Here is a 133,555-nt window from a genome sequence, read left to right as displayed (position 1 = left end):
AAGATGCCAGCGGCCAAGTGCTTCAACCTCGACCTCGACAGCAACCAAGAAACCCTCCCTCCCATCGTACTGGGCTTCCAGGTCGGGCAGATACCGATGGCGCAGCGCCACTCCAGCCGCGGTGCGGCCGATCGACCAGAAACTACATCTGCTCTCGCAAACGTAGCAGCCGACGATGGACCCCAAGATGAGGCAATGCAGCAACCACTACCCCCTGCGTTTTCAGCGTTCGAGTCGCTGTCGAGACGTACTCAATCAGATGCTCAATAACCACATTCTGGACCGGGCTTTGACACGACACCACACGCCACTGGGCTAGATTCTCATCATCCGACTGTCACTTCCAGCAACATGACTATGACGACATCCCCACGAACCCGGACACTAGTTCAAATGGCGCTGGCCTCCGTGATTGCTGAATGGGGAAATCCAAGTGTGGTGGCTCGTGGGGTGGCTAGTCATACATGTCCTGCTAAATCGCGCGATACGGCACAATATGAAAATACAGACTCTGTCGGTGCAACAATGCGATATGGCAGCGATTCCCAAGTGGTATATGCAAATGGACCACTGCAACCTGCGCCCAACCCTGTCTTCGATGCATGATAGTCATGATCTCGCAACATTTCCCGCGTGCGTTAGGGAAGCGGTTCTGAATTACGAGCTACTGCCAGGCTGCTCGTTGCTCCCTCCGTCGGCCAAAAAGCGCTTGCTGATTTTCAAGTACGGTGTTCGCGTGAGCACCAGGATTGACAATGTAGATGGAATAAGTTGGATCTGTTTAGCCAGTCAGGACAGCAGAGACTCATTCACGCGCATTTCGTTGAGTGGAGGGAAAACATCGAAGGCGACATATCATTTGAGTAGTGTTCACAGTGTGATTTCGGACAAGACAGCTCTCGAGACTACGCGAAAGAGGGCACATTATGTTGAGATTTCCCGTATTCAGGCACCGGCACTGTGTCGCGGTGACGCTAAGCGGCTTGGACTTCTGCTGGAAACTATGAGGATTGTGAACCCCAATCTGCCATTCTGCTTTGGAGAGTATCCCGAGTCACATGTCATCAAAAATATCTGCACGACGGCTGAATTCCAAGCTACAGTGAACTCTCACACCGCCACGCACTCTATTGTTGAGCTCTACGCTGCTGGACTGCAAGAAGTCGTTGGCTTCCTACGCGACAACCGTGTTGGTGGAATGCCCTGTTTTGTTGCGGTTGCAGAATTTTACAGTTCGAAGCACACTGGAAATAAATATCTTGGGTTTCGTGTGTACCTCATTGACGCTCAGTTTCAGTTCAAGTCCATTTTGCTGGGTGCCCGTCATTTTCGACCTCAATATGGGGAACGTGACCAAGGAATCCGAGGGCCCTTTCAGAGGTGGATTAAGGTGATTCTCCACGACTTTCAGCTGGAAACGGAAGATTGCTTTGGTGCTACCACCGTAAAGTGGATGATGACCCAGAGCCTGCACCTCCAATGGGAGAGGTGTATCCCTCACCTAGTGAATGCAGGTACCAAGAACGCGTGTGGAATGACGCGAAACAGCAACAATGTGGCTATGTCGGAGCTGATTAATCGGATCTCACGCACGATTTTCCAGGTGCATCGTACTGAGAAGATGGACGACCTAATGGAGCAGGTGATGTTGTTGCTGGGGAAGGGAAATAGCACCACACTGGTTGCGTATAACCGCGCCGGTTCATGGGACTTGCTGGGTGCATTCGAAGGTTTTAGGAGAAGGGGGGGGGCGTTGCGACGATGGTTTGCCTAGCGCCTCGCGAAAGCGATTCGAGAACGTCAACTGGAAATTCCCATTGATTTTCCTCTCATAAACGATAAAGTGCTTTTGGAGCAGATTCTTTCCCTACTTGCGCCAATCGAGCTAGTGAACATGCGCGCCCAAAGCGAATCAGCGAATCAAGTCGATGTGTTGCCTACTCTGTACGCGCTGCAGACTTCGGTTCTCGCCCTCAACGAACCCGTGCAGCGCTTTGATTCTACCCCTCGTAACCCTGTGGTGATTCAACCAACCGCATTGATGCCGTGCGCCAGGGCCATCTCTACAAAAACGTTTTCAAACGGTACATTGACAAAAAATACTACCAACTGGAGCGTTCGCCTTCGAAATGCAGTATCTACTCATCCCGCCGTGAAGCACGCCGGTGGGCCAATGGATCGGATCGTGGCTGCTACAGCAGCCAATGGTCGACGAAGAAATCCAGCAGCATGTCGCTAAAATTCGTCGCTGGTTTTGCTGTGCCATGCTCATCAGCTCGAATTGAGCGAGACTTTGGCAACTGCGCGCAAATGGTTGGGGGCTTCGGGCATCCACCAGTGGACACAATATCGACATGACAAGCTTCTTACGGCAAAATCGGCAGTTTGTTGACGTCTGTCAGTGCCCGAAAATTGCCCCCAAGACATCAAACGACACATCCCCACGAATGTGAAAGGTGATCTAGACTCTACTGCAAGCTCTCGGGTCGAATGGGGTACGATGATCAACGAATTTTCTCAGCTCCCCTATCGGATAGCGAATAGATGCTTGATGGTGGTTATACACCCTCAAACCCTCAGGATAGTCCTAAATACCAATGCATCTTTTGATATTGCTTCATTACGTGTATCACAGATATACTTCCCCTCTCACCTCTAGCCGAGTTTCTTCTTCCTGGGGGATTCCTTCAATTGCGCTTCTCGTTGTTTTTTCGCTGCAGCTAGCCTTAAGGCTTCGAGCACCGAGTGCGGATCTTGCCGCGTACGTTGATGTTTCCGATTTAGATGGAGGGGGGGGGCATTCGTTGCTTTCGCCACCTTCGCTGAAGCAGCCTGTTGACGGAGATTCACCGCAGCACGGTTGGCAAACTCGTCATACGGCACAAATGCGAACGGAGGTGTCGAACGAGGTCGCCATCGTTGGTCAAACTCAAGTCATTCAATCTTCCTGACGTCTCCATAAGCGCTGATGTACAATCCCTACGCTCTGGAAATTTTGGGGTCTTTGACACAGCCTCGCCGTCGAAGTGAGCCTCATCAACGTGTCCACCAACGCAGCTACCAAAAGCTGCGTTTGCATCATCTCGTAAGAGCTGCCAATGTACGGCGGATTTCTTCTCTGATGTAGATCTGGAGGTACTCTTGTTTTTCAGCTAATGTTTCTGCAGTAGCGTGCTCTGCGACTTCCTCAACGCGTAGTACTGCAGTTTGAAGAGCTTGTTTAAGTTGCTGATCGGCCACACTCGAAGTCAATCGGGCTTGTTCAGCTTTGCAATAAGTTCCCAGCTTCTCTTCCAAACTTGGGATGTGAGCTTGAATCCGTTCGGACACCACATCCTGGATATTCTGGCGCCAACGTCGTTCTAGCAGCTCTGCATGAGCTTGTATTCGAGCTTGGGCGGCGTTTTCAGCTAAGCACCTAGCCTCATTCACGTGGTTGCGCAGCTGTTTAGTTTCTTCCATACGGCGATAATGTGCTTCGCTCAGCTTCTCATCAACTCGCTTTCCTGCGCTAGCTTTTCCGCTGCGTGCACTGCTGCCGTAATGGCAGCCCCTTCAAGCTCTTGCGAACGGTAGAACGAATCGTCAAGTTGTTCTTGTAAGTATTGTTCATGCGCCTTGAGAAGCTTCTCCACCTCGTTGCTGGGGTAGGTTTTGATACCATCGGCACGCGCAGCAACATAGTCTCTGGTTTGCGTCTCTAGTTGATGTTGCGCTTGCTCAAGCTTCTCAGAGATCGTGCCCTCCCAAGCAACGCGACACTAGCGCGCGACAACCCGGGCGTTGTCTTGCGCTGTGTGCTACAGCACGTATCGCCTCTCCAGTAGACGCCTGTTGTAACGCATCAGCGTTGGCTTGTGCCGAACAAAATGCCCCTTGTAGCTGCGCTCATGTCCTCGACTTCGGATGAAGAGATGCTGTAACTGTTGCTGGCTGAATCAATTGAGGCTTAAGCCTGACCAGGCGAGTCTTCTTCCATTGAGCCAGATGAGTCGCCGGCATCGCTAGACGCCTCATCGGCACTCAAGCTCGGGTCGAACTCACCGTCGTACGCGTCCTTAGTGCTCAAGATCGGGTATTGGTAAACCTCCGGTATCGTCCAGCTAAATGCCGCCTCGTCCTCAAGGCACGTCTTGTTCAGCTTGGTCAAGTCGCCATCGTGCTGCACGAAAGAGGAAAGGACGTACATACGACAAGCTGGCTCGTTATTGCTGTCGATGAGACTGCTACCGGACGCGTACTTGAAGGTGACGAGCTCCTTCTTCTGGCCGTCAAGAGCCTTCAACAAGGCCTGTGCATACTTCGGAGACGATATCGGATCCAGTCCATCGCTCATAAGCAACACGTTGGCTTTCTCGGGGATTTTGGCGGCCTTGTTCCAGTACTCGTCGCGCTCGTAAATGATGCCGTTCCCTTTGTAGTTGCCGACCTTGAGCTTGTTGCACGTTGGCGACTTTTCCTTAGAGAACGCGCAGTACGAGGGTACATCCTTGTACGCCAGCAAGCTGTTCATACTCGTACCTTCGAAGCGTGTCCTGAGCTCCTGACCGGAGGGTGAAGGCGCTTCCCATATCTCCGAGAAGTCCACGAGCATATCCAGCACGATGGATTCGGAGCCAATATCCTTGGCGGTGGGGTTCAAGAACCGGTTAACGGTCTCAATGACCTTGGTCAAAACGGCGACGTCCTTCTTCGCGCAACGGAACAATCGGTATACGATTGGCGGGATGAGCGTTCGCAATTCCATGATTAGAAGTAGTTCACCCAGCAGATAGCGAAGCACAAACGATGGCGGGTCCTCGTCCTGGCCGCTTTGCACACTTCTCAGCAACTTGGCACACGTCGCTTTCGGATTCTTGTCGAGTTTCATCATCAATTGTTGCAGAGTGGCCTTAAGTCCGTTCTTCTTGAAGCGCGCGTTGCACGAGCTGTCTTCTGAGCACAAAGCCATGAACGAGTCGGCAACCTCATCGAACGCGCCATCTACATCCGACAGGCTGTAGAAGTTATCCAGCGACGTCGTGGTGACCCTGTCCAGAACGTACCCCGTCACCTCCGGAGGATTGAGATGCATCACGCGCTCCACCCAGATCGTACCGTAGCTCACTCCGTACAAGGTCGTACTGAAATCGTTGCCATACTTCGAGATGAAAGTCGTCAGGTCCATGGCAGCGCTGGTGGTCGAGAAGGCCGCGAGGTCCCCGTACTTCTCCTCGAGTTCCTTTGCACATGCAGGGACCAGTTCCAGATCCAGATCGACCAAGCTTGACGACTTGGCTTGGGCCGCACACTTCAAGGGCGTACTCTGTCCAGCCCCGCGGTAGTCCATCGTGTACACGTTCGCCTCGCCCTTCAGTTGCGAATACAGTATCATTATCGGAAGGTCCACTGGAACACAACCGCCCACAGCAAACGTTAGTCCTTGAAATCATCACGTGCTCCAACGGTCTTGCAGTACTTATGCAGAGAGTCCCAGTAGTACGGGCCACCCTGAACAAGCCACACGTTTGGAGCTACATCGGGTTGTCGGTTCGCAGCGGGAATTCGCCTCACGAATACATCAACTGTCGAGATGGCCGAGTCGGGCGTTTCGCAGATCCCGGGGTGGCACAGCGGCGCAGCGTACATGGTGCATTCCGCCTTATTATCCCTGGAACTACCGTCAATGGATTTGTCACTTGTGAGGGGGCAAGGTGTCCAGGTTAGGTTAGTTGCCGCAGACACTTGTCCGAGAGCCAACGCCAAGGCGATGGCAGGGTAGAGCAGCATGGCAGAGGCCAGGTTTATTCCTTGTGTTGCTGGTTGCTGGTAAATTGGAGCGTGTCGAAGACCTTCGCTCTGCTAGATTATGGCTTGCAGCCACCGCGCGCGTCCATCCAGCCTCTTTCCAAGCTCATGATCACGAGCAATAACGACTTCAGCGATTGCGACGCTGTATGTTTTCCTTGAAGATGTTATTGTTCTTTGCAGTTATTTTGCCGACCATTTTAGACGCTAAATATGGCAAAGCCTCACAGCTGGAACGAAGTTAGCGGTGGAGGTATTCCCGCAACGTGCCACTTGTCGCAGTAGGTATCGCTGTACACTCATCTAAATCAATACGTTTGCAGAAGTAGCGCGTAAATCTTGAGAGCTTGTTGTACTTCCTGTGCGAGGTACATTAAAATATGCAGTTGTACAGCCGGGACTAGCCCGGGGACGCCTGTACATGTATTAAACGTGTACAGACAACGACGGATAAATCCGGCACCACTGAATGGCATTCTCCATAGTAAATGTGCCAGAATTCTCTGTCAGGAACGATAGAGATTGTACAAGGCAATGACATAAAGTACACGTAACGGAGCATAAAGTACACACAAATTTATAGAAAGTCCTTAAAACCATATGGAATACAAATGTCAAGTGTAAATCCCGAAGTTGATTGGCTATCTGAATTACTTATTGTAAAAAGTACAACATATGTGTGCCGGGTTTTGCGTTGCCGTATTTATCTGTACACGTGCCTGTCCTCCTCGTGGGTGATGAGTCGGGGTCGCCAGTGTACCAACTTTGGACCACAAACAACCTTCTATGGGACAATGGCAATCTAAAAAAGACGAGAACAACCACAACAGCTGGAAAGTGATCGTCAACAACCACTTTTCCGGTCACTAGCAACCTGCACATTCTAACTGTACTTTCTCAAGCATCGTACCGGTACCGGTAGCCAGATTGTCAGTTCCCAAGCTTGATCTGTTGCTCTGCCTCATTGCCAGAGCTGTTAATACCGGTACCTTACCGGCCATTTGCAACCCAGGTTGTATTTCTAGAAATCGCCACCTCTGATTGGCCAGCTGCATGGTATCGACCAGGATTGTTGCTTTGCAACTCAACTCCTATACAATCTGCAAGTCACGGTAGCAAAACGACGCCGTATGGGAGACAGTATACAAAACACAAGTGAATTCGTTTATGCAGGGTTGCAAAGCGTTTATCACCGTGGCAAGCCGTGGCACCGCCTACGGCGGCCTGGAGCTTTCCATGGCTGGTCGAACCAGCTCATACTGTCGTACGTGCACGTAGTAGGAGGTCACGTCGGAGCCGAAGGCCTGTTATGGCGGCGGGGCTACCCGTAGAGCTAGCTCCGCACCCTCCTGGTGCTGCTGCACAACCCGTACGATTTCATGCAGGCTACCTCTACCACTTCCTCATCTACGGCTACTAGGTAGAATCAGAGGCACACTCTATCCAGCTCTCACTGAGATGAGAGAACGCAGGTAAACTGTGTCATCATTTCAGACATCTTCACACAAATAAAAGCCAGCCCGCCAGACCTACCGCACAGTAGCAATCTGCGTGAAATGGAAGCCGTCCCGCGGCTACAGACTCATGAAATCGGTATGGAAGGACCCCGCAGCAGTACTGCCTGCACGCGTGAGCTGTTGCCGCTCTGTTGAAGAAAGTTAAGGCGTTCAAGGAGTACAAGGCCGTGACCAGTTCTCGCGGTCGGTACTGCACCTACGAGAGCGACGCTAGTGTATTGCAAAGAGGTTCTCGCAGTCAGTACTACATGCACAAGAGTTATTCAGCTCATTTCACAGCGCGTTGCTCATAAAGCAACCTCAAAGGGCTGCAGCAAAGTGACACATTACCTGGTACTCCATTTTTAACCAATGAGATGACGGTTGCAAAGCTGGTTGCTGAACTGGCTGGTATTTCTACAGTATTTCAAAGCACGGCAACCATACAAAACGTTGACCGCAGCGATGACCAGCGCTAACGTGTAGGTGGCTCAGCTTAAACCCCTTGATTCACAATAACTCGCGCGAGTTAATCTGAATTTCTTGATTCACAATAACTCGCGCGTGTTAATCTGACGCTCAGACTTTCAAATATTCGAATTTCATAACCTTGGTGTAATCTACACGAGAATACTGTCGGCCAACAGCTCCCCACACAACACAACAAGCCAGTACCTTTCGAGAGTTTGCGGAGAACCTAGCTGCAGCTGTCCCCACCTCAGATGTCTCCAAACCACACCTGGACGAAGTTAGCCGAGTTCCAAGGCGAAGATGCGTTAGTCAAGTTTCGCTGGTAGCGATTTTGCTGTTCTGCCATATTTTGGGTGATGATTTGCCCCGGGGACCACTCGATGGCTGAGCGGCGCCTTCGCTGTCAGAGTCCAGACTGCAAAGGAACTGTTAAATGTGCAACGCTCTGGAAAGTGCATGAGTGCCCGACTTCGAAGCGGTGGATTGCGTACACAAATGGCCAGCCACACGCGCGTGAAGACATAGCGTGTTCGTTACCTCCTCGCGCCAAGGTGACACGTGAAATGCGCGACTATATCCAGCGAATGGACGAAAACGCGGTACCACCACGCTTAATCTGGAGCAACATGCTTCGTGCACCTGAAATACCGACTCCAGTGCTTGGGTTTCCGACGTGCCCTCAAGTTCTGCGTAGTGTCAAGTACAATCGATGGCTGCAGGGGTCTAAAAACTCTATTGTCAGGACGAAGGAGTTAGTGAAGGCGAAGGCCTTCGTTGCTGGAGTGGATCCCGACACCGCGTTTGTGTTTGGAAATCGTGAAGATGAGCACGGCTTCCCTTTTGTTGGGAACGGGGAAGATGATGAACCGTTGATACTTGGAATCACGAGCTTGAAGCTAACGCAAAACATCAGTTCGCTACAGGATCGCGAAGCATTTCTCATTTTTCACTTGGACGCTACTTTCAAGCTGAGCGACATCGGTTACCCTGTTGTTACGTGCGGTTTCACCGATCGACACCGAAGCTACCACCTAGCCGCGCTTTTCATTGTTAGCCAAAGGACCCGACGCGAATATTACGAATCGATTGGAGCTTTCGCACGAATTTTCAGGACCCACATGAAAAGACCACTTCGAGTTGACGTGATAATGGGCGACGCTGAAGAGGCCCAATTGAACGGACTGCGGGATGTTGCAGAATGTGCAACCTGTCCGTACCTGATGTGTTTCTTCCACGTGATGTACAATGTACGCAAGCGAGTGCGACACTTACCAGATTCGGTGCGAGCTATGGTGTATCGTGGTATTCTTGACATGCACTACACACTCAACCAAACCGAATTTTGGGAGGTGTGGGGGCGTGTATCTCAAGAGTGGCAATGCGATAGAAGGTTGCACGTCTTTTTGACATATTTCGCGGCACAATGGATTCATAGCCGCTTCTGGAGATGGCAGATTTATCACTCTCCAGGGGGGTACGCTACAACCAACAACCCATGTGAAGTGTTTAATGCCAGCATCAAGCGCTATACGCAGCGCAAGGCAGCGGATACGCGCCGTTTGTTGATGAAGCTACTGACGATTGCAGAAGATTATTCGCTGTGTGTACCACCTCCCATGGCATCTGGACCAAACGCCCCGCCTCAAGTTGCAAAGCAGCTGGCCCGAACGTTAGTGTCGACCAACCGAGTCGTCGTTTACGCTACGACCGAGAAGTCGGTTGTTCGCGTGCTGTATCATTGCGGTGATCATTTGGAAGGTTCGTGACCATGCCAGCGGAGACGCCCCCGATCACATCCAACACGGCCACGGTCGCCGCGGAAGCCTCCGAGACCATGCTGTAGCCCGTCATTCGAAGTAGTACTCCCGGGTCGCGGCACCATTGTGGAGTAGCGCCCTCGCAGAAATCTCGCGAATGCGATCTCGCACAAACTCGGCGCGTCTGGATAGCGGTTGCGCCGAGCAAATTATTCCCGGTTGTTGGAGTAGCGTATCTTCGAAATACAGGCCCAAGTCTTCGCTGGCTTCGGAGTTGGGGGTTCTTGCGTTGACGCTTGTTCCTTGTCGTAGGGCGTCGAGCCTTGGGCGTGCGGCGTTATCGGGCCGGCGTTTCCTCGGCGTTCCCGTCGGGCGTGCGGCGTTATCGGGCCTACACGGGGGGTCTTGTGCACGGCGGTTATCAGGCCGGTGCGGTCCTTCGCCTAGGCGGCGCGTTATCGGGCGCCCACCTAAACGGTATACGTTCAACGTGCCTTTGTTCCAGCACGGGTCTGTGGGGGGGTGAGCACCCGAACCAGCAAACGACGGGGGGCCGCGATATCGAGGCGGCTCTACTTGCCGGCGCTTGGTGGCTCCCCTGGAACCTCGGAGAAGACGGGAGGTCTTTGTGGTTCAGAGAAATTTCGGGACTGAGTCCTTACCCTATCCTATGCCCTAGCTACTGGCTACTCCGTACTACTGCTTGCTAAGCCGATCGTTCTGTGCCTATCCCTACTTCTGTCGTGCTTGCACTGCCGTCCTTCAACCTGATTTGCGTGGCGTAATCAAGATCTTACCTCGACGCGTTTTGGTCGGCGCGTCTTACTCGGCGCGTCTTGCTCGGCGGGGATTAGGGTCGACGCGTTTTGCAGAGACGGGGCGCTGGTCGACTCGTCGGATGATTACGCGTCGAGTTGGACTCTGTCGCTGTGTCTCGCGGCCCATCACCCGCGTCGACTTTCCGTCGACCTCTGCCGCGCGTCGCCCCCATCAATCGCGTCGCGTTTCATCAACTGCGTCGAGTTCATCATCCGCATCCATCAGCATTCGTCTCGGCGCCTTCTTTCACCGACGCCGACGTGCCCGCTTCCTCTCTAGGCACTACACCACAGAAGGCTGCGGAGATGAACTATCCTGTCCATGACAAAGAGCTACTTGCGATGAAGTATGCGCTCGTCACGTTCAGGGTGCACCTGTTGGGCTCTCAGTCGTTCGTGATTTACACGGATCATGCGTCGTTACGCACTGGGACTCAGTCGTCTCATCTCTCGTAAAGGATGGCTCGCTGGCTGTCCTTCTTCGTGGAGTACAACTTCGAGGTGAAGTACAAGCCTGGCAGGCAGAATGTCCTTGCGGACGCGCTGTCGCGCAGGCCGGATTATGAGCTGGCTCATGTAACGACCGTGACTTCGTCATTACCGGATTTGATCCGAACGGCTTATGCCAAGGACGACACCTGTGTCGCGTTGCTGAAGGCTCTGGGGAGCAAGGAGTTTCAAGACTCGGACATGGAATTGTCAGCGCGGCTGCGCGCGCGGCTACACCGTTATTCCCTCGATGGAGGACTGTTGTTCTACAACACCGGCCCGATGGATACTCCCCGCGTGGTCATCCCTCATGATGAGGATCTGAAGTATTGCATCCTCTATGAGGTACACGACACGCCGCAGGCCGGCCATCTTGGCCGTGAGAAGACCTACAGCTCGGTGAGCACCCACTACTGGTGGCCGAAGATGTACAAGTGGACGAGCACTTATGTGCGCACGTGTGAGACGTGTCAGCGAGTGAAGTCGTCCCCTCATGCTGCAGCGCCGTTGGCGAGTTTGCCTGTCCCATCGGGCTGCTGGCAATCCATGAGTATGGACTTTGTGTTTGGCCTGCCGGCGGACGCGGCGGGCAACACAGGAGTCGTGGTCTTCGTGGACCGACTGAGCAAGATGGCTCACATTGCGGCTGTGCCGGATACCATCGATGGTAACGGTACAGCAACGCTGTTCTTGGACCGAGTGTTTCGACAACACGGACTCCCTGAGTCGATTGTCTCGGACCGAGACCCCCGCTTCACAGGCAACTTCTGGAGCGCGGTCTTTGCGGTGGTTGGCACCAAGCTGGACATGTCCACGGCGGACCGATGGTCAGACAGAGCGCGTGAATCGCGTCGTCGAGGACGTGCTCCGCAGCATTTGCGCTGAGACGCCGAAGCGCTGGAGCGCCATGCTGCCACTCGTTGAGTTTGCGTTGAACAACGCCGTGCACGCCTCGACAGGCTACACGCCGTTCTACGTGAACAGCTTGTCTCACCCCCGCCTCCCGCTGACGCCGCCACGTGGTGGCCTCGGGCTTGATGGGGGAGGAGAAGCTGATCGGCTAGCCGATGTCAGCCCGGCTACTGTTCGTAAACAGGTTGACGCTTTCTTGTCGACGCGTCTGAGTGTCTTACGACATGTGCGTGACGCAATGGCTGAGAGCCAAGACAAGCAAAAGGAACATGCAGATGTCAGGGGCAGAGGCAATATTGAAAGTTATGAGGTCGGGGACCTGGTGTTGCTTAATGCAAAAAACTACCTACACATGCAGTGTCAGCCGTCTTCAAGACGAAGTTGCGCCCGCGCTTCATCGGACCTTTCAAGGTTGTGGCCAAGAAGGGCCTTGCGTACACGCTCAATCTTCCGAAGAAGATGCGGACGCACCCCGTCTTCTACGTGAGCTTGCTCAAGCCGTACCAGGACCCGATGGAGGTGCAGATGGAGGCACCGAGGGTGACGAGGTCACAGGCACGGAGGTCGCAGGCGTCGAGGACGCGACCATCAACGCGGGCACCGCAGGCACAGGCGGAAGAATCGGCGCCGGAGGTGCCACGGGCACAGCGAGAGCCACAGGCGCAGGAGGCGCAGCAGTCGGAGCCTGCATGCGGGCCAGGAGGTCGAGCTTACCCTGAAGCACAGCCTGCTGACGCTGTAGCTCCCCGAGCTCCCGGCCACGCTGCTCATCACGATCGCAATAGCATCGCACCCAGCCCTACAGGGCCCCAAGGCGGTTCCAGCCCTCTCGAGGCACCTCGATCCATTGCGTCCGCTCGGCGAGCTGGTCGAGTTCAGTGGCAGTCCGGCCCAGACGCGCATCAACGTCATGGATGTGATCCCGAAGGCGGCCCGCCTGCTGCCGCGTCTCCAAGAGCTCATCTTGAGTCGCAAAGGGCCCCACAGCGGCCTCCACCGGCTCTGCTCGATGAGCATGGGAATCGGCATTACCATGTGGAGCGCCTCCTGGCGAAGCGGCGGTGCCGGGGTCAAAACCAGTATCTGGTGAAATGGCGAGGGTACCCTCACTCCGAGAACTCATGGGAGTTTGAGGTGCCCCTCCGCCAAGATTGCCCAGACGTCGTGGACGCTTTTGATCAGCTTGATCACCAGCGCCCCGAGGGCTCAAGGCCGGCACGCCGGTCGTCCCGCGATTCCCGGCAATAAGCTGGGGAGCTGCTGGGTCAGCCACTTTGCTCCGAGGCTGACCCTGAGCCACAGCGCTCACTCCCTCGCGGGAAGGAGCGGCTGGAGTGCTCGAAGGAGCGAAGCGCGCAGCGCTAAACTGGGTCTGCGGCTGGGCAAGTGCCGAGAGGCTGCGCTTGACTCGGACCTTCGCGAAATCGAAGCGGAGCTTGCGTTCAATGCGAATATCCACTTCACTGGAGCTGGCTCGGAGAGCATCCATGGAGCTGAGCTTCCGGGTGTGCTCGGTCCAAGACTCGAACTGAGCTTCGTACTCAATTGAGTCTTCCCCCGGGCTAAGTACCCCCGGGTACGTCCGCATGGCGAGCACCGACTTCTGCTGGGCTTGGAGCCGCAAGCGCTCGCGATACTCCGCGACAGCCGTAGACTGTGGAGTGAGGAGTGACACGATGGAATTGGAGATTTTCGAGGATTCCCCGAGCCGCGCCTGTGATTGGTTGGCTCAGAGACTCACTATGGGAGAGGGAGGCAGCGACACGTGGCGTATGGGAAAAGCGGACCCCGGCCGGACTCGCGTTGGCAGTGTACAAGGTTTGGTGACCCCGGATGGAGATGTCCCCAAGAGCGGACCCCGGCTGGAACCAAGTACCGAACGAGAGGCAAAGCCCAAGGGAGCGTAGAAGTGCCTCCGACTGGAGGCCGCCTGCTCTTGGTGCACTGTACAACGCAAGAGGAGCCCGACCGGATCGAGTGAAGACCCAGAAACCGTGAAGCTGTCCAAGACATCCCGGACGTGAAGCCCAAGTGGAGTGTGACCCCGTTTGGAGATAATCATGAATCCCGGATGGAGATACCAAGACACCAAGATACCATCCCAGATGTGAAGATCCAGTATACAAAGTCCAAGATGTTTCCGACCGACCAAGCCGACCAGCCAAGATCTGTTCGGATCCCGTGGAACATTGAACTTCGCTTGCGTACCCAGTGATGATTATACTTGCTGGAAGTATGCTACGAGGGACCGCGGACGATTACGGCGACAAGACCATAGTGAAGACAAGTCAAGATGGAGTGCATGTAAAGATCGACAGAAGATAGCCAGACAGACAGACAGAGAGAGAGACCACAGATAACAGATAAACAGAGTTCGTTTTGCCAAGGATCGCGCAAGTGAGTTGGAGCAGCCTACCGGACGTGGATTCCCGGAGGACCGACTAAGTCTACGTGTGGGGGGCCAGCAACTGTGACATCTGGGTCGAGCTCCCGCAACCAAGTCCAGTCCAAGTTGGGGTGAGTACCGGGCGACAACCCGAGGTTGATCCATCCCATTTCATTTCCTAGTTGCGGTTGAGCTCGTCCAGACCAGGAAGGCCCCGCATTTCATATTACCGATTACCTTGCAACCCCGGTTAGAGTAGCCCCGGGTGGGAAGTATTGATTTAAGAGCTATTGTGTGATAGGAGGTATTTGATTGTGTTAGTTTCCCTCAGTACTTGCGGGTGGTGCACGTGATCCAAAGCCGACCGGGATTGACCAGTATCCCGAAGTCCGGCTGGAGTTGACTGGAATAGTGACCGACCCTTTCACGGTCCAAAAGAATAAGGAAGGGCTACATGTTTGTATATAACTCTGTATCTGTTTGTATTGTTTGGTTATCTGAGGGCTGTCAGAGGCGACGTCCAGGAAGGTTACGTTCTGCCCTGCTACCTAACGACCTACAAGTATCAAGACAACTCATCCACGGTTGAAGACCCCTGGTTACGAAGACAAACGAACCCACAGGGATTGTTCACAAGGACACGGTTAGAGTGTACATCTAGGTGTACTATCTCCGGCTAGGGTTTGTTCTGGGTGCACCCCATTCGGGAGTCTACACCCGGGATATAAGGGGCCTACCTTGGCTCACTACTACGGGTTACACGTATGCGCACGTGTATGAGGAAGCGTAGGTTTCTTTTACTTGAGTTAAGTATACTCGAGATCCACGAGTATACTTTAAACAAGATAAAGACTCCAAGTAGCGTGTTTTGGTAAAAGATGAGAACTGCTATTTTGTTTTATGTTTCTGACTTCCTCTAAATCTAATATTCTAAACTAGGAATCTGCCAACGGCTGGTTGGCAGGATTCTGCTAACATGCAAGTCACTCATTGGCTAAAAGATGCTGCTTTCAGCCAATAGGAATCCTAAATGTGTATGGACCACCCGTCGTGGTGGTCGTAAATGTATGTAGCCATTGGTGTACCTTACACCAAGGTCGAGGAAGTGTTCAAACCTCTAGCAGACATCGCATCTGTTAGCGTAACAAGTGACTGTAGCCACTTGTGCGTGTAACCCCGTTACACGGGACGCGCCCAGCTATACACCTGGGCGGTCAGGCGTTCACCCGCCTCGCCTCAGGAGTCGCTCTCGGAGAGACGTTCGTAGAGAGAGCTCCTGTGGCGTACGGGCCGCGGGCCCAATGGCGTGCGCTGCGAGCGACTGCAGGAACGCCTGGCGACACGCCTCAGCGGGATCGCGAGGCCGGAAGCCGTAGTCGGTAGCGCTGGGGTTCAGCAAGGGCCGCAGCTCCGGGCGCTGGGAGCGCATGGGCGCCATTTGCACCGCGACCTGCTCGGACTAAGCTTCGTCCAAGGGGTTGGAGATGACGGGACCCAGGGGCATGCCTTCACCACGAGGTGGTGAATACCTTGGCTCAGTGAGCGCGCGCAGCTCGTGGAGACCAGACGAGCGTTCGGGGAACGGATTCGGAGTTCGCAGCGGTGGCCGCGGCTCCTCCCTCAATGGCGCAGCGCGCTCAGTGGCGAGGCGGCTCGGAGAGCGCACAGGAGAAGTGCGCGTGGGGCGCTCAGGCTCGCGACGGCTCGGAGAACCAACTGGGGTCGATCCTTTTGCACAGCGTGTTGATGGCGTGGGCGAAGAGGCGCCGCGGTTCGGGGGGCGACGCGCAGCATCATCTTGGTTCGGAGAACCCGTCACGGACTCGGTGTCGAACACCTCTCCCTCGTCACCAAAGAATTCGCTGAGGTCCATGGTATGGCGGGCTGATGCTCGAGGGGAGCTAGGGCTTGCGCGTTGCGGGCAGTGCTTGAGGCGGCGCGCCGCGAAGTACTCGGACACCGAGAGCCTGGAAGGCGTCGTGGGTGTGCGCGTGGGCGCTGGCGTTCGCGGACGTTCAGAGGCACAAGAGGAGCGAGGCTCCGAGGCAGATCTCGCGAGAGGCTGTCTGTGGTCGAAAGACCAGAAGGCTTTATGACTGTGAGTCATGCATGGGCGCGTTGCGCCGAAAAGTTCTCAGAGACGTCCACGCGATGTGGATTGACTCGTTCGAGAAGGAGGCTTGACGGAACAAGACCCGGCGGTTGACCGTTAAGCGTGAACACCCGCGTCCACGGTTTGGTGGGGGAGGGTGTAACGGGGTTACACGAGAGTTACCCGAAGGGTTACGAAGTGGGTATACACTGTCTAACCTAAATCAGTAGGAGAATCAGTACATGGCTTCAGAGCCACTGATTATGCATATGACCAGGGTTCACTATGCTAGATAGTGAACCGGATACATTTACACCGTAGGCGGCTTTGCCACAATAAAGGGAAATACATTCAGTTTGAGATTCACACAGTTAAGAGTTAAGGGTTGACTCTTGGAGTCCGTAAGGTGTACGAACTCGTACGTTCTGGTATTAGAACGGGCCATCTTAAGCTGAGCCTCTGTGAGTCTGTTACGTCTTCCTCTGACGCTAAGCTACGGCAGCCCCGCTGCATGTACTAATGGTCTTCACTGTAGGGGAGTTACCAACGCATCGTTGGGCTTATAACCACTTGTAACTTGGCTGCGTTTGCGTGCGTCTGTAACTCACACCGCACAACGAAGGAGGAAGAGAAGGTGAACGCACTGCGGGGGAGTAAAGCGACTTGCTGCTCCTGTTGTATTTTTCGTGTTTTTTGTGGTTTCCCCCTCTTTACTTTTCTCTCTCCTTTCCCAGCTCCTGAGCCTTTTGTGTATCTGCACTTCAACTTACTGTACAGCAAAAGCTACACTGCAACACTAGCAACAGGTGAGGACCAGTAATTCAGAACAGTCGTAAGCGATTGTAATAGCTAAGTGACAACAATGATACTCAATTCAAAACCAAAAAAAAACAAAAAGATGCTGCTGCCATGGCCCAGTGTCGACGTATTCTGGCATCGGGATGCCACCGAAGAGGAAGAACCCTCTCTTGTCAGGACGCACAGCCGAAGCATGACCCATGTAGCTCTTGATCCCAGCTGTGGAAACCTGAACTTCGCGGATATGACCACGGAGAGGCTCCAGAATGACCATCGACGATGAACTCAGCGCTGGGTCGTACTCAGAGAACCCCCCAAAGATCAGGATGCCCTCCTGAGGGTCACAAGGCTTCACGTCGGCGTCGCCGTCTTTGATTCGGCGAATGATTCCTGTCTCCTCGTCAATAGGGAGCTGCAACGCTAGAGCGGTGGCGCAGCATCGGGCTGTAAGAACTCGCAATGTCGGAGAGTTATCCGGACTACCGCCTTCCGTCGTTATTGATGCCCACGTGTTGGATGCTAGATCCAGGACGTGGATGCCCGTATTCATTGCTGCGCTGAGAGGGTCGGAGGTCTGTCTGCCTCCTAAACTGCGACCTTGTCACCTTCTCCAATCGCTACAGCATTGTGAAACGCCAAAGGCAGCGGACTGTTACCGGTGGGCTGCAGTAACATAACGACAAACAGCAGGGTAGTGAACGCATGGAGAGAAATATATTCACTAACCGAAAGCTGTATCCATCGAGGCTTCTGTCCTGCAGTATTCACAGTGAGTAGCCAGATATCCGCCAAGACTGCACCTTGATAGTTCTTCCCTCCGAGAACGAGTACGCATTGAGTATGCGGGCTTTCGGGATCACTCGGGGTCTCCCTATAGCGCACTGGGGCACTCGCATGCCATGCTCGGCCGCAAGGAGCGGGGTCTGGAGGGACATTGGGATCGGTGCCATCGCCGTTGATGGGAGAAACATCGGTGCAGTAGAGGACGTTGTTCTCGTAGCCGAGCTCGAACACATCTCCTATCAATTGTTGGTGCGATGGCTCGAAGCTGTCGATCGGCTCGTAACCATAAGCGTAGGCATTCTCGCCCAGTGTCACCACGGTGTGCCCAATACTGTGAGCAAGCTCATCGTGAACATCGTAGCTAGTCAACCATTTCGTAGTTTTCAAGTCAAATAGATCGAGGCACACACTCGTGAAGCTCTCGTTCGGCAGCTCTTCTTTGCCTCCGACTATCACCGCGGTGGTGGTAAGTACAAGGCAGGAGACGTTAGTGTCGAAGAGTTTTGCACTAAGAGAGATCGACGCACATGTGGCCATTTAGCGTCCCCGGAAAAAAAAACTTTTTTTTCATTCTCTCACCGGCTACTTTCCATTTAGTGGAGATGCATTACATTCTCGACAGCTACATTGCATTTCTGATGGATTTATTTCATTCTGTACATTCGAAATGGCTGTTACATGCCTTGTATATAGTATTTGGCGTGGCTGGACACGGAATATCTTACAGGGTCGTGGGACCTGGGGTTCTATACGGCCAGCGATGTTCCAGGATTTGTTCCGAACCAGAATCCGATTGAATCGCACCACCACAGCATCAAGGCTACTGCAGTGAATCAGCTGCGGGCTTCAACGGGGCATGTGCTTGCGTCGACGCTATCGAAAATCTGGTCGAGTGCGCGATGGAAATCGGGTCGGAGCCTATCCAGCACTTTGCCGCTGGACCAGTTTCCGCAGAGGTTCTAGAAGCTGGTGTACTCCTCTGCAACGACGACAACCACTTCCCGACTCACAAACGCAAGTCGTGCAGAGCAATCCGCAACATCCAGGCGTATTACTTTAACCAGAGATACTACATCGTCCGGGACGACAATGTGCATGGATTGAAGGTGAACGCAAGTCGAACAAAGACCTATAAGAGCTCGCTCAGCGGATCCCTCAAGGATTATGAAATTGTGGAGAATGTGTAGCTTCGATACCTCTCCGCACAAGGTGACGGTGTTGGATCGACTTCCGTATGAGCACGACTGGAACTCTCCGTTGTGGTCACTGGAGGAGATCAACACCATCAGAAAAAAGTTCAAGTGTGACTGCAAAGATTTCTACCGGACGGGGTGGCTGTGTGCTCATGTACTAGCATGCCTTCACCTCATTGACAATCTTGATTTGACGGTCATGCTTCGAGGGCTCCCAGCTCGCAGGCCTCCCGGTAGACCGCGCAAGAAAAGCAAATGCCTCCAGCGAGATGGTGTGAGAACATCCCAATACTCCGTCGATGCCATGGTGAAACGACTTGTGGACAAGCCAGCAAGTGTTATCAACTGGAGCGTGCAAATCGAAAAGACAGTGGCCGAGGCGGATGGCGAGGGGTCCCAGCGGACCTATGTTGACAAGATTAGCCCCCCTTCACTCGTGGAGGAAAGCGGTTCTGGGAGATCGCGTACGAGGATCAAGATGAGGTGACTGTCCTGGAAGTTGAAGCTCTTGCAAGGACGATCAATTTCTCCTTCCAAATGGGGCACAACATTGTTTCCAGCTTATGCATATCTTCGACACAACAGCGGTAGCGTGAAGCTTCAGCAGAATAGCAAGTGGACGACATAAGGCTAGACGTAGTGAGCACTTCGGGTGCTACGAACTAGGGACCGAGTAACCCGGACATTTGTTTTACATTTTTCAATAGATGCAAGTGAATGCAATAACACCATCGAAATGAAAACTAGCCAATAATAAATGAAAAGCAGACGTTTTGCCCATAAATGGAAAGTAGCCGCTGAAAGAATGAGAACAAAAAACGCACCCAGAGTCCCCGCGACAAGCTGTAAATCTCTTGTGGCTCCAGGTTCTTCCTCTCTAGCGACCGGGACACGTGAGTTCCCCACGGGCAGTAGTCATACGACTGGCAATAAGGCAAACGTTACAACATTCGACATCAGCACTAAGCCATGTGAACCATTGCATAGCAGAACAGCCCGCACCTCAAGCCACCTCAAGTCTTGTCCGTCCAGCGCCATCCTGTGGCGACTCCTTAGATTTAGGCAGCTAAAGAGCCGCTATGAGCGAGTTCTCGGAAGGTCGGCAACTAAAGCAAGCTGTTCAACAACAACAATGCGGAGGGATCTCTTTTTAAGAGATTAATATAATCGCACGCGTAGGAAGCTGGGCAAAACTAAGGTCGGCCTAGATGCCTTATTCATGACAACGCTACAATCTCGTTTCTCTAAGCTCAGTAAAAGACCAAAGTTTTGTTCGAGAGGGACTGTCGGACTCGGGCCATGCTCAAGTTGGGCAGCTCAACTCGTGTTTCTTTTCTCGGAAATGTAATCGAAATGTTCGGCGACGTTCAATTTTACAAGGACGTCCCCAACAGGACAAGAACAACCCCATAATTCTCACCACCGAGGTCGCCCTTGTGGCAAGTGCTCGTCAAGACGAGACGTTGAAGCGTATACATGATGCAAATTCTCTCAGCCTAAGGGCTGAGGGTAGCTTCAGCTTGAGGATGTTTTTCGGATATTTGTGAAATCTGGACGGAAAATGTGTACATTGTTTCTAAATAAATACGTAGACTGCTACGGGAAAAGACAAACGGCAAAAGTTCTCTATTTTTTAATTGAGACATTTCGCCGTTTCTACTCGTTAAAAAAAGAGTTAGAAACGTGGTGAGCCGTACATTTTACCCGGGCAGCCTGCATCAAGAAATAGGCAAGCCGTGAAGACAGTTCGTTCACTGGGAAGTATGTAGAGAGAAGAAAGCAGCTTTTGCATTGAGCAGCACCAAGTTGATGATCAGTTGGTGATCAGTGATCACCAACTTGATGCTGGTCAATGCGAAAGCTTCTTTTTCTTTCTACAGGCTTCCCAGTGAACGAACTGTCTTCACGGCTGATCACTGATCAGCACAAAGAGGCGATCAGTGTTGAGTATTTATCTGTGGGTCCAACAGATGTAGAGTTGCGCATGAAGTGCTGGGGTGCAATTGCTATGAAGCTAATCTAATAAGAGCAACGCAAGTATGACTTGGGCATACAGAAGGCTGAGAGACCTCGTGCGCGAAGACCCTCGAGCAGTGCTACTGTTTGCCTCTCTCCTGATCTTGAAGTTCATGTAGCCATTTCTAACGGGAGCCTCTAAATGGATAGAAACTCCCTGTCATTACACTCTGCAGACGCCCACGTGCATCAAGTTCTTCATCCCGGCAGGGCCAGAGCTAGGCCCAAAATGAGGGGGCTTCAGCCCCCTCCCTCGTCAGGGGGCTACCCCGCACAGCTCCATCGAAGTTGGTCACATTACTACTAAATTGACGAACGTGCTCATCCAATAAACGTCTTGCACGCGTCCTCATGGTAGTGCAATGCCTTATAGTTTCGGGGTGCTACTTCGTTGCGAGTATACTTCACTGATTTCTGAGTAATTCCACATAAATCTTACTTTTGAGTTAGGAAAGCTGCCACGTCCGTCATCGCCCCCCCAACCAAGCCAATGTCGTACAAGGTTCATCGAGCGGCTATTGTTGACGCACTCGACCACATCGGTCTACGCAGCAGGGCCAAAACACATTTAGGCAGAGGATCGGGCTCCCGAATGGCAGACCTTGGGGGGTGCCAGTGAAGCTCAGATACGGCGCCTAGGGAGGTGGAATCCTCAGGCGATGGAGAAAGGTTACCTCACCTCGCTACCGCGAGAAGCAATGCGAACGCTTGCGGGCTTGAACGAGGAAGAGGTAGTTATTTGCTGGCGCGTACTTGCGTTGATCCTCCCCAAGCTCTTCAGAAACGTATTTTTCCGTTGGTGGAGGAGTGGCAGTCGAAGATGACTTCAGGTGAATGTGAACAGTCAATCGCGGCTGGTGGTTTTCTCGAGCTGCTTCAGTATCTGCGCACCGTAATTCTGCAGGATGCTGCCATTTTGTCCGAGCAAATGCCGGGACATCCGATTTGGAACAATGAGATCTTCAAGAGCGATCATTTTGAACAATTCCAGCTGGAAATGAAGAATGTCATGAACCACGTTAGTGACCCCACCGAGCGTCAGCTTAAGAAAGCCATGCCCGCGCTGAAGTCGACGCTCGATGGTGTTCGACAGGAGATGAGAGCATCATTGAGTGGTATTCGAAATAGCTTGGACGCGGTTGGTGAAAGTGTAGCAGATGTCATGGAAGTTCTTGCCCCACTCAGGAATGGATCAGCATTTGTGGAAGTTAAGATCGTGAATGGCTTACAATCGACAACCCCCAGCGCCACCCAAGCCGCCTCCGGAGCTAGCTACACCGAGTGACCCCTCTGCGATTACCAGTTACAGACTCAGTCGAGGCATTCAATCGGTTCGTGAGTTGTGGACCGAATGGACATGCGGCCTCCCTGGTGGTTATGCAGTTGAAAAGCTGGAGTAACAGCTCGGTACCAAGTGGTGTGACCATCACGAGAGACGCTTCTTCAACCGACGACGAAAAACTATTGATCTTGTAAAGATCATCGCTAGCTGGGTTTGCAACCACGAGGCGTTCGACAAATATCAGGCAGTCGAAGAGGCGATTAAGCGTGTTGACAGCATCCGCTGTATTCGCAAAAAAGATCGCTCAATTGAGTGTCTCAAACGTCGAGTGTGGCCTAATCTGTACACGATGCTAGCAACCTCTGGACAATTCCGGAAGAAGGGCGCTGGTGGCTCTAAGCAGTAGATCTGTTTGGTGCTGTACTGGAAGCAAACCGACTTGGAGGACCTCGCACGAAAGATCCCAAAGCTGGACGAGAGCGATACTGCCAACCGGCATTTCGTGACCGGTGGAAGCCTTCGCGATTTTTTGATGGCGGTGGCTGCTTCTAGAGCTCTAATTGAAGCAGCATTGGGTGAACTCACTTTGGATGTAGCAACATTGCTGATCAGACCGCGTGGATGCAGCTCAGACCAGCAGATTGACCGCATTCGGATGATGGGGGTTGCAAACCCTACAAGCGTCGATCATTATATCCGTCCGTTGTTTTGGAGACCGTGTATAACGTCGGTGATGGCGATGAGACACCTGATAGATACGGTGAAACCCGACTATTTCCAAAAGCTTCTTGCTCTGGCGAAAGACTTGGACGACGATAAACTACATGGCGCTGTGCTCGAATACTTGTTCCGCTCGCTTTTACGCCACCATCATTCAACTCGCATATCGTAATTTAAGTACGACAATGTAAATCGGAGTAGTGTTCGGAACTTTGAGAGCATCATGATGGCGGATACAGGTACGGTAAAACTCGACCGTTCGATCGAGTCGCGCGAGCCGCCACTATTCCAGCGCTCGGGTGAGACGATTGAAGACTTCGTAGCGGTGATAGAGAGGTGGGCTGCAAACCCTGCCGAGATGGACTACTGGATCCCTGCGTCCAGCGCGTGTCCAACAATAGATGCTGTCGCGAAGTGGAAGTTTACGAGCGACTCGGTGGACTCGTCTACAATGGGGCCCACGGTGGAGCGTTTATGCTTGCTCCAGATGACGAAGGCCATTAAACACAAGTGCGACGAAACGATCCTTTGGAAATTTGCGAAGACATTCCTAGAAAAGCGAAAGCAAGTGTGTTTCATGGTCCTTCTGTGGGACGATGATTTCGACCGGAGTGCGATAACTCAACGTTGGTCGTTCAGATTGGATCCAGTGGTGATCACGTTGGACGAGGGCAGGGCCAGCATTCCCCTGTACGTTGCGGCGGCTCAAATGGATGAAGACTCGTTTTACGGTTGAGCTTCGCATCGATCCATACCAAGCATGATTTCTACATGTAGTCGTCGTATTACGTAGTACAATAGAAATAGTGAACCGGGTCAAGCGGCAATTTCTTAAGAACATTTTTAATGCTAAATTTTTAAGAACATTTTTAATGCTACTAATACCGGGAGGCAGGGCTCCCGAGTACGTTGTACGTCGCTCATCGCCATCGATACTTGGAAAACGGCCTCAAGCTCACTGGGACGTGCTGAACGGTGGCCTTAACCCTATTATGGTTGGTGGTCCTAAAACCTTGCAATATGCTTGGTTTTACAAATTTAATCCAATCAAATCACCCCTCTATTGATTTTGACCTATTATATCACTTGCGTAAAACCAAGCATATTGCGAGGTTTTACAACAATAATTGCAATAATTATTGGTAAACCCCTGCAAAATGATATATTATGCTGCGGGGTGCGGAGCAAAACCAAGGATTTATGCATGTTTTACACTTTACTATAGGGACTTCGGTATACAAAATCCAAGTATAATATTGATCACTAAAGGGTTAAGTGGCAAAAGACTGCCTCAAATTGCTCAAAACCGGTCGCACTCCGTGAAATCGTCTGGAATAACGTCTCGAACGCGTACATATCACAGCACGGTATCCCTGGGCTTCGCATTTCGCCTGTAGCGGAGCCTTCCATGAATACCATATATAAGCCTGTGCTGGAAGCTTTGCAAGTACTCCCAAAGGACAAGAACGAACGCGAGATTTCTTGGGCTTTGTTTTCGCTATTTTCGAGCATCACTTCGACGGAGCTGAAGCAATTCAAGATCCCGGGCGAACATTTTCTCGCAAGCCCCGAGGGGAGGGTGGATGCCTATGGGAAAGCTGACTTTATTATTCGCAATGGCGATAATTTTGTCAGCATAGTGGAGGCCAAGAAACCTCAAACTGTAGTCACGTTGGTGGCCCTTTCAAGCAGCCTGGAATTCCGCAGGTAGTTGTGGGGATGGAACTCCTCAATACTCAAAGCAACGGTGTCCTCGCAAATGGTATTCAGACTGATTACTGTTCTTGGACATTTATGCGGATCATGTACCCGGATGACCATGATGGCTCGCCTACGATCCTGTACGACACCGATAATCTTGTTGAGAGCGCCAGGGATACTCCACGAAAACATAATCTTGAGCGCATTGTTGGTAAGATCGTGTCCGTTCTTTCTACGTCTCTGCTTCCTCCATCGTGAGTTGATCCGCAGACGAAGGTTGCAAACGGGTTATGGAGACAAAAGATACAATTTTTCGACTCGCGTATTTCAATCAAAAGCTGCTATCACGATAAGTCACGAAGTCGCAAGTCTTACTCATACCGAATTCACAAGCATTTTGTTCAGTGGCGGATGAAGCTTGGTGTTCTGTTTCCCATGCTCGTCGTCGAGTTTGAAGTGCTACGAGTTTATATAAGGGTGAGTCGCTCATTCGACTGCTTAACCCCTCATTCACCAGAAACTTGCGCGAAATTAAAATCATGGCGCACGTCAGATCTTTCGTCATGTTTTTAACTTAGTGTTTGTATTAGCTCATATTAAGTGCGAATAATAGTCCCGCTTATATGCATGTATCCCAAAGTTTTGGTTCCGCACCTCCGACATATCTCCGATATGCGAAATCGAAATCGCAACAGAATCACTAGAAATTCGTCTGTACTTGTCGGAGGTGGCGACAAAATGTGTTGTGTCGCAGAGCAGATGTGCATACATAGACAATGAAAAACGCTACTAACATACCGTACAGATATGCATAGGCGACAAGGTTACGACCAGCAATGCAAAACCTGGAAGGCGAGAACAAGGCGTACGTATCTAGTTCCGCAGACGGGTTTCACTATAACTTACAGAATTATTATCAACTCGCCAGAAGTTCTGCAAAAAATGTGAGCGGGAAGCCCGCGGAAGGTGTGTACTTGGCCAGCCGGAGGAAGTCGCACCGCCAAGTGAGATGCAGCAACCGCAATCGCTATGCAACACGAACTTGCACACGTTCGACCTACTAAGAATCTATGTTGCGTACTTGCAGGTAGTTTCCGCGCTGGCCGCGAGGAGGAATCCCGCGGAGAGTGTACTCGGCCGCCGGAGGGAGTCGCACCGGCAAGTGAGATGCAGCAACCGCAATCGATGTGCATCGCGAACGTGTTCACTTCCGGCCTCCTAGCGGTCCGTTGAGTGCTCCCAGGTGGGTCTCGCAATGACCAAGAGCCGCAGGCGACTTGGTGGCGAGTAGTTGATACGGACGTGTCGGCCGGACCGCGAAGTGAGCTTGCAGCAACCGCAATCGGCATGCATCGCGAACATGGTTACCGTACTCGTTGCGAACGCGTAGGTGCGGCTGTGTCACGGGTACCGATGATTTTTACGTAAAAATGACTTTTTACTTTTTACGTATTGGCGTCGCCTATCCGTCACATCATACATAGCCCAAGAGGGTTTAATTCATCGTCCCTCCTCGCCAGGAAACCCACGGGCACCGCCCCTTCCCATTTCCAGATTTTGCTGTCGAGCGAGATGCCGGCACGATACCGTTATCCATCGTCAGACGACGACGCAGAAGAAGAAACCAAGGGAGACCTCGGGCCTGTCGCTTGCGCCCACACACGGGACGCCCTGGAGATGCAGTCACCCAGTCGGGGGTTGGCGACGACGAAGGCATCGCGACGCAGCCCGACGACCCGGCCCTGACCCAGCTCAACGCGGACGGTGAGGCACGGTGTCGAAATGACAATCAGCTACGAGCCGAAGAAGTCAGGGCATCACAGGGCCACACGACGGGTCAGTCACAACCTCCGGAGCTTACGCACCAAATTGATGCCCGCCGCAAACAACTTCTGCTGCGGATAAGCACCGCCAAGGTGACACCCCGGGGCAGGACGGTTCTGCAGAAGCTTCCAAGGCGTCCGGAGCCCCTAAGACACGACCATCTACTGAGACGGACACACCTTCCTCATCTGCTGCCAGCTCCTCAGACGAGTGTAGCGAGCCAGAGAGTGATCGCATCGTGCCAACCATGGGGCAAGTGGTACAGCACGAGATCCCACGCTTGCAGAAAGAGTTGACCAAAGCAATCCAGCACCAGCACCAGCACCAAGTTTTATGCGAGGGATGACGAGCAATCTCATTACCTGTTCAAGCCAACCAAGCCTTCATCTCCAAGCAACCACGAATGGCGGGATATTACCAAGTAATGGGCTTATTCATGTCACCACTGCCTACCAACAGGACGGCTTCGGAGTCGACACAAGCCTGGACGGGCCCTACCAAACGTCTCACGCACATCCACGCTCTTGGGGATACGCTAACAGACACCCGTTTTAACTTCAACACGTATTCTATAAAGTCTACCTAACGCGTACAAGCACACCCACAACGTTTAGAGCACTATGTACTACAATCGAAGTTGTACCACTGTACCATGCAGAAGTTTCACAGATATGCAATTTGCAGATTTGCAGCATACCTTGTACTTTAAACTTTTATAAGGGTTCTAGTGCGCAAGCATGTAAGCGTTAACACATACGTACCTATCTCGTATGTTTCACTTTTAAACATACAGGTAGATGTCGTTTATACTTTAGACGCAGAAGTGTACTTGTTCGTCCAACACCGGACGATTTTAGTCTTGTACTTCCACCAATGAGCCTCCAAGTAGGCCGCCAAAACCGGAGACAAGTCTTTCAAAATCACGCATTGCAATTCAAAGTCACTTTCAGTGCTTGCTTCCACTGCCCTATAGAAGAATGGCATGAAGACCTCGGTCTGCCAAGTATTTTCCCACTTATCTTGGCCAGGAAGGGGGTTCTCCTCTTGAACCTGGCCGAGAACGCTGCGAACCTTTGCCAATACGAATACATACTATGTGAGTCATCAATTATATCGCTTTGTGACGTAGATGTTTGTAGATCTTGCGATATAAGCAAGGTCCAGGAAACAACTACATGGTATCGGTGGCAACAACCAGCCTCCATTTCAACATTACCGACCTTTTGAGAAGTACTTCAGTCGTAAAAGATGTAATATTCGTATAGACACGCAGGTAGCCTCTTGCCAGGAACTAATCTAACAAAAATTGCATGTCGAGGGCCGCCGTGGCCAGGGGGGACGGCCAATTTGGCGTCTGATGGGGACGGGCTCGGTTGGAGGTGGCAAATGCTCAGATGTGGTTGACGTAGACCATACATATGGCCCAGAACTGGTAAATGTTTCTTGCCAAGTCGCCAAACCAGTCTGAAATGAATATGAGGGAGCTGCAGGACTTGGCTGTGCAATCGGCGGAGAGGCTGGAAATGCTGTGGATCGAGCTGGAAAGCCACCGGGTCTGGTAAAGTCGCCGTGTAACCAGGCATATGCTGTGTATCTGGTGTGATCTCGCGGACAAAGGTTGAAACCAGGCGCGAAGCCAATATCGAACCCGACCACACCAAGACTTTGAGCTGGGAAGTTATGCGCATGTCTCCTGAGATCGGACCCGGTGTGATTGCCATGCAGCGACACTTCGTTGGCTGCCAGCAGTAAACCGGTAGCTGAATCATCTACATGCACTGTAGCCGCACTGCTCACTTGTGGACGCTTCTGGCGCACACGCCTATCCTTGAATCTTAAATTGGACCCATTAACTCCAGGCACACTGAGTCCGTAAGCCGCACGTCCACAGATTATGTGGGCACAAGACAGGAACTTCTTATAGAAAAGACATGAGCACTCAAACGTACTCAGGTGCACCGCCCACCCGCCTCGTGGCATGCCAACGTGGTGCGCGCGGCGTACAGACCATTTCACAGCTTCCTGATAGAACTTGGCAGCGGTAGCCTTTTCTGCATCTGTTAAACACTCGGGCGATATGATGACAGGAGTTTTGACGTTGCTGGGGGCCTCCAACTCGTCAAGGTCAGACAGTTCGGGGCGGTCTTCCAAATGATCACCGCAATGATACAGCACGCGAACAACCGACTTCTCGGTCGTAGCGTAAACGACGACTCGGTTGGTCGACACTAACGTTCGGGCCAGCTGCTTGGCAACTTGAGGCGGGGCGTTTGGTCCAGATGCCATGGGAGGTGGTACACACAGCGAATAATCTTCTGCAATCGTCAGTAGCTTCATCAACAAACGGCGCGTATCCGCTGCCTTGCGCTGCGTATAGCGCTTGATGCTGGCATTAAACACTTCACATGGGTTGTTGGTTGTAGCGTACCCCCCTGGAGAGTGATAAATCTGCCATCTCCAGAAGCGGCTATGAATCCATTGTGCCGCGAAATATGTCAAAAAGACGTGCAACCTTCTATCGCATTGCCACTCTTGAGATACACGCCCCCACACCTCCCAAAATTCGGTTTGGTTGAGTGTGTAGTGCATGTCAAGAATACCACGATACACCATAGCTCGCACCGAATCTGGTAAGTGTCGCACTCGCTTGCGTACATTGTACATCACGTGGAAGAAACACATCAGGTACGGACAGGTTGCACATTCTGCAACATCCCGCAGTCCGTTCAATTGGGCCTCTTCGGCGTCGCCCATTATCACGTCAACTCGAAGTGGTCTTTTCATGTGGGTCCTGAAAATTCGTGCGAAAGCTCCAATCGATTCGTAATATTCGCGTCGGGTCCTTTGGTTAACAATGAAAAGCGCGGCTAGGTGGTAGCTTCGGTGGCGATCGGTGAAACCGCACGTAACAACAGGGTAACCGATGTCGCTCAGCTTGAAAGTAGCGTCCAAGTGAAAAATGAGAAATGCTTCGCGATCCTGTAGCGAACTGATGTTTTGCGTTAGCTTCAAGCTCGTGATTCCAAGTATCAACGGTTCATCATCTTCCCCGTTCCCAACAAAAGGGAAGCCGTGCTCATCTTCACGATTTCCAAACACAAACGCGGTGTCGGGATCCACTCCAGCAACGAAGGCCTTCGCCTTCACTAACTCCTTCGTCCTGACAATAGAGTTGTTAGACCCCTGCAGCCATCGATTGTACTTGACACTACGCAGAACTTGAGGGCACGTCGGAAACCCAAGCACTGGAGTCGGTATTTCAGGTGCACGAAGCATGTTGCTCCAGATTAAGCGTGGTGGTACCGCGTTTTCGTCCATTCGCTGGATGTAGTCGCGCATTTCACGTGTCACCTTGGCGCGAGGAGGTAACGAACACGCTATGTCTTCACGCGCGTGTGGCTGGCCATTTGTGTACGCAATCCACCGCTTCGAAGTCGGGCACTCATGCACTTTCCAGAGCGTTGCACATTTAACAGTTCCTTTGCAGTTTGGACTCTGACAGCGAAGGCGCCGCTCAGCCATCGAGTGGTCCCCGGGGCAAATCATACACCAGCGCGTCCTCACCCAAAATATGGCAGAACAGCAAAATCGCTACCAGCGAAACTTGACTAACGCATCTTCGCCTTAGAACTCGGCTAACTTCGTCCAGGTGTGGTTTGGAGACATCTGAGGTGGGGACAGCTGCAGCTAGGTTCTCCGCAAACTCTCGAAAGGTACTGGCCTGTTGTGTTGTGTGGGGAGCTGTTGGCCGACAGTATTCTCGTGTAGATTACACCAAGGTTATGAAATTCGAATATTTGAAAGTCTGAGCGTCAGATTAACACGCGCGAGTTATTGTGAATCAAGAAATTCAGATTAACTCGCGCGAGTTATTGTGAATCAAGGGGTTTAAGCTGAGCCACCTACACGTTAGCGCTGGTCATCGCCGCGGTCAACGTTTTGTATGCTTGTCGTGCTTTGAAATACTGTAGAAATACCAGCCAGTTCAGCAACCAGCTTTGCAACCGTCATCTCATTGGTTAAAAATGGAGTACCAGGTAATGTGTCACTTTGCTCCAGCCCTTTGAGGTTGCTTTATGAGCAACGCGCTGTGAAATGAGCTGAATAACTCTTGTGCATGTAGTACTGACTGCGAGAACCTCTTTGCAATACACTAGCGTCGCTCTCGTAGGTGCAGTACCGACCGCGAGAACTGGTCACGGCCTTGTACTCCTTGAACGCCTTAACTTTCTTCAACAGAGCGGCAACAGCTCACGCGTGCAGGCAGTACTGCTGCGGGGTCCTTCCATACCGATTTCATGAGTCTGTAGCCGCGGGACGGCTTCCATTTCACGCAGATTGCTACTGTGCGGTAGGTCTGGCGGGCTGGCTTTTATTTGTGGAAGATGTCTGAAATGATGACACAGTTTACTTGCGTTCTCTCATCTCAGTGAGAGCTGGATAGAGTGTGCCTCTGATTCTACCTAGTAGCCGTAGATGAGGAACTGGTAGAGGTAGCCTGCATGAAATCGTACGGGTTGTGCAGCAGCACCAGGAGGGTGCGGAGCTAGCTCTACGGGTAGCCCCGCCGCCATAACAGGCCTTCGGCTCCGACGTGACCTCCTACTACGTGCAGGTACGACAGTATGAGCTGGTTCGACCAGCCATGGAAAGCTCCAGGCCGCCGTAGGCGGTGCCACGGCTTGCCACGGTGATAAACGCTTTGCAACCCTGCATAAACGAATTCACTTGTGTTTTGTATACTGTCTCCCATACGGCGTCGTTTTGCTACCGTGACTTGCAGTTTGTATAGGAGTTGAGTTGCAAAGCAACAATCCTGGTCGATACCATGCAGCTGGCCAATCAGAGGTGGCGATTTCTAGAAATACAACCTGGGTTGCAAATGGCCGGTAAGGTACCGGTATTAACAGCTCTGGCAATGAGACAGAGCAACAGATCAAGCTTGGGAACTGACAATCTGGCTACCGGTACCGGTACGATGCTTGAGAAAGTACAGTTAGAATGTGCAGGTTGCTAGTGACCGGAAAAGTGGTTGTTGACGATCACTTTCCAGCTGTTGTGGTTGTTCTCGTCTTTTTTAGATTGCCATTGTCCCAAAGAAGGTTGTTTGTGGTCCAAAGTTGGTACACTGGCGACCCCGACTCATCACCCACGAGGAGGACAGGCACGTGTACAGATAAATACGGCAACGCAAAACCCGGCACACATATGTTGTACTTTTTACATAAGTAATTCAGATAGCCAATCAACTTCGGGATTTACACTTGACATTTGTATTCCATATGGTTTTAAGGACTTTCTATAAATTTGTGTGTACTTTATGCTCCGTTACGTGTACTTTATGTCATTGCCTTGTACAATCTCTATCGTTCCTGACAGAGAATTCTGGCACATTTACTATGGAGAATGCCATTCAGTGGTGCCGGATTTATCCGTCGTTGTCTGTACACGTTTAATACATGTACAGGCGTCCCCGGGCTAGTCCCGGCTGTACAACTGCATATTTTAATGTACCTCGCACAGGAAGTACAACAAGCTCTCAAGATTTGCGCGCTACTTCTGCAAACGTATTAATTTAGATGAATGTACAGCGATACCTACTGCGACAAGTGGCACGTTGCGGGAATACCTCCACCGTAACTTCGTTCCAGCTGTGAAGCTTTGCCATATTTAGCGTCTAAAATGGTCGGCAAAATAACTGCAAAGCACAATAACATCTTCAAGGAAAACATACAGCGTCGCAATCGCTGAAGTCGTTATTGCTCGTGATCATGAGCTTGGAAAGAGGCTGGATGGACGCGCGCGGTGGCTGCAAACCATAATCTAGCAGAGCGAAGGTCTTCGACACGCTCCAATTTACCAGCAACCAGCAACACAAGGAATAAACCTGGCCTCTGCCATGCTGCTCTACCCTGCCATCGCCTTGGCGTTGGCTCTCGGACAAGTGTCTGCGGCAACTAACCTAACCTGGACACCTTGCCCCCTCACAAGTGACAAATCCATTGACGGTAGTTCCAGGGATAATAAGGCGGAATGCACCATGTACGCTGCGCCGCTGTGCCACCCCGGGATCTGCGAAACGCCCGACTCGGCCATCTCGACAGTTGATGTATTCGTGAGGCGAATTCCCGCTGCGAACCGACAACCCGATGTAGCTCCAAACGTGTGGCTTGTTCAGGGTGGCCCGTACTACTGGGACTCTCTGCGTAAGTACTGCAAGACCGTTGGAGCACGTGATGATTTCAAGGACTAACGTTTGCTGTGGACGGTTGTGTTCCAGTGGACATTCCGATGCTGATACTGTATAACCAACTGAAGGGCGAGGCGAACGTGTACACGATGGACTACCGCGGGACTGGACAGAGTACGCCCTTGAAGTGTGCGGCCCAAGCCAAGTCGTCAAGCGTGGTCGATCTGGATCTGGAACTGGTCCCTGCATGTGCAAAGGAACTCGAGGAGAAGTACGGGGACCTCGCGGCCTTCTCGACCACCAGCGCTGCCATGGACCTGACGACTTTCATCTCGAAGTATGGCAACGATTTCAGTACGACCTTGTACGGAGTGAGCTACGGTACGATCTGGGTGGAGCGCGTGATGCATCTCAATCCTCCGGAGGTGACGGGGTACGTTCTGGACAGGGCCATCACGACGTCGCTGGATAACTTCTACAGCCTATCGGATGTAGATGGCGCGTTCGATGAGGTTGCCGACTCGTTCATGGCTTTGTGCTCAGAAGACAGCTCGTGCAACGCGCGCTTCAAGAAGAACGGACTTAAGGCCACTCTGCAACAATTGATGATGAAACTCGACAAGAATCCGAAAGCGACGTGTGCCAAGTTGCTGAGAAGTGTACAAAGCGGCCAGGACGAGGACCCGCCATCGTTTGTGCTTCGCTATCTGCTGGGTCAACTACTTCTAATCATGGATTTGCGAACGCTCATCCCGCCAATCGTATACCGATTGTTCCGTTGCGCGAAGAAGGACGTCGCCGTTTTGACCAAGGTCATTGAGACCGTTAACCAGCTCTTGAACGGCGCCGCCAAGGGTACTGGCTCCGAATCCATCGTGCTGAATATGCTCGTGGACTTCTCGGAGATATGGGAAGCGCCTTCACCCTCCGCTCAGGAGCTCAGGACACGCTTCGAAGGTACGAGTATGAACAGCTTGCCGACGTACAAGGATGTACCCTCGTACTGCGCGTTCTCTAAGGAAAAGTCGCCCACGTGCAACAAGCTCAAGGTCGGCAACTACGAAGGGAACGGCATCATTTACGAGCGCGACGAGTACTGGAACAAGGCCGCCAAAATCCCCGAGAAAGCCAACGTGTTGCTTATGAGCGATGGACTGGATCCGATATCGTCTCCGAAGTATGCACAGGCCTTGTTGAAGGCTCTTGACGGCCAGAAGAAGGAGCTCGTCACCTTCAAGTACGGGTCCGGTGACAGTCTCATCGACAGCAATAACGAGCCAGCTTGTCGTATGTACGTCCTTTCCTCTTTCGTGCAGCACGATGGCGACTTGACCAAGCTGAACAAGACGTGCCTTGGGGACGAGGCGGCATTTAGCTGGACGATACCGGAGGTTTACCAATACCCGATCTTGAGCACTAAGGACGCGTACGACGGTGAGTTCGACCCGAGCTTGAGTGCCGATGAGGCGTCTAGCGATGCCGGCGACTCATCTGGCTCAATGGAAGAAGACTCGCCTGGTCAGGCTTAAGCCTCAATTGATTCAGCCAGCAACAGTTACAGCATCTCTTCATCCGAAGTCGAGGACATGAGCGCAGCGGTCGAAAAGTCACGGGTGGCGGAACGGGGCCTGCGCTGGAAAGGTTTTGGGCCCTGGCGGACAGCAAGTCGGTAGGCGGAGTGCGTTTCTTGGAAGATGGCAGTAAATGAGTCGGTGGCGGATTGTGCAGCATAAAACTGTCGGGCATTCGGTAGGCTTCGCGATCACTCATTGACATGTGAATACACAAGCCCGTAGATTTGTATTCCGTTGCGTGTCGACAACGAACGCTTTCACCAACTTTGTCGTGGAGAGCTCCCATCTTCTCTGCTTACTCGTGACCCACAAAAGAAGATCCGAGGTTAGTTCGAAGTACTGCGTAATATATGTAGCACTGTACTACTTCGTATTGTGCTTTGCACGAACTTTGGCATGCGAGTAAGGGCTCTAAACCAACGAGCAAATCCTTCCCGGTGTTCATATCTCGCAGCCTAACTCTAAGTTAAAGTTAAGCTAATCAACCGCCAGTACCAAGCACAACGCAGAGCAAGAACGGAGCGGTTGCCACTGCAAGAATAAATCGGTTGTCGCTGCAAGAAAACAAACTGATAAGGTCCCAATAGAATGGCGCCAACTCCTTGCATAATAGTAAGCACCGATTTCGGCGGGGACGTTTTCTTCTTCGCTCTCTTCGTCGTGGCCTTGCGCGTTAAACCAAGCTCGAATTTCAGAGCACGGCATATAGTAGCAGTAGAAAATATCTACTAGAAATGTTTGGATGTGCAAGAAACGCTGACTTTAAAGCTGCTTGCAGCTCCTCGATATAAAAACAGGGATGTTCTTCAATATTGTAGATGTAGTTCAGTACGATAGATCGCCAACGCATGTCAATCATCGACTAGAAAGCAATCAGACAAAGCGAGTGAGTTAGAATTAGAATGTCAGGGCCGTAGTATTGTCGGATTTACTCCAGCCATTCAACGAAAGTGAGCATAACTCAACGTTAACTCGTTGTCTTAGCAGCTATTCTATCTTAAATCGACGAGTTAGCCTCCTAACTCAATGATGGGTTAATCACCGTGATTTGCTAAAACAACGAATTACGTCGTTGTTTAGACAGAAGGCATGCAAGGCACAATAATACATGTAGTTATATTACGAATAATTGCAAATTATCACAAACTCGTAAACATTGCTTCATGGGCCATGATCATGGCGCGGCTTAGCTTGTTCACGTAATGCTGATGGGGCAGTACTGTAATACGTTGGAGCAGTTCTACTGTTGTCTTTTTATCCATGACGAACGCGGTTGACGGCCTCTCCGGTAAGTTTCAGCTGATAGTCCACCAGAATGCCAGATCGCACGGAGTTCGTCGTCGAAACAAGAACGCCCAACAGGTCTGCGACGTCTTCCAACCTCATACCTCGGTTATTCCATGCCTGAAACAGGTGATGCTGCAGGGTCTTCGCGACCTTCTTCGCCTTCGAGGTGTTCATGAGTTTTTGGCAAAGCACCGCTATATCTGCTTCCGAGTGTGTCTCCCGCAACTTCGCGTAAATGAAGTCATCCGGATACCAGAAGTTTGCCTTCTTCGCTTTTCTGTACTTGGCAATGACTGTGAACCACTTGAGGCGGCGGAGCTGCTGTCGTCAAGCCTTCCAGCCGCAATGTCTAGCTTCTGGAAAAGTTCGTCGAGCTCTTTTGCAGACCAGCCCCATCTCCTCTCTTCGTCTCTCGAGTCGTAGGACCACAGCAGCCGCTCCAACGCAGCTTGGTTCTGATCGGCTGCGCGGGGGTTCGGGTTCGCGTCGGTGACTTGGTCGGCTTGTCGGCGGGCTACGGCAGCATTGATCTCCCAGAGAAGGAAAATGACAGCCAGCAACACAATGCGTTGGGCAAACATAGCTGCTGCCCTGGGAGATTCTTGGTACAGCTATTGGGAGCTTCGCAAAATGAGAAGTGAGAGCAAGACGGCGGGGCACTCAACAAGCTCGTACAGTACCAGCCAGTCAAAAGTGCGCGATACAGTGCACGACGTGTATCCTGGGATGAACGAAACCTGGCTAACTGTAAAGTAATGACTGCATCACACCTTCTACGAGCCCGAGCCCGTCAACTTCAAAAGTGGGCTCCCCCTAATACGAGAGCCAAAAGTCGCACAAAATGGGCTCCCTCATGGTAAGTACGAGATCAAGGAGCCCTGGTTCGTCCCCAGATTTAGCTTCAAATCTATGACGGGCTCTTCATAGTAATATCTGATTGGTCAATTTTACCTAGACTTAAGGCGAGCAACTTCGCGTGATCGATTCGCCACGCTAGAAGATCGAGCCCAAAGATCACCACACTAGAAGATCTCGCGCCGCTCATATGTGTACAGCCGCTCCGAGGTCACCCCAGCGTCGCCGATCGTCCTTCCTTCCCCTCAAGGAGGAGCCCTCTTTCCTATGCCTTTTCAGGTTAGAACCTGGCGATACTTCAATGACGGCCAATCATCAGCGAGATAGTTAACACAGGTGAGGGGGGAGCCCTTAATGAGGGTTCACAGTCTGGAGGGCTCCTTTCACTTAACCTATTGAACTCAAGAGCCCAGGAGCCCGAGCTCGCGACTTTTTGGGTTCACCCAAGAGCCCAGGAGCCCGGCTCTCCCCAGGGCTCGTAGAAAGTAATGACCCTCCGGGTCTGTTGCTGAGATCATCGAGGCGCTGTCTGCCTCGGCCTCTGCATCGGGTTCTGGTTCCGTCTCATTTGCTGAAGCCTTCAAGATGCTGTCGCCTGGATCGTCACGGCCGTCCTTCGGCTCTGCAAGGACATTGCGGTCGTCCCGTGAGTCTTCGGTGGCAGACGTCTCCATCTCAGTGTCGTCGAGTGCATCTTCGAATTCTTCGGCTACCGTCACCGTTGGCTCCGGCGCATCATACGAGCTTGCAACGCCCCTCACTGCTAAGAGCTCCGTCGTGCCGGTGTACCGCAACTGGGTGGGACCTCGCTCCGTCCAAGGCGACAGCGCATGCTGGCGTGAGGCGCACGTTATGAAGAAATGCCCCTCGAACTACGACCGCAACGAGAAGGCCAACACGTGCTGGGCCGAATGCCCCATTGAGTACCCGGTGGAGTGCGGCATGGAGTGCATCCGCCAGTACGACGACTGCGGACGCGAGGTGCTGTACAAGGTCGGCTCCGTGTTCAACGTCGGCATCAACGGCGTCATGGACAACTGGTTCGGCAAGTTCTCGGAAATGGCCAAGGGCGTGCGGACCGCCGTCATGTGCTCCTGCATGATTGTGGGTGAGCTCCGGGCACTTAACCGCTACATCCGCTCCATTGAAGCTGCGGACCCCGAGGCGTCTCAAGACAAGATCATGGCGCTGCTCTATCAGTCGAACGCTGTGGTGGTTGAACTGCCTATTACGATCAAGCTGTGTATGGGCGGAAAAACAACCCGCCAATGGTGGCTGGCGGACCGCATCATGGCCACTTCGCAGTTCATTCTGTCCCAGGTTCTGGCCCACGACGACAGCCTCATTACGAGTTGGGAGATCACCAAGGGCGAGATCGGATACCTCAAGGACGCTCTCAGGTCCAACTCGACGTGCGGCCACGACCTGCAAGGCCTCATGGAGCGCACGTGGTCGACCGTCGAGGCCTTGAGGGAGCAGAACCCCGGCGTTACCAAGGACGAGCTGCGCGTCAAGATCCAGGACACGGACATCGTCAAGACGGACATCGCCACGGTGACCAGCAACTGCATGGAGCTACTGATCTCCCAGTCCGACGAGAAGACGGCCTACACCACGCGCGACAAGCTGCGCAAGACCTTCGGTGTCGTCATCAACAACCTCATCACAACGGGCAAGAGCGACAACGGCACGTCCTACAAGGCCATGGAGTACGCGTACAAGGTGATGAACCAGGGCCTCAACTTCTGGGTCGTCACGGGCTTCGACATGAGCGGCGTCTCGAGTTTCATCTCCGAGTACTTCCAGTCCATCTGCGGCCCGACGCAGTTCATGGGCGAGATCGACGACGGCACGCACCCGGACACGCTGGGGCTCAACATGACCCAGAAGGCGTTCAAGAACAGCACCATGTCCTTGACCAAGAAGGGCGACGGCCAGGTGATCATCAACTTCCAGAGCACCGACACCAAGAACGTGACGGTCAACATTATGTCTGGAGGCGACAAGATCGACGAAATCGACGTCGCTGCCTGTGGGAAAGCCACGTGGAAGTCAACTGTGGAGAAGCTGGGCGGCCGGACGCTGTATCTGGATCGCTGGCGTCCTGGTTTCCTGGGTCTTCCTGGCACCGGAGGTGCTCTTTGATGCTGTGGGTCCCTCATGCAGCTGAAGGCATTGTCTGTTGAGTCGGCCATTGACCATGTTTCAAAGGTCAAAACTCTCGTGAGTCACACAACACTACATCGGTATAACGCGCACGTGTTGACTCAACACATGTTACGGTAGACCATAACGAAATCATCGATGACTTGAGCACGTCTGATTCAGACGTGCCCAAGTCATCGATCATTTCGAGACGGTCTGAAGCGGTACAACGAAGAAAGAAGGGGATGTCAGATGAAGGTTCAAGGAAAGCTTGACGTCGCACTTCTCGGGAACCAGAGCTTCGTAGAGGTACTCTTGAAGCTGTCCACAACAACTTTAGTGCCACTGATATCAGCTCGAAGCTTTTCCGGGTTCGAAGACGATACCTATCAATTTAGGTTGAAGAGAACTACTGTAAACTGCACTTGGTCGACTCACTGGTAGCGACTGCTCCTACCTGTTGTCGGAACGTGCGCCGACTGCAACAGGATGGCTGCTTCTGCCCCATCGCTCCATTGAAGCCCACCGGTTTTTCCGACTTGTTCACGATGCTCAATACCAGGGACTTCCTGGAGGGCGGCGTGTATGTGTCTAACTCTTAGAGCGTGTTCGCTACGCAGCTGGAGATGGATATCTGCAGGGAGTTGGTGCAGGGAGTTGGTGCATCTCCATCTCCAGCTTGTTCGCTACAACAGAGCGCATCTAGGTAACATTAGCCAATCACAGTGCAACTGCAACGACTCGCTTTACTTTGCTGTTTCTTCGTCGGCCGAGAACACTGTGCCCGAGACACCGGACGCGTGGCAAGATGGACCAAGCTGCCCCGAGAGCTGCGCCTCCGTTCCCGTCAGCCAGTGGCGACCTCGTGCTGACTGCTGCCAGTTTGGACATACCTGCCTCTGATGTTGCTCTTTCCCAGACTGTGTATGCGACACCGGCCACTACTCAAACGGAATCAGAAGAAAAAGACTAATACTGGTGAAACGTCTATCGCTACGAAGCAACCCTCCTTTGCGTGGACGACTGCAGCAGCTGATGCTCTGCAGCGGGCTCGTTTTGACACGCTCAAGCATCGTTTTCAGGGCACCAGAAGCGCGAAACAGCTTGCCGCCGCCTGGATGTTAGTCTCCGCAGAAACGTATCTAGTCTCGGGGCTCGAGGTGAAACCCCACCAGTGCAAGTCAAAGGTAAAGTACAAGGCCATCTATGATAACGTGTAGGATTTCTAATTGATTTTGTAAAAAGTAAAGCGCGGCTGCAACTTTCTTCTCAAAGCTATGCTGCCGTACTTTGGTAGCAGCAAACAGAACACCTTGATCTCGTAGTAAACCAGCAACCCGTAGGAAAGTCGGCTTGGTGCAGCGAAGATTCCAATCCAACTTGCATACGCGGCTGACTGTAGCATGAGGTCACGGTACGAATCTGTTCCTTAGGGCCTCGCGGCGCATCGTCGGATTCTCCTGATAGGAGGACTGCAACCTGTGCGACAGCTGAGCATGTAGCAACCAGTACAGCTTCCTCTTCGTCCATTGTGTGTGCGGCTGAACTGCCTCAATCTCCAGCTACTTTCTCCTTCTCCACGTCTGGGAGCTGGAGAAGGAGACGGGGTAATTCTCCAGTTGTCACGTTGTGAACTAAACTATTTTGACCAATCAAAAGACAAGAAATAGAGTTGATGAGAGGCCATCTCCATCTCCATCTCCAGCTACCTAGCGATTCGCTAGTAGCGAACACGCTCTTAGAGCGTGCAGAAGAAGGCGGAAGGACACGGCAAGCAGCTGTCGATGATGATCACCCACGAGTAAAGGACGATAACAACCTCAGATTTGTACAACAGCAACCACACCAAACGGGCACGAGCAACCATAGCACGATCGACGATTGGGAAATGGACAGGTCGGTAGCTACATACAGAGCGACTCGCTCTGGGAAATGGACTGGTCAAAAGCTAGAGCGACTCGCTCTGAGCGAGACAACAATATTATTGAGAGCATGCGCGCGCAGGTACATGTAACACCTGCGCAAGAAATGTAATTAGGATGCCATGGTACTTATATTTATAGGATTTTACTCTTCTTATTTGCTACGTTGGCCGCGCGGATAATACGCTGATGTAGAAGCGCACGGTAGTTTTCGACATTGAATTTGTCGGAGCGCAACTTATCCATTGATCCACGTAGCGTATGCGGGCGATCTTTCATAATCGCTGTGGATATCTTTTCGATGAAGTAGAGCAGATAAATTTCACAATCAACAGAGTTTTGCTGCTGAGGCTTGGTAGGGGGGGCGTGAAAACTCCATTTAACCGACCCCACCGGAGCTGTTTCTGGGACCCGCTCTTTCGCCAACCACCACTGCATCAAAGAAAACACGTTTGCCGTGTCATGCGCTTCTGTAGCAGAATTAACGTGATACAGCCGAATGACGCCCCCCTGCAGGGGATTCTCAACCGCAAGAAAGCTCCAGTGACTATTACCGTTGACTGGAAGAATAACAAACCGGTACGATACCCAGTCAAATTTCCCTATGTGACCAGCGAGGCGCTCGTCCCTTGCAGCTTTCTCCTTTGTTCTTTTCACGGAATGGCTTCTCCCGAGGCATGCAACCATGCACAAAATAATCAACGGCGGACTCTGTCAAAGTCTGATGCGGCATTAGGCTGTCCAGGTCCTCGCGATAGATTCAGCTCGTATCATCACCACACGTCCACTCCAATATTGGCTTCTGCTTCCGCGACCTGGTAGCAGACTGCCTCCGAGGCAAAGAAGTCTTCTTAGCAGCTGTAGGCACCTCATACTCGCTCTCTTCGGACTCGTTACAATCCATACTCTCGCTACTGCTATCGCTTTCATCCGATCCAGCGCTATCGTAGCTGTCTTCATCGCTGTCTTCATCGCTGTCTTCATCTCCACAGCCATCGAAGGGTACAGCGCCGTCACCGGGGGTTACACCATTATCTTGCTCGAGCTCACTGTCCTCACCAGGGGTTACGCCGCCATCACGAGTGGTTACACCATCATCCCTAGTGGTTACTCCATCATTTTGACCACGCTCGCTGTCGACACCAGGGGTTACGCCTCCAGCACCTCCATTCTCCTCGTGCTCACTGTCATCGCCACGGGTTACACCACCACCACCTGAGGTTGCACCGCCGTCAGTAGAGGGTAAACCGCCATCGTCAGGGGGTACACGTGCTGTGTAGCGTTGGATAAACCGTTTTACCCATGTTGCTTGGGACTCTGGAATATCAAAATCCGAGTTGAACTCTTCCAGGCTCCGGCAATAAAACATCACATCGTCAAACGTCCCGTTGTCCTCCATAAGCTCATGAAGGTATTCGATTACTCTCCATTCGTCCGGCTTCATCTTGTGTTTTCGTCCTCCGCCTTCGTTGCGCTTGCGATCTGAGCCAACCTCTTTGTCACAAACATCCCAGTAGCGTTTCACCCAGCCTCTCAAAGTCGATTCCTTGACCTCAAGCTCGACAGCGGCTTCTTCTTGAGTCCAATCTGGGTTATCTACTTTCCAGCGCCTAAGAAGCGCAAGCTTCTCCTTCTCAGTGCGATTCACACACACCCGCCTCTTCATTCGGAAAAGGGGGAAGGGAGGGGGAATTCTCGAATGATAGTCAGCCGTATATGGCCAATCATTTTAGGTATCAGATTTAATCAGATCAAGAGTAAATATCAAACCATGGGCCAGACGAGCTCGTCTTCACGCCAGGTCTCGTCCTCGTCGCAGGTCACTTCATACGCAAGGTTTTGCCAATCTTGGTACTGTCGATTAGTCGCCAGCACGAAGCGGGGCGCAGGCGGAAACACATCGGAGGGTGCCCACCAACCTACGTTCTGGTTCAGATGCCATCTGCAGACTAGTGACGGAACCTCAGGAAACACGGAGCCAAGAGCATTCATCACGGCCAATTCACGATCGGTTAGATTGACCGATGGAAGTTGGATAACATGCTCGTCAATCAATTCGCGAAATCGCATCAAAAACCAAGTGCAGTCATTGTTTTTTTGTCCAGGTAAGAAAAACTGCGCCACGGGCAGAACAGTATTCATTCCAGTCATCGCGATGACGTTCACTAGTGGCAGGTCGTACTTTTTTGTCTTGAACGTACCATCCATTATCAGAACATCGCAGTGTAACTTGTACAGGCGAAGTGTAGCAGATGCGCCCACAGCAAATACAGAAGCTCGTTTGTGGCTGGGTTGACCTCATATCTGAAGAAAAACTTGTGATTGTTCAACAGAGAAAAAAGAGCTTCAAGCGGGGTCTGCGTCGCCATGGCCTGCTTCCTCGCCCTCATTTTGAGGTTTCCGATATCTTTCGGGAGCACAAGAGAACCAGGGGTGCTGTGGAGGATGGCCGCTCGAATCTTGGTCACTGGAATACCGACAGCTGTCTGACCGACAATAGTTTCCTCCATACTCTGTTGAGTAAGCGATAGAGCTGCTGCAGCACGCTGCCGGTGTGCGGTGTGGACACGAACATCGTCTACCGCAGGGTGATTGTGTACCTCGCTGTTATCACGAGTGTGTACAATTTTCCAAGGTCCCTCGATGTCAGACTTAGAGACCGCGCACATTTTAAACCGCATGGGGCATCCACAACGCTTCGAGCCACGCATGGACCTCTGTCGCTCGCTATCCACCAAATGCTGCGTGCACTTTGGCCACCCTGCTCGATCACACTCATAGTTGCACGCCCACACAATTTTGGTACCAGGTAAATACCGAACCCGTCGTCGAGAGACGTTGTAATGGTGCTCCAATGTCCACTGATGTATCGCTGCCTCCGCTGCATCGTGCGATTCGTACGTAAGCTGAGGTGGTGGCGGAAGAATGTAGATTTCGTCCACCATACGAAGGTGGGTTCCACTCATTCCGATCTCACCGGACTCCGTTTGCACTACTTCATCCGCATCGACCACCGCTAAGTTGCCGAGACGCTTTTCCTCCTCATTAAGCGGATGAGTACAAACCAAAGCCAGCAATTTGTCGTCAACCCAGTCCAACTCCGAATCTATTTCATCACAGACAGGTAGATCATCGTCCAAATTGAAGTCAGGAAAGTCGAATTCGTGGACGTCGTTGGAGATGTTGAAGTCTTCTCGTATCAAGTCCATGATAGAGTCTTCGTCTTCGCCATCACTTTCCCAATCTCCGTCGTCGTCAGAATTCTCAAGGTACGCCTCAGCGTTCACGCTAGCGGCTACTCCATCGCTATCAACGTCGAAATTACCCAGAACGCTAAAACTCAGGTCACTGACATCAACCGAGACACCGGCCGAAACTCCAGCCGAGACACTAGCTGAGAACTCACTTGCTGCGCAGCCGACAAAAGCTGCCTCGTAGTGAGCATCAGAGTGGCGGTAAGGCATTAATACTCGCGTCTGGATAGGTGTTGTTGTTCGTAGTGCGTTGGTCTGCCGACACCACGTTGGATGCTGGATGTGGTAGTAATGCACGTTTCGGAGTAGATGTTGGTGTTCTTAGAGTAGTGCCTGCCGACAACGCGGGTGAAGCGATGCTGGGGGGTGATAAGACGAAGAAGCACTGCCAGCTCTAGTGTCTTATCGGGTACAACTATGTTTATAACATGTGACAGCCAGGTAATTACCTCGTAAAAACGATCGAGGCGAAGAATCTAGCAGTGGTTCCAGCGCAAGTGATAGAGGTATACATCAGAACGTGGCAGTAGTCTCTGCGTGTTTTAAAACAATTCTAGGTTTCAAATTAATTAAAGTGTACATATCGTAACCAAGATAGTACGCTTTGTCTTATAAGATATTCTGCTAAGCCGTAGTTTTTTTGTAAGCAAAAAGCATTCGCACTAGTAAATTTACCTAAGTGAACATGTATTTGAGCTTAAACATTCTGACTAGAGGTCGAACTGTGTTGAGCCAAAATATGAGAACGAAGCGTGCTTTGCACCTCAAAACCTTGGCTGCAATAGTTGCAGGGATACTCACCGCGGCGATTTTGCTCCCGCCGAGCGATACGATGCGCGAGTCCATCCGGGTTCTGCAGGCAGAAATACCGGTGCTGCCGAATTCGCGCTGAAACACGTTCAGTGCGACCGCAGTATTGGCATACTAATAGCGAATTAGACACCACGTCTGGTCTCCAAGCAAGGTCTCGAAAAAACAATTAGCAATGAAGCCTATAGTCGGAAGTAGTATACCCCACACCACTATGAAATAAATCGCCACGAAGCACAGCTGCATATCCAGTAGGGATCTCCAATTCAATCTCCATTTCAGGGCGGGCAAAGTCAAAGCAGCGGGGAAACAACCGCAGTCGTGTCCCGGGTTGGATGGCAATAATAACACTAGCCGGAATGCTGCCCGGGTAGCGGGCATGCACAGCAGCTCGCACTTCGTATGCATAGTCTTGATGAGGTTCCTGGTATAGACCCCCAGGTCGCGAGTGCATGTACGAAAACACACAGGGTCTGTAGTTGGAGTAGCGGGTAGCTGCATCCTCAAGGATTGCAGCGGAAACACGTCGAAGGGGAGGTGTCATGCGCTGAACTCGCGATTGATTTCTGAACATGTCATCTTCGGCTCCGCCTACTTCTCGAAACACAGGTCTGTAGGTCCGAGACTCTGCTTCTAAGTAGAGCTCATCAATAGTCGCTTGGAAAACTTGCAGGTAGAACACGGCGTAGCCAGACGCTGGGAAAGCAGGGCGCACCATCAGCACAACGCGATCTGGAAAATGGCAAGCACTCAACCCCTCTTATTATTTGCCGGTAGTCTAAAGTAAACTTCGCCTCGGATGCTTATTTATAGTAGAGCTATGATCGTCGGCAACGGTATCATTTCCACTGAGCGATTTCGGTACATGTACCTATTACGAATGACCCAAATGTGCGTTTGTCACAACCGGCTGTTTCCCAAATGTCGACTCTATTACGAGGGCCCTCCCGATGAGGGTCCTCCTTAGCGGACCCCTATAGCAAGTGTCGTACCCACCAGGCATATTCCGATATTTTTAATTCGACAGTTTCCCCTTCATAAAGGATAATTACTATCGTTGCATAAATCAAAGGTACTCGGGTATATGGATTGCATAAAAAGTATCATCATTGCCTGACAAAAGGTCGTATTGAGGCGGAACCGATGTCACCATTGAATTCGGGAGGAGGGGGAGTACCCGAGAACCCTCCCAGCGCGCAATAGGGTCCCAGACGGCGCGCCGATTATCTCCTCGTTGCTGCTTGACGCAAGCCAGAACGGTCTCCGTCCAGTGGTCAGAGAACTCGTCCAGCAGGAGCAGCACGGGTATGTCCATGTTACCTCTTGCCGAAAAGTTGAAGCGCAGGAAAACCACCGTAACGGCTTTGTTCCATCAGCCGTTAGCGTTTCGGTAGAGAACGACGTTGTGCTCTGCTTGTAGCGGCTGTATCTTCTTCTATAGCTGTTTGCCGAATTCACGCCTCTTCTTGTCGCTCTCAGCTCGCATTGTTGACACCGTTGATGGCTTTGTCTTGACGACTAGGTACGGTGGGTACTTTTTTCCAAGCGAATACCCTAATAGCGTGCAGGTTGCTCTTTCATTGCCTTTGTCCCTAGAACGAACCCAAACCGTTTGGCTGAGATGGTAAGCTTTGGTAGGTACTCAAAGAAGACAGGTGTCTGGTCCGCGTTGTACACGACGTCGCCACCCAGCTCTGCCATTCGCTGCTTGACTTTGAGGTTGAAATCCTTGAGAACAGCGTCGGCGTCCGCCGGTTTTACCTGGCCTTGGCGGGTACGTGCACGCAGCGCTAGTCGGTGGCTACGCAAGAAGCCTTTGACCCAGCCTGTGCAAACAGACGTGCTGGGACGCCAGCGTCACGGACCACGGACAGCGCTTTCCGATTCATCATCAGGTTTGACACGGAGAGGCCATGAGCACGGTATGAATTCATCCACTTGACCAAGTGAACCTCAGTACCAGCAGGTAGCGTCGTCTCAGTGCCAGCGACGTGAACCTTCCGCTGCTTGGCCGTCGCTGGTGAAGTGCACAGTTGGAGGAGCTTGTCCTTCTGTTTGCGTCATATATAGATGTTTATACAGGATGTACTCTCACTTCCGACACCTGTCAAATCTAGTATCCTTAACAATTTGATATCATCTTTAGCAGGGTTTACAATAAATCGACGCCAAGCATTGAGCGGCTCTCAATCAACCGCAAGCCGCCGCCGTCGCGCGCGAAGCTTGCGAGGCTTACGAAGATTCTGAGTGCAGCACAAGGGACGCGGAAACGTGTCTCTTGGGTGCGGAGGTATAGGGGGATGGGGGTGCTGGCAGGTAGGCATCGTCTTCGCCGCAAGAACGGACAGAAGGGCTTTAGGTAGTAGACAGAGGAGCAGTTAGCCCGCGCTGAAGTGAGAACATAGGAGTAGAAACGACAGAGGAAGAACTGGTAGATGGAGCCGTGAGAAATCGCTGGCGTAGATAGTAAACCAGCGTCTATAGCTTCCTACTAGTGCTGCAGCGCAGATAGCATTCAGCGAGTGTAGATGAGCTCAACCACAACAGCTCACTCACAACTTCGTCTCATAGTTAATTTATCGCTTGCGCTATCATTTTATTGGGGTGCTATGGCCGCTGGGGCTCACACCGATGAGCCGGTGATCAACGAACGGAGCGGCGGCATTGGTCGCCACGCCAACTTGGTGCTGGTGCGCTCATACATTAGAGAACTCTATTGTAATACCTGCTAACTATTTATGTGTGCATGAAAAATACACACCAGCTGGTGTCGGAAGTGGCACTACCTGTACGCTTGGTTTGGCGCTGGGACCCCGTTAAATCCGCGAAGAACTTTGCGAACGTGGAAGCCATGCTGTTCGTTTCAAAGTAGATGACCACGTCTAGCCGAAATTGATGCGTGGGGGCAGAGCGCTTGTACTGTCGAGCTCGCCTCCCACCATGTTTGCTGTGCTTCTGCCGTCCTTTGGTCATTGGGAAATGACTGCTGTTCTAGAGCATTTGGGCAACGCCCGCTCTGTCCAACCAAATTGCTCCTGTGCTTTAACCAGTATGGTGTCGGGTACGACAATTGTTTTCAGCTGAGGCCATCAATTGTAATTTCCCCCTTCCATCTTTTTTTAATTTCAACCTGTAATTTATCCACATATTTCCCTCGTTTTCTGTTGTCCTGCAACTTTCCGAGTCAATTTTTCAGGAGGGTTCGCCGGCGTTTAAAAATATAATTCGAAAAACCCTTCAAAAACCGGTTTTTTAAAAAAAACTCGTTTATTTGGTTTTAATTTTAACGAGAATTTTCGTTTTTAAATTTTCAATTTTACGAGAATTTTCGATCGAGTGAAATTTAAGTTTCACCGTTCGCCGAGTAAAGTTTTTGCTTCGCCGAGTAAAATTTACGTTTCCGTGAGAAGTTCAGAGTCGCCGAGTGAATGTTGCGTTTGCCCGTGCAAACTTCTGTTTTGACGAGCTGAGCCGGCGCAAAAGCACTCGGAAACCGGCAGAGATCTGTGCAATTCTGCAACGATCTCTTTTGCATACTGGGCCCCTTACACAAGTTTGCGCGTAGTTAACAATGCCTTTTCTTCGCTAACTTTTCCGCCCCGGACCGGCCAATTACTCGCCACGCGAATGTCCAAGTCGCCGCCACCAATGCTGTCTCGACTGACGCTGCTGCGGGCGCTTAGTGCGCATGGCGTCGCCGCAGGCGGCAACGCTCGTCTGGCGCCGGCCGCGATTCCGTCCGCGCTCTCCGCCTCCTTCTCCTCTCCAGCCGCCAACCGGCGCGCTCGCCGCCTGCGCCGGGCCAAGGCCAGCGCCAAGGCGGCCACGCCCGACCCGCGCACGCCGTCGCTGCTCGCCGACATTGAGCAGCTGTCGCGTAACGGCCTCGCGCAGCGCGTGGAGATGCCGTCGGAGCTGCTGGATCGCCTGACGTCCGTCGTGCGCAGCCGCACGCACTCGCAGCTCGAGACGCTGCGTCAGAAGCACGTGGGGGACCCCCGGAACACGCGCAAGCTGCCGCTGGACATGAGCAAGACGCCGCTGGGCTGGACCATGGAGCGCGACCAGCAGATCCCGCCCTTTGCCTACGGGCCGGCCGAGACGCTGGCCTTCGTGGCCTTCGAGATGGAGGCCACCTACGCCTGCACGCACGCCGTGTTCACCGAGCTGCAGAAGAGGCTGCCCGACTTCAAGCCCAAGTCGGTGCTGGACTTCGGCGCCGGCCCGGGCACGGCGTCGTGGGTGGCCAAGGACTTCTACGACCAGTCGCTGAACAAGTACCGCGTGGTGGAGCCCAGTCAGTCCATGGTGGACGCGGCCGAAGTGCTGCTGGACGGCTTCCCGGGCCTCAGTGTGCGGCGCAGCATCGCCGACATGTCGAGGGATATCAACACGGGCACCAAGTACGACCTCATCGTCGTGAGCTACGTCTTCTCGGATATCACGAACGACTTTGAGCGTGTGGCGACCACCTCGGCGCTGTGGGAGCTGCTGAACGAGAACGGGTGTCTTGTGGTCGTGGACCGCGGCAGCCCCTGGGGGTCGCACCAGGTGCGCTCGGCGCGTCAGTTCGTGTTGGACTCGGTGAAGGAAGACGAAGACGGGAAGGAGGGCGTGCGTATCATCGCACCATGCCCGCATCATTTTGAGGTGAGTTGAACCTTCGGGCAGTGTCTGTTGTTGCTGGAAGGAAGCACTAAGTTTAAACTTTTCTGCATAACAGTGCCCAGCGGCAGGAAGCACGTGGTGCCACTTCGTGCAGCGCTCGCCAGTAGTGAATCGCCCTCGTGAGGCCACCACCAAGCGCTGGCACGGACAGAAGGGCTCCAAGTTCTCGTACATGATCATGCAGAAGACCCACAAGGGGAGCGAGGAAGATGCTGCTGCGAGGAAGAAAAAGCCCATTGCTCGCATGCTGAGAGGCCCCCTGCTCGCAACTCGTCACGTCCATCTGGACTTGTGCACTCCTGAGGTAAGCGAGCATTGGTGATTGATCGTTAACAGCGTCACAAGGAGTCGCTAATTGACACTTGGATCTATTTGTTGTGTGTAGGGATCGATGGAGCGCCGCAGTGTCACCAGAGGTAAGGCGATCCGCGAAGTGTACCGTGCTTCGCGCAAAGCGCATTGGGGAGCGCTATGGCCAGCAGACGAGTCCAGTTACCTGAAGGACGAGTAGATTCAAAGGTGCCCTGGGGGCTAATAGACGCAGTTGAACCATCATCTCAAGTATGGACCAAGTAACTTCAGTGACTGTTCGTGTGGTCGCTATATCTTGGTCCCTTTGGAGGTGCTCAAATGGCCGACAGCACGAGAGCTTCACTGCTCGATCCACCGCTGGACAGCGCAGGCGGCATCAAACGCGCAGCATTTTCCTGCTCCAACCTGGACAAACTCGACGACGAAGGCGACAAGGACGAGGAGGAAGAGGAAGAGGATGACGATCAGAAAGTCTCGACTGCAGAGGAAAGCAGCACAGTCACGATCGTGCTCGTGACGCTGTTGTTTGCGGGGGGTTGGCGGTATGCGGAGTTCTTGTTGTGCGTATGATGCGCGCTGACGAAGCTGCCTTCGCTCGACGACTGGAACAGCGTAAGTGCACTGGTCAATTGTCAGTACTGAGCTATCGATGATGTTGTAGCATGTATATGGCGGATGCAGGGATGCCGCAGGTGCAGCCCAAGCATGTTCACGTGGAAGTAGGTCTCGCCCAGCTCTACACTGGTGATCATGTTGAGGTGAGGAAGAGGAGTGCGCGTGCGTCGTAATACTGTACGTCGGTGGTAACTCCTCCATCAACCTTGTAGATCGACACGGATCGGACGATCGTGTGTCCAAAGTGTGCGGGCACCGGGGATGATATGAGCGCCGGGTATCACCAATGCCCTAATTGCAAAGGTACGGGGATATACGAGGCTATTGAGCGAGTTGGGCCCTTCCAGCAACGTGTCCGATCCAATTGCCAGCTTTGTCACGGTCGAGGTCGCGTTGCAAACAGCAAGTGCGAGGTCTGCAATGGGCATGGCTTGCGACGAGAGTCCACCACCTTCAACGTGCACATCGAAAGAGGTGTTCGCCATGGTGACGAGCTTCTCCTACCGCGCAAAGGAGACCAGGCCCCACTCCACGTTCCTGGGCACGTTGTTGTGCATGTGGTACGACTGCAACCATCAGAATGAAACTGAGGCAGGCAGCGTCAACTGATCTTAATTTTCGCAGATAATGACCCCACATCCAGTTTTCACACGGCGAGGAGACGACCTAGAGCTGACGCTGGAGATATCGCTGCTCGAGGAACGCTATCAAACATCATCTGACTGGATTGCACGAGGAGTGAGCATTGACGAGTCCGTATCCGCTGTTGCAGGCGCTGGTGGGTTTTTCCGGGGAACTTGAGCATCTCGATGGACACACAGTCAAGCTCAACCGTGAAGCTGTTGTACAGCCCACCACAGTCTGGAAGATTCCGAGCGAGGGGATGCCGATCCGACAGCGACCAGGAGAGTTTGGACACTTGCTTGTCCACTTCAACATCGCGTATCCAAGTGAGCTCAACGCCGCCGACAAATCTGGTAAGGTTGCAAGCATTTTACCGACGTGTAAACCCTTGAACACTCACCTGTTTGCTTTTCCTGTTACAGTCGTCTGTCAGCTCCTGAACGACTGACTGACTGAACGAACCTCCACCATCGCGAGACAGAACAGCGGCTTCCTTTCACCGAGCATTGTCGTTAAAAAGTTCTTTTTTTCTTGCATTTAGTGCGCTCTTCGCACGCTCCATCACCTTGGCGCTAGGCTAGCGGCGTGTACGTCGGCGCTGTATATCCCCTTCCTGACCCGAGGGTTCTACCGCGCCTCTGCCTTCCACACTCGACGCCGTCCTGTCAATCCGCATTCAATCCAAGGTCACTTCAACATGCCCCACCAAAAGCTCCGGTTGCTAAACTGATGTATGTACCTCACTCTTGATCGATCGTACTGGTCGTTTACTGCAGCTTGCTGGCCACCGCATCGACGTGGGGAACGGTCGACAGCTTGCCAATGGCCGCCACGGACGGCGTGGCCTTCAGCGCCTTCTGGGCCAGCTCCTGCAGCTTAGCGGCAGACACACCCTCAACTAGCTCCGACGCCGATTTGGGCACGACGCCCGTGGTGGCGGCAAGGCCCACACGGCTCAGCGTGCTCTGCTGCTCCAGAGCCTCAAGCGCGGCCGTAGTCTTGGCGGCAGCCAGCTCCTCCTTGGTGGCCGGGGCCGAAGCAGCCTTCTTGAGCTGGGCGGCGAACGAGTCCACGAGAGCGCCAGCCTCCGAGGGGGCGGCGTAGCCCGACAGACCCACGAGCGCGGCGTCGCTGTAGCTGGAAAGGAAGGCCGAGGCCTTCTTGTTGTTCAGTCGCAGGCTCAGCAGAGCGCGCAGCACCTGCGAGGCGCCGAAGTCGGCCGAGTCGCGGCCGACCGTGGGCAGGGCCAGGGCGACGTGCGTGAACTTGCCGTTCTTCTTGACGCGGGTCTCACCGCCGACGTACTTGGCGGTGGCGCTGGCCGCCTTGCTGCCCTTGGTCAGGTCGCCGAAGTACGCGTTGGCCAGGTCCGTGAGCGTGTTGTGGGCCACACCGGCGCCCACGAGGGCCGCGTTGGCCGTGTTGACGTACTTGTCGTAGTAGGCGAAGAGCGTCTCGGGGCTCAGCGCGCCGAGGTTCTCGGCGGCGACCAGAGGGCGGCCGAGCGTCACGTCGTCGTAGAAAGCGGCGGCGTGGATGCCCTCGAGCAGCGAGGCCGAAGCGTCCTCAGCGATCTTCTCGAACTCAGCCTGCACCACCTTCTTCTGCTCGTCCACGTCGTAGAGCGCGAACTTGGGAGCCAGCGTCGTCTCGGCCAGGATCTCGGCGGCCGCCTCCAGCTGGTCGGGCAGCACGCTCACGCTGTAGCGCACGAAGTCACGGCCGGCCTGGGCGTTCACCACGCCGCCGAGGGCCTCGATGTCACGGTACAGACGCAGGTCCGAGCGGTTCTGCGTGGCGCGGAACGCCATCTTGGCGAACAGCTGCGAGACGCCGGCGGTCTCCTCGGTCTCGTCGCGCGAGCCCGTGTTGAGCTGCACGCCGATGGTGGCCACGGCCGCGGCGCGGTCGTCCGAGCCCAGCGCCAGGCCGGACGAGGCCGACGACGTGGTGAGCTTGGCAGCGGCCGCGGGCTGCGGCTGCGACTTGGGCACGGACGGGAACTCCTCGCTCAGAGCCACGCTGGGCATGGCGCTGGCCTTGGTGAACAGCGAGCGCGACGCGCGGGCGGCGAGCTTGGAGGACGACGACGCGAGCATCGGGACGAAGGGGTGGGGGCAATTAGAGCGGTGGGGCCAACGCGTTTCTGGAGACCGTGAATCCCGGGGGTGCGCGCAGCACAGCGAGCGGCTGAGGAGGGCTGTTCGGCTAAGTCCGACAAGTTCGGCTAAGTACGACATGTACGAGAAGGCTTGCACATAGTATGCCCATCTGCCCCATACAAACCCAAGTCGATAGGCGAATTCGTATCTATGTGGAGGACGTACTTTAGCGGACGCAGATCAGGACGCGAATGAGTCACAGGTGCTTCAATGCTTCTCTACTTACACACACGCGCGAGCTTTGGTAGCTGACTGACGACTTGCAGGCGATAAATATGTGTTCCTGACCGTCATGAGCTCGCCATTGCGCACGTGTACTTACGTCTTTTTGGTCAGCCCGGACGGACGTCCAAAGCCGAACGACTTGCGCGGCGCTTGCAGCCCGCTGCTCACCTCCGTGGGCTTCGGGATCGAGCCTGTGATGCTGCTCCTCGTAGCGCTCGGGGCGGCAATGGTCTTCGCAGGGCTTGGCGCTGAGAGCATACTTCTCCGCTGGAGCAGCGACCTCGTTGGGGTTGCGATGGACGAAGTTGAAGTTGCAGGAATGGAGGACCGAGACGGTGCTGTCAGACCGGACGCGGCTGGCTTCGATAGCGCAGGGCTTGCTGGCGCTGCTGGCTGCGACGACTGCACGAAGGAACGAGGTCGCAAGAGTGAGCTGGGTGGCTTGCGGATGCTGCTTGGAGTTGCAATGGACTTCCGCTGCATCAGTCTTGAGCCTGCTGGTGGTACCGGCGAGGAGGGCGGGCCAACAGGCTGTCTCGGCAGTACACTCTTCAGCGGCGTAGTAGACTTGGCAGGTATCGGAGATGTTCTGGCGGATATCGACGCGCGATGGCTGGCTGGGCTCGGTTGCCGAGATCCGGAGGGCGAATCGTCTGAGTCCAAGTCGCTTTCGCTTGAAGGTTTTGCAGGCGAGATCGCGGTTTTCGTCTCAATCGCGGACATTCCGGTGGGAGCACTAGGCACTCTTCTGAAGAGAGATGGAGATCTCCTGGGTTCAATCGCCCGCCGCTTGGGCACTGGGTACTTGAAGGACATGATAAGATCGAAGTCTCCGTCTTCATCGTCCAGAAGTTCCGCCTCCAAGATGTCATCTGGGCTCGCATTGGCCATGATTAAATCGTACGTTGTTTTCGGCCCAGCTCTCAGATGTGGGCCAGCCTGTAGGTCTCGCAAGGATACCTCGTGGAACCAATCATCACTCAGGGGCTCGTCGCCTACAAGTGCTTGGAACACGAGGTCCGAGTCGTCTTGGTTGGCTTCATACATTGCTTGTGATAACTCGTCACTGCCGGCTGCAAGGGACTGCTTGTGCTCGCAATACTTTCCGATGCCGAAATGCTGCAGGTACGAGATGCCATCGGACGGACTGCCATTGTCGAAGGGTGTTTTATCCAGAGCAGCTTGATTAGCATCATGTAGATTTCCGTCAACGCTTGCCGCTCCAATTGATACTGGCTCGCTCGCTGCAGCCGACAACACCCCCGTAATACCCTCATCAATTTCTCGTATGATGTCTTCAGCCATAGCAGGCAGTAGCTCATCGACAGGATCAAATACGTCTTCCAAGCCTCCGAGAAACGCGATTTCACCACTTTCACTTCCCGACGTAGTTTCAGACTCGGTATAACGCCTTTCAAAAGCATTAGTCGGGTTCGTCGGATGTAAGTAGTGGTTATTTTGCTGGATCCTCCCAGCTCGAGGTTCGACCAAGTTGCCGTCAAACGCCGCTAAGTTATCCTTTCGCACAGGCTCCATTGCTTTCCCATCCTGACCTCCACAATCAACATGTTCAGTTTTCACCTCTGCAGTTGTGGAATCATCGTGGCCAGCGACTGCAGGTAGAGATGGCGCTGGCCGAATCGGTCGATCCTCCCACGACGGCCCAACCTGCGCCACCTCCGCGTCCTCCGTCGCAATAAAAGCTGTAGATGCCGACCGAATCGGTCGATCGTCCAACGATCCATCAGCCTTTATGGACCCTCCATCGCGTGAAGCATTTTCCTTGCTCTTGGTGCCATTGGGCAAAGCGCCATCATTATCTTGGCAAGGATCATTGATCTCTGCATTTTCAGCCGTATCGATGGCATCGTTTGTAGCAGGGAGGTCGCCTGCAACCGCGGACGCCTCGTCATCCATCGCAACCGATGCAGCAGCACTGGCTGCTGCATCGACCTCTGGTGCGGCATCAATCTCAGCGTTTGGAGTGGGCACCATACCAGTTGCACTCTCCTCAGCAACCTCATGTGGACAGGGCGGTTCTGTCTGGTTGTCGATGGTAGCACCTTGGTCCTGTAGGCCTCCACTGTTATCAGCTTTCATATCCAACCTCTCGCAGTTTCCCGAGCATACGTCTGGTGCTTCTTGAAGCAGCTCCAGCGCGTCTGTTCGCCACATGATCCACGCTTTGTCAACACTGCCCCCAGCAATCTTCAGCCAGTTACCACTCCGAACCGTAACCTCGAGCGTCTCTCCTCGGCTCAGGAGCCCCACTGTCTGCGCCTCCTTGGACGGGAACTCTCGTATCGCGATCTGCGCCTCCTCCGGCAGGGTCTCGTTCAGCTCGTAGAATGTATGGGCAGCTACAGCACAGCACAACAGACGACAACCAAATTAGCTCTTCAACTCGCGGACACCAGCTGCCTGCCCCCACCAAAAGTAGCACCTACTGCTGCAGAAGTCGTGCTTGAGCCTGGAGCACACCACGTGCACGTCCTTCGCGTCGATCCACGCGCTCTGCAGTGTCGGGTGGAAGATCCGGACCCTCCCCCCGCGCACCTCCATCATGCAGTAGAGGAGATTGACGCTCTGCACGGGTCCAAGGCTTTGCGCCGTCTCCTTCGACTCATCGAACAGCAGCGCGGCCGGGTCCGTCACCTCGCAGCAGCCGCAGAAGTCCGTCGTCTCCCAGGGCGCCAGCAGCGGCGTCCCGTCGGGCAGCGAGGCCATCATGAATCCTCCCTCGGTCTCGCCCGACGCCGCGTCCTGGTACGCCACCTGCAGCCACGAAATGGGCGCGTCGTCAGCAGCGTCTCCCGCCACTTGGAACACGGGGGAACACGCAGCTATAGCGCTCCCTTGAGACACACGTGCGCGCTCGGCAGTGCCACTGTCGGGCGCCGCGCGGACGCGCAGCTCCGCCTGCAACGGCAGCCCAGGATGCACGCAGTACCAGCGCATAATGCGAGTACTCGCCCAAGCCGAAATGATCGCACCATCTGAGCGAATGCAGAGTGATGGTCAGATCGTACTTAGTTGAAGTTGCGACCTTTCGCGCTCTCTGCCGCATTGGGTTGGCTCACTTGCACTCAGACCAGGGACGGCGCAAGCAGGATCGCTCCTGCTGGAAGGAAGGCGAGAGAAGGAGGGAGCTCGAGAAATCCAGCGAGACAGACAGAAGGCAATCGGCGCGGCAGGAGGAGGGAGCGCAGGCTGCCATGGAGATGAAGCGCGTGCTCGCGCGCTTCATGGTGCACAAGGTGGGCAGCTTCGTGGTGAAGGAGCGCGTGCTGTGCTTTGGGGAGTACTCGTTCTCCACGGTGGACCGCGAGAACCAGCACGTGACCAACACGTGGCCCTACGAGGACGTGGACGGCGCCAACGTGCTGGAGGGCGAGACGGACTTCGTCATCCACACGCCGCGCCACCGCATCAAGAAGACGGTGTTCCGCTGTCACTTCCGCATGGAGGTGCTCGTGTGCCTCATGCGGCTGCGCAGCCAGCACTACGCCAAGATGCCCAATGCTCGGCCTACGCCGCCAGAGCTGCAGACGCATACGTTCCAGAGTCTCAAGTACCACAAGAGCGGCGTGCAGTCGAAGTGTGTGGTGGAGATCCGTCCGGACGGCATTTACCAGAAAGATACCGAGGGAGACCTCATGAGCCACATCCCGTACACGAGTCTGGTCTCTATCGACCTCATCTGTGACGACCATGAGGCTATTGCGCTGAACCACTCGGACAACTCCAGTCTCTTCATTGTGCCTCGACGCACGGAGCTGGCGCAAGCGATCAACAGAGTCATGAAGGCCTACGGAATGCAGATCAACGAGTACCGCAAGAAAACAGTGGAAGCAGCGCTGAAAGACGACGGCAAAACTTCCTTGGCGACCAGTGTGTCGTTTGAATACCAAGTGCTGAAGGTTTCGCAGTTGAACGAATCGACTGCTGCTCCGAGGACACTGTCGGTTTCGGAAAAGTACATTACGGAGTATGCGGACGCGAAGACAGTAATCTCCAGTCGCCCTCTGTCGCGTATTTACAGTCTAATCATGTACCAAGACACGCTACAGGCGTTTGAGGTCGTCTACGTGGATGGTGTCAAGCGCAAGTACTATTCTGCCCAGCGCGAGAAGATTGTGTGTGAGCTGTTGGCGTCGTGTCACGCGCTGGGGAACTACCAGGTGGATGTGGAGATGAGCGAAGTTTCAGACTGGGTGCGCATGATTCCGCGTAAGATCATTTTGCAAGAAGGCAATAAGATCGCGAATATTGTGCCGAACGTTAACGTGATGGATCGTGAGCTCCGAGTCGCGCAGTCGAATATCCTCCAGCTACTGGCGGTGCTCGGCAATCGTAAGACTGCGCGAACGCAACTGCAACTTCCTCGTGGTCTTGATGAAGAGATGCACTCTTTGGCAGTGGAGCTTAATGTCAATACGCCGACTTCCGGAGTGATCGCACAACCGAACAAACCGTACGAAAAGGTTTTGTATGTGCTTGCTCGGGAGCTGTATGACATTGTCAATCGTCACGGTGCAGCGCATGATTTTGTGGGCACCTATCTGCAATCTATTTACCGTCTGACGCTCGCGCCTCCTGCAATAAACGAATTCATGCAAATTCTGACTGAGGTACGCTAATCTTTTTACTTGGAATTGCGCATCAATTAATATAGACTAGCTGACTCACTTTGTTTTTGCGTTATATACAGCGTGGAGACGAGTATCTTGGTATGATATCGAAGATTCTGGTTAGCAAGAACTCGGTTGCAATTTATTGGATGTTCATGGTGCTGAGCCGGCTCATGGAGTCAAAGGCACACAAGCTTCAGTGTCGACAGCTCTTGCTGTCCAACAGTCTCTTCATGATGACGCTACTATCCATGCTGGATGAAGACACTCATGTAAGTCCAATCGCAGATACCTCACAACAAGATAACGCTCTAATCTCTATTTTTTGTCATCTGACGTAGACGGGATATTTCCTCTCTGACCTGCCGACGATGAAGCTGTGTCAATTTATTCTGTTGCTGGTGAAGGCGAACGTTGAAAAACAGCGGAAACTTTCTGAGACGCTGTACCAGCACCTGGCAACTAAGTACCGAATGATGCTCCGAATCCTTTTCAGCTTTCCAGGCTTGGCAACTGTTGAGGCGTGCGTGGGTATTTTGAGCCGGATGACGAAGAACCCGGCCTTTTTACACTTCGGTAACATGGGGTCGCCGCTTCGATCAAATGACGGTCAAGTCCCTCGCCAAACACTTAGTTTTGGGGAAACGCTCAATTTTGTCCCCAGCAGCCAGCGTGGAGCACCGGTACTGTCTTCTCGTCACAATATCTACTCGTCCAGAAGGAACATTTTCTCGTCGAGCCGCAACAACACGTTATCGTCGGCAGGGTCTTCATCGAGTGGTACTGCTGGGGCTGGATCAAATGTGGTAGTGGTCCAGAATCCAGAAGTGCTTCTTCGGCAATACCGGCAATTTCTCGAGGCGGCGTGTGGCGCTCTGAAGATGGGGATTGATCAGTATGATGACCCCGTATTCTTGCGACTCCGTTACCGATGCCGCAATATTTTCTTGCAGGAGCTGATGAGTCATTTGGTGGGCAACTTTGAGGAATTCAAGCGTGTGTACAGCGTTGACTGCTGTCAGTTCAGTGGCTTTATTGGCACTGCAGATGGCCAACGAGAAAAGACCAATTTTTATCTAACGCCCCGTGCTCTGATTGCTGTCCAAGTAGTGGGGCGTCATACGCGTGAAATTGAGTACCGCACGATTGAGGAGGTCACTCGAGCAACAACAATACCAGACGCGTTCATACTCACGGCAAAAAAGAAGCTGAAGTTCATCTACTCCGATCAAAGCAGCGATATCGTGGAGAAAATGAGGGCTCTGGCTGGAGTTATTGGCATCCACCTTCGGTTTACAACACGAGACAAGCTTCCAAAACAGCATGTCGAAACGCCAATGGATCACTCCGCTTTTCAGTCAAACGATTTGTTTGATGTTCAAAGACGGACGGGCAGGCACGGATCAACGCGTTTGCGAAAGAAAAAACTTTGCTTCGTTGATGGCACCATTGAAGAGTTCTCAAATTCTTCAAAGAAGATATACGATCTGAAGGATTTGCGACGTGTAGTGATACCAGGACTGGGGAGTGACGATACTCAAGCGATGGTTGCATTGGAGTTTTCAGACTGTAGTCGCGTCGTGTATGTGCCTTACGACGTGGAAAAGTTTTTGGCGGCACTATACGACGGATATCGCTACGTGGATAACTTGGATGTTTCGTTGAGCAGAGAGTTCCCAAAATTGAACCCAAGAATGTCCGCTCGGGCTCTGCTGAAGGATGAACATGAGCGCTTTCTCTACCTAAACAGTGACGGACTGTACATTCCCACTCACACGGTCCTGGAAAAGGAGATTGAAACCATGACTGGGGAAGGCGTGAGTATCACATCGGCCACAAATCGGGTTACTTTTGCTCTGGAAAGCTTGAACATGAACGTTGAAATGGAGGATTTCGCGGGGAAATTAATGCGTGGGCGTTTGGAAAAGCTGTCGTACGGCTCCCTCCTCCGCGGATTGAATAATCTGGTACGTTGTACGTAGGTATTTGAAATCTCGTGATATGTATTGTCATTCCTAACGTGTTGTTATCTGGGCTGCAGCTCGAGCATTCGTGCAAGCCTCCGATTCGGGCAAACGAGATCTGTGTCATTTTGGAAGCTTTTTGTCGTATAAATGACGGGTGCTACCGAATTGCGATGGAACAGTCGAACGGTGGTGCTATGGTTCTGGTTCCAACGCTGGCTCAGATACTTGTATCGGGGGACCCTATCGCAACAGTGTGGGCTGTTAACGCGTTGCATTCACTGGTTGCCGATAAATCACGATCAAATGCTCACCGTTCTGCCGAGAAAGCTATTCGATATCAAGTCTTCGAGCACAAAAAGCTGATTTCACTACTGACTGACCTTCTGGAGCAACGCAACCCAAGCTCTACGCTTGTCGTGCTGCAATTGGTACTTGATGTGCTGGTCGTATCTCGCCACAGCACCGATAACAATCACTTCGATGCCATCGTGAAGGCTTTGGGAGGGAAATATGCACTACTACTGGAGCTTGCGTCGCAAAATATGATCGCAGGGTTGTCTGCGGCTGTTATTTGTGTCTTAAAGGTGATTGTTGATCACGGCGATCACAAAGTTCGACGACGCATTTGTGATCTGGCTCTGGATTCTGGGCTGACTATAAAGCATCTGCACAAGGCGTTTTTTCACCCTTCCGATAATGCAAAGGAGACCTATCAATACATTGCAAGTATCTGGGTAACTCATCACAAGGCCTCTCATGAAATGCTAGTGAGGATCCTTCCCCATGGTTTCATTCGAATGATTTCGAGTCCGATGGTACGGAAATTGTTGAAAAAGCAACGAGCTCGGCAAACGGAGTCTGTGCGGCGGCAAACCCGGCTTCAGCTCCAGAAACAGGTCGATGGTTCAGAATGGTTCATTCGTCGCATGCAGCTCCAAATCGGAACACTGTTTGCTAGTGGTTCTGTCAAAGAAGCTCGAGTCAAGGAAGATGCTTCGCGTATGAATTATCCTGGTGAGTCATCGACAGATATGGCTCTTCTATCCAGTATGGTCGGTAAGGATTTTTTGCTGCCCGACTTGATTTGGAACGAAGTGACGCGAGCTGAATTAAAGACTGCTCTTAAATCGGCGATTGACGAGTTCGACCAATTTAAAACTAACCAAGCAGCTGCGTTCTCCTTGGCGGTATCTCGAAAAGGAAGCAGTGAACCTAAGTGGAATCACGCGCAGTTTTCTGTGAGGTACGAGAGCATTGCTCAAGAGCTTCAAGTTGACCGATTCTACCTGCGCGTTATCACGGAAAGGATAAACGATGGATCGTTGCAGTTGACGGAAGTTGCCCAAACTGTCCGTTCAATCGATGCAGGAACACATCGTGGAAAGCTGAAAAATTCTAGCAGCCTCTTTTTTGCCAGCATGGATATTGCCAAGGACCCAGCGAAGTTTTTTAGCGAGGTCTATCAGTGTTGGCTGGAGCATCTCCACCTGAATAATATCCCGCTATCAGGAACAAACGATTGGTCTGCTAGTGGAAGCAATGGCCTTCCACAGTTTCATGGGGGAACAGGAAACGAGCAGCATGGTCATTCCATGCTGAAAATCCTGATTGAGCTCGCTCACGTATTTCCTGAGGTCCGGCCAATTACAAAACACCGAGCTAGGTTCCTCACCGAGTTGCTGCGAAATTCGTACCTGGCGAGTGAGATCCAAGACATCGTCGAGCTAATGTCCGGATTAAGCTTGTCTGGTGACGCTTGTGCTGAGTTGTGTACAAAGAACCACATCCAAGTGTTACTGTATATGTCCGTGCTGGCGCACCGGTGCCAGACACCAGCTTTAAGAAGTGGCGTGCTGGACGATTCTGGTGATATACCGATGATGGACTCGCTTAACGTGTCGGAGGCTGATGAAACCTCCTCGGTGCCGATAGCAGAACTTTCCCTCTACAACGAGACGAGGTTTGCTTTAAAATGGAGCATCAGGTTGAAGGCAGTTGGGGAAACGGAAGACGGAAGTGTGGTTAAAGGCCCGTTTTCAGCAAACGGGTTGAAAGAATATTTGGATGCTGACCCGTTCATTCGACATCGGCAAATTGACGCTCTGTATATTTGTTGCTGCTCTACGCATGATCATGACGAGCACATATGGAAGTCGATGTTTGAATTTCCGGAGCTGCGTTGGATGGAACTTACGGACGAGCCTATTGACACAAGCTGTGCAGCGTTCGCCTTGAAGACTTTGCGGAACTTCATGATTAAAGATCAGCGCTCAGTATGTGCTGGAAACACAAATCTGTGGCCGCCCGCTTTGGTCAATACTATTGTGGCTAACACGTCCTCGTTAGCCTTGCTTGTTCAGCAACTGGTGGTAAATGAGCCTAACGTTCGCCGATATGTCTGCGAAATGCTAATGTCTCTGAGCAATGAAGAATTACAAGAGCTATACCAGTACGGAGCCTTCTATTTCATTCTGTCAACGGCTGCAAATACGAGAGGGTCCGAGAAGGTACCTGCTTTCGTCCCGGAGGCAACACTACTCAAAAGGATTCATCGTTCTCAAAGTTCATCTGAGCGGTTCGCCGGCCAGAGTTATTTAACGGACATACTTCCTGAATCTCTCATCAGTTTCCTGGACTCGGAAACACCTGAGCAATTTGCAGATGTGTACTGCGGTCGCAAGCACGACAAACGTGCGCTGTGGTCCTCGCCAATGAGGTTACACTTACAAGAGATGATGGATGAGCACCTGCAGGAGTTCAAAGATAGCTTGAAGACAACTGTTGCAGCAAGGTACGAGTACACGCCGATTCCTCCTATTTCGTACCTCGAGTTGTCTGGCGATGTTTATTGCAGCGGTTTCTATCTGTCTACATTCAACCAGTCGAATTCAGAGGCTGAAGAGGTGGACGATCCCGTTTACCTGATGAAAAGTATTGAGGAAAAGTGGCGATATTTAGCACGGCGCCAAGCGGATGGTTTGGATGACGATATGGATCACTCGGATGCGTACAAAGTATTTGGCTGGAGTGAAGATACAACGTACTCGTCGTCTGCTTTGCGCTCGCGTTATCGGGAATTGTGCCATCAAGATATCGAAGTTGCGACAGTTCGCCATGCGTTCGACTCGCTTTCTGCTGCGCTTGAGCACAAAAACAAAGCTAATGGTGAGCGATCGTCGGACGAAGTTATCGAGCGTATTTTGAAAGCGCAACTACAGTTGCTTGAAAAGTTCGGCTATCAATTCTTTTCGTTCGAGTCTTCGACACTTGACCTGCTCGTTCGCGTGCTATCATCTCGATCGGAACGCGAGTCCAAATTTCGAGGTATTGCACGAAAAGTGCTGCAACAGCTGCTCTCTGTTGCACCGCAGAATGGCCCGCTGGTGGTAAAAATTGAAGATTGCTGGAATACCATTCTCGATTTAGTGGAAAGCTGCGCATCAGGCCACGACGTGGAAGAGAAGGAGAGCATGTTCTTCATCTTGAAACTTATTCTCGAATCCGAAGAAGGGGTGGAATCACTTATGGAAAGAAATCGCAGTACGTCCAGCGAGGTGCCACCATCGAAAGCATTTGACTTTAACAGTTTTGGGGATGATGACAACAACTCATTCTTTACGGCGACAGAGTACCCATCCCAGAACGGAGGAAGCAAACTCAAGTATGCCCAGCGTGTGTACTCCTTGCTAGATGATGTTATTCTTTCATTCGAGAACATCCAACCGTGGCGTATTCAGAAAATGTCATTTGAAATCGCGTCGTCCCTTTGCAGAAGTCCTGAATTGCAAGAGCAAATTATGCATGCTACGCGTGTTTTTTGGAAAGGTCTCTATTTGATCCTGGCATCCGCAGAGAGTTCGTCTGGAATTGATACGACCCAGGAGAGTACGACTGCTTTGGAAAAACAAGAGCGTGAGATGTTGGAGAGCGCATTCGGAGTACTTCGCTCGCTTGCATTGGGTCCCGATGGTAATCGCCGATCAGCAGGACTTGATGCCTTGGCGAATCTGCTGCCAATAAGCTTCTTGGAGCTTCTTGCAAAGCCTGATGGACGCGACTTTTGTGATGTCTTGCTTTCGGATATTTGCGAGCCAACTTGCATTTGGAACGAAAACACGCGGCACGAGCTCTCGCAGAAGCTAACGGATGAATTTTACATGGACCCAGGCATCGATGGTTTTTCAATTTTGGAGAGCGTTACGAATTACTCGTACGAGTGTCTAAGCTCTGAGCCGTCGGTTGGGGGAGTCTATCTGCAAATTCTACTGGAGAAGTCAGTGGAGGATCCACAGGCAATCACCGAAGATGCATTGTATCCGATTACTGCCGTCGAGTTCGTGTCACAGCTGTTCTTATTTTTGAACGAGAACAGAGACCCCAGTATTGCGATTTATTCCGACACGCTACCTGCTCTAGACTGTTTGAGTCTTCTATGTGATTTACCGGCCTTTCGGCCCGCCATAGTGGAATGTCTGGAGCAGCACATTGATGATGTGGATCCTGTGAACGCCTCAATATCAGTTGCAACGCTTGGACGATATCTGCTGCCCTTCACCGGTGACGACAAATCAAAGGCCATGTCGATATCGTCTCGTCGATCTTTGTCGACGTATGGCTTCAAAGCAAAGCAATCGTCCGACGATATTTCGTCAGATATGGAAGATGAATTTGGTAATGTGGACTATCTGAACCGCCAGGAACTCGCGCTGCTGATCCTGAACAAAATTTGCGGTTTTGAGTGCAATTTGGAGCGTATGCTTGCACCTTTCTGCCAGTTTACGTGGTGTCTCCAAGTGATCACCGACCATCTCGCGTACGAACAAGCATTCTATGCGTTATCCTGTTTAGCTGAGCTGTGTGATACTTGCCTCGTGATCGCCGAGTACGTACACATCAGCGGACTCTGGGTCGAGATATTAGGTATCGCACTTCAGTCAAGGCAGCATGTTCTCCACGAACAATTCCTCCGCGCTGAAGCTCTACGGGAGCCTGCTTTCGAGGTTTTGTACGCGTTGTTGACGAAGGACATTGATTTGCGAGAGAAGATGTACAGCGGACTCTGTCGGTTTCTTCCGTATCCAATCGTGTACCAAATTCACTTGGATCCGAACAAGGCGACGAGGTTCTTCGACGACAATCACGAAAAGAGCGACTTGATTTGGAACTCTCACAGACGAACCGAAGTGCGTAAGAAACTCGACGAAATCATTTGCAGGAATCGGATGGAGCGATCTGTAGCAAAGCGAGATTCCGTTCTACTTGACGACGAGACTGATATTATCCCGTTACCGCACAACTTTGTGGCTGGCCTCTATATCGATCGCTTCTTGTCACGGCCGGATCCAGAAAAGTTGACAAACCCTGCCTACAACCTGGAGCTACTTTTCCAGCTTTGGAGGACTCAATTACACCTTCTCATGGGTTTTGATCTGCAAAATCCTGCCGATAATCTGAAGAAGACAGCTGATGAAATCGACAAGTACACCATGGCGATTACCCACATTTTGCGGGCGTCTCTTGATATCGACGAGAGCATCGCTGACAATCGCATGCCAGAGCAGATTGTGAAACTGGTGCGCTACTGCAATCAACACTTGATCATAAGTTTTCCGTACCGTTCCGTTTTGCGTATCGCCCGGCGCTTGGTGCAGTTCCCGGAGATCACCTCGAAAGATTTTGTGGAGTTGCTCATCTGTCGAATCACGATGCAGCATCCAGACATACCGCCGTTGCTGAAGGTACTACGTCGTGTCCTGGAAGCACGCAACACAGCACTAACAGAGAGCGGTACGAAAGACGAGCCTGAGTATTGGCTAAAAGACCTCAAGTACTACCCGCAAATGCTCGCGTTCTTGGAAGGACTAGTGGAAAACAAAGAGCAGGTTGAAGCACCTCTTCTTTCCAACGTGAATCGTGTGCTGCGAATTATTCACGCTGAGGAGCCCAAGGAAACTCATCTGAAGCAGATATCGAGAAGCTTTATGGGTCGTTGGCACAACTTCACGTTGGAAAGTAGACCTTCGCTAGTCCGCAACTCAACGAAGATTGGGCAGCCGCAATCAAAGCAACCCGTGGGAACAACGCCAACAAACATTGCATCAACCAACCCGGACATTCTGAGTACGCAAAGCTTCGATGTGGATCAAGCGAGGGAGCGGCCCTCGGCTATGGTTGCCAGTACCCAAAGTTTTGATGTGGACCACGAGCGTGAGCCTTCCATCCGCGTCGACATCAAAGCTATGCCCGACGAGCGCGAGGTTGACATTGACGCCACGTTTATCCAAGCGCCTCCAAAGAGCATCAACTTTACGGACGGAGCCCTCGAAGTTGGAGACGCTGTGGCACCCCGCAGTTTCCGGTACAAGGGCGAAGGTGCGCATCACTCACCCTTGCCGTCTCCTACATCGGTTCGCTACTCGACGCTCGGAGCTCATTACGAGCCGATCAATTCGCAGTACCACTCGAAGAAAGCAGCGGAGTACGACGAGCATGAAGACGATGAAGATATCTTCGCTACGCGGCCGCGTCGTGGCAGCTTGCCGATGAAGCCAGACGATGTCGACGTGAAAAAGGTCAACGGGTTACCTTCTGCTGTGGGCAATATCCCTATGAGTAGCATCAACCCCACCTACTCCCAGGCTCCATCAACCCGACGACCGACGCAAGGGAATGGCGAAGTGCCTTCGGAGACGACCACGTGCTTGAGTCGGCAGAGCGGAACAAGTGGTGTGCCTTCTGAGCGACGATATTCGCTGCTGGACTCCTGGAAGCCGCCGAGTTCAGCTGCGCCAAACTCGTCGCTCACGTCGCTCACCATTTCCCGACGAGGCCGCCGAGCCGCTGCCATTTACAGCCGCCACAAGTCCAAGGGCCGGAAGAAGTGGTTCAACAGATAGCTCCGCTTTGCAAAGCAGCTTCCAGCAGCATTTTTTTCCTTTAGCTAAATACTATTTTTTCTTCCTAAAATTGACAACAAAATACAAGTTGAAGTTGAAGTGAGACCATCACTCTGCATCGATTCCGCACTCCACGCATCACTTCGCGTGGCGAGATGAACTGGCAGCAGAATGTGGCGCTGCAGCACCCCGTTGGGGCCACGGAGCGGCGTGAAGAGAGGCTGTACGCGGCTCCGAACGACAGCTCGGGGGATAGCAACATCCTCCGGTACATCAAGACGCTGACGAGCCACCAGACGAATGCGAAGCAGCAGCGAATGGATAGGTATCTCCGGCAAGTCAAGCGCCCTCAACCAGCTGAACAGAGTTCCACAACAGGCCAGAAGACACTGCCAGCACCTGGATACAAGCCTCAGGCCGCCGCAAAGCCCCTGGTGTCAACAGCAGCTCCAACACCCCGCCTACAGGAGAAGAACGGGCCCCGAGAGAGCGCCAAGCCGCCAAAACGCGAGCCAAAAGCTCGAAATGGTCGCAACAGTCAGGGGAAAGCTGCTGGTGGCAGGGGCAAAGGCCGCTCTCGAGCGAAGCGCCAAAGTGACGGAGCTCCGAGTGGTCGGCAGCGGAAGAAGGTGAAGAAAAAGCCAATCTGCCAGCAGAGCACTGCGGTAGGATCGTTGGATCGATTCCGACTCAATGGCACGTGGTCTCAAGACAAAACACGGGCAGCAGTGACTGCTAAACTCGGTGAAATCGCGGGGCCACGACTTGATACAGTCCAGAGTGACGAAAGCAAGCAGGCTCCCCGAATTCAAGCCTCGACGTGTAATGCGGACACGTCAGGAAGTATGAAATCCCGGTTCTGGCCCAGTGCTGCCACTTCTGGCCATGCCAGCCAGGTTAGAAACCCAGGTCTCTGCAGTCAACCGATCGAAGCTAACGATAGTGACGTGTTTTGTGTTCGGAGCAGGCTTCTCTCGGTTCATTCGGATCCACAAAGCGTGAAGATCTACCACACTCGGGTCCACTGAGCAGCCTACCGCTCACCGAACGACAACAAGAGAGTATCATCGAAGCTCCTACTCACGAAGTCCTCGTCACCGCATACAACCCGCTCTGCGCCATCATGGAGTCCATTTACTTTTGATCACCATTGGAAAGATGACTCGCTCCGGCTAGTAGCAGCCATCGGTAGCACTGATATGTTTTATCGCGCGGGTGAGCATTAGGATTCTATCGAAGCGCGCAGCGATCCCCAAACAATCTCAACGACAAAGACTACATTAGCCAACCAGCACAGAGTTCCGCGACAGTTTTCGTTTTCATTCTCAAATTCGCTGGTTGCAGTCGCCTGCATCGCTGTCCGTTGAGCTAGTCGCGATCTTCAGCAAAGGTCACACGCGACCGGTCAAAGCCTTGACCCTATCCTGACATAGGATACCTCCATTCCGCCCGCCACGATGCAGCTCCACGCTTGGTGGTTGCTCTCGGTGGTGCTATTTGCACAATGCTGCATGTTCTCGGGAGGGCAGCACACGTTCGCCCACGCGAGGGATCTTGCACATGAGTATCCGTCATCGACGTCGTTGTGTGGGGAGAATCTCGCCAAGGAGACCGGGACACTCAACGGTCTCTACTACGTATTCTACGAGTCGTCATCCACCAGAGCCGATGTTCCTGTGCTCCTGTGGCTCTCGGGCGGTCCTGGGTGCTCCGGGTTGGTCGCGCTGCTGTTCGAGAATGGCCCTTGCATGTTCGACGATGAGGCCGACAAGATATCCTTCAACCCGTACTCCTGGACAGGTCTCGCTCACGTTATCTACCTTGACCAGCCCGAAGGTACTGGGTACAGTGGTGGAGAGAACGGATTCACGAAAGCTTGGTCGCTCGGGGGCGCAGCGGACCGCATGCGAGGGTTCCTGCAGCAATTCTGCCTGCAACATCCAAAGCTCAAGTCACAAGACTTCTACGTATTCGGTGAGAGCTATGCCGGACACTACGTACCAGATTTGGCTGCGAGACTTCTCGACGATGACAGCTCGCTCCCCACGTTGAAAGGCATCGCAATCGGCAACGGTGTGGTGTCGACCTCAGCTTGGGTCGAGTCGGCGATCCCGTTCTTGACATCCTACAACTACGGGTACCAATTCCTTGGCCCGGACGACGAAGACCTCCAGCATTCAACGGATCTCTTCTCATCGGCCATTGCGAACTGCACGAAAGAAGGCAATTTGCGTCATTCGTCTGCGGGTGGAGACTGCGCCGAGGCTCTCGAGCGATTCAATGAGGTCTCGTGCAAGACAGCGTCGTTGGTCTTCAACCGTGGTCGAAACGTCTACGATGTCCGTCGGGAGTGCCACGAGGACGACGAACTCCATCTGTGCTACCGCTTCACGCGGCTGCAAGACTTTGTTAGCTCCGAAGCAACAAAGGCCTACTTCAACGAAGCTGCCCACAACTGGAGGGTGTGTACACCTGGAGGTCTTGCGGAATTGGCGCCACTCGACAGACTCGAAGAGAGCGAGTACAATGTCGCTCGAGTTCTCGAGCACGGCGTGCGCGTGTTGGTCTACGGCGGCGACGCCGACACGGTGGTCAACTGGATGTCACAAGACTCGTGGACGCGTGCTCTCGCCTGGGAACACCAACCAGCCTTCACGTCCGCTGACTTCGAAGACGTGCACTTCCAGGGCCAAGCCATCGGTCGCGTCCGCACCTCGCACGGATTCAGCTTCATGAAAGTCTACGGCGCAGGCCACGTACGTCCAACCAACTGCTTCGTCCGTCCACACTTCATACTAACCCCGTACTTGTTGCCCCTCTGTGTAGATGGTTCCTCACGACCAGCCCGCCACGTCGTACGAAATGGTGCGCAGCTTCCTCTACGACGCACCAGGAGAAGGCATGTTCAGTTAGACAGACCCCCTCTACCTCTTCAATGCAGCTACCGATACAACAGCTACAGACGCAGCCTTTGCCATACAGCTATCAACGTGCACTTTAGAATTACTAATTAAAAACCTGCTTGCCTGGTGGTAGGCTCCGCTCCAGTCTCAGTCTCGAGCCGCTCTACCCCCTTCCCTTCTCCTGGTTGCACGACAGACAGAAGACGCGGTCGAACTGCTCGTCGCAGTTGAGCGTCGAGCAGAGCGAGCAGAAGACCTGGCAGCACGCGTCGCACTCGCGGCGGCAGCAGTCGCCCATGCGGCGCTCGCAGTGCGAGCAGCTCTGCAGCTGCGCGGCGGCGAACTGGCGCTTGGCGCTCTCGCACACGGCGCAGCGGCACAGCGAGGCGTCCGACATGTCCACGTCCTTGTCCTTGGCAGACGCGCGCCCGAAGAAGAGCTTGCCGATGCTGCTGTGCTTCTTGAGGCGCGCGTTGGTCACGGCCGCCGACATCATGCGGCTCAGCGCGTCTAAAACCACGGGTAAAAGGTCAGTTTTAGCGCTAAAACTACGCCGATTTTGGTGTCCTTCACGCACCGACGGGCACGGAGCGGTCTCGGCAGCGCTTGGCGGACGCGTGCGGCGGCTTCCAGGGCGACATGGAGGCCCAGAGCGAGGACGGGGGAGTCGTCATGCCCAGGGCGTCGCAGTCCGTCGAGCTCTCGTCTCTGGCGCGCTTCATGGCTGGACCCTGGGGGGAGGTACCGTGGGCTGGAAGGGCTGACTGCTGGCCGCGCGCTAAAGCGGAAGTGAGCTGCGAAATGGCGGGAACTAGTTTTCACTTGACTTGAGTATGGGATTGGTGGCAATGCTGCGAGGACGAGTACAGTAGCATGTGGTTTTCGCAACGGCTGGTTTTTCATAAGGTTATGTAGTTTGCGGACGTGGCATACAGGGAGTTTGTACAGGGAGGAGGACATACGGTATTAATTGTGAAAGGGTACGATTTGTGGATGACAGTCTATTGCAAATTAGTGCGGGTCTAGTGCTTCCAGCTGTGAAAAGACAAAAAATGACACAGAAACGAGGGGGGTTAGTGACCGGTACTGCCAGCTTCAACGGCAACAGCAACAACATCGCAGAGCGACACTTACATCTTGATGGTGCGGTCCTTGCTGCCCGACGCCACCATGTCGCCGTTGGGGCTCCAGTCCAGCGCGTACACCTCGTCGGCGTGGCCCGACAGCGTCGTCTTGGCGTTCTTGGGCTCGCTCAGCTCCCAGACCTTGACGGTCGAGTCCTTGCTGGCCGTCACGATCAGGCGCGAGTCGCTGGACCAGCACACCTGGTACACGGCGCCGACGTGGCCCGTGAGCGTGGCCACGAACTTGCCGTTCTGGCCGTTCCAGATCTTGACCTTCTTGTCGAAGCTCGCGCTTGCGAAGTAGCGGCCGTCCGGCGAGAAGCACAGGTGGTTCACGGGCTGCTGGTGGCCCGTAAGGCGCGCCAGCGGCTTCTTGCTCTCCGACGGCTCCCAGAAAAACAGTGTGAAGTCGTCCGAGCCCGACACCAAGCGCTCGGGCTGGCCCTTGCGCACCTCCTGGTACCGCTTCAGCGCGGCCTGCTGCATCTCCTCGCGCGACGCGAAGCTCTCGGTGTTGTGGCTGAACGGGCCCGACCGGCAGACGTAGTCCACGTTCAGCGCCAGCGTGTTGATGCGGTGGCCGTGGCCGATGAGCGTGCGCACGAGCTTGCCGACGTGCTCGCCCTCCATGGCCCACACCTTGATGGTACGGTCGCGAGACGCACTGTACAGCAGACCCTCGCCTCCCCACTTGATGCACTCCACCGAGTCCGTGTGGCCCGACAGCGAGGCGATGGAGCGGCCCGTGCGCGCATTCCACACCTTGATCGATCCGTCCTTCGAGGAGCTCGCAAATCGCTCGCACGTGGCGTTGCGGTGCATGGGCTCCCACGTGAGCGAGTTGACCCACTGCTTGTGGCCCTTCATGGGCTGGCCGATCTGCTTGCCTGTGAGCGGGTCCCACAGCCGAATCTCACCGTTGCGGTCGGCCGAGGCAAAGCGCGTTCCATCGGGCGACCACGCCGTACACAGCACGTGGTGCTTGTGTCCGCGTCCCGTGTGCTTGGGCATGCACGTGTTGGTGTCCCAGAAGCGCACGGTGGCGTCGCCTCCGCCGCTGGCCAGCCGCTTTCCGTCCGGGCTGAAGCTCACGTGCAGAATTGCCTCCGAGTGGCCCTGCAGCGTGTCACTGCAGCGCGTCACAGGCCGCACACGGAACGCTGCCAGCGGCTGGAACGTGATGGTCAGCGCCGTCTCCGTCGACAATTTCTACATCACACCACAGCATAATAAACTATCAGCGACCGCCTTCACCTCATCCAGCTCCACTACTGCATTGCATTACCAGCTCCTCCACTGTGGCCTTGAGCGACGTCGTGACCTCCGTCTCGCCGATGAACAGCGAGTAGGGCACGCGGTTCTTGCCGTTCTGCAGCAGCTCGTTCACCAGCTCCTCCATCTGCTTCACGTTGGAGCTCATGGGGATCTCCAGTTGCGGACCCACATTGGTGCCCTGTCGACAGCATTAAAACCCAGTAGAGTTAGCGACTAAATACCTCACAATCGTCCCATTGATGAATTGACACGCAGCCATGTGGCCGGCCGGCACTCACGTCTTCGCTCTGGAACTGGGCGATGGCGGACGTGGCGGCCTCGTCCTCCTCGCCCTCGTCCTCGCTGTCGCTGGCGTTGGGCTCCTCCGGCTTCATGGCCGCGTCGACGGCGACCACGGGCTCGTGCTCCAGCTTCATCTTCTTGGCGACGTGCGTGGCCATGGCGGCGAATGGAATGGCGCTCTGACTGTCAAAAACTGTTGGGCCGCAGTCGCCGCCTCGCTGATTGGTCAAAAGTCGACTCCCGAGTTGAAGTGCATGTTGCCTTGCTAACAGAAGGATGGATACCCACTCGAGAGAAATACGTGTACTTACTTGCTTGGCCGCATCGCTACGCTATATTGCGCCTAGCCTGCCTTGTATATCATGACTGCTTTCTCGTTGTAGTAGAAGAAGACGAAGTTCCTCGTCACGTGCGTCACGAACGAGCCGAAGTTGCGGCCGATGCACACGACCCAGTGCGGGTCCCACGCCTCGTCCAAGTGGGCTTTGATCTCCTCGCACACCTGGCAACACACAAGCACACACACGTACATAGCTATCAGTACTGTATTGCTGCATATCACGCAGCAGAACGCTGCCGCCTCCCTCACCGCCAGGCCGTTCTTCTCCCACTCCTCCGTGTCGTACTTGGCCAGCCGCGACGTGACGTGCTTGATGGCGTCCTCCAGCACGTCGTCCTCCATGTCACAAGGCATCTTGACCTTGGCCCCCCACATGTGCTGCCAGCTCGGTGCCTCCCCCATGCCCGTCGAGTCTAGTGGTAGTGATGCGAATGCCCAATGATCGCGACGTTTCGCCAGGTTTCGATCTTTCCGAAATGGCTACATTCAGGGGCGCGAAACGACGTAGTGATAGTGCATCACAATGGCGAGGCGGCGAGGAGGCAACGCCAGCCAGCCGCAGGTGACGCCGTACCAGCAGATTGAGGTGCGCCTTGGTGCAGTCTCAGCTCGATCGGGGGTCGTGCTGATGTGCTGTGGGTATTTCTTGTCTGATAGCTGGACGACGGGTGGCGAGAGTGGGAAAATACAAAGCAGGAGCTCGCACTAGTGAAGAGGCAGTTGACGGAAAAGGTTGGTGCAATGTGCTAGCATAGTATGTCGGCTGCTTACCGTGAATACTGAACGATTGTGGGTCATGCATGAGCAGGACGCGCTGGTGATACAGCTCAAGACTGCATCTCGCCGGCTACAGGAAACATTGCGAAAGAAAGACAAGGGCGTACGGCACGAGTTCTATGTGTGTCCTGCTGCACCACTCAGCGTCTCACTGGGCTGCTTATGTAATTAGTTGCAAGCTGCGTTTGCGATCCTGCGGTCACCGCAAGATGCCAAGACTACGAAGACCCGCAAGCAGGAGCTCATCGACCGCCTTGTGTCGGAGTGCATGCAGAGGGTAAGGTACAGCTGAGCAAGTTGATATCTGCCGTGCTGGATTCACACACGTTTCAACATTGGTTAGATAGGCTGCGACGGCTGAAGCACTAGCAGAAGAACGAAGAAGAGAGCTCGACCGGCTTCGATACAGCAGGTGCGTGCCTTTGAGTGTCAATTTGGTGGTCATACACTCACGTTCATGGTAGCAAATTCCTTCGTTTCCAGGAGCTGGAGGCAGAAATCGACGAGTGTCATACGGAGATCGGACGCCTCCGAGCCAAGTTGGAGGCCACGGCAAGCTCGCCGACTATCGCGGGCAAATTAAAGGTCTCGTCCGTGCCGTTGCCTACTAACGGCTCTGGAGGGCTAGTGAAGAATACCAAGCTGGACCCACTGAGCCTCGTTGTAGATGAAAGCCCCGGTAGCAGGACGTCGGGAAGTGCTTCGAACAATTTGACTGCAACCAGAGTGTACTCCTCACAGAGTTCTGCGGGGCAAGTCCGTGTTGTACCGCTCACTAAGCTTAACCATCGAGAGGGTTTTGTATCCAAGACACGGCGAAAGGCGCTCGAAGCTGAGTACTACAAGCAGGTGCGACTTGCTCAGCTAGAAGTTGAGTGTGAACTGGAGGAGAACCTGCACATTCGAGCGGCTCGTGAGGCGAAAAAACTTCAAACAATCGAGCACAATAACAGGCACGTAAAGTTCGAGATCGACAGTGCGAGATCTCAGCAAGAAGAAGCTAGCGATGATACTGGGGAAGACAATGACCCAGCTATATCGCCCAGCGCTGAAGGTGTAAATGTAGAGGTTAATCAACCGGATGACGCTGCGACGGGGGATGCAGTACGCATTGAGGAGATGGAGCAAAATGTTGACCATCAAGCTGACGGTGAGAACAATTCGGCGAGTGAAGTTACCGCGTGTACCAAAGAACCAAGTTTGGAAGAGATATCCAACAAAACTGAGCAAACTGGATGTGACGAGAAGCATGAGGGCGAGGGCCCAGTTAGTCGTCAGGAAGTGGGGGCGGAAGAAGCCCATATTTCTAACGATCTTGATTGTGGAGAACACACTGACTGGAATATTTCGGTTGGTAACGAAGAGAACGAGCACATGCATTCGAAACAAAAGGTGTACGAAGACGACGAATTCGACGGTAGTGAGGATGATGTGACTTCAAAATCAAAAGAAGCGGATCCCGTACATAGCCCTTGGAACCTGGATCCGAACTCGCGAGAAAATGATCAGGGTGATCAACCGTCACCTAAAGCAAATTCCCAAGATGAAATTGGCAGTGGGCAGACTATTTGGAATGCAGATCCGCATGCTGCTGCCTCAGATACTTCGGTGGGTGATCAGGTGGGTGTCGATAACGATGATGAGCCCGCAGCTGTAGTTCAGCAAGAAAACTCGGTGTCGAGCGAGGACGACGACACAAACAATGCCTGGAATTTGGATCCAAGTCCTTCCATTCCTACAAATGAAAATCCTGTGGATACTCCTTACACAGCTGAAGTGCAAAGTGGGCTAGACGATGACTCAAAAGGGATTGATGACACTGAAGGAAGAAATGCGTGGAATTTAGATCCCACTCCATCATCTGCACCAGCCGCAACTTCACCGGCAGCAGAGCCTACTGACACCCAGGATGATGAAGAGGAGCAGCCAGTCTGGAATTTAGACCCAGATCCTGTAGCTGACGTAGTCGTGAGTCCTGACTTACCTCCGGAAGATAGCGATAATACTGAAGAAACCCATCCGGAGTTTGTCGAAGATGATGTAGCTGAGGGAAACACTAGCGCGGACGCAAGCCACGTTGTTGCTCAAGACTCCCCGGACATCACATCCGTTGCAGAGCCCACAACAACTAATGAAACCGAATCGAGTGCCTGGAACTTGGGCCCGAGCCCGCCATCTTCATCACCATCTCCTGCTGATGACAATGCCCATGCCCACGACGGCTCTACAGAGCCTGTGCACAGCGAAGATTCGCGCGTACCAGAGGTAGCAAATACTGATGGCGATGGCGGACTCGATGATTCAGTACAAATCGAGTCCGATGGCCAAACTGTTGGCACCGAAGTAGACCAGAACAACGCTTGGAATCTGGATCCCAGTGGAACCGCAACCGGTCCAGTAGGTATGCCTGAAAGTATCGCGGCTAATGAGGGCGAAGGTGAAGGTGAAAGGACTGTGTGGAATCTGGACCCTCATGCTGGAACCGCTACTGACCCAGTAGATATGCCAGCCGCGAATGAGGGAGAAGATGAAAATGACAGGACTGTGTGGAATCTGGACCCTCACACAGGAGACGCCAGCGAGCCAATCGATAGCGTCACGGAAGTCACCGACGCTCAGCAGTCCGCACAGACCCCGATCAATGCCGAGCTCGCAGTGGATCAAGAACAGCTAGAGGCCTCGTCAGGGAATGGCACGCCAACGTTTGCCGACGAGGAGGGCGCCAGCGAGCCAGGAAGCAGCCAAAATTCCGCTCGAGAATCAGCAGCCAGTAGTCCAGCAGAAGACGACACGCCAGACTACACGCCACCATCCACCGGCCGAGACTCGGACGCAGCAGCAGACGAAGGCGAAGACGACGCTACCTGGTAGCTTCAACTTCAACTCAATAGACCACGTCAGTTTGGTACAGTGTACCGCTCCGTCCTTCACGCAACATTTTGCGCAACATTTTCCAATTATCAAGCAGCCATGATCGCCTGTGTCGCCGTCATCGGCGCCGCCGTAAGGGCCCTTCCTGGGCGCCCACCAGGCCGCTCTCCACAGCCCACAGCCTCTTAACTGTCATATTCCTCTTTGCCGTGTAGAACAGCCCCCTGTACATCCGCACGTTCGGCGAGGAGGGCGAGGACTTGGGCTTCCACTACATCGCGCACGTGTCGCTGGACGTGATCGAGGAGAAGCTGCGCGGCGCGGGCATCTCCAGCTCCAAGGACGACATGTACCTGGGCTTCCTCGGGCCCATCGAGGACTACCGCGTCTACGGCTACGTGACCAACACGTCCGTCAAGTTCGTCGTGGTGCTGCAGGACGCGCCAGTGCGCGAGTCGGAGCTCAGACCCGTGAGATACTACTGCTACTGCCACGATGACAGCCCTATCGATTGCCGGGGCTAATGCTGCTGTGCTCTGTACTGTGCTGTGCTGTTGCCTGCAGTTCTTCGCGGAGGTGCACCGCCTGTACGTGAACGCCATGTCGAACCCGTTCGCGCCGCTGGGGGAGCGGCTCACGTCGCAGACGTTCGACAAGCGCGTGTCGAACCTCGTCGTACAGCACAACACGGCCAGCTAAGCGGTAATTGTGCTCTGTTCTCTCCCCCTCCTATAGCTTTGTGCATTTGGTTGTGTATGCTTTTGTTTATCTGCTGACAGCCCTCGCTCTACATTCCCAAAGCCTCGACGGAGAGGTCGCCCACGCCGCTCTCGTCCTCCTTGTCGTCCTCCTCCTCGGAATCGGAATCAGACTCCTCGTCCTGATCCTCTTCGTCGATCTCGGGCATGGGGAAGCGCAGGATAGCAGCGATGCCGCTCACCTGGCCCAGCTTCTCGCCCGACACGTGCAAACTGCTGAAGAGACGGACGGTGCCGCCGTTGTCACGCACGCTCTCCACCAGGTCGACGTATTTGCGGCGCGTGGCGATGTCCTGCGACCGGAAGAGGGCGTCCGTGATCATGAGCGTCTCGATGGCCATGTTCGCATTGGCGCGCACGACGTGCTTGTAGCCGTAGTACGCGCGGTCCTGGTCGATGTGCAGCATGTTGAAGAAGCGCTCCAGGCACTTGACGTCCTCCACTGCCTTCGTATCCGCCACCTGCGACTGAATCGCCGGGTCATTGAGGACCTCATCGAGAGCGTGCTTGTGACCAGAGGACGAGTGGCACAGCACAAACTTGGGCTTGTTCTCCAGGATGAGCTTGTCGTCCTGGCGCACCGCCTGCTCGATCATGAACTTGTAAAAGTCATCCTTGACGAAGCCCGGGCTGGCGAGCAGCACGCACTTGACCAGCTTGAAGTCAATGTGCTGCCGGATCGAGCGCACGATGTTCTCGTAGAACTTCTCCGTGCCCTTGGCATGCGCCGAGCTCCCCGGACGCTTCTTGGGCACGCTCGTCTCGATCTTGGCCCGAATGACCGTCATGTCGCCCTTGATCAAGCACAAGTGTGCCAGACCGACCTGCATGACCACGGCCGCCAACTCGGCCTGCTTGGCGATATCACAGGCCATCTCGATGCGCTCCAGCGACATGACGTCCCAGCAGTTCTTGGCCAGCGTGAAGTCGCGGTTCATCTCCAGGTCCAGCGTGTGGTACGCTCCCATCTGCACGCATCAACTGCATTATTAGTGGGGCAGTCCCTCACAGAACGATATGGCACGGACACTGGCATGGGGCGTACCCGGACGTATTGACTCTCCATGACGTTCTTGCCCTTGATGCGCAGCACGCACAGCACCGGGTCGAAGTTGACTTGCTCCACCTACACATTCCATTCCACCCCCTAATCATCAGCTCTGATCTCAATGTTTCCAGCAAGTACAGTAGTTCACCTCAATCTGCAGCGTCATGCGCACGCGCTGGCTGCTTGTGGAGCCCGTGACACCTTCCTTCACCACCTACAGGGGCCATAACGAGATGTACATTCGATTAAGTACGATATGCGAGGGCAGGGCAAGTGTTGCGTCGGACTGGAGCTGCGCGCACCTTGCGGATCGTCGTGGTCTTGACCGAGTCGGACACGTGGATGAGGTTGTAGATGTGCCACATGTCCTCGGGCTCCTCGGCGCGCAGCACCACGGAGCCGGCGCCATCCTTCTCGCTGATCTGCTTCTTGAGCAGCTTCATCTCGGTCCTCTCATGCCCGGAATTGGCTCGGGGCCTGAAGAATGTCGCACGAAGGTAGCGCAACATTTGTGTCTCAAAAGACGACAAGATTCAACTTCAATTTGTTCCAAAACACGGTGGTAACACCAGTTCCGGGAGGACGATGACGGAGCTGCCAAGTCGACCACCTTCGCGTTTGTATCAAGCAACACTCCAAAAATGCCTCCTGTGAACCCTTTTGAGCGAGTTTCTGACGAGGCGATGCGGTTGTTTGCTTTACTCACAGCCCGCCCAAGGAGACGGAAGGAACCCAGCTCGTTCTTCTCAGAGCGGAGCAACAGTCCAGCTTCGTCTACAGCCAAGAGCAGCAACCACGTGGACTTGGCGCTGTCCTGTGCGAATGCCTCGCACTTTGACTGCCATCCTCTGTGACTTCCACGCAGCTCACGCTCCAGCTTTTTCAACTCGAGACTCAAGTTCTGCTCTATCGTTGGAGACTGTAGAGTGAACAGGTTGAGCCACTAATGCGTAGATGATAGTAACCATGAGGTCGATCAGCGCAGCTTCGTCCGCACCGAGGAGTCATTGCTGCAGCGTTGGTGTTGCCAATGGGTAGCCGGTGGACCCTTCCAGACTACGACATGTGTAGAGTACTCCCATGGATCCTTCCTCCTCTTTGCTCGTAGTCAGTGCTTACTCGCGTACGAGTCGACTCTTGCCGAAGCCGGAGCTCTGTACCATTGACACAACCGGCGCCGTATACTTGTTAGGGTAGCGCTGGTACTTTTTCCATCACCTCTCCACATAGGCTCGAAACCTGGCAGGAGCGGTGCCACGATACTCACTCACTTCGGATAAACGCACGCTCGAGCTGCTCGAATAGACGATCGAGTTCCGACGAGTAGAGAAGAGAGCTCCGTTTACTTAATAAAGCAGCCTCGAGCTTTGGCGCCACCTTCTGCGTCACGTCCAGTATGTCCTGTCACGAGAATTCACTGTAAACGCGGTAGATATACCCCTGAAGCACACTCCACAAGCGTTGGGGCCTTTATCGCAAGCAGATATCTTTCTTTCGCCACTTGAACAACCCGATATTCGCTCCCCTCTGGAAGCCTAGGCTGCAGCAACGCGAAGACCTCCGCACCCACCAGCTCCGTTAGGCTTAACGACATGCTTCAAGTCGAAATGGAATATTTCTGGTTAAGAGATCGTCTCGATTGATGGAAGCCTGCTAGCTTTCGCGTAGTGAAAAATCGCAATCATCTTTCCTTGACGCTACTCTTCCTCTTCTTCTTCCGGCGGCTTTTAGCATCGAATGACGGAACTTCTGGTATGCTTCGCTTCGCCATTCGCTGCCCTTGAACGGGCCCCGGCGCTCGCACCAACGCCAATGACGCACACGTCCTCAATTCAGCATCGCCCATTAATTTCGACAAAGGCGGCATCCTCCTCTCTCGCCTGACCCGGTCCGCGAATTCTCTACGCAGACTTAAATCGCCCTCGACCAGGTCCACCGGGTGGCCAAACGACGACACCAGATCCATCAACTGCCTGCCCGTGGCTGGGTCTACGATCTTCGGGTTGGAAATAGGGCAAACGAAGTACGTAAATGCGTACGATAGTGAAGAGGCCTTACGCGTACCTGAACTCGCCACCTTGGCTCCCAAGCGCAGAGCTGAATGTGTGGGGTTGTCGCCTTCTACGCGCTCCGCATAAACAAACTCTTCTGAGGCTTCTTCTTGCAGACGCATACAGGCGCGAATCACCTGACTGCACGACTTCCTATGCAGCGGATTTTCTGGCGAAAACACATTCGCAGGCGACAACTTGGCTGTGGTCCGCTCGTCATATTCACCACAGTGACGGCTGCTATCCTCCACTCGAATCAAGACCATCGACACATCCATCGTGTCTTCATCACCCGTCATCGTTTGATGTGATGCATCGGCCCCCGACTGTAACTTCCGAAACATCGGAATCACCACATAGACCCCATGCTGGTTGTGTGTGAAAATTCCAGCGGCGTAGCGCCCAATCAAAAACCCCAGCGTGTGCTCTGTCGGCTCATGTTCCAACGTCACGAAGTGCGAGAAGCCCAGTTGCCAGTCGGTCGTTCCATTGCGATCGCCATTTCTTCAACTGTTTTCGCGTTTTCTTATTGGCAGACGTGTTGCCATTTTCCTTCACAGGAATCTCCACCCCGTCCATGAACAACCTTACATTCACGAACTGACCCCTGAAGGTACGGTAGTTTAACTGGAGCTTTGGCGTTGCTGCAATCAAGCCCTTGTTCTCCTCTTCCAGCACGCACCAGTCCACTGCCAGAAGCAACACGACACGAGCCACCACGGTTTCAAGAGCACCACCAACGTCGACTTCTTCGTTCAGCAGCAGCTTCTTGAGCTGAGGGAGAATAAACCGGCGGAGAACTGAATCATGCGCGTGCCACACATACGCGGCACCGAGTGACAGCACTGGATCCGACGCGTAGATGGTCACGTAGCCCACGTTCGCGCAGTTCACATGCGCGAGAACGGCCATAAACTTATCGACGGCACGCGACGCTAGTGGCGAAGAAGACCGAGGACGAACGCCCAGTCGACACAACAAGGACGCGACACCGAACATGGTAGCATCGTCGTAGCTGTTGATGTTGTCCGGGTCGCACCCCACGAGCAACTTACGCGCTGCGAGTCTCAGCACATCGCTCGTCCCGTCACTCCCACCTTTGAAGATACCAGCCCACATAGGACGGCCCATAGCTACGAGGTGCTTCATCCTGTCGTCTTGGGAAAGGATCGACTTGTACGCAGCTACCCCATCATCCACTGCAGTTGTGTTTGGTGCAAGATTGCCCTCCTTCCACAAGACATCCATCGTATCTGAGAGCACGAACGGCGGGAACGGCGACTGGGGGCCCACGGTGGAGTACCGAGAAGAACTATCCCGCAAGAACGCGTCGCCCTTGTGAACGCCTCGCCCCAGCTTGCACACTTGCGGGTTCGTGTCCACCAGCACTCCGAAAATTCCTCCAGTAAACCCTCTCGCGCGAGTATCGATTGAGGCAATGCGGTAGTTGGCCTTGACCAGAGCTCGCTGAATCAGGCGCAGAGGATTCAGTCCATTCATTTGAGACGAAATCAACATTGCAGCTTCATCCACGGCCAGAATCACCAACCGCTTGGAGATGGCGTCGTCCTTTGTGAATTTCTCGCACTTTGCCGCCCACTCTTCGGGGGGTTTGCGCAGTCTTCTCTCTAACTTTCCGAGTCTCGTCGCCAAATGCTCATCGAGCGGTCGAGGCTGCGTAAACAGCTGCAGCCACTTGGTCCGACCGCCATCCCAATGCTTTTGCGCGTAGATGTAGATAGTCATGAGATGGTCGGCGAGTCTGTCTTCAAGCTGATTCATAGACGTGCAGTCGAGCAAGTCTCGTTCGAACAGCCATTCCTCCAGCTTGGCCGTTGCCTTAGGATACCCGGTCGATTCCTCGAGCCGCGCGCATATGTAGAGAACCCCTATCGACCCTCCGTCGTCATCACTCGTCGCCCGTGCCAGCTCCAGCAGCAGTCGGCTCTTGCCAAAGCCGGAGCTCTGCGTGATGGGCGCACAAGGAGCTTCGTAGTCGTCAGGGTGAAGACGGTACTCCGTCCAGCATCTCTCCACATAGGCTCGAAACCTTCCGGGCGCGGTGCCACGATATTCCGTCTCGGTGAACGCCCACTCCAGTCTTTTGAACATGAGCTGGCTTGGCTCCATGGGGAGACGGTGGAGAGTGTTTCGCTTAATCAAAGCAGATTGAAGGCGTTTTGCTGCCTTTTGCGCCACATCCTCAGCGACGTGACAGGGAAAGGTTACCGTACGTCCTCACAATGCTGGCTAACAATAGGTGCTCGAAGTCGCTGAGGTCCTTCTCGACGCGCTGCTTGATTTTGCTCTCTTCTTGTCTTGTAAGCTGGATCGTGCGCTGCTTGCTCCCCTCGGGGAGCTTTGGCTGCGACATCTTGAACACCTCGGCGCTGAGCAGCTCCTCCAGGGTTGGCACTCTTGGTCTTGTGCTCTCGGCTTGCGGGGAAGCGGGGGCGTCATCGGCGTCCTCGATCTTCGTTCTTTCTCACACATTAGTTTTGTTGCAGTTTGTAGTTATTAATATATAATACAATATCACAGTAGTAGTTCTATTTGGAATAGTACATGTAATACCCCAACCGAACTTACCATAAATATAATACTATAATTGGGGACGAAGTCCCCACTTATAATCATCTATCACTCCTCTTTACTCTATTTCTTACCTCTCTTTACTTGCCTCTCTTAATCTGAGACATGAACGGTTAGGGTTTACATCTAGAATCACTTCCCGGGGCCAAAAATTGCGCAAAAAACCTCGGTTGAACAACCCTCTCTTGATCCATAGACACGCTTAACTGCGTAAAACCTGGAGTGACCCCTTCTGAGAAGGGGTCGATGCCATTAAAGTGGGGGGACACGATTTAGCCTCGACCATAAACGCTAATCAAACAGGCATCGGGAAGCGAATCGCGGGTTTAGATAAATTGCTACACTTTAGATCGCACCGAGCGCAAAAAAAACGCCACCAAGTCCTCGGCTTCACTCTGATTTAGAGCGCCAAGTCAGCGCTTGCATCCATTACTACGAGTGAGTTAGTGCTAGGAAGGGTAGAATTGCTAAAAGAGAGTGCACTTCAACTTGCCTGCATGGATACGTGCTCACCATGTCCAATACTCTGTGAAGCTACAGCCTTTAGCCTACAGATAGCTCCTGGCAGTGACGCAGGTGGTCTCCTTATACCTTGGAGGCCCGCACCCCACACTACGGAACTAGCTCCAAGCCGCAACGACGGGTTCGTTCGCTGCCCTGCTAGTTGCTGGGCCCTCCTACGCGGACATGCTTCACGGGCACCCCGCGCGGGTTTGCTTTGGCTGTGCTCCTCGCAACCACTTGCTGCCGATAGAATAGAGAATCTTGCGATAGTGTAACAATTTTTAAATTGTGTTATTAATACCGGTAAGTGATATGGTATGTAGCACTAGAGAGGAAGTACGGCGGGCATCGGGAGCCGAGATGCTGTATTGAGTACGCTGGAAAATCGAAACTGAATATTATAACTTTTAACAACAATTATCCCTTGCTACATGTATTTTGCTTTGGGCTGTCGGCTACCACTAATTGATCTTGAACCGCTGGTGCTGCAGCTCACCCCTTGCGGTTAACCGTGATCTAGGGTTTCGCGAGATATAGTCCAGCATCATTAGTGCTCTCTTGCTGCTGGTGTGTACTTGCCGTTGATTATCTTGACCTCGCGATAGATAGTAACGTTATTTGCTGGTAATGAAGACTTCATCATGCAGCTCCACCAGTGTTGCTAATTGCTTATTGGTTTGATGGCCTGCACGGGTTAAACTGAGACTCTAAATTGCAACACGCCCTTAGCCCTAAGTTTGCTTCACTACACTACAAAAAATAGTAATGGTGATTGATAAGATCAATTAGAGGATGGGGACGTCGGCCTGAAGTGGAGACTCCACTGCAGGGTGTCGACCCCCGAAGCAACTCAACGGAGCAACGCGACTGAGATGCTCCATCACTAGTACTACCATTATTCTGGCCCTTGTTCAAGTGGAGAACGTCTGAAATTTTCTAGCGATATGATTGGATAAAACGTTGGCGTGAATCGTACAGTTTTTGCTCGTTCGTGTTCTAGGAGCTCCGATTCCAGAACACCTACACGAGGTGTTCCCTGGGGAGCACATTTGTGCCAGGAATCACGGGCAAGGACAAGGCAGGTTTGTCTCCTCCTACGCCAATCAGAGTCCGAGTCAGGAAGTCCGTAGGAAGCCCGACAAAGTGCTCGACAACCATGCTTTCTGTGCGTTGCCGTGGGCGATGGCAACGTCAAAATGCTTTATATGTGCATCCAGTGGCTACTCTACGAGGTGTTGTTGCATGCCCAAGTATCCTCACGCTAGGCCTGCCGTATAATTACAGCTAGCTCACGCACTAGCGAGAGGACTCGGTATATGTGCTTGGTGGCGATTCTAAAATGACGGGAGGTCAGCAGATAAAGTCCTCCGGAATTTACTTGGACAAGCCCAGCACACGTTTTGAAAATCACAAGCACAAATCCAAAAGCCCTAGCCCGCACTGTAGCACAGAACACATTCCCCACCTGAACAAGGGCCTCAGAGCCAGTCATATTGCTTAAGTTTATTATATAAAAATATAAATAATAACATTTATAATAACCATACCCGCAACACATAGTGATTTCGTAATTCATATTCAATATCAATATTATACAGGGTAGTCCTCCCCTGTACGATCTCAGCGTTGGTCACCACTTCTAGCAAGCGCAATGGAAGCCACAAGAACAACAAAGGAGCTGCTCAGCGCCGAGGTGTTCAAGATGTCGCAGCCAAAGCTCCCCGAGGGGAGCAAGCAGCGCACGATCCAGCTTACAAGACAAGAAGAGAGCAAAATCAAGCAGCGCGTCGAGAAGGACCTCAGCGACTTCGAGCACCTATTGTTAGCCAGCATTGTGAGGACGTACGGTAACCTGCCCTGTCACGTCGCTGAGGATGTGGCGCACAGAGTCACGGAGAAATTCAAGGCCAATTTGGGTAGGAATTCTCTCGCCTCCGCGGCACTGAGTGACCCCCTTCTCGAAAAGCTCGAGCACGTGTTCATTGAGAGCACGTCCCGTGACACCGCTCATCTCAGACTTCGAGCGTACGTGGAGAGAAGCTGGAGGGAGTATCAGTTTCACCCTAACGACTTTAAAGCACCATATGTGGCTATCACGCAGAGCTCCGGCACCGGTAAGAACCGCGGGGTACAGGAACTGGCACAGGTGGCGAGCAAAGAGAAGGGAGGATCGATGGGAGTCCTCTATGTGTGCACGCGTCTCAAGGAATCGACTGGGTTTCCGAAGGCAACACCCCGGTTGCAGGAGTGGTTGTTTGATGAAGATCAACCGAAGGACACCTCAGTCAAAGTGCCTGAAGAAAGGCTCGCGAACCACCTCGTGACTATCTACATATACGCGCAGAAGCACTGAAAGAGCGATCGGGTCATGTGGCTTGTGATGTTCCAGAAATCGGACAGTCTCGATAAACATTTGGCAAAGAAGCTGGCAAAGCTAGAGGCAAGACTGTCGCAGGGAACCCGAACGGTGGAAAGCAAGCTGCGAGAAATTCGCTAAGGACAGCACCATGTCCAAGCACCTGTTGATTTTAGCTGTGGATGAAGCTGGAACATTGATCTCATCTCAAACGAGTGGGCTGAATTCATTCCTCCTTTTTCGGCGAGCTCTACACCTTTGCCCGGTCTAGCTATGAATAAATTCAAGCAAAGTGAACATTAAAATTTTGAAAACCCAAAAATCAAATTTGAGTCGAGCAAACCCAGGTGCAAAGTGAGATTGATTTTATCCAAAGTGGACAGACGTGAGAGGGTGCGAAGCCAGCACCAACAGCTCGGTGGGCTCCAGCCAAATGTTGCCGGTGCCGCCAGAATCGGTGGTCCTGGAGCTCTGGCGCCAAAACGGAGTGAAGTAGGAGCGCCTCGGCACGCCACCAACGAGATCAAGAAGCTCACTTCCAATTCCACCGCCACCGCAGCAGACGTCCGCCCAAGCCTCCTTCCTCAAGCACTCCTCCGCCGAAAAGCGCCATGTTCTTGATGCCCAACGCGCTGGGCGTGCTGACTGGCTCGGCGTCGCCGCTAACAACGGGATCACCCGGTCGATGGCCTACCGCATCGTGGATACCGGCCGAGTCGACGACCTACCTCGAGGCGGAGCCCGCGCCGGCAGCGTGAAGGTGGCTCAGGAGGTGAAGGAGCGGGTGGAGTCGTACCTGAACGACAATTGCACCTACACCTTGGAGACATTGCGCAGCATGCTCATCGTTGACGAGGGCATACAGGTCTCGACATCGACCATCAGCCGTCATCTGCTGGGCATGCTGTACACGGTGAAGCAGACACGAGTCGAGCCCATGACCTGCAACTCCACCACGAACCAGATCAAGCGCCAGACCTTTGGCTGCAGCCTGAAGAAGCACCAGCGCGATGGCGACTGTATCGTCTACTTTGACGAGACGAACTTTAACGTCTATTGCAAGCGTGGACGTGGCCGCGCCAAGAAGGGCAAGAGGGCTACCGCCGTCCTCCCGCCGTCGAAAGATGCGAACCTGCAGGTCCAGTGCACCGTCAACTCGGAGAGGGGCGTCGTCCTGTACCGCCTGGAGAGAGGCAGCATCAGGATGGAACAGAATGCGGCTTTCATCGACGACATCTACCGCACAGTCAAGGCGTCAGCGTTCTTCCGTGAAAACTACGAGGGCAAGAAGGTCGTGGTGGTCCTGGACAATGCGCCTGCGCACCGACAGACGGAGGAACGCGTGGCCCCACACGACGACTTGGTGCTACTCCGTCTTGCTCCCTATTCGCCGATGTGCAACCCCATCGAGGGTTGCTTCTCTGTGCTTAAGGCACGCATCAAGGAGCACCTTGCGTTAGATCGCGAAGCAATCTGCGATCGCAGTAACATGACCGATGTCGACGGGAACCTCGTGACTATCAAGAAGCGCACCATGCGCTTCCTAGAGCGCGCTGCCCACGCCAGCATCAAGCACATCACGCCCACGATCGTCACGAAGATGGAGCTTCACGCGCGCGATGCTGTTAACGCTGCGGAGTTGATGCAAGACATGGTCTACTGACAGTAAGATGGAGGCTTGCCTCTCGCGTCTGCCCACTTTGGATAAAATCAATCTCACTTTGCATCTGGGTTCGCTTGACTCAAATTTGATTTTTGGGTTTTCAAAATTTTAATTTCCACTTTGCTTGAATTTATTCCTTGCTAGACCGGGCAAAGGTGTAGTTACGGCTAATGACCGCATTGCCTCGGCAGAGATTCGCATGAAAGGATTCACGGGAAAAATTTTCGGACTGCTGGTGGACACAAACGGAAAAGTATCTGACCTGATACCCCCCTATCAATGGATGCTTCTTCCAGGAACTATGCCCTCGGCCCCCAGTCGATGTTTCCGCCGTTTGTGCTTACCGATACGATCGATGTCATGTGGGATAATGCTTCGGGTGTAGCTGCGTACAAGTCAATCATTTGCCAGAGCGATGGCGGGAACTGGAAATCAATTGTCCAAATGGGTCGTCCGCTGTGGGAACTCGGCAAAAGGCAGCGAAGGAACGGCAGACGTGTTGAGACTGGCGGCACGTAAGCTGTGACCCCGACAACGTCAAAAGCTACGACGAAACTACAATGTTTGGTGCCGCATCCATGTTGTGCAGACTGGGTTTGCGTCGATATTCGACTTCGCCGTTAGCGTCGCGTGTTGTCGCAAACTTCATGGCGGTTCTCGCTTTTGTGAACCACACGAACGAAGGTCTCCTGAGCAGCTATGCGTCGGACCCGGTGTTGTTGCTCGGTGCTGCGTACGTGTGGCATGCCCACGCTTCTGCACGAGTTCATTCTGCCGCAACTGAAGAAGATGCTGCTGAACGAAACACTTGATACTGGTGGCATTGGAGAGGTGGTTGCTCGTATTGTGCTGCTACTAACAGTGGACGCCCGCGTGATCCACGAGGAGAACAAGAACTGCGTGATGCACGAGAAGAACAAGAGCTCAACAGGGAGCGATTCAACGTTTCGAGTAGATTACAACGCATTCAAAGGTCAATTCGTGAATGTGGGAGACTTCATGAAAACGCTAGTGTCTACAGAGGATGGACGGGAAGTTCCTGTGAAGGAGAAGGGCAAAACGTCTTCTCGCGATCAAACACAAGACGAGTCGCAATGGGATGATTGGCAACTGGGCTTCTGTAGTGTATTCCAGGTTTCACCTTGGTATCACCGCAGTCATGGACCCGATAGCGTGTCGCTGCTAGCGACGGTGAACCCAGGTAATGGGTCCACCACTTCATGGCCAGTCAGACTTCACAGTGTCTGTACCTGGTATGCGGTACGATTCTACATACTAGGAACTTGTATGGCCAACTACATACTTCTCTTCGTGTCCAGAGGCCGTTGGACACGGACCCAGTTCACTTTGAGATCTATCTCACTCTTGCATTTGCCTCGAAGGGCATACACACTAGATCAATACACTAGGCTCAACTTCCTAGCGGATCACCATCCGCCCTGCCGTGTGTTGTTCTTCCCTGATGTGATGTCTTCCCCGGGATTCACTACAGCTTCTCTCATTTTGTGCAGTTGGAAATTGAGAAGACCGCTGTGGTATTTACTTGCATTTTTCCTTGCAATCAGAATGGAGCGGATCTGTTGATTCCGACGTTTCGGAAAGCGAAGCCGACCGCAGCGTCAAATGCAGACACAGAGTCGAAGTCCGAGGCGGCGTCGGTGGTTGAGGCTGACGTGACGGAAGTGTCGATGATCTTGATCCAAGTGAAGAACAGGTACGCGACAACAAGTTTTCCAAATCGGCCACAATCAAGATGTGTGTTTTCTACGGGAAATCGCCTGCGTCAAAAGTCATGCAACGATGTGATTCGGGTTTATATGCGCCTGCGAGAAGCCGCGGAGGAATTCATCTATGCGGAGTACAGAGGTCCGCCGGTGGGAACGGAAATGGTGGTGGATGCTTCGAATGATGACCGAAAGAAGGCTGCCCCGAAGAAGGCTACACAGTCGACTGGCGCGGCAAGCGGGCCAAAGCCACAGATCTTCCCGCCGATACCGAATGCGTTCACGTACTGCGCCCGCTCGATTTCCTACACGAAAATTATGAATACTTCCGTACAGATGCAATTGATCGATCTGGTTTTGTCATCCTGGAACCCGATGGAGATAGTCAAGGCCGATTTGGATCTCCGCAAACAAAATGAAAAGTTGGCGGGTCAAGGCAAGCCGCGTTTGTCCAGCGTGGTGCGGGATGAAGAATTGTTGGTGTGTGCATTACAGGGTTTGGCGTGTGCACCAGGGTTCGTTAAGGAGAAGGGAACGAAGAGAAAACCAGCTGAAATGTCGGAGGGGGACATCAAGCCGGTTAAGAAGAAGGCGCGGGTAGAAGCGGCACGTGAAACAAACAAGGAACAATCAATCACCCACAAGGTTTCGGCCCCGGCCAAGAAAAACATGAAGAAGATGATGATGAAGAAGAAGGCGCGGGTAGAAGCGGCGCGTGAAACAAACAAGAAACAATCAATCACCCACCAGGTTTCGGCCCCGGTCAAGAAAAACATGAAGAAGAAGATGATGATGATGAAGAAGAAGCCGAAGCTGAAGACCGAGCTTTTTAAATCGCTAGGTCTTTAGCCCCAATCAAATTTGTCCTTAAATTAAGGACCAGACCTCGATTTCCGGACAAGTTTGTCCTACACAGGGATGAATATCATCAAACTGCCGATAGCATACACTAAAAACTTGATTTTTGTATGGTCCTGTGAGCCAATAGAAACACGCCTGAAGCCTTTTAACAAATCATACAGTGTTCCAGCGAAATTTTAGCCAATTAAAACACAATAAGGGGTAGGGTAACGGCTACCGACACGTGTCCGACGCATAATGTCGGCAGCGACAGCCAGTCATTTGAGCGTCGATTCAAAAAGCAAGTCATTCACATATTTGCTGGATATCAAGAAGCCAACCGACACTAGACTCGAAAACAATGAGCCTGCAAGACCTCGCTCCAGAGAACACGAAGCGTGCGCAAGCAACAGCAGTCAACGTCTTCACGGCTTTCCTCGCCTCCGAGAATGTCACTCTCGAATTTATCCGCGCTACCCTCCTGGCAGATACCAGTGGTTCGGTGCTCGTGAAGTCGCTGGACCGCTTCGCGATGCACCTCGCGTTTGCTCGAGGCCGAAGCGGGGATCTACGCAAGCGGAGCACCGTGATGAGCTACTACCGGGACGTCAAGAACTGGCTGCTGGAGGATTTCCCCCAGCACCGCCACATTGTGGAGCAGCGGCTACTCAAGATGGGTCGCATTTTGGAGCGGCACTGCCTCAAACGGCAGCAAGGTGGTATGGTGACCAAGGCCGACTTGCGCTCTCTGATCGATGGACAGTACTTCGATGCGAGTTCTGCCAAGGATTATCAGGATGCTGCGCTCCTATCCATCATGTGGTACGCGCTTGGTCGCGCTTCCGATCTCGCGTTTATCCAGAAGCGCAACCTGTCGGTCGGCTCGGGCAACGTGCTGTTCCTTCGCCTGATCCGAGCAAAAACGTCGGAGAAGCAAGGCCTCTCTCTCTTCCCAGACAAAAGCGCCTTCATCACGTGTCCGCTCCACGTCATCGCTATGGCACTGGCGATGCAAACATTCCCGGTATCGTCTGTACACGACCTTGAGCACCTTTCGGGGCTGAACGTTGGAGATGAAGCGCCTGCAACGGAGGCTACGCCACTTACCGATGCGCTTGTCAACTGTTGCGATGATGATGAACCTGCTAATGCAACGCCAGAAGCCACTTCTCCGAGACGTAAGTCTACCCCGCTGAAAATGCAAGGGTACGTCAATCGAGTGCTCAAGGTCGCAAGCGCACGTCAAGCTGATGCTGGTGTTTCAAGTGGCCTCTCGTCTCATTCTTTCCGGCGGGGCGGTGCGCAGCATGCCAACGCGGATGCTTCGCTAAGTCCTCAATGGATCTTCGATCGTGGCAGTTGGAATATGACGGCGACCAACAAGGCCTTTGTCTACGTTTTCAACACCACGAATGAGGACAGGAAAATATCGAAAGTACTCAGCGACTGGACGTCAAACGACAACCCGATCATACCTTCGGCTGCCACATTCGACTCTGCAACGACGACGAAGATTCGCAGGCTTGGTCGCATGTTGTATGCGTCCGAGAAGAAGAAGAAAAACCCTTCACACGTGAGCTTCAGTTGACCAACCATCTCAATGCAGTCATTGCCCAACTCGTGGAAGCGAACAAGGCGCAGTCTGAGCGCATTGCAGAGTTGGAAAAACGGGTGCCGGTTGGTGGTGCAGTTGCTTCCCAGGCCGGCTCAACTCCAGACATGATCACTGACCGTACCGACCTGTCATTGGCCTTGGACACCCCGATGAAGCCAACTAAGCCCAAGGTCCGCGCAGCCTCGAAGACTGCAGCCGCAACTTGGTTTGAGTGGTACACGAAAACCCCTCGCATCTGGGAAGTCTGTGACGATCGCTTCAGTCAAAGCAGATTGTCGCCTTCATGAAGCTATTCCTACCTCTGGGATTCAGCCTTGACCCCACCACGGGTGGGCACGCGGATCGTGTCATGCAAGCTGGCAACACAGCTCAGAAGAATATGCATGAGTTTCTTCAAGCGCGAGGTATCAAGCGCAAGTTCGGCAGGGCCTACTGAAACAACTTCGCGCACTTCATCGAGATGGAGCTCTAGAGGAGTTCATTACCCGGTACCGGGCAAGTTTGGCTCTTGGCCAGATCGCCGACCCTGCTCCTGAAACGACAAAGGAGTGTTTTTAGAAGCACTTTGGGAGTTTGGAGAAATCATGCGACTTAACAGTTTGATGGAGTTTTTAACCTATTAAAGGAATGAGCTTAAATAAGAGCAAATACACTTCCCATGGTTCGTTACACATTCAAACCACTGTGGCATACATTCACCATTTTGCAATCGCCAACACGAAGCCGATGGTTCACCTCAGATAGAAGAAATTCAAGCGCGCTGTTAGAGCATTTATTAGGAGTTCCCCCTCGCGTATGTTACAGGTGATGTTTTACGCTACCTTCGCCACGAGCTGCGTGACCAGGTTACCGAGGCTCCAAGCCCAAGGGATCGTTGTTTGACGTCCTCTCGCCGTTGCAACAGCAGACTGGTCGTAGAATCGAAGGCCACCACGTTCTGGCATGGCGCTCTTCGCGGCGCCCCAGCCTCCGACATCTTCCCAGTACCGGCGCGAATGCACCCCATGCAGCTGCCCACGAGTCGACCCAGGCGCGCGAGGCTGACGGCAACCTCGCGCCAGTCAACACTCCGCTAGGAGCTGAGGGGAATGGGGCGCCGTTGCCACTATCGCCGCCGCCACCGCTTGGACCAGCACTGTCGAGAACCCCGCCAGCACTGCCGCTGAAGCCATACCCACCAGCACAGCTGTTGAAGCCACACCCGCCCTCACTACTGCTGCGAAGCTTGCCACTGATGATGTTGCCGAAGAGAAGCACGCTGCCGCTGGTCCAGTTGCAGAAGAGAAAGACGCCACCGCAGTTCCTGCTGCCGAAGAGAAGCTCTCCGCCGCCGCTGTTCCTGCTGCCGAAGAAAAGTTCTCCGTCGCCGCCATCGCCGTCGCCGAAGAAAAGGTGATCACCGCCGCCATCGCCGTCGCCGATGTGAAGGTGACCACCGCCGCCTCCAGTGCTGACGCTGCACAACCGCTCGCTGATTCTGGTGACGACTTCAGCGACGACGACGTGGTCTGGATCCCAGCTCCAAGCGGTCTACCTGTCACAACTAGCACCGGTAGCGTGCTCAATGCCGACGATGGGCGCGACGACAGCGAGGCGAGCGAGGCCGAATGGGTCCCGACGGAGAACCTGGCCGCTCCTCCTTCCACAGCTCCGCAGCTCTACAACATCCGCGCAATCACAAACTCATACATGAGAAACGGTAAGAGAGTTTACCTTGTTGAGTGGGAGCATACTGAAGAGCCTGCCACGAATCTGCCTCGGAACATGGTTGCCGCATACAACCGACGCCGCAGAGCCCTTGTCCGTCGAACCTTCATTGAAGACCAAGCTGGCCAGGGCCGTGGACGACTTCGAAACTCGGAACCTGCACCAGAGCGCCGCCGTCGCCGACCACTTCGACGACTTCGCAGAGCTCTTCACTTCTAGATAACACAGGCACAAGACAATAGTTCGAAAGGTTCAAGCGCATATATTACCATTGAGGAACGACTACCCAAGTACAACTAGGCTAAGCTGTTTTCGCGGCACACCAAGTTTTGGGTAGTCTTCACCTCGCAAAACAGCTAGGCTACGCCATAGGATAGCACACCAAGCGTAACAGCCGCACCACAGCCTACATTAATGCATACACACTAACACCAATACCAATGAACGTCAGACACGTGAGCCCAATATTATCAAGCTTCCCCAGTGCTTACCTCATCATCTCGCCGATGTCCTTGGTCCTTAGTCCATGCTGGAGCTGCATGCCGCGCGCCTTTGCTGAGTTGCTGCTGCCGCGGGGGACCCGCCTCCCCCCACGCGCAGACGCCCCTTGCTCGCTGGCGCCGCTCCTGATGTCTGTCTGCGTGCTGGTTGACATGTGTTCTCTCTGTGGCCTGTCCTTAGCGACATGTCGTCCTCGCATTCTTTAAGCCAATGATAATTTTATTGGGGCGAAGCCCCCCCCCCCCTATAATGAAATCGCTCTGATTTGCTTTCTTTCGATGAATTTATGGATAGGGCTAGGGAAAGGTTTAATGGTTGCCTCTCCTGGGGGCAAAAACACAGCAATTTACCTCTGTATAAGATCATTTCAGGCTCAATGTCCGACGGTTCCGAGTGACTATTCATAGAAGTTCAGGGACGTAGCCTCCAGCAAAGGGTGCGAAAGCCATTAAACGGAGGCCCTTTTAGGAGGCCTCTTCCAAATAGGGTATCTATGAGCTGTGAGCCTTCTAAAGTGGATTTGGCTTAAAACCGCATTATTTTAGCTAAATGGGTACTCTGCTTTGCTGAACTATTGACCCTGCTTTAGCGTCGTATTGCACGGATATCGGGGTAAGTGCGCTTACTGAAGGTCTACTTAGAATAGCTCTGCTGCTTCGCTATTGCTATTGCATGCCGCAGATTGCTTGCCGTCAGTGACGGCCCGTCACCTCACGCATTCGACACGCCTATTCCAGGACCGTCCTTGGATGCGGCCAGATCGGTTGGTAGGACACACGAGCACAGAGTAAGAGGCACCGGCGACGGCGTGGATTTGGGCGGGCGCCTGACACGCGCTTAGGACGAGCGCGCTCACGAACGCTCTGCGTAGACCCCCTCCCTCCCAGCCATGCGCGGCAGCCGCAGCGTCTCTGGCTACCGCGACTCCACCTTCGGCTCAGACGCCGTGCTGTTGCAGCAAGACGCGGGCACGTGACGTGCTGCAGGAGCTGCAGGCGCCAATCCGTTCGCCACCATTACCCACGGCGGTAGCAAGGAAGCTGAGCAGAGCTCAGGCGGCGGCGTGCGCCCGCTACGAGCATGTGCATGACCCATGCGCGCTGGCTGACAAGCATGATGACGAGCTCGTGATGGCATGGACAAGGACTACGCCGGTCACGGGTCACCACGGTAGTCCACCCGCACAAGAACTTCCCCACCATGTATTATATATCTGGACTTCAGTGCCCAATAGGCTGAAGCACAACAGACGCTTCGACACGCAGCCGTTCGCCACCGTCTTCGTGCTCACAGACCACATATACTGGGGCGCAGTGCTGCCGATCGTCATGGACATCTTGTGCTCGTCCCAGGGGCTGCTGTTCCTGTACACGATAAAGAATGACAACAACGGTGAGCGTGGGAACATCCCGTTGTACTCGGCGTGATTAGGCTTCCGTTGTACTCGGCGTGTCGACTTGCCTTGCTACGCTACGGATCGTACCTCGCCATTGACCCACAAAGAAAATCGTACTACTCCTCAGTCTTGGAGTGTCGATGCAAGTAACAGCGGTAGGCATACGTATTGTATTGTGGTTGGGCGTAAAATGCTAAAGAATTAATGCTACACAACAGTCGTATTGTCAATACGACTGTTGTGTAAGCACAATACGGTATTGTGCAATTGCTAAATAATTTCGTAAATTCAGTGAGCAAGTCTTGTTTTGGGTTTCTTCGTTTTGTTGACGATGTTGTGCGGAATCGTGTCCGCGCCGACCGATGCTAAAGCTGATCGACTCGATTGAGCTCTACCTGTGGATCTGCAAACTGGGCTACGTGGTGTTCTAAAAAGATGTACTCGTATGCAAAAAGTATTGCTGTCTGCACAGTATAGCTCTGTAAGTCTTAGCTATGTGAGCCCCAACATGGGCATACTTGCCGTTAGCGTATGCTGTAAACAATATTTTATTGTGCTTTGCAATGATTTTGCCGACCATTTTAGACGCTAAATATGGCAAAGCCTGCTCCTAAATATGTGTGAAAAAAGATACACGACCTGCTAAAATTATGCATAAATCCACCTCCTCATATATAAATCGACTTGGGAGGGCCTGTCTGCAGCCATGCACTGGCCAGTACACCACCGTCCATGATCCCCAGCACATCCAACCTCTTATGCATAATTGCCGTGTGTCTAGATAAAAGCCGACAGAATTGCAGCTGCACAGCAAGATATTTCTCGATTGTATTGATGATTTTGGCAATATGATGCGAGATTTGCTGTATTTATAGCGACCACTGCTAGATTTACGATAAATCGAGGTGCATAGTTGGGTGGAGGCCTAGAATTACGCTAAAAGCGCCACAATTGCACTTTTGAAAGTGCAATTGTGGCTGTGCAGCTGCAATTCTGTCGGCTTTTATCTAGACACACGGCAATTATGCATAAGAGGTTGGATGTGCTGGGGATCATGGACGGTGGTGTACTGGCCAGTGCATGGCTGCAGACAGGCCCTCCCAAGTCGATTTATATATGAGGAGGTGGATTTATGCATAATTTTAGCAGGTCGTGTATCTTTTTTCACACATATTTAGGAGCAGGCTTTGCCATATTTAGCGTCTAAAATGGTCGGCAAAATCATTGCAAAGCACAATATTGCTTGAAGTATATGAAGCTAAAGCGAAGCCAGACTGCTACTGCACGCCGTATGGATCGAATTGTTAACGACTAAATAGGTTTACGAATCATTATCTCAAGTTTTACAGCGTTATCTAAGGTCCCATTTGTGAGAAATCGGACCCAGTAACTGGATCATAAGTCAAAATTACGAAAACTATACATGTAGCAACCACGCAACATCGCTAATGAAGGTAATACTGGGGATGCTTAACGAATACTCTGTAATGCATTAGTTCTATTAGACTTTGAGTTATGGAGCGACAAGGAGGCTGGCGGCAATCATTCTTGCTGTGTTCACAATTATTGCAGTTTGTGTCTATTGTATTCTTGACTTACTATTATCTACAGCGTTATTTCACGTTAAACACCGATTGTCGCCGACAAACCGGAATCGTGGTGTGCGGAAACTTATAAAATTATCATCTGGTACGGATTCACTAGAAAAATGAGAAGTTCCCGGCTAAAAAGCTGATAAGTTCCCGGCAAAAATGCTGATACATGTCTTTTTGATGTATACTGCGTTGTTAGTGGTGTGGTCGACTTGAGATGAATAATATCAATACATGTTGAGGAATCATTATGTCCGAGAGAGAGAGAGAGAGCTGCAAACTCGAAAAGGAAGTCACGGAAAGGTCATATTGATGTCAAACCTGACTCAAACCTGATGGTAAAAAATGCTCTACCGAGCTCTTTTATGAAAGTGAAGGAGAGGTATAATCTCCAGCAGAGAGATAAAGTATGCTGCCTACGTTCTCACCACTTTCAGTGGTACTTTGTATGTCATTCCTATGAGGCGAATTTTAAATGAGGGGCATATGGTTAGTGCTGGCCGTGAAGGGTGTCTCATGAAATAGTTTTCGAAGGGGTATTTCGTTAGGTTTCCCTAAGACATTAATAAAATAAGCACTGATCCAACCTCTTGCAAGTACAGAGCCTCAATCTTAAACAAAAAGCGGAACAAAGACTAAAAGGCGCAATACACGTCAACTCGGGGATACCTACTGGCCACGAAAGGATTGCTAATGCAAGTGTTGCTAAAGCGCTGAGAAATAAACATTATTCTTGTTGTCCTGTTGCTACCCAATTGCCAACCGTTATTCGTTTTCAAAAGTACAACTATTTTCAGCGTACTTTTGTGCGGAGGTAAGATTAACCGAGAGTTCCAGGGCTCGGCAACGGTGTAGTAGTGCATTAAAGGAAAATGTCAGGTTATCAAAATCGATCAGCAGAAGATTAGACAGCGGAGGACCGCAAAACCGACCAAGCAATTGATGCAGCTTGCTATACAAAGCAGCTACGTCAAAGTACACAACAGTTACAGATAAAGCAAATCGAACAGTCTATCAACACTGGCGGATAGCTCCAAGAAAGCACTTCAAACGATGTAGAACCTTCAAAATGTCTCCCATATTCTGTCAGTGATCGCCAGGATATAGGAATATTTCGGAAATTCCCGTATTGGTAGAGGTCTGCGCATGAGGCATGCGTGTGAAGTGTTGATACACAATCTCGATACACTCACTTACTCCTAGCACTACAGGTCAACTAAATGAAGTTTGATGACAAATTAAATGATTTCGAAAAAATCGACAGCCAGTGGTTCGGCGCGCGAAACGGCACGAGATGAGATAGTAGAAACGAAAGCGACAGCAAGGATGTGCCCTGTAGGAGTTCATTTTACTCTAGTTCATTTTACTCTGCTGTCACTTTGTTCTCTTCCCTTCTCTTACCAAAGCTTGTCACAAATGATAGCCTAATATATTAGAGCGATATTAGAGCGCTAGCACTGACCCGCCCCTAGGGCACTGACCATAGGTATCGGCGGGGTTTCGCTCTCCGACTCGTAGTTAGACAACGTACACATCACACGTTCTCGATATGCTTGAAGCTGGCGGCGCTGCTTTCCAAGTCCGCGTTCAGGCCCGCTGCCTCCGCCATGCCCGTGGCGCTGGGGCCCGACCGAAACCACTCGAGAGCGTACTCCTTGTTCTTCTGGAAGCACAGGAACGCCTCCACCATGGCTGGGCTGTCGGCCAGTGCAGCCTCGCGCGCAGGACCTTCCGTGCGCACGAGCACGCTGTAGACGTTGCGCCGAACAGTCTCTCCACTAGAAGACGCCGCTGGCAGCGACAGCACCATCTCGGCGTAAGGCGCGATGAGAGGGAAGCGCAGCTGGTTCGTCTTCCACCACGCGAGCGGGTCCACGTTGCGCTCCGACACTGGGAGGCTCAAGAAGGCGCTCAGCTCCTTCTCCCACGTCGCGATCATCTCGTTCTCGCCCTGCAGAGACGACTTGGAAGACTCGGACGGGAGGTGCGACAGCAGATCATCGTCTTCGTCATCAGGCAGCGCCACTTCGTTGCTCGTTGGACTGGCCGAGCCCTTACCTAGGTTCACATAGCCTGCAGACTCCGCCAGCGCCGATGAGGCCTGTGAGTCGCCATCGGACGTGAACATCCGACGCAGAAAATCCTTGCCGACGTCGCACTCGGTCTTCGGAGAGAGATAGCAGTACTCACGGTTCTTGTAGCGTGGGTCGAATAACGTTGCAGCGTAGCAGACCGGCGGAAGTGTGGCGAACTCCTCGCGCAGCTTCTTGGCGAGGGTCTCGAAGAAGCGTCTCCATGTCGCCGGCTCCAAATGGGCCGGTACACTCTCGGCCGCCGAGTTCGCTTGCTTCTGAGCATACGTGACGAGCGCCGCAGCGATGGTTGAAATACTGGAGATGCCGCTCTTGTTCACTTCCTTGTCGCTGCCGGTTTTCTTGTTCTTTTCCCCCTCGAGCGCCTCCGAATACCTCGCAAACGGCCGCAGCTTTTTCACTAACAGACTGATAAATTCCACCGTCGAGGCTGGAAGGTACTCGACCAGGTGTGCGTTCGCGATCTGCTCCAGCGTGGGCAAGTGATCGACGAAATCGCGCAGGAACTCGTAGTAGGAGGTGGACTCCTGGTCATCAGGGGAGAGTTCCAGGTTGAACAGCGGGGATTTCCGGCCCAGCGCGATCATCGCGTCCTCGTTCTCCGTCAGTCTGCCCACAAACTCCTCCACTTGGTTCACCACCACGGGGAACGCCTTGACGAAGACAGCCTGGGTCAAGCAGACGCGTAAATGCTGCACGGCCGACGTCAGCAGCAACGTGCTCTGGGCCGCATCGGGCGACAACATCCGCCCGTCGAAGTTGATAGGCACGAACAGTGACGGCAGGTCGGCCGTTGTGAGCTGCACCTTGGGCCCAAGGTGCAGCTCGTCCTTGACGCAGGCGATGACTTTGTCCTTAATGCCCAGTCGCTCCAGGTACGAGTCCAGAATGGCCTTGATGGTCTCCAGTCCTGCCGAATCCTCGAGCGGCGCGACCCCCACAGCAATGTCAAAGAGGCGGAAGTTCACACTGAAGTGGATCTTCACGGCCAGATAGCGCGTGGGTTTGGGCTCCGTGGGCGGCGCCGGGTGCTGCCACACCTCGAGCGAAACGGCGACGCTCTTAGCTCGTGCCAGCACCATTTTGGTCGTCAAGAAGACGCTCTCCTGCAGCAGCAGGACGCTCTTGGCCAGCGCCTCCTCCGTGGGCAGCGGCAGCTTCTTCTCTCCGACCAACTGGTTCACCATGTACTGCATGCCAGGCTTCGTGGTAAAGTTAAGGGGCAGGTTGTCCATGAGCGCCATGAGGGCCAAGTCCTGGGTGAACTGCTCGGCGCCCACCTGCACCGACTGCACGCCGTAGGCAGAGCCCAGCGACTCGCGCTGCTCCTTGCTCATGGCTACACCGGGCGCTGCGAACGGGTACAAGGCAGCCACGGCCGCGTCTCGCTTGAGCGCGGCCGAGAACATGCTGGGCGAGCCTCCAGCCGCGGCCACAGCGGCGGCCAGCGCCTGCGAGGCCGCAGGCGGCGGGTACACGGCGAAGTCGGCCTGACCCGCGGCCTGCAGCCCGAGCTTCTGGCGCTTGAGGTGGCGCTTGGTCTCGCGGTGCTCCTCGCAGATGGCGGAGGCCTCGCGGTGCGTCGGGTCCGTCCGGCCTTGCGTCCGCAGGTGCGACAGGAGGTTGGACGAGTGGTGGCCCTTGATCACGCGCTCGCAGAACTTGCAGACCGAGTTGCCGCCCTGGTCCTTGTCGAAGTACGACCACACGGCCGACACGCTGGCGGGGCCGCTCGCAGGGCCGGCGGCAGCCTGCGCGGCCGCGGGCGTCGACGGCGCCGAAGATGCCGCCGGAGATGGGGTCGCGAAGGATGGCTTCACCATAAAACCGGTAACGCGGGGCAAGTACCTGTGCGGCCCGGTATCGGGAATGAAAGGTCAGAAGCCATAGTAAATTAGATGTCGCCCTGTCGTGTCATCCCTCCTATGGAGAAGAGTGACTATCAACAAAATAGTAATACCGGTACTACCGGGGTGTCTAGAATATTAATTCATGGGTGGTCTTTTGAAATGCGAAATAACGTTAATACTAGTACTTCGAAGTACTATTCTTTCACTACTATTTTCGACGAAACGGTGATGATGATATGCGTGACCTTGTCCTAATGTGTCTGAGCAGTGATTTCTACGTGGGGATTTTTCAAGTACTGGGGTAACGCTGTCCTGCAGACCATCAGCGGTATTTGGAGGGCAAGGTTGGATAAATTATTTCAAACGGAGACAACACGATTATCGACACAAGAACGGCAGGCCCAGCTCGAACTTCGATTGCAAGCGGGGTACGACTTAGTGGCGGCATCTTTCTGTCTCAATCCGCGACAGGCAGGCGAATGGGCAATAGCGATGGAATTGAGGAAAATACTTCGTCATCCCCCTGAGTCGCTGACCGCAATTTTACCTCCAACGCCAGCAACTATGAAGTATGTCGTTTTTTTTACGGGGGCTCTCGACGTGACCCAGGGCCCGGTGGCAGTGGAAGCGTGCTAGTCGAGGTCGGACCTGACGGGATACCGCACATCAAGTGGCTGAGCAGTGTAGCGATGGTGCACGAACAACGTGGTGGAGTTCCGTGGTTTATACAACCTTCTCCGATACGTAGTAACCGAGCAGCTCCCGTGCGTGCATATTGCTGGCGACAGCCAGCTGATTCTTTGGATGATGCGCGATCGGAGGTGCCCACGGTCACGAAGGCTGAAACCGTGGTACGAACGCACAAGAGCGCTAGCTGATGGTGCGCGAATTGCCTCGTGGAAGCATCACTACAGGTGCCACAACAAAATGGCTGACAAACTCGCAAACATCGCCATGGACTCTCGGGGCAGCAAGCAGGATGAGGCCACAAACCTGACATATTGTGATCAACACTATCCTGGTGTGGCTCGGTATTATCGTAATTGGGCTGCAAATGCAATGGTTCAGACTGCACTCCACAACATCAACGAACCGATCGCATCACATGCGTAGCCGCAGCGACCTGTTCTCTCGCTTTTGTGCCGGCTACTACTTTTGCATTCATCGCGGAGTCATTTCAATACATCTACGTAAGTGCGTAATTCTCGGAAAGTCCACTGCTAGTTGATTAACGAATTATTTTCTATTTATAATATATGTGGATAAACTCGATCGAGGATGCGCCATCTTGCAGAAACAAAACCGTTCGAGTTGGACGTCATGGTGGTTGAACCTCGTTACTGAGAAACAAGGGTTATGCAATTCGCTACAGAATAGTGACAAAGCGACAACATTTTCGTGGATCGAACTATGTAAAATCTGCTCCACCAGGAACAACTGCCTGGAATTTACAAGGCCTATTAGAGTACTATAGTCGGTGAATGTATACTAAGGAAGATTTAGCGCTACACTAGCGATTAAACTTCGTACTTCCGCCATATGAGACAGCCTCAAACAAAATGATACTAAGTCACCATTAGAGTTATCGAGATAATCGCGTTTGAAGCTGACCAATCACATTTCGTACCCAACAGGACATCGAAATCTTGAAAGTTAAAATCACTCGTATTAAGCGAAAAACACTCTAATTCGATTGCTTTTAGCAAAAACTTTCCGGCAGTATACAATTCGTAAATTTCGGAGAAATATTGAGCTCACAAGCCCCAAATAAAATCCGGGATTTGGGGGGTCCGAAAATGGAGATATTTGTTTTAAGACCGACGTCACTCCGCGAGTTCTTAACATTTTTCATCTCTCAATAGCCACAGAACCCGGCTCTTTCGATCGGTATGCTTAAATCGCGATTCGTACTTTGGTTGATTAGTATATTTTTGTTTGAGGCTGTCTCATATAAGGACAAACATCCCATCCTTGTGGTAAGCGTCGACCAGCCACTATTTGTATTCGTGGTGGACTGGGATGCTACATAGTTGATCTTACGGTAGGATTATTCCTTCATGAAGTATTAGCCACGTAGTACTGTACAGTGTACAGTGACGTGCGTGAATACCGGACGCCTGATATATATAAGGTCTCCAAGAGTATAAGGTGAATCCGATTGGTTAAGAAAAAGGAATGTATTGATATTATTTAGTTCGTCAAGAAATTGATGGCGGTCTTGTTAATAAGACCCGAGTGATACCAGCAATGCTGTATGGTATCAGCAGTAACCTTCAACCAGGCGTTCTCACACCACATCAAAGCGGTAAGAATGTCAACCTTATAAGGCTCATCTACTCCTTCTCCTATTTGGTCGAGCGCATACAACATTTTCTCTGATAATACATACCTCTTGATACAGTGGATGATACCTTGGTCCATAGGCTGAATCTTGGACGTCGTGTTTGGCGGTAATTTCTCTACCTTCACATGGGTAAGGTTGAGACCCGTCTCGTGGTGAGGCGACGCGTTATCCACGAGCAATAGGATCTTACGGTCTTTCTCGCGCATCGCTTCGTCCAGAACCACCACCCATTGTTGATACATCCAACTCGTCATCCACCCCTTCTCCGTGCCGAAATATTGGAGGGAGGCGGGTTTTTGAGGGAGCCACCGTGGTGCCGTAGCAGTGCTTAGATACAGAATAGGCAGTTTCTCTGACCCATCTGCATTCGTGCAAACTGCCATAGTTACCCTTGACTTGCTTTGCTTTAAAGCAGGGGCTGCATTCTTGCAGATGGACCCTCGCGGCACTGCATTATAGAAAAATGCACTTTCGTCCATATTAAACACATCCCGAGGTCGGAACGTGCTGATGAGCTTCTTTAAGCGTTTCATCTCATCAATGGCCGCGTCCATCTTGGCTGAGTCAGACTCTCCAAAGGCTCTACGCCACTTCAGACCAAATCGATCTTGCAAGCACCGGAGCTAGGACCTCCCAAGCCGAGGTGCCCGCTCAGCAGGGATGCGAAGCTTCGTAATGAGCTTTTTCGCGTGCGCAATTATCACCGCTCCGCTGAGGCTCACGCCTTCCGCCTCAGCGAGCATGACGAAGTCGATGACGTATTGGTCGAGCAGAAGATGGCTTTCGGGCTGAGCTTTCTTGCGGGTAGCTTTTTCGATCGGGCACTGTAGCAGCTTGTCTTTGGCCGGCTTGATGTCGCCTATTGTCGCCTTTCCGGGAGCAACAGGGAGGCTGAGCTCTGCAGCAGCTCACTCCGCGATCTCCGCGTAGGACATGCTCGGTGAGCTCTCCACCTTGGCAATGATGCGTAGCTTCTGTGCGTGAGTGAGGCGGAGTCTTTTGCTAGAAGTGGGGTCTTGGGCATGATGGCTTGGTAGTTTGAGGCTTTGATCGCAAATGAGGAAGTGAACGCTTTTAATGGAAATCAAAGTGGCGAAAGCGCGCCAATATTCAAATTACCGCTGAATACGACGTCACGAGATTAATGGATTTTTAGCTCAGTACCTTTGCTCATCACCATCTCGTCACATCGTAAGCCCAGAATTATAAATTATACAAAGGTATTAGCTGTGGACCCGTCCGGTATTCACGCACATTACTGTAGTAGCGTGCAACAAACAAACGATAGTCATATTGAATACCGCCGTAAACGGTATTAGATTTACTACTATTAGATTTACTACTGCCAACATTGATTGTCAGTATTACTGAATCTTACTACTATTTTATTGTACTACTACCCCGGAACAGTGCCAATGATGAGCTTGAAGAGGTGTACCGTATCCGCGATGATGCTCGGCAAGACCAGTCCCAAGTCTTTCTCCGCGGAAGTTGGCACCTTCTCAATTGCTAAGCCCCTGTGCCCTCAGCCATGCTGCGTCGAGCTTTCTACGGATCATTTGCACGCCGAAGCTTTTCAGGTAAAGATGCCGCTGTGTGCTAGGATGTGGCTGCTGCTGAGCTTTCTCTCTCTCTCTCTCTCTCTCTCTTCATTGTGCTGCGTGGTGTGCAGCGTCCACTGCGACGACAGCTGTCGGGTTCATCGGCCTGGGCAACATGGGATTCCCCATGGCGCACAACCTGCTCAAGGCTGGGGTCGACGTGCTGTGCTTCGACGCCAACCGCTCCAACGTCGACCGCTTGGCGCTGCTCGGAGCCAAGCCCACCGACTCTGTCGAGCAGGTGGCTGCGCAGACGAACACGATCTTCTCGGTGCTGCCCAGGGACGAAGTGGTCACAAGCGTCGTGCTGGGAGACGAAGCGAAGCCTGGCTCGGGACTGCTCGCCAACTTGGCGCCCGGGGCGCTGCATGTCGGCTGCTCCACGATCCACCCGAACACGTCGCGAGCTCTGGACGCCAAGCACCGCGAGGTTAAGACGCGCTACGTGGCAGCGCCGATCTTTGCGCGACCAGACGGGATGGAGGCCATGCAGGCGAACTTCGTGCTGTCGGGCTCGGCAGCGGACGCCGTGGAGCAGGCGTCGCAGTGGCTGCACAAGTGTACGAACGGACGCGTGGCGCCGTTCAGCAACGAAGATCCCGGCGCAGCCAGCGCCGTCAAGCTCTGCGGGAACTTTCTTATCGCGACGGCCATTGAGTCCATGGCTGAGGCGCTCGCGCTGCTAGAGGCTAACGGCGTGGACCGCGTTCAGGCGATGCAGTTCTATAGCAGCACGTTCCTGAACTCGGTGATCCATAAGGGCTACGGCCAGCGTGTGTCCGAGCGCGATCATCGTCCTGGCGGCTTCGCTCTGGAGCTGGGCTACAAGGATCAGCGACTGGCGCACCAGTTGGCCATGGAGTCGCAAGTGCCGATGCCGTTCCTGTCCACGCTCATCGACCGCTTCCTGAGCGAGCGCGCCAAGGGCCGCAGTGACCTGGACTGGTCCGCCATCGGCCTCGGCGTTTGCGAATCACGCGGTGTCGACGTGTCGGACGCCATCGACCGATCTCGCGCAGGACAAGCGCCACCGCCACGCGGACTCCCGTGACGTACGCAAGGTAGGAGGTTGTCACCGTGTTTTGGAACAAGCTGAACTTGAATCAAGTCGTCATTTGAAAATAACATCATGCCAGGGGCTGCCAGTGTGCGGGAGTTTGATAGGTAAGGTTCTACCTATGTGCGAGTTTGATGAACATGGACCTTACCTCGTCGCAGCGCGCGATGAGTGCAGCAGTTAGATTATGGGCCACACCCCAGCCGATTGCGCTCAACCTTAACTCTACATGTAGATGGAGGTGGCGAGCGGGGAATATGGAGTTTTCCGGTCAGATTAAGCTCATTCCGCAAGTTCCTACCAAGTGACCAAGCACCACACCATGCCCCTCACCGTTCCTGGCTTCCACACCAACACGCCGCTGGACGCGACCTTCGACAAGGACATCCGCGACCTGCACCTAATCTACGACTACGACGCCGAGTCGGCGGACGGCAAGCCGGAAAAGTGGCGCTACGAGCTGTGGTTCTTCTCGCACGACCGCGTGGTGTACGCCATCCACGGCGGCCCCATGGCCGGTCGCACCAACTACCAGACGTGCGCGTACCAGTGCGTCCGCCCGGGCGAGCTGTGGCAGTGCAACTGGCTGAAGGAGACGGGCACCATTGTGAGTCTGGTGTTCGACATCAAGAAGCAAAAACTCACGACCATGATCGCCTTCTCCAAGTGCCACTGGGAGCACCCGGTGGAGGCCCACGGCGACAAGCGCAACGCCTCGGATTTTGCTCGCTGGCGAAAGCTGGCTGACCTCGGCAACCAGAAGGACCGACTGCTGCTGTGCGAGCAGGCTGACATCGTCGAGGCGTTCAAGGGCAAAGGAAGCCTGGAGCCCATCGCGCCGGACGCCGAGACGCTGTAACTTGCAGCTTAGGCTGTCCGTCATAGCAGGCAATTGCATAAAGCGAGTGTAGTTTTGCTCCAAATGACGCACATATGAATAAGGGTGATAACGTGTACCGATAACTCACGATGAGAATCATCGAGCTTTTTTTGCAAGAAACACATGTACGTTTTGAATGCACTTCCAACCAGCATGGCGCATTATTGCCACAGCCGGCTGCACTTAATCGCGAGACGCGAGCGAAAATTTTTGAGATCTACGAACACCATCGCTCTATTGAGAGACTTTACGGAACTTAGCAACTTTTCACGGGTGCATTCATCCTACTGTAGATCTAGGATGATCGACTCGATCCTCTCGTTGCGGACACAAACTCTTGACCGTGGGCGTTCGTTACCTCTGCGTGTCGCAAGAACGCACCCAGCGCTCCTAAATAGCCCTCGTGCTTGCAAAAGCGAGCCTCCATCGCTCCGTTCGACCAAAAATTGATAGCGTACGCCAGTGTCCGTGATGAAATCTTGTTGTGCCGGAGGAAGTTGCCAACGAAGAAAATGTTCTTGGTCTTGTACAAGGTCGCGTTCAGAAAAGCGACCTGACCAATGTTCTGGGTGATCATAACCAGCAGCGACCGGGCCAGATCCGCTTCGCTCACGTTTTCGCGCGAAGTCGAAATCATTTTTCCGAAACTGCTGGCGACGGTGGACGCCGGCAGCTTAAACTTGTCGTACGCGCCGCCGTAGATGTCCCCCACGCTCATATCAACCGTTTTGTTGGTACCGTGGACACACAAATCCAACGCCTCGTCGTACGATTCGCAGTGCGTCATCAGACGACAAAGCCCCCAGTAGGTGCCGCCGCCAATGCTGCTACCGCTCACACGTTCATAATCCCCGGGGGCCTTCACATATAGGACACTTACACCAGAGCCAATACTGACCAGCTGCAGCAATGTTAACGAGTTAGAATAGCTCAAAGTCAGCAGCAGTGAAAAAATGAGGTAAGAGGCGTACCAGATACGGGTACACATCTTCGTTCACGTCCGTCTGGATGACCTTCACCCGCGAGGCTGCGAGCGAGTTAAAGTCCACAACCTGCACCACAGTCAAGAGAAAAAAACATGTCAGTTTCGACCTCAAACAGCACACCAACGCTCAGTGCGTACCTCAAAGGTGTACACTTCATCGGACAGCGTCGTAAGCAGCAGATGCAGTCCCAAAATGGTACAGTCTATCTCGTCGTACTTCTCGAGCTCAATGCCAGCCATCTCGTTGAAAACATGTCCGTACTGCGCACCACATACAACAACGTCAATAACCCGCGTTTGGCGCTCAATTGCAACCCGCAGCTCGAACCTTGTGGGCGCCTCCGCCCGTGCACGGCAGGATCCTCAGCGACTGGTTGATACCTTTGTTCGCAATGAACTCGATCGCCTCGCGCGTCTTGTTGCTCTCGAACCGGACAAAGTGGAAGATCTGCAGGCAACAGACCAATGAGTTCGAACAGCAACCCACAATTGCAGCTGCAGCGTCCGCGTACCCCGTTGAGCGTCTTGGAGTGGATTCTCAGCCGCACGTCCTGCACGCCCGTGCTGCCGAACGACTGGTTCTCGCGCAGGAACTGGTTCATCTCCCCGGCCGCCACGTCCAGCGACGCCGAGCGCGGCCGCTTGCGCGTATCGTTGCCCACGTCGCGGCGCTCAAAGTACACGATCTTGGCTAGCGTCCCCCCTGCAGCAACAGAGAGATAGATACACAGCCGTCAGCGAGCGTATCAGAAGGCGGATTTTTCCTCCTCTCCTCACGCACCGATGTCCAGGCCGAAGGACGCGCCCAGATCCGACCTGCAGCAGCACGTAAACGTTAGAGGGCGGGAAACCTAAGTGGTAGGCATTGATACGCGTCTATTTCGTACGATTTGGAGAGCTTCTTGTAGGTGAGACGCTGGCGCCACACGCGCTGGCGGTGGCGCTTGCGCTCCAGGCAGAAGAGCGCCACGGTGGACGAGAAGAGCAGGAAGCCGCCCGCCAGCAGCGCGCGCTCGGCGCCGACGCCGCCGCCGGCGCTGGGGGACGGCGCCAGCATCATGCTTGAACTTTGACCGCTCCCCCAGTATGCGTCCGCTGATTGGGCGAAAGCGGAGACCACTTTTGACGAATGACGGACGCTTTGGCCGATTTTGATCTCTTCAATCTTTGATGGAGCTTCTTGTAGTGATGTTTTGCTTCTGCAGCTATAGTACACATAGCTATTCGACCCAAAGGTTCATTCATATCTTTCAGTTGGAATCAACTGCAGAGGATTCCTTCCTTCACCCCGGCCGAAGCCAACGCCTCGCGCCGGTTCCCGTGCGTCGATCAATGGATCACCCGGTTGGTGAGCCGAGGCGGGGCAGCCATCTGACATCCAAGCCAAGTCACACGCGCGGCAGCACCGCGCCCCGATCCGATCTGCGCCGCGTGCAGCTTGATCTGCGCCGCGTGCAGCTTGATCTGCGCCGCGTGCAGCTTGAACCCACACGAATCGTCGCTCGCCGGCAAGATCGCTGCGCGCCAACCAGCGTGATGGCAACAAAATCCCGCCACCATCGACGCGAGTTCCTCGCGGCGCGATAATAATCCAGCCCCCGGCAAAGCGCTGGCAAGATGTTTCGAGTAAAACCCGACATGTCTTTCCCGATTTTTTAGAACCAGATGACGGCGTAGCCTGCCCTGCAATTGCATACCCGTCAAATATGATGGTATCGGCTTATACATGCCAGATACAATCGCTGTTTCCGCAGACCTCTGGACTGCAGGTCCGCTCGCAGGTGTAGGTAACCAAAAAAGAATTCACTAGCGCGACGCTACGACGGGCGTGACATCTAGGTATCAATCAGGCTTGAAGGGCAGTAACAGCCGTAGGACTTCGGTGCCGGCACTGGCAGCTTCGGTGTCATTCCAGCATTCGCCCGCTAACACCGAGAGCCCCATGATGTCCAGCAGCAGCAGCAAGCTGCAGCCGCCGCGCCGCGTGGTGCGCCGCCCGCTGCAGTTCGCGTCGCCCGCCAAGGAGCAGCAGTACCGCGCCGAGATGGACCACGTGCAGCGCTACATCTGCGCGCAGGTGGGCGGGCTCGACGAGGCCTCGAGCCTCCTGCTCGGCGTGCACGACAGCCGCTCGCGCAGCCAGTACGAGGAGATCCAGGAGTTCCTCGAGCGCAAGCACCAGCTCGAGCAGCAGCAGCAGCAGCAGCCGAAGCCAGTCGAGCGCGTGCTCATCCGCAGCCTCGACGAGTACCTGAACGAGCTGGACCCGAGCCTGTTCGCCGAGTGCGCCGCACCCGTCACCCCCAAGCGCCTGGGGGTTGCCAACCTTCCAGCGCACAGCAGCTACATCCGCCGGAAACAGGAGGAGGCCAGGCTGGCCCGCTTGTGGAACCCCGAGCACTGCTCGGTGCCCGCCATCCCGTGCGGCGGACCCCTCAAGCGCCAGCGGGTCATGTGAACGACAGCAAGAGCCCCTCCAGATAGACGCGGGCGCTTCCAGGCGCGGCGGGTGATTACGGACACCGTGCTGCCATGCGAGCGCTCGATATGCTAGCCAGAGACTATAATAACAACAACAGTAATTTATCGCCCTCGAGGCCTCCCTTCCTGCCGTAATCGTACGTATCCACGCCCCGGCCTTCCGCGACGATGAGTGCCCAGCTCATGAGGAAGTGCAACGAGGGCAGCACACGCATGCACGCAAAGTATCCAGCGGTGGCGTCGGGACCTACAATAATGAAGGCGGAGTGTTGCCCGCTGCAACGGCGACAACGCACACAACACACTTGCCGCCTCGCGCAGCGCCATACCGTCAATCATCGCCAACGACTCGATGGCTGCCAGGGTTTCAAAAGCTGCAGCGAGGAATCTTCGCCCTCTCGGACTCGATTTGCCCGGCGATGGTTCGGGATCGGAGCTTTCGGAATCCAAAGCGCGGATACATGTACAGATGATTGTGATCCGACTGAAGCGCTGCCAGCGCAATCCAGTCTTCACCTGTCGTTCTGTTGTCTGCGTGCCACGCCGCGCTTTCTCATACCGCGGCGAACCTCAAAGTGTATGTAAGACTCACAACGACATAGGGCCCCCAGTAGGGGCCCCACTGGCGTGTGAGTAAAAGTACGACACACATCCAACTTGTTGTTATTTGGCATCGTTACCTGCTATATCCACAGATACATGTAGCACCTTAGCCGCGTGGAGGACATCGCTAGCATGGCGATTGTGCTGTGCAAAATCCACTTGGATTCCTAAAACTGCTTTGGCCGAACAGCTCTACAGCGCTATGTATCTTCAACGTCGTATTTGTTGCATGACAATACGGTAGATTCGTCACCGTTCAGCAAAAAGCCTTGTCGCTTTAGTTTGTTTGAACTTCTGTACCGTAGCCATTCGTCGTGGTTGACTAGTGACGTGATCCCATCTCGTTGTGTACGGTTGCGTCCATTGCCGTACTGTAGCAAAATCTGGAATATTCAGTTTGTTGCGTTGCATGTATTGTAAAGAAAGATTCGAAGTCATTTCCGCGTATAAGCTGCAGAGAGCCTTCGCTGAATCCACACTAACTAGTACAGTACAGATATTCAGTTCTAAAGCTGTTGCGGGTCTTAGCGGTATAACCACTTCGATGCTATTAACATTTTTATCATTTGTTAGATATTTCGTAGTAGTAATACCACTCGAAAACACAACTCACTAGTACTGTGTTTACCAAGACAAATTATTGCCCTAGAGCCCCTTAAACACTTCTTACCGTCTTTAGATTCACTTTTTGTACGGTCAAGCTGTGACACAGCTCCGCTAATGATGCGTCAAGGCCCAGTTTCGGTACCTGGTCACGGGTGCTACTTAATTGCGAGTACACTTCACTGACTTCCGAGTAATTTCACATAAACCTTATTCGTGGCTTAGGAAAGGCGCCACGTCTGGCATTGCCACCCTGGATGAGACCGAAGGAAGACTGTCGAGCTCAGCTGGCTCAAGTTCGTCGTGGGCATAATCGCCAGTGGCCCAAGCACAATCATTGGAGCCGATGGCTGCGTGTCTACATGGTTACGACGCTGTGAAGGACGGTGACTGGAGAAGGACATTGGGCCAAGCATCACAGAGCGTCATCAAGGGCCCTCGCCGCAGAGAAGCGGGTGCAGGGCCATGAGCAAGCGAAGGAGTAGCGGACGGCATGCACAGGGCCCCCTTGTGCCCCAGTAGGCAGCCAGCTAGTTGCTTCCGTTTGTCTACCTAAATACATCTCACTTTCCAACTTACCTCTTCACGAGCAGGGCAGCTCGTGCGATAAAGTTAACTTTACTTCTAGGCGTAAGTTCGATTGCTGGCCTCGAGTGCGCGTCGTCGACCCGAGACACCGGAGTGCTGCCGAGTTCAAGGACGCTCCGACCAAGCTTGTGACCAAGCCCCGTGACAAGGCTCGCCCAAGCTCTTCGCCGCCCAATGGCCTCTCAGATGATGGCTGGCGGTGGTTTCGCGATGGACCCTGAAGGCGATGTCAACATGGACGCTGGCACGTCGGTCCCGCAACCGATCTACGAGTTCGTGCGGCCTCCGGAGCTGGCGGACTGGGAGCATGCGGCGCTTGTCGTGTGGTACCGAGAATGGAATCACTACGTCACCAAGATTCGCCATCGTTGCAGTGTGACTGGCGAAGTGTTCACCCACGTAGTCGCTACGGTGAAGGGCTCCATTCGACCTCGGGTGTTGGACACGATCGCCACATTCCTGTTGAAGCGCCCACTGGAGACCATTAGCGATGATGACCTCCTACGGTTGATCAGGGTGAAAACCCAGTCCCTGACCAACGCGTACGTCCCGGACGTGAAGTCACTGTTCAGACAATCATTGCGCATGGACCTGCGAGTCGAAGACTGTGATGCCCGCATTTTCCGGTACTTTCAAGACTTCAAGCGGATCGAGGAGGAGAATGGACTTCAGGGTCTCATTGGTCGGAATGACCCCACAGCTACGACCGCATGAAGGCCAGAGGCCGACTTCTAATTGAAAACCTCCAGCCGGTCGTCTTACGGGAGCAGATCGAGCGCCTCGTAGAGCTGGAGAGGCGTGAGTGCAAGGTGGACGATGTTGCGCTCTTCGAACTGGTGCTGGAACATGCTAAGGTCCAGCAGAGATTTCACCGGCTGGTGCAGGAGAGCACACCTGCGCGTGGTGCAACCCGTACGTCTGCTGGAGGCTCAAGTGGTGGTCATGACTCAAAGAAGTCCAGTGGCCAATCGCGGGAGCAGAAGAACCGACCACCCCCCAAGCGGCGGCCACGAGTGCAAAACCAGAAACAAAACCGCCGCGCGCGTCCAAGCCGCCGACGGAGGGATGTCTGTTCTGTCATGGACCTCACTGGCTTCGAGAGTGTCCGACGGTGACAGTAGAGCAGCGTCGTGAGGCGTTAGAACGGTTTCGAGACTCCAAAGAACGGCGTGCCGACGTGGTGCGCTCAAAGGTGGTCAAGGCGCGTCCGACTGCGCGCTCGGTTCAGATCAATGGCATGCTGGAAGTGGCGTACATCCCTGACACTGGTGCCGACCGAAGCGTGATACCCAGCTGCGTAGTGGATTCACTTCGTTCGCTACAACCTGACCTCAACTGTGAGCAGCTCCACACTCCCGTGGAGGTGGTGGTGGCGGATGGCCGCCCACTTACGTGTGGATCAATGGTAACCGTCGACCTAGACCTGCAGACGGCGGCGGGTGTTATGCATCTTCGTGATGTCCCGTGTGTGGTGATGGAGAGCGATGAGGAAGAACGGCTCGTAGGCCGTGACATCCTAAGCACTCTCGGTATTGACATTGATGATATGCTCGCCCAATTGGCCGTCGACGGGATGCCAGCCGAGGTGGACGATGGAGTTGCAGTAGGTGATGACTCGATGGACCCACCGGTGTTTGCTGACATCAGGCCGGAGCTGGAGCGGCTTGTTAGCGATGCTGTAGCGAAAGGACTGGATGCCGAACACGCGCCCATGCTCCTGGTGCTGTTGTTGGAGTTTCCGGACGTATGGCAGGACAGCCTGGGAGGAGGCCCCCCAGCGGACGTGGAACCGCTGCGAGTTGTGACGCCATTCCATACCGCTGCAAGCAACGGAAGTATGCTCCATTGCAGAGCGAGTTCCTGCGGGAGCATGTGTCGAAGCTGGTCGCAAGCGGTCTGGTGCGCAAGAACAGCGGAGCACGCTGGGCGAGTGCCGTCGTCCCAGTGCGTAAGGCGGGATCTCTCGACGAGTTTCGAATGACTATTGATTACCGCAATGTGAACTCGCTGACCATTCCGATTGCCGGGACGATGACGAACATTGCTGCGCTGATGAACAAGGTCAACGGCGCAATTGTGTTTGTGTGGTGAAGCACCGAACAAGAATTTCCAACTGCGATGACATCAAGCGACATGGTGGCAGAACGATAGGCAGGGATCAGGCTGCGGTCGCGGATCAAGAGGGTCTATCGAGAGATCTCAAGCGATTGGATAACGTCGACGCGTAAGGCAACACATATGTCAAGACAGATTACGGGCGATCGCGCTTGGACTGCGGCGTGATTCGACGTAGACCCAAGCCCGGATCGACGACCAATCTCGCAGATCTAGGGCGGCCGAGGACAGAAGAGGACGGATCGGCAGCGCACGGCAACTCGCACAGGTCATCGATCGGGAGTTGATCGCCGATCGGGATCGATCGTGGATCAGGAGCCGATCGTGGATCAGGAGGCGATCGTGGATCGTCGATCGACCCGGATGGGAAGCACATGGGGGCGAAGCCAGGGCAAGAATCCAGTAATCGTTTGGTTGTAGGATGGTAAGCAAGATGGTAGCAGTAGGGAGAGACCAGCTAAACATAAATCAGAAGAGAATTTGCGCGGTACAACGCAAGTGGCCTGGAAACGTGGCGAGGAAGCACATATTGGCCTCGACCAGCGTACGTCGTGGGGAATCTAATTGGCCCCACCCGTGATCCAAGACTGCCGAGTCCCTGCGATTCCTTCTCGAGAAGAGAATTGCACCAAAGAGCACAAGTCCCCCAAGTCGTCAAGTCCCAGAAACTACATTGGCCTCGGCAAGCATCGACACTTTGGACAGTGAGCTAGTGGTACGGTTAAGACTGGATTAATACATTGGCCAGCTTGACCTACTCTAGCCATCTATGTCTTGTGTGCGAACCCCCGATCGACCGGATACTGCTCGGGCGGCGATCGTTTCTCCTCTCGATCAACCTCGATCCCGCTATAGGAAGCGGCAAGCAACCCAGGAAAGGAAGGAACACACCCGGAAAGGCAACTACAGGCCTTGGATCGACTCCAGGCCGACCGATCGCAGCGAACAACCCTCGATCGGAACGTATACTCGGACGCAGAGCGAAGATTCCCGCGCTGCTCCACAAACTATCCCCGGGTCACGCCAAGACACTCGATCTTCACCAAGTGCTGCATCTTCGGAGCCCCGAGAGAGCAGATCCAGCCCGCCGACGGGTACCCAAGGTGAGAACAAGTTCAGCCGATCACGGGTCGTTGGGGGACCCCCTCCGTTAGTCGGTGTCTGGGCGCTGGTGGGAAGCTTGATCAGGCCTTAACCAGATTGTGGCCGATCCCGCTACACCACATTTGCGTGCTTCGACTTGAAGAACGGCTTCTGGCAACTCCCCCTCCATGAAGACAGTCAAGAAATCCTGTCGTTCATGACGGAGGATGGTGTCTACACACCCCTCAGAGTGCCGCAAGGGCCATGGACTCCGCCCTCCACTTTCAAGGTCAGATGCGTGAAGTGTTCGGAGATCTGATGCCGGATCACGTGGAGGTATGGATCGATGACATCCTCCTCTTTGCCAACGACATTCCGACGTATTTCGCAGTGCTAAGGCAGTTCTTCACCCTTCTGGATGCCCACAATCTGAAGCTTAACCTGGCCAAGAGCTCGCTCTTCACGACCGAAGTAGTGTGGTGCGGCCGTGTGATTACTGGTGACGGAATCCGTCATGACCCTGCCCGGATCGACGCGCTGACGGACCTTCCATTGCCCTCCACAGCAGCGGAGCTGCAATACTTTGTGTGCGCGGCGAATTGGTTGAGGGATTCTATCGTGGACTACTCTCGAAGATTTGCCGCCCTTTACATCAAGCTCGAGTAGGCCAGGAAGCAGATTGGCAAGCGCAGCAAGAACGCATTGAACATTGCGATTGCTTGGTCCGACGACGAGAAGCAGGACTACAAAGACGCAATTGCTACAATTCGTGACTCGGCCATGATGGCCTTTCCCACGGACGAAGATGAGGTCTGCGTCTTCAGTGACGCCTCACGACTTGGCTTCAGCGTGGTCATCACGTTGGTGCATCACTGGGATGCCAATCTCCCCGTGGAGGAACAAGAGCATGTCATGGTTGTATGCAAGGGTGGCCTCTTCAAGGACTCCCAACTCAATTGGACCATCACTGAGAAAGAGGCCTACCCCATCGTGATGGCCTGCAGCAACCTGAGCTACCTACTGTTGCGCCGGCGTGGATTTCGACTATTCTGTGACCACTCCAACCTGATCTACCTGTTTGCCCCTCATGACGATCTGAAGCAGCACGTCCGCGATCGTCTCCAGCGCTGGGCGCTCCGGCTGAACGCCTACCGCTACACAATCGAGCACATAGCGGGCGCAAACAACCTCTGGGCTGACATCGTGTCGCGATGGCGGCCTCAACGCGAAGCGCAGGCCACGGTGCACGCTCGCGCGGTTCGCACGCGCAGAGGAACCGCGGTGCCGGTGGACGACCTCTCCCGGCTGCGCCCACTTACGGATGACAACTTCCAGTTCCCGATGATCGACGATGTCCGTGAGGCACAAGAAGCTGCAGGTCGCCCTCCAAAATACCTTGCTTTGGTGGAGGAGGAAGGATTGCTAGTGCGCGAGCACAAGCCATGGATTCCAAGTGGAGCCACTGACTTGCTCAACAGGGTCTTTGTGGTGACGCACTGTGGAGCTCAGGGCCATCGAGGCATTGAGGTACTGACATCTCTTGTCGCCGACAACTTCTATGTTGACAAGCTGGCTGAAAAGGCTACTCGATTTGCTCGCGGATGCCTGCTGTGCAAACACGTCAAAGGACCGAGGCAAATTCAGCGCCAGTATGGACCAACCTTCACGGCAACTCGACGGAATGAGGCGCTGCATTGGGATTACCTCTCGCTCGGGGAGGGCTACGGTGACAACGCCTACCTGCTGGTGCTCAAGGACTCACTGACGCACTACTGCGAGCTGTACCCATGTGGCAGTGCTACTGCCTATATTGCCGCAGAGTCACTGCTTGACTGGGTGAAGCGATTTGGCCATCCCGACATGCTGATCTCCGACCAAGGCACTCACTTCCGCAATGAAACGGTTGACCACTTGTGAGTAGCGTCACGATTGCGTTTCGATAGCAGCCTTGTGTAGTAGCTGAGAGGTACATCAAAGGCGGAGACATACACTGGCCGTGGTATCGATCGGATCATCTCAGGCACCGACCGCACTGGGTAGAAGCTGCGGCGAAGCCGCTTGTTGAGCTGGCGAAAATCACACACCAGTCTGACCGTTCCATCCTTCTTCGGGATGACGAAGGCTGGACCACTTGTGTGCCCGCCTGAAGATGGACCGCTCTTTCTCTCCGGTGTACACGCCTTGGGTGAATGGGACGATTGAGCGACTGAACAAGGACGTGCTCCAAGTCTTGCGCGCACTGCTCCTTGACTATGGTCTGGATCGCCACGAGTGGCCGTACCTACTGCCTGTTGTCCAAGCGTGCCTCAATCATGCGCAAGTTCGATCCCTTGCCGGACACTCGCCCACCGAGCTTTTCACTGGTCTCAAGCCAGCGTCGCCGCTGGATGTGATTGTGCGCCAGACCCCTGCTGGGGAAGAGCTGGTCGTGGTTGACCCGGAAGATGTTTCGCGTCAGATCGAGAAGCTGCGTGCGTCGCTCGAAGGCATGCACAAGGAAGTCGTGGACAAAAAGGAGCGCCGAAGGCTGTTCGACATGCAGCGCAAGAATGGGGCGGAATGCAACTTCGATATTGGCGACTTTGTGCTATGGTCGCGTATTGACCAGCGCCTACCCAATGACAAGCTCCTAGGCCAATGGCTGGGTCCCTTTCGCGTGGTGGAAACGACTCCTCACGCGTTTATTATCGAGCATCTCACGAGCGGGAAGAAGCACGAAGTTCACGGGAGCAGACTCAAGTACTACGCCGATTCTGTCTTGAACGTGACGCAGGAGATGATCGAGCTCGTCACCGCCCAGGGCATCGTGCTGGACGTCAAGGCCATCGGAGACCACCGTTACAATGACGTCTACCACCGCTGGGAGTTGCTAGTGTCATGGCCTAGGCTGCAGGAGATCGAGGACTCGTGGGAGGGCTTGGACGGGATGCTCAAGGACGTCCCTCAACTCGTTCGTCACTATGCTGACTCATCGGGCGATGACTCACTCATAGCGCAACTCGACTAAGCGTTGCTGGCCCTCGCCGAACAAGAGCTTTGGAGAAGGCGGTGTCGTGCTCAGCTGGCTCAAGTTCGTCGTGGGCATAATCGCCAGTGGCCCAAGCACAATCATTGGAGCCGATGGCTGCGTGTCTACATGGTTACGACGCTGTGAAGGACGGTGACTGGAGAAGGACATTGGGCCAAGCATCACAGAGCGTCATCAAGGGCCCTCGCCGCAGAGAAGCGGGCGCAGGGCCATGAGCAAGCGAAGGAGTAGCGGACGGCATGCACAGGGCCCCCTTGTGCCCCAGTAGGCAGCCAGCTAGTTGCTTCCGTTTGTCTACCTAAATACATCTCACTTTCCAACTTACCTCTTCACGAGCAGGGCGATAAAGACACAGCATGAATGTATCTGGGGAAGTAACGCATCGAAACACTTATGCGGATATAAGGAAGCTAATTGAGAATTTAAGCGTTATCCAGCAGAAAACATCAGACAAGTTGCCCTAAAGGGCTAGTAGCACGTTACTTACGTTCGTGAATGCCACACCGACATTCAACGTTCTTAGAGCGGAGTCAATAGCTGGAAGCTAACGCAACGCACGAGTTCAAAAGAGGTATATGTACTCGAAAGTCCGGGAAAATTACTCTTTACTCGACAGTCCGCGAAATGTACTCGAAAATAAGACGACCCCCTGATCACGCTGCTGCTGTCACTCCTTCAGGGGCACTCTAGTCGAAGCTGCAGCGGGTGGGTTAAATGAGCGCCCCCCCCCTCCGTCGCATGTTTCGATACAAATCATGGGAGCCCATACAAAAATCAAGATATGGTCATGGCTCAGCTGTATCGGGTGCTCAACTCAATCAACGATTTGTCAAAATACAGGCATTAATAGCCAATGAAATGGCAGCTGATTATAGTTCAAGCGATTCTGCGTCGAATGGGGCAGGTTTGATGTGAAACCAAGAAGAAATGACAATTCTGTAGTATGAAATGTCAAGCCTGCAAATCATTTGACTTGATTTTTGTATATTTTTTTGCAAAGGGGGGGGGCGCTCATTTAAGCCACCCACTGTATATCGACATTCTCAAATACGTAAATGTTAGTTGGGCAGTTATTTCATCAGGGCACGGACTGTCGGGAATTCAGCTCTGTACATAGCTACTGCCTGTGCCATCCTATTGTATCCATGTTTCGGTGGTGCTTACCGCTAGTTGGCCACATATCGTTATGAGTCTGTACTACATATCCCTCGTCGAGAACTTCGCCAACCTGAACAGAAAGAAGAAAAGTCATAGTATTGGAGTGAAAACATCATTTTCAATTTCAGAAGAAATTACTGCGGACAAGTCTCCCCTGTCTACAAAAAGTAAATATAATAATAATACATTGTCGACAACAAGGAGACGTAGGCGGGTTGAGCTCACCCGGAGTGCAATCAGCGTTAACCGCGAAAAAATAACTTGATGTAGTGCGAGCCTACGACGACAGGCGTCAACTGTCCATGGCGCCCGGCTCGGGTCTTCGTGAGTGGTGACATTGGTTACTTCATTATAGGCGATCAATCACACTATTTCCAGTCTACAAACTCAAGTATTAGGGCGTTTGACTTGGGGATTTTGGCTCAAGTGTTGCGATGATTTTGGATCCACGCCAGTGTTACTCCATGTGAAGAACCAACTGGGTAAACTCCGTTGAGTCAGAGCCGCATTCTGGAACTTGCACATCTTGCAGCTTATCAAAAATAACTTTCGGGATGTGTAAAAAAGTTGAGAGCGAGTACGGTACTATCCATTCGCTGAATCAACTCTACAGAGAAAAATTACCGACAGGAGGCGTTAGATAAGGAGAGCTGGAGGGCGTACGCTTGTTTGAAGAGGATCGCTTTAACCTTTGACCTGCTGGCTACCGTATACAGCAGCCGTGTACAGATCACCGTTTTCTTGTCGACTTGTGGTGCGTACTGATGACCCTCATTTCCTCGCTTCATTGCAGCCCCAGTCAGTTTGTCATGTAGCAGAGAACCACAACTCGATAGTTTGCTTTCGCCTTCTTGCCAATACATGTACGGTACATACCAGCGCTGCATATAAGGTACCTTCAAGTTGGACGTAGCTTGCGTGGCCTGACCTTCCTGCCTATTACCATTTTCCTTTAGACCCAAGAATGAAGAAATGTTGGAGTGTAAGCAACAGGCGGACCATATAGTGATTATGGGTATGGTAATCCCGTAACTACCATGCATGGACGTCGTGTCGTAACCCAACTAATATGTATCAATAGGTCGCTGCATAACTATTATACATGTACCCACGCAGAATGACATGGTGTTGTAAACCACAACTACTTACGTCGTAAACCATACATACAATACGAACCGCATTCGGCATACAAACTCTGTGTGCATTGAAGTTTTTTTCTTTCAAAATCCACGTTGTATTGCCAAAGCCATTTTATTAAGCGCACTAGGATGCGACTAAATCATGAACGTAGACTTTTTCTCGAACCACTAGTATTGGTACTGTGTACGTAAAAATGTCCTAGGAAGTTTGGAACAATAAATACTCGTACCGGGGAGGGTGGCGGAAGCTTGAAAATGACCAATGCATGACTGACCTGAAAGAAAAAAATAGTCCAAGTTTGCGCTTGGGTTTTGGAGAGAATATATACTCTTGGAATATGAAACAGCGTAGCAGCATGTATTATATATTGCAGCATTTTTGCGGACTCAAACAACAACAGTATCCAAGTTCTTCCAGTCAGCGCGATGCTGCACGTGAGTCACCCACTCGATCGTCCGGTCGCAGCCTCGACCTTGACACTTCAACTTCATTATTTATCGTGGCGTTCGACCTGGAGACAGCAAGCGTTCGGCATCGGAGGTTGATCCGTGCCCTTCGTTCCCGTGAGATGGGAAGTTACTGCCAGGTGGCACTCGCTCGTGGGCCAGCTATTACCGGTACGCTGTTGACGCGGCCACATGGCCGTACGTACGGCACCATTGTCGAGCAGAATGTAATCTTGCTCAGGCACCAACTGCGATGGGTACCTCCACAACCACATACTATACAACTAATGTATATGTATTTACAAAGTATACTATATTTCCTAGGTAAAATTATCCGTTCTCACGTCGCCCACGGCGCCAAAACCCGGTTCCACGGTGCTGACAAATCTCAAGAAGTCTTGGGCAGGACAAGCCGCCGGCGCCTCAGCGAGGAAGCGAGCGAGCATGTACCATGGGGCGCCTCGGGACCGCGGGGACAAGGTGCCGACTCCCCCCCTCCACCTCATTCTCCACCCCCCCTTCTTCTCCCCCTCTCTAACCTTAAATCTATGTGCGCATACAAACTTCTACGAATTCTCTCTTTTTCTCTCTTAGCGCCAGCGCCTCACGCCCCCGCCCAACGAAGTGTGGATGGAAGCCATCATGAGCAAGGGCAAGACACAAGATGGCTACAGTGCGGCGCCCGGCGGCGGCGTGAGCTCCGCCCCGTCTTCAGGCGCCGCTCGGCAGGGACGCGACAGGCCGGCGCCCGGCGGCGACTGGGAGGGACCCCCACCGTCCTCCGCGGCCTCTGCTCCGATGCAGTTCCAGCAGTACGCTGCGGGGTACGCTGGAAGGCCGGTAGAACGCCCTGCGCCCTACCAGGGGAGAACGGCGGAGCCTCCCGCTGCGTACCAAGGGAGAATGGCGGAGAAAGCGGCGGGGTATGCCGGGATACCCCCCATGGACGGGTACCAGGGGAGGCCCCCCGTGGAGGGCCCTACCCCGTACCCCCAGAGTAGAACGATGGAATACCAAGCGAGGATGAACGACTCTGGAGCAGCGGCGTATCAAGGGAGGACGATGGAAGCGGCGGGATACCAAGGTAGAATGGTGGACAGAGCAGCAGGATACCAGAGCAGACCCACCGGACAGGGTAGAATGAGCGATGGACCCACAGGATACCAAGGTAGAATGGGCGAGGGACCTGTGGGACCTGCGGGATACCAAGGCAGACAGAACGATGGACCCGCGGGGCCTGCAGGATATCAAGGCAGACCAAACGATGTGCCAGCGGGGTATCAAGGCAGACCGAACGATGGAGCGCCGGGATACCCGGATAGAACGCCGGACGCAGCTGCAGGTTACCAGGGCAGGGTGGTTCAGGTGCCGCGAGGCTACCAGGGTCGAGTTATGGACGGTTCTACTGGTAAAATGTATCAGGGTAGGCCGATGGAGACCGGCTCGTCCGGGACTGGGAAGCTGGCGGAGGACTACAAGAGAGAGAGGAAGCTGCCTCCCCGAGTGGAGGAATGCTGCGCGAGCAAGTGAATCTGGACGAGTCGGTGCTGCACGACGCGTTCGCAGTGGCGATGGAGGACTTGATCCCGGAAAAGGAGGCCAACTTTGTGGCGAAGGGGCTGTGCCACTTGTGCGGAGTGGGCGAGAATCACTTTGTGCCAGTGGTGAACTTTTGCCCGCACGCTGACGAGAACCACTCGCTGTGTCGCGAGCACTTGCGCAGTGTTTACAGGGTCAGGATGGAGGCGCTGTTCGTCGGCCGGAACGGATCTGCGCCCAACCGACGTCTGCTGCGCTGCCTGATTTGCACGCACGGATGCCCGTGCACCGGATGCACGGCAGGGAAGGAGAAGGAGGTGCAGAAGTACAAGCGCTATCTGCTGGATACGCTGCGTCGCAGTGGACAGGGCTCAGTGCCTGCGGGGTCAACCGATCGCGCTGCTGCTGCTAATGCTGCTGCTGCCGCCGCTGCGGCCGCTGCTGCTTCAGCATCGACTTCCGAGGGGCGACCGGCCTACAGCAGTGCCCAAAACATGGCTCCCAGCGAGGGCCGACCCGCACATAGCAGTGCACAAAGCGCGACTTCTAGCGACGGACGTCCCGCATACAGCAGTGCTCAAAGTATGGCACCTAGCGAGGGACGGCCGGCATACAGCAGTGCTCAAAGCATGGCTCCTAGCGACGGACGACGTTACGCGCAATACCCTCCCACCTCGTCAGCGGAAGGCCGTCCTCCTATTCAGCGCGACGGGTTCTCGGCTCGCAATGCGGAACCAGGAAAGCCGGTTGAAGGACGCAGACAGATGCAGCAGACTCAGCAGCCCGAGTATGAGCAGTACCCGCCAGATGAGCGAAATCGCTCCGAAGATTATACCAGCATGCAGGCTCAGCAGAAGTCTCCGTCGAAGTACCCTCCCGTTCCGAAGCGAGCGGCCAAGGATGCGCCCGCTGATATGCTCACAGTGATGGCTGATAGCGCGCAAGCCACTGATACCCGAGTTGCCGCTGCGAAAGCTGCTTCACCGCGTGTTCACCCAAGCTCTGTGGATTCCCCTTCAGCGGCTACTGTTATGAATTGTGCTGAATCGGAACAGTCTCTGGTTCGGCTGTTGAGTTCGCTGAATCAAAACGGAACACCAACGACCTCGGCAGCGATGGATGCTAGCGGCCAGCCCGCTGGTAAAGACGGCAGTCAGCCCCCGAGTGAATCGCGCTACGGTTCGAATGGGATTGCGCCGAGGACTACAAACAGCGGGAATGCGCAAGCTTCTAGCGAGGCGGAGGCGTCACCTCGGGTGTTTGCTCCGCGTGGTATCGCCGACAGGCGCTGCCAAACAGACAGCCCGTACCAGGATCAATCGTCCACCAGCTTAATGGACTCGGGTGATAGCACTCCGCATGAGCGTTCGAAGACTGGCGGCGTGCGGCCTCTTGACGTGCTGAAGACACGCAAGCGGAAGGCAAGTGACAACGTCGACGAAGAAAGCGAGGCGCAGAAGCACAGTGCTAGTGATAGCGATGGCGAGGACAGTGCCGCTCCACGTGACTCGGACGACGTGAGATCACGAGCAGATTCGTCGGCCTCACACCGCGACACAAGCGCTGCTGAAAATGAAGATAAAGAACACGAGGGTCGACACGAAACGCAGTCGAGGCCGTTGCTGGTCACGAAGCGAGACGATCGTGAAAGCGCTGCGAAAGCGGAGAGCCACGCTACCCATACACCGCAGCCGCAGCCGCAACCGCAACGTCGTGGGCCCGGACGCCCACGTAAGGACGGGACTCCTGCTATGCCACGCGCGGAAAGGAAGACTTCGCAAGACCGTAAGCATACCCCGCCCCCTAAGGCGAGAGGAAGAGGTAGGGGCAAGGGCCGCGGCCGCGGCAAACGTGCTACTAAACGCCTCAAGCGCGCGAAGAATGACGACGAAGACACAGAGGACGAGGCTTACGACGAAGAAGATGAAGACGAAGACGACGATGGTTCAGACAGCGAGCTGGACTCCAACCTAGATTTCTGCGAGGTTTGCCAGCGCGCTGGCGACCTGGTGTGCTGCGATAAGTGCCCGCGCTCCTACCACTTGAAGTGCCTGCACATGACGGAGAACGACCTGCCTGAGGGCGATTGGCAGTGCGCCGAGTGCAAGAAACCGTCAAGGTTCGACGCGTACTCCGTGGCGGTGGCTTCAGAGCAGAGCTTGCTGGACAGGTGCCTGAAGATCGTGGAGTGCCTTAAGTCGCATCCTTTCTCGAAGCCGTTCCTCACGCCTGTGGAGAACGTGCCACTCTACACGCGCGTGGTGAAGCAGCCGATGGATTTGTCCAAGATCGAGAACAAACTAAAGAAGGGCGCGTACATCGTGGACAGCAACACTGTTGCTGCTGGCGTGAAGGAGCTGGACTCAACTCACTTCGCCAACGACATCCGGCTCATGTGGTCCAACTGCAAGCTGTTCAATGACGATGGATCGGGTATCACGCGCGCGGCCGACATCCTATCGGCAGGTTTCGAGCGACTGTACAAAGAGTCCATCCAACCGCCGCTGTCTTCGTCGAGTGAATTGGAGCGAGCGGAAGAAAACACTTCACAGAGGCATCGAAGCAACTGGAAGTGAGTGACCGATCAAGCAGCGCCAAGGGATTCGTATGACCATCTGTGACGTTGGTATCTAGGAGGGTGTTCAAGCAAAATCGAGATGATAAGTGTGAGTGCGTGCCTTCAGCTATTATTACCCGGTTTGTGTGTGAGCTTTTGTCATGCTGTGCCTGCAGTTGTGCTAAGTTAAGCCCTTCCGCTTCGGGACTTTAGGAAACGAGAGAAGGGTCCAGACTATATTCACATAAGCCGTGGACCGTGATGGAGCTCGCCTTGGATGAGGAGGGCGCCCAGGTGACTGCCGTGACCTCGTACGATGCGAGCTTCCCGCCGGTCAACATCTTGGACGGGTGAGTCGACTTCGGACTTGAATTGAAGGGCGTGGACTAATATCGCTTAACACTTCTCGTGTGTGTGCGTACAGAGAGCAATCGTCCAAGTGGCTGACGACGGGCAGTTTTCCGCAGGAGATCGTGGTTCAGCTCGCCACGACGGCCTCAGTCGTCCGTGCCAAGATGTGGACGCGGAATGCCAAGGAGATGTCAGTCGAGTCCTGCAGCGGCCCGACGCCGACCAAGTGGGAGAAGCTCTTCGATACCAGTAAGCAGGCTAGGCTCCGCTCTCTCAACTCTGGTATTGGCGGGCTAATGATCGTGTTTTGCTGGTGCTTGTTAAATCTTGAAGAGTTGAAGGAGTCGGACGGCGAGATGCAGATCGTGAGCGAGAACGTCAAGCCGACGGACGCGTCCTTCATCAAGTTCAAGATCCTCTCCGGCTGGGACGACTTCGTGGCGGTGCATCGGGTCAGCGTGGAAGGCTCCACGTCACGGCGATAGACAGCTCTATATATTGATTTAATGCATCGCTTTGCACCCCCGACTTCGGTGGCGTCTACTTCTTGCCGAAGAAGGACGTGAGCGACTTCATGCCCGTGCAATCCACGTTGGCCAGCTTGCTCTTCTTCTTGGCAGCCCCAGCGCTGGATGGCGTCGGGCGCTTGGACGTGTTCTCTGGCGTCTGACGCCGATCGAAGCGCTTGAACGTGTCCAGCGCCCCACCAGCAGCCGCCGACTTGGTCGTCGCAGCCTTCACCTCCACCTCCTTCTTCACCCTGCAGCAACATAACTCCACGGTCAAGAACTCACTCACTCTACCCACTCTACCCTACCCAACGTACCCGAACTCTTTGCACAGCAGGTCGATCCACTCGTCCGCGAGGTAGTTCCCCACTACGTCGATAGCTTCTCGGTAGTGGCGCGCCACGTCCTCCGGCGTAACCTTCGTAACCCCTGTACCCTTGTTCTCCTTCTTGCTCTCCTGCTTCACCCCCGGCAGATTCACCTGCTCATGGACGGCCGTGGCCTGTGCGGCTTTTGCATTGGCCTGCGCCTCCTGCTGCGCCAGCACGGCGGCCACGCGCTCCACCTTGGCGCGTAACCACCGCGTAACCTTGCTCTCGCTGGCCTTGACGTAGAGGTTATCCACGCTGTCCTCGCCCCCCACGGGCTGCACGTCGCACACGCGCTCGATGGCCTCCTGCGTGAGCGTCTGCAGCTGCAGCAGCCACGTGTTGCCGTCCCTAGCCAGCAGGTCATAGACCGACTGGAACCTCGCGCGCTGCGTCCAGGCGGCGTCCAGCAGCACGAACAGCGCGTCCAGCGGCGAGAAGAGCGTCAGCGCGCCGTCCTGCAGCACGAAGTTGCCCACGAACCAGCTGCGCGCGCCCTCGGGCGGCTGCACGCGCTGCAGCTCCAGCAGCCGCCGCTTGTGCCGGTCCAGCGCCACTTGCCGCGTGCGCACGGCGGCGTCCGCGCCCGCGCGCGAGGTCCAGAGCGCGACGGACAGCAGCGGCGCGTCCGTGGCGTCCGCGTGGAAGCGGCCGAGGTTGGCGGAGGCCGGCAGCTCCGTCGGCACGAGCGCCAGCAGCTTGCGGCCCATGAGGTTACGGTCGCTGCTCGAAGATCACCACGCGCGAGTGTAACTTTTGAGGTTTCCCGCCAAAATTTGAGTTACGCTTGGGTACACTTGGGGTACGTTGGGTACACTTTTTAGCGCCAAATTGCCTGTTGCTCGCAGTAGCGAAAAAGCTGCAGCTGGCGTGAGTGAGTGACTGAGGCGGCCATGGGGAAGAAAGGTGCGCCTGTGGAGGGGTACGCTGCGCGTGGATGCAAGCGCTAACGTGTTGTTGATTGGCTCGCGCAGCTGCGCCCAAGATGCAGCGCTCCATCATGTGCGTAACCGTGCTGGAATGCGAGCAACTAGGAGGGTAACCCAAAGTGTAACCTTTATTTATATGGACCGTACTAGGTCGTTCTTCGGCGCTGGGGCGTCCACGCCGCCGGCCAAGAAGCGGAAACCTGCGGACGATGACGCGGGCGACGCCGTCGAGTCGCCGGCGAAGCCCGTAAAGAAACCCAAGAAGAAGGAGAAGAAGGAAGAGAAGAAGGAAGAGAAGAAGGAGAAGATCATTGAAGAAGAGGAGGAAGAGGAGAAGGAGAAGCAGGTGGAGGAGGAGCCAGAGGACATTGAGATGCAGGAGGCAGAAGAAGAAGAAGAGGAGGAGGTTGTCAAGAGCAAGACGAAACGTACGTGGGTCTCTTCTTGTCGCTGAAGATTGAGAGAGCTGAAGGGCTAACTGATCTTTTATCTTGTTGCCAGCTGGTCGTCGTCGTCTGCGTCAGCGGGTTGTGGAGGAGGAGGACGAGGACAGCGACCTGGATCTGCCCATGTCGACGGAGAAGAAGGCGTCCAAGGAGAAGCAGGAGGAGGTGATCGACATGACGTCGCCGACGTCGACTCCAGAGAAAAGTAAGAAGAAGGAAACGGACAAAAAAGGCGAGACGCCGGTGAAGTCCAAGAGCCCCAAAAAGGAGGAGAAGGAGGAGGAGGACGACGAAGAGGTCGAGATTAAGGAAGTCGAGGAGATTGAAGATGAAGATGAAGAAGTGGAGGAGGTTGAAGAGGTCAAGCCGAAAAAGGAGAAGGTTAAAGAGGTCAAGCCGAAAAAGGAGAAGGCTGAGGAGGTCAAGCCGAAGAAGGAGGCGAAGAAAGAGACGGCCACGAAAAACAGCTTCTTCACTCCCGTGTCCGGCAGCAACAAGAGCAAGGCGAAGATGACCTCCGCCGACGACAAGAAAGAGAAGGAGGTCAAGACGGAGTCGGAGCCAAAGGCCAAGACCGAGACTACCGAAGCTCAAGACGACGACAGCGACGAGCCCCGGGAGACCCCTTACTTCGCCCTGGCGCACTTGTTCGCCAAGATTGAAGAAGTCACGGGCCGTCTCGTCATCCAGGACCTGCTCACGGCCTTCTTTCGCGACGTCATCCGTCGCTCTCCTGACGATCTGCTGGCCTGCATCTACCTCTGCGTGTGCGTCGACCTGGCGCCGCCTTTCGAGAACCTCAAGATCGGCATTGGTGACGCAATCCTGATGAAGGCCATCGGCGAGGCCACCGGCGCCAATCTCAAGTTCATCAAGGAGATGTATCACAAAGAGGGCGACCTCGGTAAGGTTGCGCAGAACGCGCGGTCCAAGCAGAAGACGCTGTCGTTTGCATCGATAAAGCCCGCAGCGTCCAAGGGCAGCGGCCTCACCGTTCAGCACGTGTACAACCAGTTCGTCAAGATCGCCAAGATGACGGGCAACAACTCGCAGCAGCAGAAGTGCTCGATCATCAAGGGATTGCTGGTCAAGTGCGAGAAGGAGAAGAAGTCTCAAGCCAGCGGCGCGCAGTCCGCCGAAGGAGCCAAGTACATCATCCGTGGACTCCAGGGTAAGCTTCGTATCGGTCTCGCAGAGAAGTCGATCCTCATGGGTTTGACGTACGCGTTCATGACGGACAAGACGTACAAGGACAAGGACAAGCAGCAGGAGGCGCTTGCGTATGTCAAGAAGGCGTTCGCGGAGTGCCCCAGCTACAACGCGCTGGTCGCTGCGTTCTACGAAGTGCAGAAGGAGGTGCCTAACGCTCCGTTCCTCCGCGTGAAGGACTTCGCCAAGGTGGCCGAGAAGTGCGTGTTGACGCCTGGTACTCCTGTGTCGCCGATGCTTGCGCGGCCGACCAAGGCGTACGCTATGGTGTTCGACCGCTTCGAAGGCAAGCCGTTCACGTGCGAGTACAAGTATGACGGCGAGCGCGCCCAGATCCACATCCTCCCGAACGGAGAAATCGCCATTTTCTCGCGTAACTTCGAGAACTCCACGGAGCGTTTCCCTGACGTCAAGCTGGCCATCTCGGAAGCAACCAAGAAGAAGGGCATTGTCAAGAGCTGCATCGTCGACGCTGAAGTGGTGGCTGTGGACCGCGCCACCAACAAGCGCCTGCCGTTCCAGATCCTGAGCACGCGCTCGCGAAAGGTGCGTCATCCAGTGTTAGTGACGACGCTTGTATTGTGTTCTAACTAACTCTTACTGTTGTGCTTGTAGAACGTGAAAGTGGAAGACATCAAGGTGCCGGTGTGTATCTACGCGTTCGACTTGCTGTTCCTGAACGGTGAGTCGTTCCTCGCCACTCCGCTGGCCAAGCGCCGTGAAAAGCTGCGGGATATGTTCGAAGTGAAGCCGGGCAACTTCGAGTTCGCTACCTCATTAGATGTGGAGGACTGCGTGGACGTGAAGAACAATCCTGAGGCGATAGACGAGGCCGTGGACAAGGTGCGCACGTTCCTGGAGGAAGCTGTGCGCGAGAACTGTGAGGGTTTGATGGTCAAGACCCTCGAGAAGGAGGCGACGTATGAGCCTGCGAACCGTTCTCACAAGTGGCTGAAGCTGAAGAAGGATTACCTCGACGGCATTGGCGACTCCGCCGACTTGGTTCCGATCGGTGCGTTCCACGGTCGCGGCAAGCGTACGGGTGTCTACGGCGCGTACTTGCTTGCATGCTACGACCCAGACACGGAGATGTACCAGCCCATTACGAAGCTGGGCACTGGGCTGTCGGATGAAGTGCTCAAGCAGTTCCACGACCAGCTCAAGGAAAAGGTGGTGGACAAGCGACCGAGTGACTATGCCATTGGAGAAGGAATCAAGCCTGACGTTTGGTTCGAGGCCAGTTGCGTGTGGGAAATCCTAGGTGCCGACCTGTCGATTTCGCCCAAGTACACGGCAGCCATCGGGCTTGTGGCGGAGGACAAGGGCATCTCGCTGCGCTTCCCTCGCTTCATCCGCATCCGCGACGACAAGGATACCACGCAGGCGACCAACTCTTCTCAGGTACGGGTGATGGATGGATTATTTATCGTTTGTCATTGCGTATACTAAGTTCTTGCTGTGTCTGTCATGTTAGATTGCCGACTTGTACCGAGCCCAGGGCCTCACGACTGTAACCAACGGTGATGAAGAGGAGGACGATATGCTTATCTAGATGCAACTGGAACTAACATTGCGCTCCCCTAAAACTAAAGACAGCTATCAGGCGTAGCCTTCGTGGCTAGCTTTCTCCTGTCTCGTTGTTGGCTTTTTCTTGTTGTTTTTTGCGCAGGAATTGCAAAGGCCCCTGAAACGATTTCATGAAACGCTTCAAGCGGCGAGGGAGCTTCATGGGCGAGCGCAGCACTCGGCAAGTGACTAATTATAAAGGGGATGGGTGATCGGACCTTCGGACGAGATGGACGAGCCCCCGCGCCGCGCAGAACGACGAACTTCGACGGGCATCGTCGCCACGACCAACAACGTCTTCTGGTGGAGCTGGAGCTGGATGACTCGCTGTACCAAGGCACACTGCAAGCGGGTATTGAGCAGCACGCACCGATGTACCCTGTTCCAAGCAGAAGGTCAACGCACGCTGGGGATAGTCGACATCTCCAGCACAGCGACTACATAGTCGAACCAAGACAGCGCCTGTCGTCAAGAAACCCTCGTGATTCAACAGCCAAGCCACTCACGGAGCGCCAGATGCAGCAGCTTAATGCCAAGCGACTCTCAAGTCCGTACAAGTTGAAGCAGCAGGTGCTCGACACGCGAAACGACTCACCACCTCGTCGTTATCAGCAGGAGGGCTCCGGTACACGGCGAGCAATCCGGTCACCCACCATGCAGCAATCACCGGCGCATCTCGTGATGGAGTCAATCCGGCAGAACATGCATCTACGCGACCAAGTGCTGGCCCACTTACAGCAGGAGCTCATGGGCGTGTTGCCGCTGCATCGGGCGTCTCATGTGGAGAAGAATGTGCCGCAACGGGTGGTGAAGCTTCTCAACAGGATGCGCAGTTTGTCCCTCGCGGTTATCGAAGCAGTGGTGTACTTGAGCGGTGAGCTTGGAGATTCTAATGTCGTGGGTCAGAGTGTCGAGCATGAAGTCTTGGAGCAGGATTTCTTCGGGTATTTGTTGACAATGGCATCCGATTCAGATTTCCTGGCTTGCTCGCCACAACTCCAGCGATTCTTCGAGGACTTCGAGGTGAATTTGACGCGCAACCCGTTCGTAGACGGACTATCGCTGGACTCGTCGGAGGTGCTGCTGTGTTCCTGTCATCAAAGTACCGACTCTGGCGTTTTATTCTGCTCTGCTAGTTCGTCCCCATCGTCTCTCTTGCGGCTGTTGAAGCAGAAGCTGGAGACGTTTGCGCTCCAGACTCAGGGATATCTCCCAGGATGGCAGATTCTACCAGCTGAACGCGTGGCAGCAGCGCTGTTGCACTTGATGGACCTTGAAACGCGCTTCCATGCTGTTCGGATGATCCCGAGATATCTGCAATCGCAAATCGACAGCAAGAGGTATTTGCATCAGCAACGCGGACCAGATTGCGTTACGTCCTCGCACGGGTATGGTACGTTTGAAGACGAAAGGATACAACGGCTGGATCGTGAGGTCTCTCAAGCATCTCTATCAAGTGATCATGGCCCACGTCGTGGATCATCCGTTGTTGAAGCTTGGGCTGGCTCGCCAATACCAAAACCTTCTGCAGTACCCGCAGCTTTGAAGCAGAATACACCGGACCAGCAACCGCCACCGGTTAAGACCTCAAGCAATACCGCTCGAAGTTTGTCAAAGAAGGAAGAAGACACCAGACGACCTTCTTCGGCATGGATACCAGTGCCAACCTCGCCTGAGCCAGAGTCTACTCGATCAGTAACTAGCACTTCATCGTCTGCAAGAAAGGCACCTGCCGATACTGATTCTGCTGGGGATGGAGTCACGATTACTCGGCTTGTTTTACCACCGCCCGTGCTCGATGTATCAGCAGCAGCGAAATCGTCCACCAGAAGCAACGAATCCGAACGAGCTGCTTCAAAAAGGAGGAGCAGCAAGGCTACCGACAAACCCGACAATCGTAAGACACTCGTCGAGTCTGGAACTCAGATGAGCGAGCGCAGCACACCATCGATGGTTGTTACGCCAAAGGAGGTACCAGCACCAGAGCAATCAGCAAGAACAAGGGCTACGCGAGACGAATCCATGCAGGTTTACCAGGATGAATCAGCGAATCTTGTTAGCGAAAGGAGGCCGTCCGTTCGAATCGTGAGAGGAGACGACCGGAAGCCTGAAGCATGTGAAGTCCATCCTGCTCCGAAGTCTGTGGAGGACGAACTATCGGAATCTGTGGTATCGTTGGAGCTTGATGCCTCTGTCAGCCCTACTGATCTAGGCCAATGGAGTAATGCAGAGCTGGATTCCTCGCGTGATATAACTGATGAACCGCGTGATGTGGTCGATGTTGTGGCAACACCGACCGCTGACGATGATCGTGAATTTCGTGAACTGGAAGCTAATGCTGAGCTTGCAGCGGATCTTGATGATGGATACGACTGTAATTTCGAGTACTCGTCCGACGAGGCATTGTCCAGCATTGCGATGGCCTTGCAACTGTTGCCTAACTTCACGCTGTCGAACACGGAGTCAACGCTGGATGATGATGAAGTGACGAAACCTGAGGAGGCGATACCACCGAATGACTATGAACGTGTGGAGTCAAGCAGAGCGGAGGCACACGAGGCTGAGTTTACTGCAAGTATTGCTCAAACGAATGTATCACCAATAATACCGTGTGTGGGTGTCTCGCCTACATCAACAGGTAGATCTACGCTCAACGAAGTGATGGAGGATGTGATAACGGAGCTGGAAAGTGTCGAACAGAGAGTGGAGGCGCTTGAACCAGAAGACGACGAGTACGCGTACTCATCTAGCACTGCTATATCGAATATTGCTATGGCGCTAAGCCTCCTACCAAGCTCCTGGAGAGATAACGCGCTCACTGATTCTGAAGTGCTACCCGAGCAGCAGTCGGAGACTCTAATGGATATCAATTCTTCCAGACTCAGCACCTATCGATCGTTGGGGGATGAACATCCCTCATTAGGTGAACGACGACAACCCTGTCTCGAGGAAGCTGCTGTTGAGAATGTTCTCAGTCTTTCGTCTCGTAGTATTCCTGCCATGGAGGCTGAGCAAGCGTCTCTTTTTACACCTCCATCATCTCGCAGTATCCCAACAACATTTGATGAAACAACGATGGAGTCGTTACTGGCATCGGCTCGCAGCAATACTTCAGCGAGTTTCAGCGAGAAAGCGCTTGTTCCACTGCCCGAAACATCTCGCAGCAGTATTTCAACCATTTTGAACGAAGAAATTATGAATTCGCAGCCGACATCGGCTCGCAGCAATATTTCAGCGACTTTGAGCGACAAAGTGGTGAATTTACCCCCTTCGTCTCGTAGCAGTGCTTTAGCATCTACCAACTATCAGGCTGACGACGAGAGCGAGCTGTCCGAGTTTAACCGAGTATTTGCACTGTGTCGAGACATTCAAGTCGCAGCGTACGACATGAGCCACTGGGTCTCGCGGCGCGAAGTAGAAGACGAGATTCAATCTATATCTCAGC

General features: G+C 53.7%; 46 protein-coding genes across 46 annotated transcripts in view; 26 read left to right on the top strand and 20 right to left on the bottom strand.

Annotated features, from left to right (window-relative positions):
• Positions 1–823: 823 nt before the first annotated feature.
• On the top strand, positions 824–1,969 carry PHYSODRAFT_374834 (hypothetical protein; the record flags this gene model as incomplete). The annotated part of the gene is made up of 3 exons (XM_009540508.1): positions 824–1,349; positions 1,425–1,718; positions 1,788–1,969. Coding segments are annotated over 3 exons (1,002 nt in total), but the record flags the coding sequence as incomplete, so codon positions are not given.
• A 1,109-nt stretch (positions 1,970–3,078) lies between these two features.
• Positions 3,079–3,462, bottom strand: PHYSODRAFT_307615 (hypothetical protein; the record flags this gene model as incomplete). Its single annotated transcript, XM_009540507.1, has 1 exon — positions 3,079–3,462. The coding sequence occupies one exon, from the start codon at positions 3,460–3,462 to the stop codon at positions 3,079–3,081; it is 384 nt and encodes a 127-aa protein (XP_009538802.1).
• Positions 3,463–4,000: 538 nt separating this feature from the next.
• On the bottom strand, positions 4,001–5,628 carry PHYSODRAFT_371549 (hypothetical protein; the record flags this gene model as incomplete). The annotated part of the gene is made up of 2 exons (XM_009540506.1): positions 4,001–5,388; positions 5,436–5,628. Coding segments are annotated over 2 exons (1,581 nt in total), but the record flags the coding sequence as incomplete, so codon positions are not given.
• A 2,506-nt stretch (positions 5,629–8,134) lies between these two features.
• Positions 8,135–8,491, top strand: PHYSODRAFT_380153 (hypothetical protein; the record flags this gene model as incomplete). The annotated part of the gene is made up of 1 exon (XM_009540505.1): positions 8,135–8,491. A coding segment is annotated over one exon (357 nt), but the record flags the coding sequence as incomplete, so codon positions are not given.
• A 27-nt stretch (positions 8,492–8,518) lies between these two features.
• Positions 8,519–9,265, top strand: PHYSODRAFT_379546 (hypothetical protein; the record flags this gene model as incomplete). Its single annotated transcript, XM_009540504.1, has 1 exon — positions 8,519–9,265. A coding segment is annotated over one exon (747 nt), but the record flags the coding sequence as incomplete, so codon positions are not given.
• Positions 9,266–23,358: 14,093 nt separating this feature from the next.
• PHYSODRAFT_533165 (hypothetical protein) lies at positions 23,359–23,736 on the top strand (the record flags this gene model as incomplete). The annotated part of the gene is made up of 1 exon (XM_009540503.1): positions 23,359–23,736. The coding sequence occupies one exon, from the start codon at positions 23,359–23,361 to the stop codon at positions 23,734–23,736; it is 378 nt and encodes a 125-aa protein (XP_009538798.1).
• A 4,592-nt stretch (positions 23,737–28,328) lies between these two features.
• On the bottom strand, positions 28,329–28,604 carry PHYSODRAFT_438468 (hypothetical protein; the record flags this gene model as incomplete). Its single annotated transcript, XM_009540502.1, has 1 exon — positions 28,329–28,604. A coding segment is annotated over one exon (276 nt), but the record flags the coding sequence as incomplete, so codon positions are not given.
• Positions 28,605–28,916: 312 nt separating this feature from the next.
• PHYSODRAFT_380762 (hypothetical protein) lies at positions 28,917–29,663 on the bottom strand (the record flags this gene model as incomplete). Its single annotated transcript, XM_009540501.1, has 1 exon — positions 28,917–29,663. A coding segment is annotated over one exon (747 nt), but the record flags the coding sequence as incomplete, so codon positions are not given.
• A 6-nt stretch (positions 29,664–29,669) lies between these two features.
• PHYSODRAFT_382053 (hypothetical protein) lies at positions 29,670–30,113 on the bottom strand (the record flags this gene model as incomplete). The annotated part of the gene is made up of 1 exon (XM_009540500.1): positions 29,670–30,113. A coding segment is annotated over one exon (444 nt), but the record flags the coding sequence as incomplete, so codon positions are not given.
• Positions 30,114–32,565: 2,452 nt separating this feature from the next.
• On the top strand, positions 32,566–34,244 carry PHYSODRAFT_342129 (hypothetical protein; the record flags this gene model as incomplete). The annotated part of the gene is made up of 2 exons (XM_009540499.1): positions 32,566–32,731; positions 32,806–34,244. The coding sequence occupies 2 exons, from the start codon at positions 32,566–32,568 to the stop codon at positions 34,242–34,244; spliced, it is 1,605 nt and encodes a 534-aa protein (XP_009538794.1).
• A 1,299-nt stretch (positions 34,245–35,543) lies between these two features.
• On the bottom strand, positions 35,544–36,157 carry PHYSODRAFT_289201 (hypothetical protein; the record flags this gene model as incomplete). The annotated part of the gene is made up of 2 exons (XM_009540498.1): positions 35,544–35,848; positions 35,881–36,157. The coding sequence occupies 2 exons, from the start codon at positions 36,155–36,157 to the stop codon at positions 35,544–35,546; spliced, it is 582 nt and encodes a 193-aa protein (XP_009538793.1).
• An 859-nt stretch (positions 36,158–37,016) lies between these two features.
• On the top strand, positions 37,017–38,576 carry PHYSODRAFT_342128 (hypothetical protein; the record flags this gene model as incomplete). Its single annotated transcript, XM_009540497.1, has 1 exon — positions 37,017–38,576. The coding sequence occupies one exon, from the start codon at positions 37,017–37,019 to the stop codon at positions 38,574–38,576; it is 1,560 nt and encodes a 519-aa protein (XP_009538792.1).
• A 1,010-nt stretch (positions 38,577–39,586) lies between these two features.
• Positions 39,587–39,766, top strand: PHYSODRAFT_377090 (hypothetical protein; the record flags this gene model as incomplete). Its single annotated transcript, XM_009540496.1, has 1 exon — positions 39,587–39,766. A coding segment is annotated over one exon (180 nt), but the record flags the coding sequence as incomplete, so codon positions are not given.
• Positions 39,767–40,708: 942 nt separating this feature from the next.
• On the bottom strand, positions 40,709–42,131 carry PHYSODRAFT_444135 (hypothetical protein; the record flags this gene model as incomplete). The annotated part of the gene is made up of 2 exons (XM_009540495.1): positions 40,709–40,912; positions 41,922–42,131. Coding segments are annotated over 2 exons (414 nt in total), but the record flags the coding sequence as incomplete, so codon positions are not given.
• A 2,600-nt stretch (positions 42,132–44,731) lies between these two features.
• PHYSODRAFT_532900 (hypothetical protein) lies at positions 44,732–45,106 on the bottom strand (the record flags this gene model as incomplete). The annotated part of the gene is made up of 1 exon (XM_009540494.1): positions 44,732–45,106. One exon carries the CDS (start codon positions 45,104–45,106, stop codon positions 44,732–44,734), a length of 375 nt encoding a protein of 124 aa, XP_009538789.1.
• A 1,246-nt stretch (positions 45,107–46,352) lies between these two features.
• PHYSODRAFT_532487 (hypothetical protein) lies at positions 46,353–47,535 on the bottom strand (the record flags this gene model as incomplete). Its single annotated transcript, XM_009540493.1, has 2 exons — positions 46,353–46,613; positions 47,320–47,535. 2 exons carry the CDS (start codon positions 47,533–47,535, stop codon positions 46,353–46,355), a joined length of 477 nt encoding a protein of 158 aa, XP_009538788.1.
• Positions 47,536–48,210: 675 nt separating this feature from the next.
• Positions 48,211–51,229, top strand: PHYSODRAFT_342126 (hypothetical protein; the record flags this gene model as incomplete). The annotated part of the gene is made up of 10 exons (XM_009540492.1): positions 48,211–49,212; positions 49,286–49,534; positions 49,616–49,737; positions 49,872–50,077; positions 50,128–50,154; positions 50,224–50,300; positions 50,370–50,434; positions 50,505–50,757; positions 50,930–51,134; positions 51,204–51,229. The coding sequence occupies 10 exons, from the start codon at positions 48,211–48,213 to the stop codon at positions 51,227–51,229; spliced, it is 2,232 nt and encodes a 743-aa protein (XP_009538787.1).
• A 65-nt stretch (positions 51,230–51,294) lies between these two features.
• On the bottom strand, positions 51,295–52,880 carry PHYSODRAFT_348575 (hypothetical protein; the record flags this gene model as incomplete). Its single annotated transcript, XM_009540491.1, has 1 exon — positions 51,295–52,880. The coding sequence occupies one exon, from the start codon at positions 52,878–52,880 to the stop codon at positions 51,549–51,551; it is 1,332 nt and encodes a 443-aa protein (XP_009538786.1). The 3' UTR covers positions 51,295–51,548.
• Positions 52,881–55,520: 2,640 nt separating this feature from the next.
• Positions 55,521–66,662, top strand: PHYSODRAFT_307611 (hypothetical protein; the record flags this gene model as incomplete). Its single annotated transcript, XM_009540490.1, has 5 exons — positions 55,521–55,934; positions 56,264–57,799; positions 57,880–58,071; positions 58,141–59,766; positions 59,841–66,662. 5 exons carry the CDS (start codon positions 55,521–55,523, stop codon positions 66,660–66,662), a joined length of 10,590 nt encoding a protein of 3,529 aa, XP_009538785.1.
• Positions 66,663–66,817: 155 nt separating this feature from the next.
• PHYSODRAFT_307610 (hypothetical protein) lies at positions 66,818–67,690 on the top strand (the record flags this gene model as incomplete). The annotated part of the gene is made up of 1 exon (XM_009540489.1): positions 66,818–67,690. One exon carries the CDS (start codon positions 66,818–66,820, stop codon positions 67,688–67,690), a length of 873 nt encoding a protein of 290 aa, XP_009538784.1.
• A 429-nt stretch (positions 67,691–68,119) lies between these two features.
• PHYSODRAFT_320033 (hypothetical protein) lies at positions 68,120–69,575 on the top strand (the record flags this gene model as incomplete). The annotated part of the gene is made up of 2 exons (XM_009540488.1): positions 68,120–69,418; positions 69,489–69,575. The coding sequence occupies 2 exons, from the start codon at positions 68,120–68,122 to the stop codon at positions 69,573–69,575; spliced, it is 1,386 nt and encodes a 461-aa protein (XP_009538783.1).
• Positions 69,576–69,728: 153 nt separating this feature from the next.
• PHYSODRAFT_532554 (hypothetical protein) lies at positions 69,729–70,239 on the bottom strand (the record flags this gene model as incomplete). The annotated part of the gene is made up of 2 exons (XM_009540487.1): positions 69,729–70,075; positions 70,143–70,239. The coding sequence occupies 2 exons, from the start codon at positions 70,237–70,239 to the stop codon at positions 69,729–69,731; spliced, it is 444 nt and encodes a 147-aa protein (XP_009538782.1).
• A 350-nt stretch (positions 70,240–70,589) lies between these two features.
• On the bottom strand, positions 70,590–72,338 carry PHYSODRAFT_551325 (G-protein beta subunit; the record flags this gene model as incomplete). Its single annotated transcript, XM_009540486.1, has 3 exons — positions 70,590–71,883; positions 71,975–72,142; positions 72,243–72,338. 3 exons carry the CDS (start codon positions 72,336–72,338, stop codon positions 70,696–70,698), a joined length of 1,452 nt encoding a protein of 483 aa, XP_009538781.1. The 3' UTR covers positions 70,590–70,695.
• Positions 72,339–72,535: 197 nt separating this feature from the next.
• On the bottom strand, positions 72,536–72,988 carry PHYSODRAFT_566404 (hypothetical protein; the record flags this gene model as incomplete). The annotated part of the gene is made up of 2 exons (XM_009540485.1): positions 72,536–72,748; positions 72,836–72,988. The coding sequence occupies 2 exons, from the start codon at positions 72,986–72,988 to the stop codon at positions 72,590–72,592; spliced, it is 312 nt and encodes a 103-aa protein (XP_009538780.1). The 3' UTR covers positions 72,536–72,589.
• A 121-nt stretch (positions 72,989–73,109) lies between these two features.
• Positions 73,110–73,827, top strand: PHYSODRAFT_532467 (hypothetical protein; the record flags this gene model as incomplete). Its single annotated transcript, XM_009540484.1, has 5 exons — positions 73,110–73,172; positions 73,244–73,318; positions 73,395–73,466; positions 73,536–73,640; positions 73,711–73,827. The coding sequence occupies 5 exons, from the start codon at positions 73,110–73,112 to the stop codon at positions 73,825–73,827; spliced, it is 432 nt and encodes a 143-aa protein (XP_009538779.1).
• A 2,506-nt stretch (positions 73,828–76,333) lies between these two features.
• Positions 76,334–76,933, top strand: PHYSODRAFT_532679 (hypothetical protein; the record flags this gene model as incomplete). Its single annotated transcript, XM_009540483.1, has 3 exons — positions 76,334–76,366; positions 76,450–76,704; positions 76,799–76,933. 3 exons carry the CDS (start codon positions 76,334–76,336, stop codon positions 76,931–76,933), a joined length of 423 nt encoding a protein of 140 aa, XP_009538778.1.
• Positions 76,934–77,021: 88 nt separating this feature from the next.
• Positions 77,022–82,465, bottom strand: PHYSODRAFT_307605 (hypothetical protein; the record flags this gene model as incomplete). Its single annotated transcript, XM_009540482.1, has 10 exons — positions 77,022–77,960; positions 78,038–78,118; positions 78,189–78,254; positions 78,343–78,555; positions 78,747–78,983; positions 79,038–79,096; positions 79,312–79,441; positions 79,845–80,293; positions 81,189–81,719; positions 82,321–82,465. The coding sequence occupies 10 exons, from the start codon at positions 82,463–82,465 to the stop codon at positions 77,022–77,024; spliced, it is 2,850 nt and encodes a 949-aa protein (XP_009538777.1).
• A 2,373-nt stretch (positions 82,466–84,838) lies between these two features.
• PHYSODRAFT_342116 (hypothetical protein) lies at positions 84,839–85,540 on the top strand (the record flags this gene model as incomplete). Its single annotated transcript, XM_009540481.1, has 1 exon — positions 84,839–85,540. One exon carries the CDS (start codon positions 84,839–84,841, stop codon positions 85,538–85,540), a length of 702 nt encoding a protein of 233 aa, XP_009538776.1.
• A 589-nt stretch (positions 85,541–86,129) lies between these two features.
• Positions 86,130–87,206, top strand: PHYSODRAFT_533223 (hypothetical protein; the record flags this gene model as incomplete). Its single annotated transcript, XM_009540480.1, has 2 exons — positions 86,130–86,408; positions 86,607–87,206. Coding segments are annotated over 2 exons (879 nt in total), but the record flags the coding sequence as incomplete, so codon positions are not given.
• Positions 87,207–89,092: 1,886 nt separating this feature from the next.
• PHYSODRAFT_307603 (hypothetical protein) lies at positions 89,093–89,649 on the top strand (the record flags this gene model as incomplete). The annotated part of the gene is made up of 2 exons (XM_009540479.1): positions 89,093–89,540; positions 89,576–89,649. The coding sequence occupies 2 exons, from the start codon at positions 89,093–89,095 to the stop codon at positions 89,647–89,649; spliced, it is 522 nt and encodes a 173-aa protein (XP_009538774.1).
• A 482-nt stretch (positions 89,650–90,131) lies between these two features.
• On the top strand, positions 90,132–90,467 carry PHYSODRAFT_397718 (hypothetical protein; the record flags this gene model as incomplete). The annotated part of the gene is made up of 1 exon (XM_009540478.1): positions 90,132–90,467. A coding segment is annotated over one exon (336 nt), but the record flags the coding sequence as incomplete, so codon positions are not given.
• Positions 90,468–90,562: 95 nt separating this feature from the next.
• Positions 90,563–90,763, bottom strand: PHYSODRAFT_532523 (hypothetical protein; the record flags this gene model as incomplete). Its single annotated transcript, XM_009540477.1, has 1 exon — positions 90,563–90,763. The coding sequence occupies one exon, from the start codon at positions 90,761–90,763 to the stop codon at positions 90,563–90,565; it is 201 nt and encodes a 66-aa protein (XP_009538772.1).
• A 1,564-nt stretch (positions 90,764–92,327) lies between these two features.
• PHYSODRAFT_258137 (hypothetical protein) lies at positions 92,328–93,315 on the top strand (the record flags this gene model as incomplete). The annotated part of the gene is made up of 3 exons (XM_009540476.1): positions 92,328–92,368; positions 92,519–93,084; positions 93,179–93,315. The coding sequence occupies 3 exons, from the start codon at positions 92,328–92,330 to the stop codon at positions 93,313–93,315; spliced, it is 744 nt and encodes a 247-aa protein (XP_009538771.1).
• Positions 93,316–94,482: 1,167 nt separating this feature from the next.
• PHYSODRAFT_342112 (hypothetical protein) lies at positions 94,483–95,020 on the top strand (the record flags this gene model as incomplete). The annotated part of the gene is made up of 3 exons (XM_009540475.1): positions 94,483–94,539; positions 94,580–94,763; positions 94,818–95,020. The coding sequence occupies 3 exons, from the start codon at positions 94,483–94,485 to the stop codon at positions 95,018–95,020; spliced, it is 444 nt and encodes a 147-aa protein (XP_009538770.1).
• A 3,095-nt stretch (positions 95,021–98,115) lies between these two features.
• PHYSODRAFT_533271 (hypothetical protein) lies at positions 98,116–98,520 on the bottom strand (the record flags this gene model as incomplete). Its single annotated transcript, XM_009540474.1, has 1 exon — positions 98,116–98,520. One exon carries the CDS (start codon positions 98,518–98,520, stop codon positions 98,116–98,118), a length of 405 nt encoding a protein of 134 aa, XP_009538769.1.
• Positions 98,521–102,714: 4,194 nt separating this feature from the next.
• On the bottom strand, positions 102,715–102,945 carry PHYSODRAFT_533426 (hypothetical protein; the record flags this gene model as incomplete). Its single annotated transcript, XM_009540473.1, has 1 exon — positions 102,715–102,945. The coding sequence occupies one exon, from the start codon at positions 102,943–102,945 to the stop codon at positions 102,715–102,717; it is 231 nt and encodes a 76-aa protein (XP_009538768.1).
• On the bottom strand, positions 102,937–103,347 carry PHYSODRAFT_439507 (hypothetical protein; the record flags this gene model as incomplete). The annotated part of the gene is made up of 2 exons (XM_009540472.1): positions 102,937–103,218; positions 103,258–103,347. Coding segments are annotated over 2 exons (372 nt in total), but the record flags the coding sequence as incomplete, so codon positions are not given.
• Positions 103,348–104,584: 1,237 nt separating this feature from the next.
• PHYSODRAFT_258132 (hypothetical protein) lies at positions 104,585–105,520 on the top strand (the record flags this gene model as incomplete). Its single annotated transcript, XM_009540471.1, has 1 exon — positions 104,585–105,520. One exon carries the CDS (start codon positions 104,585–104,587, stop codon positions 105,518–105,520), a length of 936 nt encoding a protein of 311 aa, XP_009538766.1.
• A 328-nt stretch (positions 105,521–105,848) lies between these two features.
• PHYSODRAFT_342109 (hypothetical protein) lies at positions 105,849–106,385 on the top strand (the record flags this gene model as incomplete). The annotated part of the gene is made up of 1 exon (XM_009540470.1): positions 105,849–106,385. The coding sequence occupies one exon, from the start codon at positions 105,849–105,851 to the stop codon at positions 106,383–106,385; it is 537 nt and encodes a 178-aa protein (XP_009538765.1).
• Positions 106,386–106,701: 316 nt separating this feature from the next.
• PHYSODRAFT_532657 (hypothetical protein) lies at positions 106,702–108,448 on the bottom strand (the record flags this gene model as incomplete). The annotated part of the gene is made up of 7 exons (XM_009540469.1): positions 106,702–107,307; positions 107,378–107,458; positions 107,530–107,652; positions 107,720–107,839; positions 107,904–108,094; positions 108,173–108,207; positions 108,279–108,448. The coding sequence occupies 7 exons, from the start codon at positions 108,446–108,448 to the stop codon at positions 106,702–106,704; spliced, it is 1,326 nt and encodes a 441-aa protein (XP_009538764.1).
• An 888-nt stretch (positions 108,449–109,336) lies between these two features.
• On the top strand, positions 109,337–109,849 carry PHYSODRAFT_320024 (hypothetical protein; the record flags this gene model as incomplete). Its single annotated transcript, XM_009540468.1, has 1 exon — positions 109,337–109,849. The coding sequence occupies one exon, from the start codon at positions 109,337–109,339 to the stop codon at positions 109,847–109,849; it is 513 nt and encodes a 170-aa protein (XP_009538763.1).
• A 1,991-nt stretch (positions 109,850–111,840) lies between these two features.
• Positions 111,841–113,757, top strand: PHYSODRAFT_342106 (hypothetical protein; the record flags this gene model as incomplete). Its single annotated transcript, XM_009540467.1, has 4 exons — positions 111,841–112,292; positions 112,367–112,578; positions 112,647–113,449; positions 113,518–113,757. The coding sequence occupies 4 exons, from the start codon at positions 111,841–111,843 to the stop codon at positions 113,755–113,757; spliced, it is 1,707 nt and encodes a 568-aa protein (XP_009538762.1).
• A 7,323-nt stretch (positions 113,758–121,080) lies between these two features.
• On the top strand, positions 121,081–124,751 carry PHYSODRAFT_342104 (hypothetical protein; the record flags this gene model as incomplete). Its single annotated transcript, XM_009540466.1, has 4 exons — positions 121,081–121,116; positions 121,231–121,728; positions 121,796–121,978; positions 122,064–124,751. 4 exons carry the CDS (start codon positions 121,081–121,083, stop codon positions 124,749–124,751), a joined length of 3,405 nt encoding a protein of 1,134 aa, XP_009538761.1.
• A 242-nt stretch (positions 124,752–124,993) lies between these two features.
• Positions 124,994–125,568, top strand: PHYSODRAFT_532485 (hypothetical protein; the record flags this gene model as incomplete). Its single annotated transcript, XM_009540465.1, has 3 exons — positions 124,994–125,082; positions 125,157–125,332; positions 125,417–125,568. The coding sequence occupies 3 exons, from the start codon at positions 124,994–124,996 to the stop codon at positions 125,566–125,568; spliced, it is 417 nt and encodes a 138-aa protein (XP_009538760.1).
• A 55-nt stretch (positions 125,569–125,623) lies between these two features.
• PHYSODRAFT_533247 (hypothetical protein) lies at positions 125,624–126,670 on the bottom strand (the record flags this gene model as incomplete). Its single annotated transcript, XM_009540464.1, has 2 exons — positions 125,624–125,803; positions 125,906–126,670. 2 exons carry the CDS (start codon positions 126,668–126,670, stop codon positions 125,624–125,626), a joined length of 945 nt encoding a protein of 314 aa, XP_009538759.1.
• A 355-nt stretch (positions 126,671–127,025) lies between these two features.
• PHYSODRAFT_532805 (hypothetical protein) overlaps positions 127,026–133,555 on the top strand; it is a gene marked incomplete at both ends in the record, with an annotated part of 13,777 nt that continues 7,247 nt past the window's right edge. The window contains 9 exons of the mRNA XM_009540463.1: positions 127,026–127,317; positions 127,391–127,647; positions 127,741–129,090; positions 129,160–129,945; positions 130,019–130,064; positions 130,340–132,138; positions 132,259–132,685; positions 132,749–133,007; positions 133,158–133,555. The exon at positions 133,158–133,555 is cut by the window's right edge and continues 2,041 nt beyond it. Of these exons, the coding sequence (XP_009538758.1) occupies positions 127,026–127,317; positions 127,391–127,647; positions 127,741–129,090; positions 129,160–129,945; positions 130,019–130,064; positions 130,340–132,138; positions 132,259–132,685; positions 132,749–133,007; positions 133,158–133,555 (5,614 nt within the window). The remainder of the gene's footprint in view (positions 127,318–127,390; positions 127,648–127,740; positions 129,091–129,159; positions 129,946–130,018; positions 130,065–130,339; positions 132,139–132,258; positions 132,686–132,748; positions 133,008–133,157) is intronic.

This window comes from Phytophthora sojae (assembly GCF_000149755.1).
Source record: "Phytophthora sojae unplaced genomic scaffold PHYSOscaffold_15, whole genome shotgun sequence".
Classification (NCBI taxonomy): Eukaryota; Oomycota; class Peronosporomycetes; order Peronosporales; family Peronosporaceae; genus Phytophthora; species Phytophthora sojae.
This window is presented reverse-complemented; position numbering and strand designations above follow the sequence as displayed.